Below are 130,642 nucleotides of genomic sequence, written 5' to 3' on the forward strand. Positions count from 1 at the left end.
CATCCTGGAGCCTTTTAAAATCAGTTGTGGAAGTGTAAAATTGCGATGCTTCCTCCCTGCAGTGCCCAACGATCCGCTGGTCCCCACTGCTGTGTTAGGTGAGACACCCCCACCCCCCATAGGTTGAATGTGTCACATTTTTCACCCCAGCAAACAGCTCGTAGCGGTCACCGTCATCTCCAGTCAGTCTTTCCTTGTCTTGTACGTCCCCTTGCATCATTCAGCCCCGATTTGCTGTTACAAGCAATTCCCATTTATAATGCCTGATCTCATCAGCATCTATTAAATCTTGGAGTCTCTTCTTGGCGTGTGTATGGATAGTTGAGCTCGAATACCAAGGCTCATCAAGGCAAGTCGCAATGTGGCGTATTTGAGCCTTGTGGAGTAAGATATCAAAACAAGACATCGTTCAGTCGCTCTCGTGTGAAAACTTAACTCCTTGCAGCCAAGCAGACTGTGTTTACAGTTACGTCAATGTTTTTCTCGTTCCCGCTGAGCATTTTGGATAGTCTGCGCAATTACAACCCCTACTCCCCAGTGACCTAATTATTTCCACACTTTTGACTGGTTTTGAGAGGCATTTAATTCCCAGCACTGCAAAGCAACAGATTCTGATGCTTGAGAAGGAACGTGTTGTCAATACTGGCATCTGTGGTATTTACTCTGGACTCATGAAAGCTTTAATTTGTGCCAAACACTCACCCCAGTTGTTGGCTGGGGTTTTTTTTTTTTTTTTTCATGCCTTGGATTTAGTCTGGCATTGACACCTGACAGTGCAGTGCAACACAATCCTTTGGAACACACCCATAAGGCCTCCAAAATCTCCCAAGAGCCACCAAACTGTGTTGATCATGTGTTTTCGTAACCTTTAATTCAGACTGAAAGCTGCTGTTCCACCCTGTCCCGGGCCATCACGTCACGGGATCGGAGGGAGTAGCAGAGAAGTAGAATTAAAAGACACTGTCAGGTCAGGTTTAGCATTAATTGGCCTGACGAGGGCAATAACGAAGCTTAGCAGTTGTTAATGAGCTAACAAGTCCTCGGAGCAAAAGGAAAGCATAAGGTGGATGCAATAAACAACATCACTTTATAAGTAATTGCAAAGACCAGACAGTTGTGTAGCTTCGACATGATACGCCGTGTCAATAAGTAACCTCACAATGGCACAACAATGTCGGCTAAGTGTGCTTTTCTTCACTATAGTTCAGATTTAATTTCTTTGCCTCATCTATCACTAGTACCCATTTACCCATTCCCAACCAGTCTGCGGTGACATCATTCATTACATGTGACCCTATGTGAAATTACACTTATTCCATAGTCTAATATTTTGTTTTATTTTTTCCTTGCTGCTTGGATATGTAGTTCCAATCACAGGTAGGCATCAAAATGTAAAAATAATAAGCAAGCTGCTAATAACGTCATTGGAAATACATTTTAATGGATTCACCCAGTTGCCAGCTTTAACCTAAAATAATGTCCTCCCCACACACACACAGACGAGAATCATAGCGCATCAGCGGGAGAGAACAGCAGACTTCTGGATGTGCCCCGCTATCACTGCGAAGGCACCGAATCTCCTTACCAGACGGGACAGCTCCACCCCGCCATCAGAGTGGCCGACCTCTTGCAGCACATCAACTTGATGAAGACGTCTGACAGCTATGGCTTTAAGGAGGAGTATGAAGTAAGTCCGCAAGAACTCTTTGCGATTGGCAAGAAAATAAAATTTGTTGTATTTGTATTTGTAAATCACATTTCATGTTTTCTATTTTGTGTGTTGTTGGTGATGCAGAGTTTTTTTGAAGGCCAGTCAGCAACCTGGGACGTGGCCAAGAAGGAGCAAAACCGCACCAAGAACCGATATGGCAACATTATTGCCTGTGAGCAAAAAAGTTTTTTTTTTTTTTTTTTTTTTTTAAATCAATATTGCATAACTTTTAAAATTCTAGGAGAATGAATTGGAGAAAAGAAGAAATGGATCAACACAATAGAAAAAGATACACAACATGTATAGATGGTTGTTTATTTTCATCCATCTCACATCACACTTTTTGTCTGTTTCCATATCTCCTCCTTTCCATTCTGTCCTTCTGTCTCTTTCTCCAGATGATCATTCACGGGTTATTCTCCAGCCCATCGAAGATGACCCCTCCTCCGACTACATCAACGCCAACTACATCGATGTAAGTGGAAACGCGCCGAATGCTACTATTGGCTCTCAACGAAACCAACGAAACCACACTCCCTCGCTCGTATGTCAGGCCTCTCTACCTTTAATTGCATCTCCAAGACATCCCATTGCTCCCATTTTCACGCATCTCATAATGTATTCTTTGAATAATGTATTTGGATGTATAACATTGATTTATTTATTTAACAGATAAAGTATCTATTATTTTGATTACATTCACCACGCTGGACAAGTAACTGAAATCAAACCTTGAAACTTTTTCTCATTTTTGTTTTTTCCATCCATCATCTTCAACCATTTTCACTTCACCTGCAGTCACCTTTGCAACAACTATCATTTGATTTGTTCTGGTTATGTTGTTTTGTAATCTTGTCATTTGATTGCATGCTTGCCACTCAAGGTGCACTAGAAGTAGAATTTATAGACTGGGCACTTACTGATGCTTCAAATTTATAATTAAGACAGCAATCTCATGAAAGAGCTCATAAAAAAATGTCCTTTCTATTAAATCTAATTCTAGTTTTGAGGGTTTTTTGTGTGTTTTGTCTTTCATGTCCATCCACGTCATGTCAATGCAACTTTTCTGTTTCTGGTTGACGCTCACTGACATTATTGTGCTCTCTTTCTTTCCTTCCTTCCTTCCTTCCTTGCTTCCTTCCTTTCTTCCACTCGTTTTTTCTGCCTGTGGTTTGGCCTGTAGATTTGGCTGTACAGGGATGTAAGTATCACTGTGGACTCTTCCATTCATTTACATCCATCCATGCACCAAGTCGCTCAGTTGTCAAATACTCAAGGCCAGGCTCTGTCTCCACTTTACACCTTTTGGAGAGATTTCACCTCATCTCGTGCTACTTTTTTTTTCTTCTCCCCTCTCTTTGCACCACTATGTCTACTCCCTTTTTGTGTCTCATGTGGTCACTTGTTGCCAAGTGCGCACTTAACAGTTGTAAAGGTGACACCTTTTGCCACACGTGTTCATCTGTTAAATAGATCAGCAATTATTGAATCTTAAATGCACATCCTTTTTCTTTTAATCACATAATACATACCTAGATGTAAATCTTGGAGATGATGCTCATGATGTTGGCCATAATGTTGGGAGAAACCTAACCTGTTATTTTTTTTGACAATCCCATAGAAATGAAATGTGACTCAAATTTACCAACACTGTTTTTTATTTTTCAGGGTTATCAGAGACCAAGCCACTACATTGCTACTCAGGGTGAGCAAATGATATTAATAACAATACAAAGTCATGTTAGAAGACGTTATAATGTCTTAAAGGTGATTTGCATTTGCAGGCCCCGTGCACGAGACCGTGTATGACTTCTGGAGGATGGTGTGGCAAGAACAGTCAGCCTGTATTGTCATGGTGACCAATCTGGTCGAGGTCGGAAGGGTAAGTTACTCTTTCTCTTCTCGGCTATCAAAAATATCTGGTAACAACCTTTCAGACAGTTGATGCTAATTCTGAGTTTTGTGTGCTTGTTTTTTTTGTTTGTTTGTTTTTTGACAGGTGAAATGCTACAAGTACTGGCCAGATGATGCCGAGGTGTACGGTGACTTCAAGGTGACCTTTGTTGAGGTGGAGCCGCTTGCTGAATATGTGGTCCGCACGTTCACATTGGAGAGGGTGAGTTGTCAAATTGAAGGCACTAGATAGGGAATGATTCGAAACAATCGTTATCACATTTTCATCATTATTTTTTTCTCCTTAGCGTGGATTCAACGAAGTGCGAGAAGTCAAGCAGTTCCACTTCACAGGATGGCCCGATCACGGTGTTCCGTATCACGCCACGGGATTGCTTTCCTTCATCCGCAGGGTTAAAATCTCCAATCCACCCTCTGCCGGGCCTATTGTGGTCCACTGCAGGTAAAAGAAAAAACAACCCCAAAAAAACCTCAATATCCGTTCGAATGTGAGAATAGAAATAAAAATAGCTCATTTTTTGTTGTCCATGTACAGTGCCGGGGCAGGACGCACAGGCTGCTTCATAGTCATTGACATCATGTTGGACATGGCAGAGAGGGAAGGCGTGGTGGACATCTACAACTGCGTCAAGGCACTTCGGTCCAGGAGGATCAACATGGTACAGACTGAGGTGACTGCATTACCCATCATCCATCCGCATCAACATGCTAGGGGCAGACACGGTAAACTGTTGGACTCGGGACACGCACGGTACAGGCTGAAGGGACGTTGACATCCATAACATCTTTCATCTGTTTGTTTGTGATGTTGACTCACTGATGATCACACCAGTGTCTTGAAGGCCAGTCATATATGTAAGAAAGATGACAAAAAAGCCAAAGAGGTCAAATTATTTTCCAATTTTAGAGATAAAAATTCCCAACTTGATTTGGATTAATTTAGAGTATATTTGAATAATTGTCATTTGCTGCCATCTAGTGGTAGCTAAAAAACAGCAGTTTTGCAATTGTTTACGACCTCTGAATACTGCATTCTTGAAATATAATTGATAAAGATAAATTAATCCTATTGCCAGACAAAACATTTTTATGATTTTTTTTTTTTTTTTTACGTTACAGGTATTTTTTAGACCCAATTTCGTCATGTTGAAATTTAAACTAAATTAAATTAACCCTATATTGGCATTGCCAGACAAAACGGTTTTTTTACTTTTTTTCTTGACATTTTACAGCTATTTTTTAGACCCAATTTTATAATGCTGAAATCTAAACAATTTATATATTTTTTAAACCCTTGGTGGAACACTTCCATTAGTTAATACTTTAGGTGTACCTTTCGAAATTAAATTGTAGAAGTGACTTGGAAAATGTTAACTTGAGTCTTCATTGATCATCTCCATGATTCCACCCGCCATCCACTCCACCTCACTCACTGTATGTTTTCTCATCCCAACAAGTTGTCGCTGTGACAGCGATCAATGTTTTCTTCAAAATATGTGTGTGTGTGTGTGTGTGTGTGTGTGTGTGTGTGTGTGTGTGTGTGTGTGTGTGTGTGTGTGTGTGTGTGTGTGTGTGTGTTTGTGTGTGTGCACTCGTGTGTGATGATAAAACACACTTGTCTCATGCATTCTCCAGGAGCAGTACATATTCATCCACGATGCCATCTTGGAGGCGTGTCTCTGTGGGGAAACGGCCATTCCCGTCTGTGAATTCAAAGCTGCTTTCTATGAGCTCATCCGTATCGACTCCCAGACCAACTCGTCCCACCTGAAAGATGAATTTCAGGTAATGTTTCTGCCTTCAGCCTTCAAAATTACTCATCTTGCAGCAGAGCTTCATCAACTCACTCACCCATGCACATATTTTGCCTTTTTTTGGAACACAATAAACTCACATTAATGATTTTGTCCTCCAGACTTTAAACTCAGTGACGCCTCAGCCTCAGCCTGAAGACTGCAGCATCGCATTGTTGCCTAGGAACCAAGATAAGAACCGCTTTATGGACGGACTTCCGCCTGACAGATGTCTGCCCTTCCTCATCACAATCGATGGGGAAAGTAGCAACTACATCAACGCGGCGCTCATGGATGTAAGTTCCCACGACTACGAACAATACATTCCATTGGACATTGTACGATATAGTGCCTTCTGTTTAACACTGTTTGATAACACAAGTAAAAGGTAGAATACTTCAAATGATATGGAAATTAAGACGCCACTGGTCAAACATTTTAGAAGCCTATTGTCTTGTGCTCAGCAGAAATCAACATACCTAAAAATGCTTAACTAAGAAATGGAGGTTGTTCTAAAACCTTTGACCAGTAGAAAACGTGCAAAATATTGATGCATGTGTTTATTATTCACACATACAGTCTCCCCTCCCGGTTTGTGTGACGCTGTGTTTGTGGTTTACGCACACAAGAAAGCTAGAGACAAATCCAGGTTTCAATAAAAAAAAAAAAAAAAATATATATATATATATATATATATATATATATATATATATATATATATTATTGTGCAGTTTCTTGGAAGAAACATAGTGCAGCCTGTTTGCATGAGAAGTTAGAAGGATGTCGATGGAAAGCAATCCACTGCCATTAGGAAAGAACTCTTTTTAGCATTATGGAGTCTAAAACTCGCTTAGATACAAAGACAATCATTTTTTATGTAAAATATCCAGTAGTTCTTTTCCTCTGCCATCCTATTAAATTCTCATGAATATTTTTGATAGTGTGACTTGTGAGGTGAGGACTTGGTAATGGCTGCATGGTTCTATTTTCATGGTGAGTAATGAAAACCTAACTTTCAGGCCCAACGTAGTAGGATTGTGATTAAATCTGATGGACTTGAGTTTGTAGTATTGCGTCTTAGTTAACCTTGCCTTTGGCCTCTCTCTAACCAAGCTGTCAGAGGAGTTCCAGGTAATGGGATTTCACTTCAAATATTCCAATACTGGATTTGTTTCATGGCTTTGCTGTCTTTCCGCCACGTTCAATGTCTTGCCATAAACACCCGAGTTCACGCGCCCCTTCCCCCTACCATTGGTACCATGTGGCTGTATGACACGTTTTATGTCGACAGAATATCAAGTAGACGCTCGTCGATGTTTATGTGGCGCATGCTACTCACCACCAACCCTGCATGATCACGTGATCAAACATCTAGAATCTGTATGGTTAAGCTACCCTGTTTGTGTGTCACTTATTATGATCGGGCATTTCTTTTCTTTGTTGTTTACATTCAGAGCTACAGACAGCCGGCTGCCTTCATCGTCACCCAGCACCCACTGCCCAATACAGTCAAAGACTTTTGGCGCCTGGTGTACGACTACGGCTGCACCAGTCTGGTGATGCTCAATGAGATTGACCTAGCGCAGGTACGTTGGGACTTTGACGTGGTCACCGCAGAGTAAGTGTGTGTTTTTCAAATCTAATGATGAGTTATATCCACAGGGCTGTCCCCAGTACTGGCCAGAAGAAGGCATGTTGCGTTACGGGCCCGTCCAGGTCGAATGTATGTCCTGCTCGATGGACTGTGATGTGATCAGCAGGCTGTTCAGAGTCTGCAACCTCACAAGAGTGAGTATTCACACACTGTAGTCGCATGTCACACCCACCTAACCGTCGCTATCCATTGATGTGTTAGCCTCAGGAAGGCTACTTGATGGTTCGTCAGTTCCAGTACTTGGGCTGGGCGGGTCACAGGGAGGTCCCGGCCTCCAAGAGGTCCTTCCTGAAGCTCATCTTGCAGGTGGACCAGTGGCAGCATGAGGGAGAGGAGGGGGAGGGAAGAACCATCGTCCATTGCCTGTGAGTAAACGGTTGATATTGGATAGCGAAGATTCAACCTTGGCGAATGGCACTTAATTTCATAGCCTACCACTATGGGAGCACACATAACACACTAACCCTTCCTTATTCATGTTTTTGTGTATTCAGGGAAACATGATGCAATAGCAATGTTTTTTTTTTTTAACTGCTCAAACTTGAATGAACTATAGAATTGAATTGATTGATTATTTTGGAGTCAAGGTGTAGTTCTGAAATTGAAAACATAACATTGAACACAAACAAAAAAGATTTTCCTTGGTGTGTTTGTGAAGAAACGGCGGTGGGCGCAGTGGCGTGTTCTGTGCCAGCAGCATTGTGTGCGAGATGGCCAAGAGGCAGAGCGTGGTTGACGTCTTCCACGCCGTCAAAACATTAAGGAACAGCAAACCCAACATGGTGGACGCTCCGGTAAGGCTAAAACATTTTTCAAAAATTGGGGGATGAGAATATGTTGGTGTCGGGGATATCCACAAATATGACGTTTGTGGTGTGTCTACAGGAGCAGTACAGGTTTTGCTACGACCTTGCACTGGAGTTCATCGAGTCCTCTTAAACAAGTGGGAACATGGCGAAGGAGAGCAGGAAAACCCTCGCTATTCCTTCCAGACCAAGTCAGTCTCATGGATGTGTGCCGAGGAGACTCTAAAAGTTCCTTTGTGCTGAAATTGTACAGCTTCTTGAGTGCCAGTGAGCCCCTGGATGTGAGGGGCCACAAGTCAAACGATGTTTAGTCTCTCGACACACCTAGCGCTCCATAACTGCCACCAGCTTGAGATGATAATCATCATCACAATGTTCTCTTTAAGGTCTTTTTGAGCAAACAGAATCAGATCCTTAACCGCGTTAACTAACCAAAAGATCACTTAGAGAGACTAACTCAAAAGATAGTTTACATGTTGAGTATTATTAGGCTTTTTTTTTTTTCATCGCGTCATGAAGAAACTTGTAGTCAAACAAAATGTTTTATTTTTATTTGTGTTGTTTATTTTTATAAATTGATTTTCTTATTTGGGTTGATTTTTATTTTTTTATTTTCTTTGAGCACATTTTGAGTTTTTTTGCGTTGTACTCCAGGGCTGGGCCCAACACGCTTTCAATTCATCACAAGTAATTAGTAATTAGCGCCGCAGTCTGATTGGTTCACTTCGAGCATTAGTGGTATCCCTTGGCTTCATTTACTTTGTGCACTGGCGGCCTAGCAACATTTTCTCTCTCGTTATGTCGCCGCGGATGTTTTATTCATAAGCCAAAGACTTGTTGTAAATATGTGCATACGGTTGAAGCACATTGTTCGTATTTATTGTTTACTTGCGTTGCTTCTGAGAACAATCATTCTTCGCTTCGCCACCACCGTAAAGCGCGACGATGTAACGGGCCTACCAGTGAGCGGAGAGTGTAAGAACAAGCTGTATATCGGAGCTTTAGAGGTACGCTAGTTTTTGGTTAAAAGTATTTACTCTGTAGTATTGTCTTGTTTTTATTCAAAATGAGCCTGTGATGTTACTGTGCTTTATTTGGTGGAAAAAAAAAAAATACAGCCCTCGTCATGCTCAGTGCAGTATTTGAGCTCAAGGTCCGAATGGGATGTGCTGTTTTCTGTCCCGCCAGCAGCGAAAGCGACGCTTGTGCCTAATGCAGAGGACACATTTTACCACACCCAGATGTGTATGTAAACATTTTTTTTGGGGAGTTATTGTTTCAAGTGGCATCCTGGATGGAAAGCAGACTTTGTTGAATGCATCCTAGCTGAACCGATACAATGTTGACTTGTGGTGACTGATGTATTTCTGTTTTGCACAAGTTCCATTGAGGCAAAAAAAAAGTTTGTAAATAGAATATAAGATTTTTGGCTCTAGTGAGTTTGCATCCTATACATACTAGTATGCTAAAAGGCTCTGTTGACATTTATCGGACAGACAAAATGTTACACTTTGTACAAACAAATGTTTAATGTTAATTCTCTCGATGGAATTTGAATTGTTTTTATGTTCCTGTTTTGTTTGTTTTTTCATTTAAAAAAAAATAAAAAGGATGTCAAGCAATAGTGACAGGGCGCGATTCGTGACACAAGGCAATCCACCGTTCCAGTGAAAGTGACTATGGTCAACAGTGAATGACGTTTGCTGCCAAGCCAATCTGAATATAAAGTCAATATTCATAGTTATTGTCTGTAATGTTTGGCTTCTTTGCTGTAATAAAAAAAAAAAAGATCACTGCTTTCAAAAAGACTCCATAGTTTGATGAACACACTGACAATCACTTCATTTAATCACCCTTGATGTTATTTGTAACTGACCTTTCCGGGACTCTTCTTTCATCCCTCCATTTTCATCCACTGATCCACGTCGCGGGAGCCACATTTCCTTATTCGGAGAGATCCCAGGCCAGCTGGGAGATCATCAAGGAAATAAATTTCTTCAGCTCTTCTACTTGACCATAGGTGAGTTGCATCTCTTCCCCATAGGGTGTATCAATTCCTGACTCATCATTGGCAGCCCTTCTCCACATTGTGTTGCATTGCCTGACTCACTACTACAATCCTATCCTGTCCTACCTTGTCTGTCCTGTCCTACTGGCTACATGAGGGAGTGTGTCAAACTCCCACAGCAAATCATTTCCAGCAAAGAAAGGCACACAAGTTCACTGTACAGTTAAAATAACTTTTAAAAAGAGCCGACTGTTACTATGACAACAGGGAAGGTTGGAATGCAAGTTTATAATTACAAGCAAATGCTGCAAAACCCCAATGTTTTCTTCAAAAAGTTTAATTTGCATCTTTATTTACACACGGTGGACGGCAGTAGTTTTAAAGACTCAAATTATACTTTTAAACACAAAGCAAGAAGGGAAAAAAATTAATTGTTGGATCCAAGATGTAACTTGGAAAAAAATGGTCGTTAAATGTAAAGGGGTAAAGAAACCTCTTAAAGGAAATATTCATTTTGAAAAGAATCTTATCTTACTAACCAACCAATCTGTAGAATGTTGTAATAGTGAGCAGCAATCAAACACAAAATAATACATTCATTTTCACTACCCTGCATGCTATCTGAAGAGCCTATAAAATCATGTGGACAAAAAGAATTCCATGAAACAACAAAAACATGGTCAAGCGCGTAAAATAGTTCCATTCAAATTAGGCATATATTATATATATATTTATATATGTATATTTTTTTGTACAAATACAGAATATTTGGCATTTATATCCATCCTCATTTTTCTCAACATTTCAAAATAGAATTACAATAACTATCTTTATGCCATCACATTTCTTAGATTCCAAAACCCTTTATAAGGCCTTTTTTTAAATTAAACTTTTTTTTTTTTTTCTACCAACGTCCACAACACAACACACTTCTCCATCAAAGGCAAACAACAGTGTGACTGCTCTCTCTCCTCATAATGAAATTATTATATCAAAAAAATATACTAACAATGCTTATGAGTGGGTTCAAGTAAGCTTCTGGAAGCGGTGACATAATCATATCAATATTGTTCTGAAAAGCAGAGTGTGGGATGATTGAAAAATGAAAAAGAAATTCAAGAACCACCCAGCTATTAAGCATGTAAACTAAGATTATTGCTTGAGGAGCAGATAAAGCTGAGTGTCAACGATGGGGTGATGTCATTAATGATTTTATAAGAAGAGAGAGCACAACAAGTAAAGGACATCTTTGCAGTGCACAAAACTAGTAAAGAATGCTTCTCAATTAAAGATCAATCAGGAGATTCAGTTGGGGTTCGAGTTTGTGTGTGTGTGTGTGTGTGTGTGTGTGTGTGTGTGTGTGTGTGTGTGTGTGTGTGTGTGTGTGTGTGTGTGTGTGTGTGTGTGTGTGTGTGTGGAAAGATTGTCTGAATGAACCTAAAAAACATACATTGAGCACCAGTTTCAACTTTTTTGATGTTCACTGATTCAGTTGGCGCGTCTAAGTAGGTCGATTCAAAAGTTACATCGTAAGCCTACCTTCCTCCCGAAAACACGTACATACTAATGGTGCATATTATGCAGTCGTGGCCTCCAAGCCCACTTGCTGAGTTTGCCACGAGCCCTCTATGACCATGCAGTGAGGTAACAAGGCGAGCCTATTAGCTTTTCACGTTCACATTTAATTTCAAATTTAAATTCAAGTTACATTTTTAAATTTTCCTAGTCTAGGGCTGTCACGTTTGAATATTTTTAGAATAGATTATTTTATCGATTATTACATTAATTGATCAAATAATTGGATAACATTTTATTTGCATTAGTGTATTAAAAATATTTATCCCCGATTACTGTTAACCAGTTGTTTTTATTTATTGAGAATTTAGTGATTAAAAACCACCCAAACAACAGTTAAGCAATATCACAGAAGAAAGACTGATGGTCATTCAAAGTAAGAGCAGATGTTTGCAAAGGTCTTATTCCCTCTCTCCCTTGCACTCTAAAACTATATATTAAGATATATTTGAAATATTTTAAAATATTTTTTAAAAACCCTGCCCCACCACTATGGGAAAACCCTGATGCATTTCCTCTCGTGACTCGCGCTCTTATAACACATGATGAATTGTCAATTTGAATGTTGCATTGCCTCCTACTTAAATCTGACTTTAACCAGTTTACAGCCCTTTGTAACGCTAAGAAGAAGTCGCAGCAGCAGCAGTAACCATCAACATGCACAACACCATAAGGCACCTGAAGAATTGTCATGTACATAGTTACCCAAGCCCCATTATAGCAAATATTTTTGGCTCTCATCTTATGCACATATATGAATGATATCATGATTATTTAATGTGTACTAATAGCCCCGCATGATACCAGTTACTGTAAATGTGTGCAAATCACATGGTGCACATATTTTTAACCCCACTATCTATAACCCTGTAAATTCCTCACTACACAGCACTACAAACACACACACACAGACACACACACACACACACGCACACACATCTGCTTGAATAGGTAGTTGTCCTACAATTGCTGTGTGTGTGATTCAGGAAAGAACCCATGTGGTCTCTGATGTTTAGACCGCACACTCCCACTGACAACCTTCCCTCCATCGATTGAAAAACTAGTCAAAATTCAAAAGCAATGTCTGATTTTCATTGGGAAATTTACATGCATTATTGTGAGTGATTTACAAAACCCAAAACCATTCAACCAGATAAATTAAAGTCATCATTTTATGTTGTTAGTATGGAATTCAGTGGAATTGGCAAAGGCTATATGGTCTATATGTTCTATAATTTTGTTTGAAAATGCAGTTCTTTACTAAAGTCATTAATGTTGTATTAAGAAATGATACTGGGCTGGACCTTTTTGTCAATAAATTGCTTGAGTCCTTAGTGACCCATCCGTCTTTTTTTTTCCAAGCACACCAATAAGACATTTTGGACACTTTTGTGGGAAGTCATAAGAAAAGTCCTTGTCTTGCACGCTCTTATGAGTTTGGTGTGGAAGAACTTGACTGAGAACCCTGACCTATAAACCACAAGACACCTTTGGGAAGAACTACAGCTAAGATTTGAGAACATTTGTGGCATTGAAACAATCCCCATTCTTTTTTTATTTCCTTGTCCTGGCTGATCCCCCAACTACAAACTACTGAAGTAAGTGAGGGCTCTGTGGTTGCCATGGGAACGAGCGGCACAACTCACCTTATTACAAGCCAGTGAACAATCTTAAGGATTGTGAAGCTGTCAGTTTATAGGTACATTTAGTTTACTGGCTGTTAAGCTAGGCTAGTGCTAACATAGCATGAGAGCTTTTCTGCATGGCCAGCCATTACTATAGAAAACTGAAGGACATAATTTTTTCCACAAGCAAGGGCGAACGCATTGCAAAGATGATCCTTCCTAACGTCACATTGGAGCATACACACACACCAGCGCAGAGACAAACGGGCACCATGTTGATAAATCTCTGTTTTAAAAAGTCCTTGAGTGTGTCTGTGTGCGCATTGGCCCAGGTTAAGGACAACACTTGGAGAGTAAAAAGCAGCACCATTGACTATAGTAACTGACGAGTGTTAAAGTGTCATTTGCACCTTTTGTTTACTAAATGATGTTTTTTGTGTGTGTGCGTGTGCATGTAATCTGAGCTAAAGGTTGCAGCGTGGGAGCATGCCCTAATCAACCCATACAAATGCTCTGTTAAATCAACCAATATTCCCGTCAATACCAAATGCAAATTGCAATGTAAATGTACTTGTCACAATATCCGAAGAAAATGGCATGAAAAAAAACATCAACCGTCCTTTGCAATTCAACTGCAACATTATCACGTGAGCTCCATAAACTACATTTCCCTTGGAAATACAAACATGAATATCGTAAGGCGCAAAAAATGCTGTTCTGTACTCTCCTCTTGCGCAACCTCTCTAGTTCGTAGATGAATGTGTTCTGCAACGTGAACGCGTCCAGCAGCAAAATGAGTTCCATGAGTCAAATGGATGAAGGTTGAAATAACTGTATGAAGTTGAAAGTGATTTTTTTTTTTTTTTTTAGAGAGGAACAATTACAACTTGACTAACAAACTCTCAGTGTACCAAATATTATTTAAAGTACAGAAAATATTTAAATCAGGTGTTGATTTGGGGCAATAGCAGCTCTGAAAGGCTAAAGTTGGAACGTTTGTTTGAGTTTGCTGCAAGCACCGCACTCCTCAGAATTAGGAGTTAAATTGATTTGGAGGCTGTATTTAGAAACAAAACCTAGAAGCGTAAGAATCTAAAGAATGGCAACACATCTTAAAGTGGGCGACGGAAGCAAGATGTGATGCCAGGAGCTGGTGTTGAATGAAGAAACCAAAAACAAAAAATGAGCAAAGAGGAGTTCAAGGATGAATCCGTGGACCTCAAAGCCTCGTCTGAGCTTCCGGGATGTAGATCTCGATGCTGTCGGCTCGCTCGGTAGCTGAGTTCTGTCTGAACGAAGCTGCTCGCTTGGCGGCCATGAGCCGTCTGCGGGCTTCCTGGCGCTGGCGGTCCTGGAGATCCAGGGATCGCTCTCGCATGACGCCGCCACGGCCCCTGCTGGGCCTCTTGGTCAGAGGGGGAATCCACTTTCGATCCTTGGGAAAGTCAAGAAGAACATGTCTCCATGGAAAGTTATGGAGCCGGCAAAAGTTACAATTTTGATACCTTCTTCTCAGGACTCCCCAACAGTTGCCACTTGTTGCTCTTGATCTGCTGCAGCTCTTCAAATTTGGCAGTGACGTCTTCAATGGAAAGCTGCAACAGGTCCCAGAATCCGGCCAGGTCCTGAGATGTGGGTCTGGGCATGGCGCTTGGGTCCTTGTTTCAAGAAAAGAAGAGAAAACAAAAAGCAAATAGGGAAAGAAGGGAGTAACACACACTTTATTGGCTATATTTACAATGTTTTTCGTCAATCAACCCAGTTCATAGTCAAACCACAGTCAAACCAACAAACAAGCGCGTTTGTTTCACCTTGACTGCCACTAAGAGGCAGTAAAGCACCAATCGTGCCACTTCACGTCATGCATCACGTCGAGAAGAAAATGTGCAGGTAAACTTCCAAAAACGCCTGGCTATTTTATTCTTTTTTTTGTGCTTATTTTTGAATGTTTTTGTTTTTATTTTGTTACGAATATATGTATTTTTTAGTCCTTGTTGCCTCAAACAGGTCTCAAAGGGCTTCAACCAGCAAGAGACATAAATTGATGAATTATCTGAGGAGAAACTCCAATCATCATCACACACACACACACACACACACACACACACACACACACACACACACACACACACACACGCACGCACACACACACACACACACACACACACACACACACACACACACACACACAGGGTAAAGTTTAAATTGTGTTTTATCAATGCTGCATTGCCACAAACAACGTTACGTTTCATTATTAGGCATGCAAACTGCATCAAATCGCATGGCAAAAGGAAACGACACGAAGGGTCACAGTCCTTAAATATTAATGCGCTGCCAAATCGTGCATATCAAAATATGCAACACTTTTTGATATGCAACACTAGATTTTAATCTAATTAAACCTCGTAAAGACATAAAATGATGGACTTTGTCTTGGTGAGTATTTTTATTCATTAAACTGTTCATATTTCTGTCATTTGTTTATTTTGATGGTCAATTTGCAGTAGTTTGAAATGATGTGCTGTGGCTACTTCGTGGACACCTGTTGATGAATTGTGCTCATTACAACATATTGGGCAAATTAGATTTTATTGTCTCTATAAATGTAGATAATTATTATTTCATTTATTTTACCCTGCAGCGCTTCTGATCATAATGGATTGTGTCAGGTGGTCATAATGTTGCGGTCAGTGTGTGCTCTGTAGCCACTGCAGACTTGAGGACAGAGAATGCAGTGGCAGTCCATTATTTAGACTCTGAGGCTCAATTTCAAACTGCTGCCTTTGTGCATTAATGGAAGGGCTCAAGTTCTTCCGATTGGAATTCCCCTTTCGTTTTCAGATGGCTCGACAGCGGCAAAGGGACTGTTCCTCTATTGATTGCTGCGGTCTATTGCTGGAGGGCGAACCAGATTCTCAAAGCTCAGGCAGGGAGAGAAGGATATTTCTTCCCATAATGCAACTCTCTAAGAAGCAAATTAAAAGTATGTTTTGCGGTACTGGGGGGCTTGTCAATAGTACATCAAGGTTTTGTTGTCCATCACTCACCATATTTTGCTGACATAGCCAGTAAAACTGCTGAAACTTTTGGGACATGAGCAGCTGAGCGCTTCCCACCGCACTCCGGATTTTTCCTAGAACTACAAACATAGAGATATTCAAGACACAATCAACCATCAAATCCAGTCAGATTTAAGAGAAAAACAAAAAGATGCTCACTCTCCTCCGACAGATCGTGCTCCTCCGCCTCCCCCTCCATCTCTTTACACCATCCCTCCATCCTTTTGGATTCATTGTGAAGAAGCTGCATGAACCAGCCACCATCCCTGCGAAGAGGAGACACTCGACCTGTCTCGCTGGCCTCCAGGCTGGGTTCGGCAAGCCAGGGTTCAGGCTGCGGGCTGGGGGGCCCGCTGGAGGCCCGGTAGTCCTCCCGGTAGCTAAACAGGCCTTGTGTGCGCACTGTACGGATGGCCCCATACTGCGTGGGGGTGCTTGGCTCAGAGTGGCGCCCAAAAGCGCCACCGAACTGCAGACCCTTGTCTTCCATGGAGGGGAAGCCCTCTAGCTCCATGTCTGCTTGCACCGCGGTGGTAACGCTGTTGGACCGCTTCACCCGACCTCGTCTAAACGTGCGGAGGTCATGTGATTAGAATTGACGTGCAACTCCTGGACGTGATTAAATGTCAAAGCTGTGACTTTTTGACAAAGAAAAAGGAACCACATACCTTTTGTGATCCTCCACCTGGATACCTATAGAGTGAAATTGAGGAAGGCCTTTGCTTTCAGTCTCGGATTCTGTCGCAGTTTCCACCTGTTGAAGACACGCCGCAACTTGACAGTCAAATCTGACATTCTAGACGCTTGTACCATAGTTTAGTGGTTATGCTGTACATGCCTGTATCCCAATGGAGGATCTTGGGGTTTTGAGGTACTCTTCCGCCTTGGAGACCAACACGGCTTTGTCGCAAGTCTGGATGGAGCTGTGGCTGCCCAAGGATGCGTGCCTCTTGGGCGCCGCAGACTCCATGGCCATCGTGACCGCTTTGGAGCTGTCCAGGCTGTCCATGGAGCTGTAGATGGGACGTCCGAGGCTGTCGGTGGCCCACAGACCGCCTTGGGGTTGCCTCCCCTCCTGGTAGGCATCTTGGGTGGATTCAGTGCTGCTCTGGGCTGTCACAGAGATAAGAGGCTTGGTGGTGGCGCGCGGGGGCACGGGAGGTGGGGTCTTCTTGTAACTAGGAGGATATGACACCGCTGGATAGCACAAGCAGGATGACAGGACGAGGAAAAGGCAAAAGAAGGATGAAAAATGAATACAAGCCAAACTTAATGGGAGGACAAAAAAAATCACCAAAGGCAAACAACTAAAAAGCACAATGGGAGCTCGGAAATTTTTAAAATTCATTGAGGAGGGTGTTGTTCCGTAAGTTGAGGTAACTCAAGTATGAGGTAATCTGTTGCCTGCTAAAACACACATCAGTGTTAACAATTGTAGTCACAGCACGCAACACACATATATATACACACACACACACACACACACACACACACACACACACACACACACACACACACACTCAAGCAGACTACTTGGCTGAGAGCTAATTAAGTGCAACAAAACCAGCGGAATTCTGTTAAGACAAATCCCATCACAGACTTGACTTCCTTCCAACTTGAAGAGGCTGCAGTGCTGCAGGAGACTGTGGGTGGCTTCCAAATGGAAGCTTTGTGACTCAGGCAATATGAAACACCACATTGTCTATTTATACATTTTGGAGCCATCTGACTTCATTTTCAACACTGAGCATGTTACATTGAGACTTGCCCACCAACTGAAAGGCTGCAAACGAAAGAGCACAGTGACTGGCTTGTTGGACTCCAGATTTTTTATAATTAATTATAATGATTTCAGACTAACTGACTCAAAGCAAGAAAAAAAAACCCAAATAAAAATAACCTTCCTACACTGGATAAAATCTAAATGATGGCGACTGACTGGTACCTTGCGGTGGCTGAGCACGGTCCACACTGCATGAAGTAGGGAGACGAAACTGAATGCCTGCAATAGCCAAGCAGAGCCAGTTATTGGAGACTCGGCCAAGTGTGACACAGATAAAAACGCTCGCGGACTACATTTACATAGCAAAGCAGACTGAATTCGAAAGCAATTATTGACGTGTTTTCCTTGCAAATGCATTTGTTACATTGGTCAGGAAAGGAACACAGTTATTCTGGATTGGCTGAGCTTGATTGGTGACCAAAGACATTTTAATACTGCTAATATGACATAGCTCTGGTTGTCCATTTTTACCTGTGTTTCTTTGACAATTTCCAACATCATCATACAGTGGGCAAATATTTCAGACAAAACTATTTTGTTTTTTATTTTAGCTGTCAGCTTTCAAATACTGCCTTAAAAAATCTAAATGCTCAACAAAATGCGTCTATCTGAATTGAAATCAATATGTTGCCCATGTATCATGATATCATACTACGCATGCATAATCTCAAAAACAGACATGTTATCTTCATGTACAATACATACACATATTCACGAGACAAGAATCAAAGTCAAATTTTGGAATTTCGCATTGCATCTGATCAGCTCATTAGGATTTCAACTAAGAAAAATCTGAGACCTCTGGAGAGCCTTCATTTTGTTTGTTTTTACATAACTACTCGCTGTATTACAGCATGTAGAGTACAATTTGACACAATAACAGACAAGGACTTGTGTCTCGATATTAAGTATGACTATAACAGACCATATACGAAATACTGTCCATTTTTTTGGTGATCTGGACAAAATGATGGTCGCAACAATTCAAACAGTCACTCCCCGCCGTGCAACCCGGTCCACTTGCGCCAGACGCCGCCTTTGCCACAGTTGCGATGTAGGGCTGGCAGAGAGGCTGGTGAGAGGCCGCTCTGACGCAGATCAGGGCGGCTTGGTGCTTAATGACGTGCAATGACTGACGAGCTGTGCATGAGCATGGGGGCTGGAGATGGAACAGAGTGATTGTGTGGTGTGCGAGTGATGCTAATCTTGCCTCATTTCATCTTTGCGGGGACAATTATATGTTCATTGAGATTAGAATAAATAGTAGTCTTCTAAAGCCTCAAAACCACAAAAACGAATCCTTTGACGGGAAACATTTCATCTTTGCGCGTTGTCAAACACCTTGCTTAGCGGTGACTTTATGTCCTTGTGAGGGAAAAGAACCTGACTAAAACAAAACAAAATAGTATCAATTTTGACCACAAATGCCTCATGATTGAAATGCAATATTGTACCGTAGCCTTCACAAATAAATGTTCATTCAACCTCTTTTTAATATTGTGCCTAGTCGAGAGCTGAAAATTGTTTCCTGGGGTCATCTTAGCCACATTGGGCAGTACTTATTGGATATGTTGAAACCCGGTACAATGTGAACACTGGAAAGAATGCAACTAAATAAACTGTACTGCTTGGTCAAAACCTGAAGAGGGTGATTACAGTTGTGTTCTATGTATTTTTTAATAAGAGCAATAAGGTCTACTGTTTGCTCCAAAGTCAGCCGGGATCGTCTCCACCTCACCTGCAACTCAAGTGATAAGCAAGAAACAAAATGGCTGGCTGGGTTTTCTCCAGTAACATTGAAGTTAGTGATTGTTGTGTTCCTAAAAAAATACACCCTCCAATTGTGTTCCTTATATCTATTTTGTGCATCTGCATGTATTATCGTCATGTGCTCTCGAGCGTGAGGGCCTGTTCATGAAGATGGGTGAGAGGATGAAGAGATGTATGAGTGATCTGACAGGACATCTCGGACACCTGAGGGTGTGTATGATTTTGCCGTTGGGTTTTCTACTTTTTCTACAAGCTAGGCTGTTAATATGTATTTATTGACTGTATATGTAATGTAAATAGAGTTTTGCACAATAAAACAAGCATGTTGTTTGGTTGCCACATACATAGATACATACAGTGGTGATGCCCCCATGGATGCAACCTTACATGTATGATAGTCTCACAACAAACCAATACAAATCAGTGTCAACGAGATTTTTATATATGTATATTATATATATATATATATATATATATATATATATATATATATATATATATATATATATATATATATATATATATATATATATATATATATATATATATTATATATATTTTTTTTTAATTAGGTTTATGTGATTTCATGTTGTTTGGACTTTTGTGTGTCATGTTGTTTACGTTGCTCATACTAACCTTGCTGCACGTTAAAATGATCAGCGTGTGTTGATTGCAAGAAATTTTAACAGAGTCCACCGTCAAGCTGTACTCAAAAAATTAATCTGTGTTACTTCAGGGGTAACCAGGGAGCAAAATTATGACTATATGGGCCATAGAATTAAAGAAATGTATTTAACACACCCAATGTGATTTGTCAAACCTGAGATCTTCAACAGTGAAATTATTATTATTCAGGGCTATATTAAGAGCATTGATTTGTGCTGGTTTGTAAAACAAAGCTGTTTATTTGATCGTAACCTGCCTCACTGCATGCCAGTATATTTAAAAGACAAAGATACAGTAGCCATAATCAATTCTGTTCAATGGTTAAAGCAAGAGAATGTGTTAGTGTTAAAATTGATGAGATTTAACAGACTGTAAATTTTAAAGAAATGAAAATAAACAGCAACCGATAAAAACAAAATACATGGAAAAATCATTCTTTTAAGTTATCCTTTGAAAAGTTGTCAACATAAATGAATACAATGTGCTACCACTAACAAAATGGCAACTACAGTACTTCTTTTTATTCCTTTATCAAGTACTGCTAAACAAACGTTCCACTGACTTGAAGGTGAGAAAAATGAAGACAATTAAAATACACTAGCATGAAACATGACATTATTTTCATTCCTACCAAGTGAAGAATGTCAATGGGTCGGACAAAATGTATGAAACATATAAAAGAAAGAATAAAGCTGTTCCCTACCAGACCTACCGTACTCTCTACGCCCCCCAGCTAAGCTACGGACGCCTAAAATGGGGAATAAAAGAAAAAGGAAATAATAACCAACCAAAAAAATGACAGCTTTCCTAAAAAAAAAAAAAAAAAAGACTAAGAGCAGCTCTTTTAATGTGTTTTAGGGTAAACAACAGGTTGTTTGCTGTTTTGTTGAATGTAAAGCTTGTAAAGCTATGACCCCCATTAAATTAGCATCAGCATAAACATTGTAAGCATTTTTAATTCCATCTTTTATATCAATTTATGAAAAATACATAAGGCCAGGAACATTTGGAATAAAAATTCACAAAAACACCACAGTAAGCAAACAGAAATTGGAAGCAAGAGTATTACATACATGATTCATTCATTTACAAAATATAAGTACGTAATAACGAATGCAAGCTAAAGCGATTGTATTCAAAGGGTGGGATGTTGTTTTGGAACATGGACGAATCTGATTCATGAAACATTCCAGTGTGAAATCCCTGAAAGTCAGCAGAGAAGCACGTTTCTATGAAGAGAACCAAAAAAAAAAATGGAACTCAGATACTTTCAGAAGCTTAATAAGTCCTAATAAGTGTATGTAATACGTTTTGCACAGTTATTTTGTTAGATCTCTGGGTGACAACATATCCTCAACAGAATATTCAAACAAATGTATTGGGATAAATAGGCAAACAGGCAATTCTATATTTAATAAAAAAAAAAAAAAAAGATTATTTTTCCCGATTTCCTCCGTATTTTTATTCTAATTCTCATTTATAGACCAATGTTGTTGCTACACTTCCTTTATAAATTGAGAGTACAATCTTTGGAAAAATGCTGAAATTAAGATGAAATTTATCATGAAATCATAATCGGTTGGCTGATTTTTTTTTTCCTTTCTTTTTCTTTCTTTCTTTCTTTCTTTTTTATACAAAAATATGACTTTGCACTGTATTTCAAATCAACAACAATTTAAAACTCCTTGTGAGTACATGATGCTACAACAAAATAAGTTCACCAGCAAAAGATGTGATTGTGATAAGAACTGCAAATAATACATTTATCTTACTACAATATAATTTGAAAAGAAAATGCCACCAAAAGAAAAGACCATTCTATCACAAGCAACTCAATGACTTAACCTTCCAAAAATACACCAAAGAACCAAGAATTTGCATAGAATGAATGAATACAGATTGGAGACATCATGATTGGCCAGCACCTTAAAATCACCTTGCATTCCCCCAGCAAAGGAGAAAATATTGTTGAGAAATGCCATTGCAATTTCCTCAAATAATGTCTTATTTTTTTCAAAATACTCTATATGTATTCACATAAGTCTTTATAAGCTATATATTTCACAGTCATGTGCCTTCAATGACATAGTCATCATCATAGCTTGTTACGCCAAACAGCCAACCATTCTAGGGTGTTCTGATGTACATTCTCGGAGGATATGCTCGATGGTCAGGGCGCCCTCTCCACCATGTTAATCGCAATTGGTTGGACTGTTTTGGCGTGAAATGTTAGGACATAGTGATAAACCTGCTTTTTATTTGACATTTATATAACAGAAAATTGTCAGTATTGCACATGTGGGCTATAGCAACAATGAATTTGAGCTTTTAGCCATTTATCACCCGTTACTTCATAGTTCTACTGTAAAATATACGTTACAGTACCCAAAAGAAAATTATTCTGTGTAACAATTTATGAGCACTGCTGGGGATGAGCACGATAATTGATTTGTCTTTGATCAGATCATTTTGAGTTATTCTGTTGACCATTTGAAACTGATGGGGGGGGGGGGGGGGGTGAATGCAACCAGGGGTCAGTTTTGACTAGTTGAATCCTTGCAAAGTCAGTTATAGATAGGAGTTACATCCATATAGAGCTCCCTTATGATGCAATTCATCGTGGCATGATGCTAACACAGAAGCAAGAGTTGAGAACATTCAGAGTGAGATTCTCCCATCCCTTGGTCGGAGTTTGATGGAATAGCCAGTCTGCTGTATTTTTTATGTATTTGATGGAATTACTTTTTCAAAGCGGCAACTAGTATTTTTTTTTTATGTGATGCGTATGTTTAATGTGAACAGGCTCACCGTCATTTATTAGTGCTTTTTTTATGTTACAAAATTGCTTTAAAAAAATGTCATTAAAATTTGGATGAAATTGCTGCAACGATTGCCTTTTGGTTGCACAAAGTGGGAAGAAGCTCCATTCTCACTCAGCACAGTACTCCCCATTGGTAGGTTCACATTTAAGTCAGGGCTGTGATACATGACAATTCTCCAGTGTTCTGCGATAATCCTACTGTATTGATGCTTTCTGCCCGGTTGCTCAGGACAAGATCGGGAATGCTAGCGGCTAACGGGCTACTACCATTTCATAAGCAAAGTCATGACCGACAAACTCAACCAGCGGCTCCCACCCATTATGATCAGTCAGGAGCCCAGCTTGGCCATCACTAGTGAGGCGGTTTCAGTACATTCACCAGTACCATACTGCACCTCTGGGGACTTGTTGGCGAGGTAGAGCCCCTCAGCGGCTCTGATTGTCTACATTTGGGGACATTTTTCGACAGCAAGGGTTGACATTTTGCCCAAACATTTACCAACTCAAACTGGGATTTTTTAGACTGTTTAGGCAATAAACTTTCAGTGACCATTGCTACCACCCAAGCGATGGACATGAAGAAATAAATGACCTCAAAGACTTGGAAAAAGGTGCTGTGTTTGGTTTTGAACCAAAGTTACGATTCTTTACTAACCTATCTCACTGCTCATCCAACACAGTATGTTTTAACTGCAACCAGTACAACCAGTACAGTAAATATTTGAATATATTTGATATTTATATATCTATACAAAATTGTACACATTATATACAAACATGACAGGATCTTAAATGGAACTTTTGAAACCATTACCATTTGTTCTACGTGATCATTTTATTGTTTTTCCTCATTTGCATGTTGTGAGACCTTTTCATTTTAAGGTTCATAACCGCAAGCTACACTGGATTTTATGGATAGGTGGTAAACCAAACTGTCCTTTTTCACTTTATTGAAAGATAACAGTTTCTAATTTTGGTGGTCAACCCACATCAACTTTATTGTGTTGAAATATTCAAAATTGGCTTAAAAAGTAAGCAAACCAAAGGTTGATGTGTGATGCACTCTTTGATAAAAATAAATAACTTAAATTAAATATAGGCATACATTATGCATTCTTTACAAAATAATTTTTAGGGTTTATAAAGTTATTCACAGTATACGCAGGTGGTGGAGTTAAGTCTCTACATGGAGAAACTGGAATGAACACGAGTTAAGATCCGTGTTGTACAGGGACAAACCAACTTCATCCGCTGACCGTCAGATATTACGTAGCTCATGTTTGCTGAAGTAATTTTTGTTTGTTTGTTTGTTTGTTGTTGTTTTTTTTAAAGACAATTGAGGAAAGACAATGCTGCTCTTGTTGGCACTTGTTGATCTATAGATCAGCTACCATCTCGCTCACATTCACGTGTCACCTATATCTGAAGGTGAAAACACAAGTGGTCTCTTAGAGGCTGTTAAAAGAACTTTTTGAACCTGTTTGACAGCTGACAGAGAGTAAAGGGACTAACAACAGCCTATGTATCTTAAATTGTTTTCGCATGGCTTCCTCACCTGGTTCTTTAGAGTGACAGATGAACGTGATTAGAATGACATAGACATATATGACATGGGCCCGCTGGTGTACTTCCTACACCACAGTTCAAGACTGGCACTTCTGTGACCGCCTGTGTGGCCACACATTTCTTGCGGTTTCGGGACCCTTTGCTTTTTGTTGATCTCCCATGGGAAGTCCTCCATGGGAAGCGGGCTCGCGGGACTGCCCGAGCCCTCGGGTGTGCTCTCGGGGGTTCCCTCTATGATCTCAATGCGGGGCGGGTTCATTAAATCCATGATGCTAAACGGCGCCGGTTCAGGTTGACACATGACTGATTTGTCCTGCGTGTGCTGCCGAATGGACCAGCTGGATCCCGCTTGGATTCCAATGGAGACTCTATCTTGTGTTTGCGTGGAGCCGTCGCTGCACGGCTCACGACACAATGTCCACATATTGTAGCACTGAGTGAAGTTGAAGAAATTGCTGTTGAAAGTCTTCAGCTCCCCGCAGACATCTCGCCGGAGCTCCGCTAGCTCGTAGCGCATGGCCGAGATCTCATCCTTCCACTGCATGTTGAAGGCGGCCACCATATTTGCGGATTCCTTGAAGGCCTGAATGGCTTGAGGGACCGGTGGCTCAGTTGTGGCCATGGGTGAGGCACTGGGGACCCTGTATGACGGCGGTGTTGCCGGGGGCACTGAGATGGCCGTTACGGTGGAGCTAGTACTGTGCTGGCTGCGAGCGGCCACCGTCTCTCTCTCCAGCCTCTCCAGCTCTGCATAGGCAGAGGAGCTGGCACCATCATCGTCCTCTATCATGTCGTCATTTAGAAAAGAGGTCGCATCCACAACATCATATCCCTCTGGAAAAAAATTTGAATATGCAAGGTGAAAGGAACAGCTGGAGTGTGATTTTATTGAGGTTCTCAACTGGAGTTTACTACAGATATATCTATGACAAGCATACGGTATGTGAGTCAGCAGCAGGCAATTCCGGACACATGCACAAGGCAACTCAATTGTGATGGTCATGCCATGTGTTTTTTCAGTATTATTATTATTATTTTGCTGTTTAACCATCTTAAATTGACAGTTGTGTCACGGAACTCACATACTGTAGGCTTTTCACGTTTTACACTGCCTTCTCAGTCATGTCAAAGAATAACAAGCGTCTTGCCATCTTTTTTACTGCACAGCACAGAAAAGGAGTCAAACACATCAATCATCATCAAATCAGCATTTGCTTACTTGAGAATGGATTCATCAAAAAAAATGTTTTAGTTTTGTGCCATTTAGTGCAAACGAAAAGATGTTAAGAGAGTGATCGATCCACAAGCCACTGGACCAAGAAACAGTTATGAACCCTATTGAACATATTTGGTCCAAGGTGTCTAATTTGACCTTCTACTTCCAACTTCATGGCTGCAATCCCACAGTCAAAGACAGCTGACACTCAATGCCAAAAGGGTAGACTTTGCCACTCGCCGCTTTTTAACAAGAAGCCACACTTTGATGGGGAAAAAAAAAAAAGACGTTCACATATGTATGATACATCTGAGACAGTGGCGATTTTATGCAAAATGAAAGCAGTTGAAGTTTTGGGAAGTATACACCTCTGAAATATTTCCATTTACAGATATCTAACGCACACTTAATAGCGACATTGCAAACAACTCACAAAAGTCAGCGTTGCTTCTGTCGTCGATCCAGCGCACAAATTGAGTGTGTTGTTTACCCGAGAAGAAAAATTAATGGCTATTTTAATCACTGAGAAGGCAGTGCAAACACATATACATAGATATATGTATGCTTCAGGATTAATAAAATACCTGCAACAATCATCACTGATGCTTCCAGTTGTTCTTTTCCCAAGAGATGGTTGGTCAAATGGAGAGGGGGTTGGCAGCTCGTCTGCCCTTACAGAGCACCACACGGGATCCCTCCCACTATCCTCGCAGGGGATAAAATTCGGACATAAACTAAGTCTGCTCGTTTGCTAGCGTAAAAAAAATTCATTGAAGGAATCCATTTTTGTCCCGAGTAACAATTTCTCAGCCGCTATTTCCTCGGAACAGTGTAAATATTGCATCCTAGGAGAGACTAGCTTGGATAGGAGATGGCTTAATCACCACCCAGGGAGCCCTTCCAAAATGTTAGCTGTAAATTTGCGAATGGATCCTCAAAGGTCGGCTTGTTTGGCCTGTTTCAAGTTCAGCAAATAAGACGGTGGGATTGGAGAGTACTCATCTATCGTATCCTCAGTGGTTCTGAAATTGTAGATGGAAACCAAACTGAAGTTGGTAGGTTAAAATAAAATACATAATTCCAAATTGAACAGGAAACAAAAAAAAAAACACATCGGTTTCCATTTTAAATTGACAGAAAAGGAAAATACAAAAAAGCTGCCTATAGTGAGCACATAGGTATTTAAAGAAAAAAATGTTTCAATAGGGTTCATAGCTTTACTCTTTACGGTAAACAGCAAATGCAACTGGCCAGGGAATATATTTGTTTGTTGACTTACCTTAATGTGATCATATGGTTTTAGTTTTTAGCCAATCAGGGCAGTTGAGGGCTTGTTTATCTTGACCCAAATGTTTTCTAAAAGCCTACCATTCCCTGACCTCTTGCCCTTGCCCTTCTGACAACACAGTCTATTGTAAACATAGAACACCAAAGTTTCACATACGCAGGGCCCTTTTTGTATTTTTGTTTTTTTTGTAGACATGCCATGTAATGTGGCTGTGCTGTTGTGTGGTGATGAGTGCATTCGACCCCTCCCACCCCAAAAGCTAAGCAATCTAGATATGCATGGAGACATCTAATCAAAACCATCTAAACATTCAGGGTGATGCAAAAAACTTCACAAAAAAAACTCAATAAATTCTAGAGAAATTCAAGGGTTCCCCACTGTACATATGTAGGTATGTCAAGTTTGTTCTTGTGATGCATGAAGATATGTAATCTAGGCCCTCTCTCAGTTAGCGGGTTATTGTTTTACCTGTTGTGGATCTGAGAGTTGAAGTGACAGTGGAGGATGTCATTGAAGGCAAGCAGTCGTCATCTTGGGAATAACCAGCCTGTATTGCACGGAGGTAACTGTGGCTTCGAGTGCGGAACGAACCCGGCAGGTCCAAGGCCTCCATAGCCTGGGATTCTACTTCGCTAAAAACGGACTCGCAAACTGACTCAAACTGGCCATTGATCTCAGTCTCACTCACCTGAGAGACAAAAACAGGAATAGCAGTCCTTAATTTTTCCTCTTCCTTTCTCTTTCTCACTTTGATTCTTCCCCTTTGCACAGCAAATATGAAGGAGTGTTAGCATAAGGACATGGCCACTGACAATTCCCGACCAACTTCAAACTGCATGAAAAGCAACATCAAATAAAAACACAATCACACATAATATATTAGCTTGGTAGTGCACAGCATTTTTTTTCATCTTCCGTAACCCCGCCCCCCCAAAGTAGGTACAGTACTATTTATTAGTCATTTCTAAAATAAATAAATAAATAAATACAGAAATTCAGCTTCCAAGTGGCGTATTTGCTCATAATAATAATTTATGTAAACAGTCGACTGACTGACAAGGTATATTGTCAGTCTGTATCACATTGATATTTTCGATAAATGTTTGACTTTTTAATAAAGTCAAAATTAAGATAATCAGATGCTTCTGTGAGATTTTGGACAAAAACACATTTTCCTCCTCTTACTTGTTCTCCATTAACGGACTTCAACAAATCATTTTACTGTGGCAACCACCAGGGTCCAAAGCAGCTCCAGAACAGACTCGCACAACTGATAGCGGTGTATGAAAAGGGAAATACCTGGAAATGTTAATGTGTGGTTAATTATGATGCTTTGTCTCACAGCCCCTGTGCCTAGCCGCTAATCTTGTGACGTAAGTAGCAGTCTGCTATTTGGTATGTCAGGAAGCTATGTCATTGGTAGACCAAGATGACAAGTGAGTTAGATATCAATGACTTTTTCATGACATGCAGAATTGCTTTCTAATGATTTTTTTTTCCCCACAATTGGTGTAGGTTAACTCAAAAATGAACATTGAATGTTTGTTTGTGTGTGTACATAATTCAGACAAAATTGAATTTCAAGTGTCGTTCAATAATGTAAAAATTGTGATTTTTTTCGGACCATAGGGTGCAATGCATAAGGTGCATTACTGTACATTGAAGGAAACAAATTAGTAGAAGAAATAAGCCAAACTTTATCGATTTAAATTCAACATTCATACATAAGGTGTGGCTAGTTAGAAGGCGCGCTGTCGATTTTTGAGAAAATTAAAAGATATGAAAGTGCGCCTTACAGTTAAAAAAATACGGTAATTGATGCTTATTTATCTCAGTCTATACAGTAGAACACAATTAGCTGTCACCCTCCAATAAGACTAGCTCAATGTCACACTCGTCTAAAGATGCAGTAAAAAATAAGTTAAACATTTGCATTACGATGTTGTTTTCGGAAAACACGTTTGCCACTCACCTGACTGACGCAGCTAGCCTGACTGAGGGTGCTGACAGCGCGCATGTAGCTCTGGTTGCGAGAGCGGAAGGGTGGTGGATGAAAGGTGGTGGCCGGGTCCAGCGTAACGCTCGGGTGGGCCCGCATTTCTCTCATGGTGTGCAACCGGTAGCCCGAGCTGAGAGATAAGACGTTACACATAGACTTGATTGCTCTGTACTACATCTTCAGTTGTTGATAGTATAGATTCAAATATATGTATGTCGATTTCCCTTCAACCATATGGCAAAGCGAGATTGCCCTCTAACACAACAAAAGAAGTATGTTTGAATTAAAGTAGGAGTAATCAGAACCCCGCTGTGACCGGAGCAATGAAAATAGAAGCAAAGTGGCTGAAGGGTGGCTGAAGGGTGGCAGATGCGCGACGCCTCCCTGCCTTCTCACATTTTGGCTTTGTTTCACACTGCCTGCAAATACTCATGGAGAGCAATAAAAACATACGCAGCAACAGGGACAGGTGGGATGAGATTCTATAGAACTTTCTAGTTTGTGAGTGAACTTTCAATGATTCAAATTATTGCTCTGTTTATCTGATAGAACAAATAATAAAAAAATGTACATTGGACCAGACCTACCTATGGGTGTCGAAATGGGGTCTCTGCATGGCTGACTTGAGGACCAGAGCATCCGGTCGAATGCTTTTCTGCGGGGAGGTCTTGGGACTTTCAGAATCGCCGCTATCATCGTCCACCTCTCCCATAGCTTTCACATAGCTACTGCTCCTCATCCGCCGACACGGGATCTCGTCATCCTTCTCGCCGGGGTATCCTCCCCACTCGTCTTGAGGTACCTTGTGGGCAAGAAAAAGTCTTCTATGAATCTCAAATTTCAGATGTTTACAAGGACAACGGGGCCCAATTAACCATATGAGTGTTGCCTAAGCTCTCGCTTCTACCGACGTAAAGGCGGCATTTAAGTGATAAACAGCAGCATCTCTATGCACACCCCATGGGAATTAGATCCAGTCTACTTCAGCTTCTAACTCCAAATGTAATAATGCACTTTCCAGGTCATTAAATAGCTTAGCAAGCATGAAACAGAAGGGAAATGTCTGTTGTTTCCTCACAAGAAATGAAGCTCTCATTAATACGTTAGTTGACTGCTTTTCGGTGAACATTTCATACTCTTTAAGTGGTAAGGATGCAGTATTTCATTTTGAGACGAAGACGTTCAATCACATTAATTATTATTATTATTATTATTATTATCATTATTATTATTATTATGAGGGTTACGGGGAAATTAAACTTGACTAAGTTGACCGCAAAAATGTACAGAAAATTTCTGCAAGTTGCCAATACTGCTTGTGAAAACTAATTACTGTCCATTACTTTTTGTGTGACATCCTAAGGAATTCTCATGAGAACATGCTCAATGTGGCCAGGTGGCAGCTGCAGGGATTCTGCCAGCTGACTCATAAGCTTGTTAAACGCCAGTCAGAGAGCTGCTGACACTCTTTCAACAGCTGCTGCTTGGGAGTCCTTAGTTGGTTGTGCGTCCAGATATTCAGACCACTTTAGATTCTTTAGTCTTACCAACCTGTAGATAGTGGCAGGTCCGCGAAGGCTTATGGTCAGTGTGCATCATGGTTTTCTCTAGGTTGAGTGATGACTTTCTATAGGCCTCCTTAGCCTGGCTAACTGTCAGCGTAGACCAGGAGCTCCGCTTCATGAATTTGCCTTCGGGCGCCATTGCCATACTGTCACAGGCCATGCACTTGACGTCGTTGTTACTCTTCGAGGTCTTGAGTGACAGGTCTCCAAAGTGGTGTCCGTGTATGGAATCTGGGTAACAATGGGCGATGTGTTCCCCGTGGTGTCGGGACATGACGCTGGGAGTACGGTAGGTGCTGTCACTATCCAGATTGTCGTCAGAGCTCCACCAGCCGCCGGGTCGGTGCTTGCGTTCTTTGCTCTTGCTCCTCTTGCTGCCGTGTTTGTTAGGCTGATGGCCGTGGTGATGGTAACTCCCTGATCCGCTTCCTATAATGTCGCCTTTTGTGCCGTTCATCTTGGACGATCCCTCCAAGGAGTGGGACTTTGTGAAGAGCTTCTGGACTGAATGAACAAGGTGTCTGATGCGGCCGGGACTCTCGCTGCGTTGTTCGGCGGCGGTGGATGTACGCTGGTACTGTAAGGTGTGGAAGCCATCGCGGTGTAGTGGCATTTGCTTCTCAAACTGATCCAAGAGATTGGCGGGAAGGCGATTGCTCTTGGTGCCGGCGTGGTGCGAGGAGGCGGCGGCTGCGGCTGCAGCAGCGGCGACAGCTGGTGAGGTGGCAGAGGCTGTTATGGCGACACAGTCGTCCCGTGTGGCTGAATCATAATACGGAGAGCTGTAGTGCATTCGGGGGAAGGTACTGCTGGAGATGTGGTCGGACACGGCAACGGGAGGCATCACGACCGGGGACATCATCATACAGTCGGAGTGAATGGAGCTCCGTGGTGAGTAGCGATGTTGGAAGTCCATAGGACAGCTCTCTGTCGGGCTGAGCAGGTAGGAGGTGTGGCGGGTGTCCGAGCCATGGTGCGTGTGGAAGTCATGCACGTGGGGGTCGTAGTCAAGCCCATGGGATAAAGGGATCTGATGTTGGGAGCGGCTGCCCGATAAGCCCTTCATGTTCCTGGCCGGAGGGAGGCGTCTGGCTTCATTGAATTTCCGAGACCGGGACCAAGGTGTAATCGTCTGCTCTGTTGTGAAGAAAAAGGAAGAAAAATATTTTAGGCAATTATGTGTAAATTTGAAAAATAATTTTAAAATGCACCTTCTGCAACCATGCTATGCATTTCTTGGTATAATCTCACATTATTAATCAGGAGGAGGAAATTCAGACACTGTAGAGTGGTTACAATGTGGGTAGCAGGGACGTGCAGTCAGAGGAGGCAAGGGAGACTATGCCTCCCCTGCTATCATGAAAAGGGGAAAAACAAATTCGATTGTTTTTAATATAAAGTCATTTTCTTTTTAATCTCAATCGTTTTGTATCATTTTGAACCAAAATCGCTGAATTTTTATAGTTCTTTTAAAACCGAAGACGATTTGCTCGGAGGAGCCAACGTCCTATCAAGCCTCCTCTGAGGATTGCGTAATCACAAGGCTGCTGATGTTGACAGGCTATGTAGTTAGACTGAACTGCTCTCTGTCTTTATGTCGCTCTTTAAGTGTTCAAACACTGTGGCTATATTAATTAATTTCCATAGTTAAGGTGGTGTATATAATATCTTGTGTTTTTTGTCATCTGTCTGTAACGTCATGTTTCTTTAGATGAACAAAACGGCTTTGAAAAGAGACCTTACGGAGGCTACGAAAAAATGTTCTTATGGCTTATGCCTTATGGCAGGGGATTCTAGTGATCCCGGGATGCTTAATTCTACCTGTGGAATAAGAGATCTCCAGTTCAAATTTACAGTGAACAACTGAGAAGCAGGCGTCCATTTGTTTCGTTTTACATTCTTTTTTTTTTTTCATTGTTTTTTTTTCCGTTTTTACATTTCATTTTACAATGGAGGATTACATATCCAAACGATTTTCAATTATGGATTTTTGGTTGAAGCAGGAGGTCATCAGTAAAGGAAGACCAACTCCGGAGTTAAAGAGGTTTGAATCGGACAACGGGACTTCGGAGCAAACGGAGCGGTACGCACGATCGAAAACAAGCTTTTGATTTCATGTGGTTTATTGAGTGTTTGTGTGAAGACTGCTGAGATTTTAATTAATTATTAATTAATTATTAATTAATGAAGGCGTCTCGGTGGCGCACTGGGTAGCACGTCCGCCTCACAGTTAGGAGGGTGCGAGTTCGATTCCATCTTCGGCCCTCCCTGTGTGGAGTTTGCATGTTCTCCCCGTGTCCGCGTGGGTTTTCTCCGGGCACTCCGGTTTCCTCCCACATCCCAAAAACATGCTTGGTAGGCCAATTGAAGACTCTGAATTGTCCCTAGGTATGAGTGTGAGTGCGCATGGTTGTTCGTCTCTGTATGCCCTGCGATTGGCTGGCAACCGGTTCAGGGTGTCCCCCGCCTACTGCCCAATGACGGCTGGGATAGGCTCCATCACGCCGCGACCCCCGTGGGGACAAAGCGGTTCAGAAAATGGATGGATGGATATTAATTAATGAGATTTTAATTAAAATAGTTCAAATTAAACAATGAATAAGCCACACTAGAGCAGGGTTCCCCAACCTTTTTTGTGACATGGTTAGGTGCCGGACAATTTTTACCTGGGTCGACGTCAGTGCCTCCCCAGTCATGAACCTCACCGCACGTCACTGGTGGGTGGTAAAGGCAAATGAGCTATTTTCAACTTTCCACCGTTTTACCTGCACCCTGAGCTCATTAATTACGACTCTCCTCTGCACCAGGAAACCCCAGTGTAGAACCGTGCACTCCGTCTTACATAATACACGGGATCTCTGATCTCACACACCATTTGAAAAGAGCCAAAAATAAATTGCACAGTTGTCATGGCAACCGCTGCTGAAAAACCTAGGTTCTGTAACAGGATTTTCAAGGTTGTTTTGGGTTGATCCGAGCCACGGAGAAAAGGCTGAGAATGCATAGTGTGTGTATTGTGACAAAACTACTAGAGCATAGCATGGTACAATGAGCAGTTCAAATGTGGAGACAGTTTTTTTAGGAGACATCATTTGGGTTTACTTTTAGGAAAACTCAGTGAGCACCATTCTCTTTTTGCTTCGACTGCACTCATCATCTCTGTCCGGAAGTCCATCAGTGTCACACTCCTTCAAGTGTGCTTGACATCAGCTCGTTGCTAGGGCTACAAATTAAGTCAAATTAAAGCAGACAAGCAATTCATGCTCAGACATCTTATGAGAATGTGTAGATTCATTTTGAGACAATGTTGTTTACACTGTAATGTAGTTTTGGTAACAGACTGTGATGAGTTCATCAACCAGGGCATTCATCAATCAACTTGGCAGGATTGAGCAAAGTAAAACTCTATCTAGAAACAACAACAGATTTCTGCATTTACCACTAAACTCATGGGAATAAACACTCACATATACTAGAGAACGCAAAAAGCCCTAAGCGGGTTCTGCAGCGTAGCAAAAGGCTGAGGACAAAAAGATTGTGTTCAATTATAGGGAACTTGTTAACAAAAACAAAAAGTAAAAATTAATCCCAAGTAAGAGCATAAACAAGCCCCTGAAGGTTCAGGTCATCCAATATGTGCAACAGACTGCTCTGCGCTATTGGCCAAAGCAGAGTGGTCAGTGTCCAGTTTTGTACATGTGTGGGAGGTGACATCAAGGCAGAGGATCCTGGCAGGCTCAACAAACTGGGAGAAAACAAACTTGTTGCGTCATCGCACTGAATTCTCTGCAGGCAGTAGTAGAGGGGGAGGATGAGTTTCTGAACTCAGCTCGGACAATACCGCCCACTCTCTTTGCAATACCGAATATATAGAAGGAGAGTTAGCCTCTATCATCAACCCCGGATTGACCTGTGGAAGTTTGGTCAAGTGTCTGAGCAAACGTCTATCTGGCTGCCCAATTTAAAACTCTAAAGACTTAAACCGGGACACCTACACATTAGATGCTTCTCTTTTATATTTGCTTGGACTGTTATGTTCTGAACAGACTTCCACTTTGACCTTATTAAGAGATTTAAAACATCCCAAGGATGAGATCATAAGTCCCTATTTTATGAAGACAAAATTCAATAGCTGACATCATCTCCACCTTTGAGATGAACGAGACTGGATGCAAAAAGTCTCCTTCCCTCTCCATTGATGTAGCTCGAAATTATTTAATAATTAGTCCCAATGATTTTCCATTTCAGTTTATACACTAAACTGAATGCTACAGCAAAACCATATTTTGTCCCATTTATACTTTCTGCAGGTGTCCCAATGTTTTAGCCACTATAATATACTTTTACCGTATTTTTCGGACTATAAGTCGCGTTTTTTTTCATAGTTTGAGGGGGGGGGGGGGGGGGCGACTTATACTCAGGAGCGACTTATATGTGAATTTTTTCACAAATTTTCAAAATTCAAAAATCCGCGATTTAGTGAAACCGCAATAAATGAACCGCGATGTAGCAAGGGATTACTGTAATTTGAACTGCAAGTGACGTCAGTGGCGCGGCGGTTGTTTACATAAAGGACAAAGGATTCGTTAACGGGATGACAAAGATGACAAAGGTCCCCACGTTTGAAGGATTTATTGATTTGAAGTTTGAAAAACTTGTTATTTATGTTATAGTTATTTGATATATTTTATTTTGTGTAGCAACTTGTATATGTTTTTTATCGTTACAGTTCAGTTGTTGTTGGCTCGTTGAACTCTTGTTTTGCTAAATAAAGAATCGTTTACCAAACCCACGTCTTTCCTGGTACTTTGTTAACGCTACAATATACCTTTTTGGCCCGAATATAAAATGATCTTTTTTGCATTGAAATAAGACTGAAAAAGTGGGGGTCTTCTTTATATTAGAGGTCTAGACATTATACCCATTTTCACTTGTGCGCAGCGGTAAGTTAAAGGTTGCTGTGATCGTGAGCGTCTTTGACACAATGTGAATATATACATTTCATAGTTACTACTGTCCACTGTTGTGCCGTTTGACCGATCGCAGTTTGCTTTGTGTGCGCGCCGTTTGATTGACAGCTCCGGCGCGCTCCTTTAAGTTTGCCTCACATCTTAGCCGTTACGCAGCGGCACGGCGACTAACAGTCGCCAACAAATGTATTTTGTTGTCTCGATCGATTACTTATGTTTGATGTGCTGCCGAGAGAATTTCATTTATTTATTTATTTTTTTATTTATTCATTTATTTATTTATTTATTTATTCATTTATTTATTTATTTATTATTATTATTATTTTTTTATTTTTTATTTTATTGCGAAAGCAATCAAAACTGAACCACGTCTTCCCTCCTGTGTTCTGACCGACACCCGGGGGCGAAAAGAGCATAACCATCCGAGCCAACCCCCTATAGTATAGGGCCTATACAGTCCTCAGGCACCCCAACAATAGCGGGAGCTGTTTGCATTATTTTATTGCAATGTTTTTCCTTATTCAGATTTGTTTCAAGACTACAGTTGGACTTCACTTGGATGGTTAATGCAGTTATTGCAATTTGTTGTTTTATCAGAGTAGAATGGTTTATTTACATTTCAAAAACCAGAAGCCATTCATTTACAAATGTGATTGCACTTTAGTTTACATATTTAAATGTTCAAATATTAAGGTGTGATAGACAGTTTTTGCATGATTTGAATGATGCAAAATATTATACTTTTTCTCTCGAATATATTGTAATAATCATTTGTTTTAGATGTCATTATTTTCTGTATAAAAATTTAATTTGGTGTCCAAAAAGTCTTTTTTCAAACCTGAGTCTTGAAAAAGAGGGGGTCGTCTTATAATCGGGGTCGTCTTATATTCGGGCCAATACGGTAGTTATATACTAGATCTGTGCAGTGCACGCGTGGCGTTGTTGACATAATGGACGAGGAATTTGATTGATGGATTTAATGATATTGTTGTTATATGATAGTTATTTGATATATACTTTATATGTCGTTATATGGGTCTGTGGAATAATTAGAAATGCAACTCACGACGAGTCCTACGTCAGCGGCGTGGTGCATACGCGGCATTGTTTACATAAAAGACGATCGATGGATTTAATGAATTGGAGTGACACAGATGGTTTGATGAACGTGTTATTTATGTAATAGTTATTTGAATAACTCTGAATGTGATGTCAGGCCCGTTCTGACATCCTCAATTGTGTATATGTCACCTTACCATACCGTATCGTTTATCCTGTTGTTGCTGGTTTATGTCTGTTCTTGGTGTTGAATTTTGACAAATAAATTTGCCCCAAAAGTGTGACTTATACTCCGGTGCGACTTATATATATGTTTTTTTTTTCACTTTATTGTGCATTTTATGGCTGGTGCGACTTTTAGTCCGAAAAATACGGTACACGCCGTCATCTCCAGAACATGCAGTAAATGCATGTGAGATGCAGAGGTGAGCTTTCTTGCCTTGCAGCTTAGGCAACCATTATTGTGTTGTAAGCACCACAGGCTATTTCCTCACTACCTTCAATCTGCTTTTGTCAGCACCTGATGCAGCTTGTAACCCACTTTCATCCTGAGAAAGATGTCACACATGGGGGGAGGTGGTATGAGGGCCAGCGTAGCAAGGGGGGGAAGCCTCACTTGCATGCTTTGCTTTTCGACTTCATGCTGCCGGCTGCTAAGCTATAACTAAAACCGTGCAGCGTTGCTACAGTCATCTCATGTCCATGCATTTCCCAAGATGGTTGCATAACTTGGCATAAATGAAGCCTTCCTCCTCCACACCAATACACAGCTAGCTAAATGCCACAGGGATGTACGGAGCAACAGGCAGCTAAACTGTAGAGCATGAATCACTGCAGTGAAAAATGCTTTCTCCATGTGTTTTTTTTTTTTTTATTGCTGTGGACCGAGCATAAGCTTCAGATCAGTCTTGCTCTATATGATTTTACTCACACAGAAAATAGCAACACATTACAACACAGTTGAATCAGCCAATATAATACGAAGAGAAGCACAATATTGGGCAGGTGGGGAGGGTCCGGTCCGCCAATGTTGAAAGTGAAAACATCATCTCAATGACTAGATTTCATTGAGGCCAATTGAAGACTTTAAATTGCCCCGCAGGTGTGATTAAATGTGATTAGTCTGCTGGCTCTGTGTCAGCAAGGTGATTGACAGGTGATCAGTCAAATGAGTTTTAACCTTTATACAAAGCCAATTGACGTTTAATCATAGAGCACAATACTGACAAAAATTTATTGAGAAGGCAGATTAAAATTTGGTTAAACCCAAGCACACTTTTTTCAATTCCCCTTTCCATATCGTGTATCATCACCAAGAAGAACAATCAATACGGCTTCTCAAAAAGTAGTCACCTGTGCTCATGCATACACAAGGATTGCGGTAAATGTTATATATAAGTGGGACGAGCGCTCGATCTTGCAACATCATATTCAAATGGATAGGGAGTTTGCAGCAGAGGCCCAATTCCGTTTCCTGTCCGCCCACTTCAGCCTACCGCTGTTCTTGTTGCAAAAGGCAGACACTGACTGATGCTACAGTGATGCTTCACACTTTGGACACGGCCTCTGTCCTTTTCTTGACATCATAACACAGAAGAAATGGCCAAATAAGGATCTCATAATTTATCACTACTCACCCGTAAAGCCTCCCTATGCTATCGCTTTTACACACAAAGCCTTCAAAGGCAGATTGGCCTGAAAACACCCTTCCAAAATCACCAGAAATGGTCACAACACATTGTCGCCATGCAGTTCACAATTCATTTAGGAGAGTCCTTAAAAGAAGCAAAAGCCTGAATTACTTTCATTTCACAACCGAAAATTACTTGCAAGCATCGGTTTGCTTTAATTAACATTATTTCATTGGTGAGAATAAGAGTAAATGAATAAAAGGCATAGGTTTGCGGAACATTATGGAGCAATTTAGGTTTATCCTGAAATTTAATGTGGAAGCTGTGTATCACATAGTACAAACAAGATTTGTATGGATTTAGAGGCAATATTCCCAAAGGGGATTTATTGTTCAATGTAAACCACAATTAGCATTATATCCTGGTAGTTTCTTTCTATAAATATTTCCGTATCTTGTACATCAATTCGGTTGCCAACTTAGTCTGTAAACATGCCAGCCAGCCTGTGCTAAACGTCTGATAACAAACAACAAAGAAGCATTACTGCCTTAGTTAGCGTCAGGGGGTAAAGGTGGGCAATTCATCGACGAAACCTTGATTACCTTTCATAGTCTAAATTCTTGTTGGGAAATTCTGATCTCTGCAATTGAAATATTGCATCATTACTTTCTCTAATTGCTGACATACAGTGAAGTTAATACTGCACCTCAGATTCTTGCCATTATTAAAATAAATCCACAATTAACACAAACGGATTTATTTGAAACAGCACATTACTATAATTCCCATAAAGACTTGTTAGTTACAATAGGTTGCACGTGCCGATCGTCATTAGGACGCAAATATACAGCTGGGAGCTTGTCAGCACAATGGCGTGCAAAGTACTACCAGGGTAATGCACCTTCAAAAAAACGGTCATCCAAGCAACAAATAGTATAAGGAACTTGGTGAATATATCAAAATGGTATATTTATAATAATATTTACATATAATATGCCAACCCTTATGTCAGTTCATTTTAAAGAAAGTAAATTACAGTCTTAAACAGATGCATCATTCATAAAGTTCATAAACACATTATGCCTTAAGTGGGGGGGGGGGGAACTCTGTTTTCATTGGTGGGCCAATAGCTGTGTTTGCTTCACGCCTGAGTGTGCCGCACATTGATTTTACCGCAGGGAAAGTGATTTATCTGAACAATTTGAGGGAGCTGGGCAACAAGTGCATAAATTATATGGTGACTCTGCTTTTGTTTATTTCAATAGCTTTATAAACATACACTCTATATACATACTTATCTCCATTTTTGCTCAGAAAGGACATTTGCAGAATTCCCCCTCTAGCTTTCTGTTACCACACCAAGACGGGCTGCTAATGAAGGTAAAAACAGGATGCTGTGATAATTACACGATCAGCTGTTGTTCTGAATCCATTATCATGTTATTAGACTGACTACTTTTACATTTTGGTCATGACAAGTAATGAGATGGTCAGTATGGTTGGTGGCCATATGTTACTCTGGGAGAGCTTGGGTGAGCTTGCTTTAATTAATTGGGCCGAGGCTGTCTCACAATGAGACTAAAGCCAGAACACAAATAAACAGAATTGGGTCACATCATTGAATATTCACATTAATTTAGAGATTCACTCCAAAGTGGCGACGAATATTATAAAACTGGGTTTGCAGATCACAGTTGCACTTTGTGTGACTCTGCTCATAACTGTGCCAAAATACGTCTCAAGTGTGCTTCTGCGGTGTCAAATTTACCTTCAGGCATGTGTGTAGCGAGCTTGAGATAAATCAAAACACGCGCAGATGACAAACACACCTTGGCTGGTCACTCACATACGCGTGAATGGAGACAGTGCCAATAAGTTAGTCGTCATTTGAGGTGACATTCAGCTCTCCCATGACACCATTTGCATATTTTGGCAGGCAAGCTGAAACAATCCATGCCCTTCTCTCATTGCTAATTCCCTTGTCTTTGCCGGCTTTTAAACAGATCGACCATGACTAAATGGCCACCACAGCGGCATAGCTATGAGCCAGAGAAACTGACAAAGCAGTTTTATTATTCATATATTTAGTGGTGTGATTCATTACCCGTTTCAGTGGGTATTTATGGTCAATATGATTTGAAATTTCTGTATTAACCTGCAGTGGTATCTGGGTGTGTCATGTTTTTAATTCAATTTTCTCTTTCAACATTACAGGCGAACTAGCACAAACAGGCTAAATTATACCTTGTTGGAAAACAAAATAACATTTTGACTTCCTGACGATGTAGCATAGGTGTCTAACTTGTGGCCCGGGGGCCAGACACGGCCCGCCACATCATTTTATGTGGCTCTCAAAGACAAATTGGGCATCAACTTCATGTGTCAATACTAATTACAAATTGTCTTCACGTTTAAAAAAATAGAGATTACTCGCAATCTTTCTTCTCATTAATATTTTTTTTTTATATTTGAGCAATTTTTACTATTCTCTAATTTCAAAACTAGTTCGTCATCAGTTTGTTGTGTAGCCTATAAGACATAATAGAAGGCATTGACAGTTATAACTACATTGACTACGTTGCGGCCCGTGACAAAAATGAGTTTGACACTCCCTGTGTAATGAAAGGGTGTAAAAAACTGTATTGTGACAGTATCATAGAACATCACAAGTGCATTCAGACATTGGTCTCAATGGTTACTTAAAGTCGGAACTTGAGGGGATTAAGCCTTCAACTGTGCCATTTCAAAAAGCTAAGATCCTACTCCATAAGGCAAAAGAAGCTGAAACAACTTGAATTGCCTCTTTCGGCAACACAAAAATGAGGCTGATAACTTGATCACGCCACTTGATTTGAAGTGCCTGACTCACTAACGGGTGCTGCTCCCAAACTAAGGGACAGCTGGCTGCAAGTGTCCGTGTCATCCGGACAGGCCCAGTCAGTTTGGCTTCCTCCCAAGGTCACAGTCTCTCAAAGAGCCCAGGAATCACAGCAGCATATGGTGATAAAAAGAAGGGCCCGTCACTACACATCCATCCCAGAACGTGACTGTTTTGGAATCATGTAACCAAAGGTTGCTGCAATATTTTATACATATTTACATCTAGTTAGTCACTCAGGTTGTTGGAAACATTTATGTAACTTAACTAAGAAACTCTACAAGGACATGATGTGACGCAAGCTTCACAAACCAACCTGTGGACAAATGTCCTTCAAAAAGCATTCAGCTGCTTTCACAAGACAATACGACCTGGCTGGAGTGTTTTCTCTGCTGTCTCACAGTATCCAGGCAACCGTGGTTATTCCATCATCCGCCAGACCGTGCCTCCCTTTTTATTAATCTCCAAACAACCTTTCTGTGATTCCAATGAATGACGGGCAGGTGTGGAAAGTGATGCTACACACTGACGAGTGGCATGTTTATTTACACTGCGTGTCCAAGTGCCTATTTGAAATGTAATGCAAAACTTAAAAAATAATACACAGCTAGGTCTTTGTATGGCTTGTGGACAATAAAATAAAACTTGCCTGAACAAGCAAACTGGGACTTAGCACAATAACATTAGCACTGTAAGTTCTCCATGTGGACACATAGCACCTGGCAGGTGCTTGTACCCAGTGTGAATCAGAGCACTTTGACTATTACCACGCAGCGAGTAGCATGACACTAAAGAGGAGTCAAAGCCGTCTGGTAATGTCAACTCTTATAACCACACACACTAAAAAAATGCAGAGTACATCTGAGTACATCTTTGTAATGAGATGAGCCCCTATCACGATAGAAACATTTACAGCCTAAAAACTCTACTCCCAAAAATACAACAAATACATTACAGTGTTACAAAACATGGAGGAAGGCAGTCCGAATAACTGCGATAGTTTTTCATTTGCAAAAGGGGACTAGAGCAGAAGAGTGGGTGTGTTTTGTTTTTGTATTTCACAAGACAGAGAGAAAATGAATTCACTATAATTGCCTTTGTATGCAGAGAATGCAGAAAGGAAAGAAATATTAAGTTTTGGAAAAACTGCTTTTTGTTAAAGTACAATATCTGTGTTGTCCTTATTGTAGCAATATGTGTTTATTTTGGTCTCTAAATGTGTGATAGGAAATTTAGCGTTTAATCTGTAATACCCATCATTTTATGCGACAGTGACTCAACAGTGTAATTAGTGGCAATACAATTTTGTATCTCACTTACTTGTGCAATGTCTGTGCTATTCTTTAAATTTGTCTAAATTACTGCAACCAAAGCGGATGGTGAAGACTTTTTTTACGTCAAGGACTTGCAAGCAAAAATCAAGTACCTATAAATCTTCAAAGACTTTAAACTATCCACGTGAAAGCTTAACAACCATTTTGGGCATCCATTAATTACATCAAGGGTCTTTTTGTCATTGGTTGTCTCCGCTTCTGACCTTCTTCACCCTCTCACTCTCCGATGGCACCCTCCACCCTCGCCTCGCACTGTTCCTCTGACTCACAATGTGTCTTGCTCACACACACACACACACACACACACACACACACACACACACACACACACACACACACACACACGCACACACATACACATATATCTAGGACACACAGTACATTAGCTTTTACGGTTTGTCAATATTGACGATTGCTTGGTAATTCAGCCTTGATAACACACCCACCCAGGGTACATGTTTAAAGAGTATGACTGACAGCATGAGAGACAACACATACTCACTGACATAGCAAACAACAAAACACGTGGAAATATGCAGTCCTTGAACACACCGTTATTATCCCCCACACAAACACACACTGGCCCAGATCCGTCTTATGAAGCGGCACTCTTTGCTGGAATGTACAGCAGAAGCGGGGGGGGGGGGGGGGGTTTGCATGGTGGGGTGCTACAGCACCATGAGCATCTCCATGGAAACAGGCTGGAGAGCAACATTTCCCGCTCAGCATACTGTCAGAGACTGAAGATGAATCTAGTCCTCATTAGGGAAGCCAAACCATAGCACCACACACCAGGAGGGTGATTGTACTAATATATGAATGCTTTTTTTTTTTCTTTTACCTACAGCACCACCTGGTGAAGGGTTTTCCTCTGGCTCTCTGAAAATACTTAGTATCAATATTTCATTAATATTTTATGTGTGTAAAAGTTGATCTCAAATAATAATATGTGAGCCACCTTTGTGACGCAACGTACAGGCTTGGGAGTTGAACCAGTTTGTCAATTTGTGTCGGTTGTGTGCTACAAGCAGAGAGGTCATGCAGGAAAAGCCTTTTTATCGGCAGATGCTTTGGTGACAATGAAATAAATGGTGCAGTGGGAAATTCAAGCTTGGGCCATAGAGCTGGAGGTGGTGCTCAGTAGTGGTGGATACTTCTTTAGATTTAGCGTATACACAAAGGAGACGTAGCGTCCGTTTATGTTAAAGTTAAAGTCCCAATGATCATCGTCACACGCACATCTGGGTGTAGTGAAATTTGTCCTCTGCATTTAACCTATCCCCATGTGATTTTGATCCATCCCCTGGGGGAGAGGGGAGTAGTGAGCAGCAGCGGTGCCACGCTAGGGAATCATTTGGTGATCTAACCCCCCCAATTCCAACCCTTAATTCTGAGTGCCAAGCAGGGACGCAATGGGTCCAATTTTCATAGTCTTTGGTATGACCTGGCCGCTGTTTGAACCCACAACCTTCCAGTCTCGGGGAGGACACACTCTACTACTAGGCCACTGAGCTGGTTGTCAACACACGACCAATCAGATCTATCATAAATTATGCTGAAGCGGACTTCTCTGAACACTCAAACTCACCCTTCCACTCACTCGTACACCCCCACACAAGCCTTGCTCACTACCTAACATGGTCATGTTCCAAAGAAGCACTTGTGAGGATTAAAATGGAAAAGTAGGATTGTGGTTATTAACAGACCATCTCGATCAGTTCGAACATACTTTTGAAGACCACCGAGACAAAAAACATTTGAACATGTACATAGTAAAATGCAGTTAATTGTAATTAAACACAATAGATTTTTTAGCACTTTTATTGCCTCCAGAACTCACATAGCAAACCAAATATCAACTGCCATAGAACTTGATAAAGCCAAAACATCGCAAATCAATAAATAATTGCAATCTCAAAATTGTAACTATCAAAGATTGACTTCTTAACATAATACAGTAAATGTCTTTTGAAGCTTTGCACCATTTACCGCAGCAGTCAGAAGTTTAAATGAGGGCAGCAGTCCCATAACAGACGTAACAGATTTTTTGCCCTCTTTCAGATGGTTCACTACAAACATAAAGTATTGTCAACACTACACTATACCATGAGATTATTATAATTACCTATATAACGTATCACCACATCCGTTGCAAACTAATAGTTTTCTATCCAGGTTTATGGTGCCTTCAGTTCATGAGCAATGCAGCTTCACTTTCCTTTTGCGGCTAGTTTCTACATAATTATAGCACAAGTGTTTTAGCTTAGACACCCACTCACCCGCAGGAATCCAAAACGCCTGAAGCTCTCTAAAACAGCAGGGGGTTGGAATTTTGATATCACTGCAGCATCAAGTTTAATAGCCAGAACTAATTTGGATGCAAGAATATAGGCTGAACCTTCATGAGGTCACGTCAGGCTTTGAGCTGCCAGAGTGAACACCAGCTAACCAGCAGAATTCCCAAAATCGGACAAATGGCGACTTGGTATACCTTTAGTCCCCTCTTACCTCTCCTTAAAGTCACCTTGTCAAATCACAATTAATTGAGATTGTAGGTTATTCAGCTCCCCTCTGGCACCAACCAAATCAATAGAAATTATTAAATAATGACACAATATTAATTTGGAGCACAAAAAAGTCGCAGTGTGAGTGATGTTAACCTCTTTGGTCAGATAGTTGAGATAAAAATCCCCTTGTTGCTCATGGAGAAGCCTGGGTGAGGGGCAATCCCTCCCCATCCTTTTTTGGATTCTGTCACACACAGACACTGCATATGGACACACACTTGCACATTGTGAATGAATGGAGGAGCCTCCTCACCCAAACCAAAAGCTACAGATGGTAAGGACATGCAGACATAGACACGTACATAACCGTCTGTGCAACTTTTCATCTACCTCTTCAATTCACATACTTGAGGCTGCAACAGTTTCATGGAAAATAAAACCATAACTGGAAATGTGGAGGAGCGGTCTTACCGTGCAGCGAGCCTATGTTGCGGAGGCATTGGAGCACATATGCTGTGTGTCATCACACGATGACTGGGAAGCTGCCGCCAGCCGAGAAGATGTTTCACATCAGAGATGGACAAGCGGGGTTTCTCCTCTGCTATTCTCCTCCTTTTTTTTTTTTTTTTTTGCAAAGCCCTCAGACGAATGGAGCACCGACGGAGGAGGAGGAGAAAGAGGAGGAGGGGGAGGGGGAGGAGGAGGAGGAGGAGGAGGAGGAGGAGGAGGAGGAGGAGGAGGAGAGGGAAGGCAAGAGGCGACAGCAGCGTGCCGGGCTGGGCTGCTGTGGATCACCTGGAGCACTGTTGGGCTCCGCATTTACTCCTCCACTGCAGCAGTGTGAGCTGCTTGTTTCACAGGCTCCCGCACATCACCGCAAAACAAGGACGCGGATTCTCCAATGTGCTGGATTCAGGATTCTGCGGCGCTGTTGCACCATGCGCTTGGAGCCCCATCAGCATGCATGCTGACATCCCTTCCTCACGGTCTGCATTTAAGCCTTTGCCTCGTTTGTGTCGAGGCGGTGGTGGTTTGTTAGCACTTGATGAGTCACAGGTGATAATCTCTGACTAGTGCGTGTTATCAAACGTCAAGCTCTATAAAGCCTTGGCCAACATCACCTAGCGTCACTGTCGCCAAGATGACGTCACAACCAGCAAAATGAAATGGGAAGTTTTTTTCATGGCCTGACAATTTGGTGAGAGAATTTAGACTACCTAAAAGCAGGTCTAAAATGTGATGCACCACCATGTTGGTGGATTAGATTGAGGCGAAGGCTGATTCTGAGCTTTGCAAATGTGTGGAAGTGGAAGCAATTGGGTTTTTTGTTAATAAAAATGACAACAGCATGTGTCAATCTCTGAAATTAATTCATTCAATGAATTATTATCATCTATTATCTATGTATCTATTTTTAAAAGCACCCCGTAATAACTACAGCATACATGGCTGAAAGGGGTGACAAAAATCTATATTTGAACCAGGTAAGTAAAAAAAAAATCCTCAATCTATGTCCTCTAAATTTGGGGTTGTTGCTTTGTGGGGGCTGATGGACATTGGGTGGATATTTATCAAGGATCCACCAATTGTGTCCTATATTCTAAAATTGTATATGAAAAATGCAAAGATGCATAATTTGGAACTGATCCAAATTGGGATTGTTGGATTTTGGCAGAGTTTGTTGCTCTACTGATTGCTATGCAAGTTTGTTTCATGGTAATGAGCTGGATTCTGTAACAACTACTCAATCTCTGTCAAAGATTTGGTGTTATGCCAAGGAACGGACTATTTCATTTTGCTACAAATCTGAATAATATATATTTTTTGCCCTTGGCATGCTGATTATGGGATGTGGCATTATTATTATTATTATTTTTATGATTATTTTTTTCTTTATATTCTCACTGAATGACAAAATTCTGACATATACAATTTTGTTCTCTTCCAAAAGGATGGCCACAACTTTTTAGAGATCTTTGCTCTACTCAGTCCCATTGTTGTTCATATGCCTAATCATTGTTATACCTTGACCAATCATTTTCCAAACTAGAACTTGAAATTCCACCCAGTCTAACATTTATTTTACTTAATCAGCCTCTTTTGTGCCCCGCAGCACAGCAGAACTTTGGGGTCAAGAGACAATGTGAAAATGGCACAAATATCTTTTTTGATTGATTTTAAGCCATGAGTGCAGCTCATTGGCATTCCCATTGAGTGCAGGTAGTGCTCAAGAGAAATGTGAGCATTATTCGGCAGATCAAAGACACAAGGACAACACAAGCCCAACAGAAATGGGAGTTAGTCCTTCATGAATGAAATCAGTATTTGGAAAAGAAATACTACAAAAAAATTGCTCACAATAGTGACTTTTGTGTTAAACAATGAGATGATAATGATGAACATAAAATCTATACTATTACTAAAATGTTTGAGACTAAAGCCTCAGAAATTAAGTATGGAATCAATAGAAACTTGGACTGTAAAGGAGCATAATTGTTCCATTATAGATGAGGATCCTTTCTTTCGCTCCACACATTTCTAGTTGTCATACTTTGCTGAAATGATGTTGGAAATTCAGCTACTTATTATTTGAAGTGTCTTGGCAGATGTGGTTAAAAATAATGCAGTCAGTGGAAGCACCTCCTATGTTATTAAAGAAAACACTGCCACTTAGTGGTACTACATTGTGCCGGTGTACTGTTAAAAAAAGTATTTGACCACTACAGTACATCTGAACTCTTAACCTTTCATCCTCGTACTTAAAATACAAAATTCAGAAGCCAATAAGTGTCAAGCGGCCAAGCAAAAGAAGTCAGAGCAGGAGCACGTCCCTGCCTTGTTTCTATCCGTGCTACCGAGGCTTTTGTGACCTCGGCTGAAAAGTCATTTGCATGTCCATGCAGGTTTCCATGGCCATGTGTGGAGTCTCTCACATTTATAAAATTGGTTGGTTACGGGTCAAAATCCCATGAAAAAATTAACCAAATGTTCAAGACTGCGTTGCTAACCTGCTGAAAGAAACACTACATCTTACCTGAATCTTTGTCCACAAAAAGGCAGCAATGAGTCTGGAGTAACCATGGCAACACCTGTGACACAAAGACATGTGTTCACTAGTTCAATACGGCTGAGTCACTCCAGTACAGTAAACATTGGCTTAATGGGGAAGAAACGCTCAATTCAAAGTGGAGATACCTGTACTTGATGGGATTGATGAACTGGGATGAACTGGTTGCCATCCATTCACACAAACGCGCGCCCACAGACAATCACACCATTGAGATTTTGCACAACTTTTTATTTTCCACCTTCTGGTGTACATTCCCACGTGATCTATAGTGGCCATTGTTATCACAAAAACACGCTTTGGCTGCAGGTTCGCGCACGTTACCTTCTTCATGGCTGACATGTTCCTTTCACGGCGAAGGTCACTTTCTGACGAGGATCTTCCACCGCCGGCGAGCGGCAATCATGTCCGCGATGGTCAGTTATTCCCACGGGGAACGTGCGCGTGATTCCACGTCGCGAAGCCTGCGAGTAGGTTGCGAGAGTCTCGAGTCATCTGCGTGCATGAATGTGTGCAGCACTCGTCCAGATGTGGTGTAACGCTCCCGATCGCGTCTGACGCCATTTTTTCCTACCCCTCTAAAGTCTGCAACCACACTTGCAAGGATGTTGTGATACAGACAACTTCTTAGCTACTTCTATAAATAGACAGACGCACTAAAACGCCTCTGTATACGAAATCGTCATTTTGATGTTCTATAGAAATAACTAAATTTCACCCAATTTGAATTTAATTGTTGGGGTTAAGTGTACTTGCACAATAATAAAATTCAACAAAAATCTGTTACGCTTATCAAAACAAGTTATTGATTTTGTATTCTCTAGATTCAAGCAGGAGCGGCACGGTTTGCACGTCCGCCTCACAGTTCAGAGGGTGCGGGTTCGATTCAACCTCCGACCCTCCCTGTGTGGAGTTTGCATGTTCTCCCCGTTCCTGTGTAGGTTTTCTCCGGGCACTCCGGTTTCCTCCCACATCACAAAAATGTCCAAAAAAATAAATAAAATAGACTGATTGGGCAGTCCAAATTGCCAGTAGGTGTGAGTTCGAGTGCGGATGGTTGTTCGTCTCTGTGTGCTTTGCAATTGGCTGGCAACCAGTTCAGGGTGTCCCCCGCCTACTGCCTGATGACTGCTGGGATAAGTCTCCAGCCCGCCCGCGACCCCCGTCGGGACAAGCGGTACAGAATATGGATGGATGGATAGATTCAAGGAGACGAGGCCCCAACAGGGTCCGGTTCTGCACACCGGTCAGCAACACTTTGGCCTCTACAGTCTGGGAGCCAGTCTACAAAAGACACCACTTGCCCAAAAATCTGACAAATTGTGGTTGAAGAATGGGATGGCCTCCCACAACAGCATGTGAGCAGGCTGCAGACTCACGCTCCTCATGCTTGAATCAGTGCTATGTTAAATTGCCAATATGTCTTGTTTCTTTCTATTTAAATTATACACACCACCAAACAAGACATAAAACACAAATATATGGTTTCATAAATGTGGCATCGTTTAAAAGGATAGTAAACCGACTTTTTCATTATAGATTCATTGCCACAAAGCGGTTAAAGCAAATAAATTATTTACTAAACACACATTTTCTTACTCATTAAACATGCCCTATTTGTATAAACATTACATGTTGCAAATAAAATGCGATCTAAAAAGTTAAAATCGTCTTTAATGTGTAAATTGCCTTGCTCATAATTACCGGTTTACATTCTTGCGCGTGTGAAGGCTTGGTCGCTAGATGGCAACATTTCACCACTGTTGCCCTTTTCGCTGTCCATGGTACTATACGACGATCACAAAACACTCGATTACTCTTACCAGCTTCTTTGCTATTACTATGTCGATGATTGGGGGTGGGTGGAACAAATATAGCTTCTTCTGTTAACACCATTTGGATTTGACTGTAAGTAAAAAATACATATATATATAATTTTTTCACAATTATGTTTTCGATTTTTTAATTGTTATTTAAATTTTAAAGCCTACGAAAAATCATTGATGTAGAAAATAGGTAAGAAATTGCGATCTATAAAGTATGTGTTAATCTATAAAATATAGATTAATTCAGTTTTTTTTACTCGTTTAACAAATGCACTTTTCTACAATATTCTAATTCATTTCAATACGCCTTGCAAAGTGTGATTGGACTTTGTATTTATTTCTTCATTTATTTATTTTTGCTTTTTACGTACCATTTTACTGGTTATCTATTTTTCAAACTTACATTTATATGTGATATTTAGGAATAACATCTCACTCTCAAGCTACCCATACAGTATAATTCCTTTTACCGAAACACTTTTCGTGAATCAATTTTCCGGAAGTGACGTTTTTCAGGCTTCTGATTTGCTTTGTTTCATTGTCAGGTGTCTGACTCCACCTGTTAATAAAAGAAACACGTCCTAAATTTTCTGGGTAAGTTGTTTACGTTGTACAGGTAATATTTCCTGAAGCTTACTGGTGAATTGTTGAAGCTATTTACTTATTTTCTGCTTTTTCAATAATACGTGTTAAAAACAGGTAATATTTCCTGCTTACTGGTATTTGTTGCTTTTTCAATAATACATGTTAAATAAAAAACTGGTAATATTTCCTGAATCTTACTGGTGAAATGTTGAAGCTATTTACTTATTTGTTGCTTTTTCAATAATACGTGTTTAAAAAATATATAGTGCGTATTTATTCAGACTTACTAATTTGACCGTTTCCCCTAATCGTTTTATCATAAAACCGAACTGCATTGCTGCGACTGTTCCTCCGTCTTTTTTGACGCATTAAAAGCCAGGGAGTAGCAGTTTGGAGTGCTGACACCGTGCAGCTTCAGAGTCAGCATTAACTTCGGAATGGCGCCTGCATATCTAAAGCTCTATGGACATTAGAGCAACGATGCACGTCATTTACGTGGATTTTGAGGAGGGGCCGAAGCTAGCTCTGCAGGCGTGGACGCTTGGCTTGGATCGGCCCAGGAAGTGAAAAACGTGCAACTTGCCAGGTACGTGTGTGTGTGTGTGTGTGTGTGTGTGTGTGTGTGTGTGTGTGTGTGTGTGTGTGTGTGTGTGTGTGTGTGTGTGTGTGTTTGTGTGTGTACGTGTGTGTGTGTGTGTACGTGTGTGTGTTTTGGGACGAGGAGTTTGTGGTCTCTGGAGCCACTCAATTTTCACACTAGATGTAAGATTCCTGCAAAAGTCCGAATCGGTTTTGAAAAGGAGCAATTCTCGCACCAGCGCGTCATTGCAGCCGATGCATGAGATCACGTTTAATATGTCGCCAACGTCACACTATGAGGTCAATCAAGGACATTGTAAATGGAAAGGATCCTTGTTGTCATTTTACTATAGCTTCAGAGTTGCCATGTTTTTAATAATGCAGAATTTTGCAATATTTGTATTGCTCAAAAGCTAACGTTTGTGTGTGTGCGCGCGCGTGCGTGTGTGTGTGCGTGTGTGTGTGTGTGTGTGTGTGTGTGCGCGCGCGCGCGCGCACGTATGCACTGTTCAAACTCATATTCTTTGTATTTTTCCTTTTAGATTGCCTCCCTCTTGTCCAGACATCTACATCTAACCCAACATCACAATGGGGAATATGAGCTACCGCTCCTCAGCAGGTGCATAACAAACTCCAGAAAAGTACCACGCAATATTTTAGTCTGATTTTCCTAACTAACTTTCCCAAATTAAAAACTAAATCAGTCTATCATTTAAAATGTTTTGTCAGATTTTTTTTTCTTTCAAGCCAGTGAGATGATGGGGAGATCTGACTCCATACAATATTTTTTTTAAAAAAAACAAATGTTTTTAATGCATTTTTATCTCTGATAAAAAAAAATACACATATCATATGAATTCAGCTCAATTTAGGGCAAATGAGAGAAGGATTTAGGGTGTGAGTGAACAAAATAACAATTGGGTTTTTTTTTTTTGAGTGAATGAGCGCGAGTGTTAGTGAGCATGTTATAACGTGGACTTTTGCTACACCCCTTTTAACTTTTAACCTTCCTTCCCCTGCACTCAGGTTCCCCTTTCGAGTTCTTCCAAGCTCTCGCAATGCCCTCTGAGACAGATCTGGCAGCCCTGGCCATGTCCTCCGCAAGCTTCGCCAACAGGTCACAGACACCCTCGCTCAAAATGGCCACCAACGCCTCCCTGGGTACCACCTTGGCAGTGACACAACAGCAGTCTCTTCCCTCCGAATGGGCCGTCTTAAGCGTAGAAAAGTCTTCGGATGAGAGAGGCGAAGTGGCGAGCCACAACGAGGCCCCGGCGATCAATCTTTGCAGCCTGACATCACAGCATTCGTCCAGGGTATGGCCTTTAGAGCAGAGCTGGCAGGACAACGACAGCGGGTTGGAGCCTCAGGCTGCGGCCGAGAGGTCCGGAGAGGGGCTGAGTCGAGCCTTGCTGGGCCTGATGGAGCGTCACCGCACCATGCTGGGCCTCAACCTCAGCGCGGATGCCACCACAGAAGCTGTAGGTAGGCCATGTCTTTTAGGCTCCCAGTCTTGTTGATTGGCTCAATTATTTTAACAGTTTTGTGTGTACTGAAAGTGATGTAAAATTTAATGTGACCTTGGACACTGGGATTGGGATTCAAATCCCGCTCAGGTGGGTTGTTAGTCTTAAAATCACAATTGCGTAGATTCCACAAGATGGCAGGAAATAAGTCTGCACTGTGCTGAAAAAAACAAACAAACAAACAAAAACCCTTGCTAGACATTCATCAGCATTTACTCTCATTCACATTTAGATTCAGTTGAAATTTCCTTTATCTTGTCAGAACTGGTCAGACATCTGATAACAGAGAGAGACAAACTGGCTGAGGACGTGAACATCCTGCAGGAGACTTTAAACGTGAGCCCCCTCTGCAAACTTGTTGAATTTTTTAAGGCCTTGGATTTTTTTTTTTTGTTCTACAGAATGAGAAGTCAGAGTGGGAGCAATTCCAGTTGGACCTGCTGGTGACTGTTTCCGCAGCCGAGCGGATGCGGACGGAATCAGAACAGGCTCTCGCCGAGCTCCAGGAAGACCGCAGATGTTTGCAGCAGCAGCTGGCCCAGGCCCACGAAAAGCTGCTAGAGACTCAGCGGGAGCTGCAACGTCTGCGCTCCAAACATACGGAAAACTCATTTCAACTGTCCTCACTGGAAAAAAAGCCGGAGAAAATGGATAGAAGGTTCACAGAAGACAAAAGCAACCCTGCGGGGCGTCATGAGATGAAAATGAACAATTTCATGGAGAAGGTTGACGTGGACAGTGTGAAAAAGCAAGAGGAACATGAAGCTTCTGATGAAAAGGATGCCCAAAAGTCAGCAAGCACGCAGCTGACAGCAAGGGGTATAGGAAAGACGTATGTAGATGCTCTGGAGAAAAAAAATGGAGGTGCGCGTGATCCAAGGAAGATCTTGATGTCATCTGAAAGGTCTTTGCAATTTCCCAATCTGTCTTGTAGTTTTCTTGCATTTCATGCTTGCACTTTGTGTGTTCATATTGACTTTTCTCCCTCAGGAATCTGCCCCGTCTCCAATTGCCTCTTGACTCTCATAACAACAATAACTCGATTAAAACAAGGTCCACATTGCCACCACTGAAGGTACAGTGCATTGAGTTCATACAGAACCCATTTAACGTAAAATATTGCCCATGTTTCTTATAGAATTATTATTTTTTTAATTGGCAGAAAGAAGAGCCAATGCGAGGGAGGAAGCTGTCTCATGTTTTAAAGCGGCAGGACAGCTGGTCAGGTTGTCAGACAGGTAATTTTCAAGCAGATGTCCTAAGACTGATCCAGATGCCTTTTTATACAGATGCAAAAGATATTAATTACCCCCCTCCCCCTTTAAATTGCAACCGTTAATTTGGGATGCAAGCGCAATATGTTAGCAGTGAACTTAACCCACTTCATATTAAGTTGCGGTATAGCCAACAAATATCTAATTTTCCCAAAAACTCCTTACAGTGTTAGTGGAGACTGTTGGAGATTCGGAGACTTCATCCAAAGCAGCGTCCAAACTGCAAATGGAAGCCGCATACACAAAAACAAAACCACTTCTGGGTAATTTGTACCCCACTGCCCCAGAGACCAAAAATTTTAATACAAACACCAACTTTGTTTTTATATGTTGCAGGAAAACAGGAAGAAGACCCACCCTCAGATGTTGTTATCAAGTGAGTACCGGTTTAAATGAATTGAACAGTAAGCAAAGTTGGAAGCACATTGACGTAATGACTTCTTTTCCAGACCTCCGGAATCGTCACGCGCTCCGCCGCGACGTCACAGCAGCACAAGACAGGTCATGTTGAATCAATGTCAAAGTTGCACCAAAGGCTATCAGGTTCGAGATTGCATGCTTTTTATGCGTTCAAATGAGCGTTTGGCAGTGTTCATGCATACTGAAATGAGCATTTTGACAATTTGCTTACAGTACATTGAGATCACAAACTTCAGCTCTTGTTGGGTGGATGGTTTGGCCTTCTGTGCCTTGTATCATTACTATCTGCCTTCTCGTATCCCTTTCAACAGTCTCAACCCGGCAGAAAAGGTAGGAGACTTGAACCAAGCAACACAAGATGGTTGACATTTTATAAAAGCTGCTTTTCTTGTCCAATCCCATTTATTCCTCCCTTCAGAAAAAGAATTTAGATCTTGCTTTTCGGACTGGAGAATCCATTGGGATCAAAGCTACTCTGGTGAGGGTTTATCCACATTAACATTGTTTTGACCCACTTTTGATTTTTAAACTGATGTTTATTTGCACTTTCATGGTTACCGTGCGGCAGTCGGTGGACGAGATGCTGAAGGATGAAGGTCCAGACTGCCATAAAGTACTACGTTATGTCGAAAGCATATTTCATCACTTTGAGATGGAGGCAGCCACTACCCAAAGTGTCAACTGTGTGACTGTAACATGAGCACTTTAAAGGTGACTATAGGGACACTGTAGCATTATTTATCTTGGCCGTTAAGCCTCATCGTGTTTGTTTGTACTGGTCACTTCATTGCCTACCAAACTTAGACATAAACTGAATTTTGTGTGACAATATTTTTTTAATCCTATTGGTCTGTTAGGGAAATGGGTCAGTGTTTTTTTTTTTTTTAAGTTGTCAAGTTGTTGCCTAAATAAAGGTCTAATTTGAACTGTCAAGTCTGCATAAAACTATTACTGTAACCTTTTAAAATGTATGAATTAGGTACTGGAAATGAAAGCAACTACCGTAATTTTTGGACTAAAAGTCACTCCGGAGTATAAGTCGCACCAGCCATAAAACGCACAATAAAGTGAAAAAAAACATACGTCGCACCGGAGTATAAGTCGCACTTTTGGGGCAAATTTATTTGTCAAAATCCAACACCAAAAACATACATGAACCAGCAACAACAGGCTAAACGATACGGTATGCTAACGTGACATATACACAAACGAGGAGCTGAGAACGGGCCTGACGTAACATTCAAAGATATTCAAGTAAGTATTACATAAATAACACGTTTATCAAACCATCTGTGTCACTCCAATTCATTAAATCCGTCGATCGTGCTTTATGTAAACAATGCCGCGTATGCGCCGCATATGCTGACGTCGGACCCGTTGTAAGTTGCATTTCTAATTATTCCAAAGACCCATATAACGATATATATAAAGTATATTTCAAATAACGATCATATTGAAACAATATTATCAAACCGTCTGTGTCACTCCAAATCATTAAATCCATCAATCAAATTCCTTGTTCTTTATGTCAACAACGCCGCGCGTGCGCTGCAGAGATCTAGTATATACATAACTATATTGGAGCGTTAACAAAGTACCAGGAAAGACGTGGGTTTGGTAAACGGCTCTTTATTTAACAAAACAAGAGTTCAACGAGCCAACAACTACTGAACCTCCGTCCACGGAGGTGAAAGAGAGCTCCATAAATAGGACCGGGCGTGCGTAAAAGCCATGTCCGAGCCCCATCCACCATCCCCGGACAGCCACCCGGCCGAGCGCCGGCCCCCGACTTCCATCCACGGAGGTGAAAGAGAGCTCTCGTCGAGAAGGACCGGGCATGCGTAAAAGCCATAATAAATTTTCAAACGTTCTGTGTCACTCCAAATCATTAAATCCTTCAAACTCTTCGTCCTCCTGGTCACTTACAAACAAAGCCGCTAATGATGCCGGTAGTATGTGGGGCCCTTCGTCATCTTCGTCATCCCGTGATCGAATCCTTTGCCCTTTATGTAAACAACCGCCGCGCGGCACGGGTGACGTGCAGTTCAAATGACAGTAATCCCTTGCTACATCGCGGTTCGTTTATCGCGGTTTCACTACATCGCAGATTTTAGAATTTTTAAAATTTGTAAAAATAAAAAATCACATATAAGTCGCTCCTGAGTAGAAGTCGCTTGCCCCCCCCAAACTATGACAAAAAACGCGACTTATAGTCCGAAAATTACGGTATTATGAATTAAATTCAATTGGGTGCACACGTGAAAGCTGCTGTCTGATAAACAAAAACAATATGACATACGTATAAAGGATGGGGGTGGATTTTAGATTCACTCATGTTTGACTGTGTGCACAGTTGTGTTAAAGACACCCTCAGAATGCATAAAAACAATGACATTTATTCGCATATGGCATGGTATACAAAATCATGTGGAAACTGAGTTCATGAAAACGTGATAAATACAACAAACCCCATAGTGTGTGTGTGTGTGTGTGTGTGTGTGTGTGTGTGTGTGTGTGTGTGTGTGTGTGTGTGTGTGTGTGTGTGTGAGAGAGAATATATGGTGATATATATACCGTAATTTTCGGACTATAAGTCGCGTTTTTTGTCATAGTTTGGGCGGGATGTTGTTATATAAACCCACGTCTTTCCTGGTACTTTGTTAACGCTACAATATAGTTATATACTAGATTTCTGCAGCGCACGCGCGGCGTTGTTGACATAAAGAACGAGGAATTTGATCGATAAATTTAATGATTTGGAGTGACACAGATGGTTTGATAATATTGTTGTTTTATAAACCCACGTCTTTCCTATTACTTTGTTAACACTACAACATAGTTATATACTAGATCTCTGCAGCGCACGCGCGGGGTTGTTGACAAAGAACGAGGAATTTGATCGATGGATTTAATGATTTGGAGTGACACAGATGGTTTGATAATATTGTTTATATAAACCCACGTCTTTCCTGGTACTTTGTTTACGCTACAATATAGTTATATAATAGATCTCTGCAGCGCACGCGCGGCGTTGTTGACATAAAGAACGAGGAATTTCATCGATGGATTTAATGATTTGGAGTGACAAAGATGGTTTGATAATATTGTTGTTATATAAACCCACGTCTTTCCTGGTATTTTGTTAACACTACAACATAGTTATACACTTAGATCTCTGCAGCGCACGCGCGGCGTTGTTGACATAAAGAACAAGGAATTTGATGGCTGGATTTAATGATTTGGAGTGACACAGATGGTTTGATAATATTGTTGTTATATAAACCCACGTCTTTCCTGGTACTTTGTTAACACTACAATATAGTTATATACTAGATCTCTGCAGCGCACGCGCGGCGTTGTTGACATAAAGAACGAGGAATTTGATAAATGGATTTAATGATTTGGAGCGACACAGATGGTGTGATAATATTGTTATATAAACCCACGTCTTTCCTGGTACTTTGTTAACGCTACAACATAGTTATATACTAGATCTCTGCAGCGCATGCGCGGCGTTGTTCACAAAGAACAAGGCATTTGATCGATGGATTTAATGATTTGGAGTGACACAGATGGTTTGATAATATTGTTGTAATATGATAGTTATTTGAAAGATACTTTATATGTCGTTATATGGGAATAAAGCACGATCGTTGGATTTAATGAATTGGAGTGACACAGATGGTTTGATAAACGTGTTATTTATGTAATACTTACTTGAATAACTCTGAATGTTACATCAGGCCCGTTCTCAGCTCCTCGTTTGTGTATATGTCACGTTAGCATACCGTATCGTTTAGCCTGTTGTTGCTGGTTCATGTCTGTTTTTGGTGTTGGATTTTGACAAATGAATTTGCCCCAAAAGTGCGACTTATACTCCGGTGCGACTTATATATGTTTTTTTTTCACTTTATTGTGCATTTTATGGCTGGTGCGATTTATACAACGGAGCGATTTATAGTCCAAAAATTACGGTATATATATATATATATATATATATATATATATATATATATATATATATATATATATATATATATATATATATATATAAACACACACACACACTTCATGAAATGACAATGGTGTCACACAAGTTCTTCATAATGTATCCTTTCAAAGAAAGTGACATTGAAACTGATCCTCTGGATTACTTATCATTCTTATGAGGCTGGAATGGCGGCACCTATGGGTGGTGTGGACAGAGGTGGGAGGAGGAGAGACTTGAGTTTGGCTGACATGGCTGCTATTTCAGGATCCTGGGTTTCATACATCTTGACCAATCTGGCAAACTTCAGGACACCTTAAATGAGATTAAGATCTGAGGTTAAAACACTGTTTGGACACTTGACTACTTTGAAATTTCTCTATAAATCCAAATTATTCAGACTTTACCCAAACCCTAACCCAAACATGACCACATTTTCACAGAATTTCCAATTTTATACCCCTTTCTTTGTCTTTCTTGACCAATCCACAACATTCCAACTTCAAGCCTCACATAATGGGCCTGTAGAACTAGTATGTCATGTGTTTTCAATTTCAGGGGGTCCTCGGTTTACAACGGACTCGGGTCGCGTTGTTTCGCGTTTTTATATATATATACCGTAATTTTCGGACTATAAGTCACTCCGGAGTATAAGTCGCACCAGCCATAAAATGCACAATAAAGTGAAAAAAAACAACATATATAAGTCGCACCGGAGTATAAGTCGCACTTTTGGGGCAAATTTATTTGTCAAAATCCAACACCAAAAACAGACATGAACCAGCAACAACAGGCTAAACGATACGGTATGCTAACGTGACATATACACAGACGAGGAGCTGAGAACGGACCTGACGTAACATTCAGAGTTATTCAAGTAAGTATTACATAAATAACACGTTTATTAAACCATCTGTATCACTCCAATTAATTAAATCCATTGATCGTGCTTTATGTAAACAATGCCGCGTATGCCCCTCATATGCTGACGTCGGACCCGTTGTAAGTTGCATTTCTAATTATTCCACAGACCCATATAACGATATATAAAGTATATTGCAAATGAATATCATATTACAACAATATTATCAAACCATCTGTGTCACTACAAATCATTAAATCCATCGATCAAACTCCTCGTTCTTTATGTCAACAACGCCGCGCGTGCGCTGCAGAGATCTAGTATATAACGATATTGTAGCGTTAACAAAGTACCAGGAAAGACGTGGGTTTGGTAAGCGTCGTCTCTATCTCGCTTTCGCGCTCTCTCTTGCATGTTTTATCATTGTGAACTTTTTGCCTTTCATTTTGGCTACCAAGCATAAGGCTTTTTTTTAATTACTGTACTGTTTCATTTTATTATTGGTCTGACTTGGACCGAAATTTGGTTTGCATTGCCGCATACATCATAACATCGTACACCGAGGACCACCTGCATTTTGATGTCACCTTCTCCTTCATTGGTGAAGCCATATGCTTTGATGACTTCCTGTTGAATTAGCGTGGCCACGGGGAGTACCAGCTGCAGCATCTTGCCCATGTCGTTGCATGCGCTCTCCCGCGCCTCTTCCATCCTCACCACGTTTTCCGGAACAGAGAAAGCCTGTATCACCTCGCTGAGTACCACTAGGACACAAACACATACCTGACCTTACAATAGAAATTTACTATGCCTCAGTAATGCAGTGGTTTCCAACCTTTTTTCATTCACGGCACACCTTTTCATTGGAAAAAATCTTGCGGCACACCGCCAAAAAAATCTGTTAAGCTTCTATTAAAATTTGTTATATTACAACGAAAGACGTAAAGTCCTATTCCTATATATGTATGGAGAGTTGAATAATTTAATAAAAATAAATACTAAATATTCTTTAAATTGTATTCCTTTTTTAAAATAAAAGTGACAGTTTTTTAAAAAGGTTTTAGAAATAAACTCTTTAAAGTGATTGTGATTAAAATCCAAAAGAATCAACGTGATTTTCTTTACTGTTTTAGACTAGGTCTATAAATATTGCAACAATAAGAACAAAGTCACTTTTAAAGACGCTCTGCTGTTCTGACAGCAGCTGAGTGGCTATCACAGTCCAGGTGTCTCGACTTGACTGTGTATTTTATGTACTGTAATTTTCGGATTATAAATTGCTCCGGAGTATAAATTGCACCAGCCATAAAATGCACAATAAAGTGAAAAAAACATATATAAGTCGCACCAGAGTATAAGTCGCACTTTTGGGGCAAATTTATTTGTCAAAATCCAACACCAAGACCAGACATGAACCAGCAACAACAGGCTAAACGATACGGTATGCTAACGTGACATATACACAAACGGGGAGCTGAGAACGGGCCTGACGTAACATTCAGAGTTATTCAAATAAGTATTACATAAATAAGATGTTTATCAAACCATCTGTGTCACTCTCAATTCATTAAATCCACCGATCGTCCTTTATGTAAACAATGCCGCATATGTGCTGCGCCGCTGACGTCGGACTCGTTGTAAGTTGCATTTCTAATTATTCCACAGACCCATATAACGATATATAAAATATATTTCAAATAACTATCATATAACAACAATATTTAACAAAACAAGAGTTCAACGAGCCAACCACTGCTGAACTGTAACGATAAAAACATATATAAGTTGCTACACGAAATAAAGTATATGAAATAACTATAACATAACATAAATAAGTTTTTCAAACCTTGTGTCACTTCAAATCATTAAATCCTTCAAACGTGGGGCCCTTCGTCATCTTCGTCTTTCCGTGATAGAATCATTTGTCCTTTATGTTAACAACCGCCGCGCGGCACCGGTGACGTCACTTGCAGTTCAAATTACAGTAATCCCTTGCTACATCGCGGTTCGTTTATCGCGGTTTCACTACATCGCAGATTTTTGAATTTTGAAAATGTGTGAAAAAAAATCACATACGAGTCGCTCCTGAGTATAAGTCGCCCCCCCCTCACCCAAACTATGAAAAAGAAATGCGACTTAGTCTGAAAATTACGGTATGTGAAAAATAACCAATCCAGGTTCTCCGGTTGAACTGAAGGCTCTGATTTTCATGGGACCACAAACGCACCACAGCCGTCATAGTGTCACTGTTAGTAAAAGCACACAACAACACACACAAACTGAATATGTGCCGATGCAATACAATCAGACCGACACAACATGAAATGTCAAGTTTCTCCGATTTGCCACGCATGCACGATTAGCAAGTGGCTCACAAGGCCTTGCGCTAACTGACCAGTGATTTGGCAATCCTATTTACAATGCGCTCCATAATTAATATTGGACAATTTCCCACGGCCCAGCTGAACATCGCTCACGGCCGCGGCACAGTGATTGGGAAACACTGCAGTAATGCATACCTCACTGAAGTGGAACAACCTCACTCACTCACTCACTCACTCACTCACTCACTCACTCACTCACTCACTCACTCACTCACTCACTCACTCACTTCACTCACTCACTCACTCACTCACTTCACTCACTCACTCACTCACTCACTCACTCACTCACTCACTCACTCACTCGGTCTGACTGTCTGTCTGTCTGTCTGTCTGAATGAATGAATGAATGAATGAATGAATGAATGAACTTATTACTTACCCCTTGTCTGCTCCACAGTCAGGGTAGGCTGCTGTGCTGGTGCAGAGGCCATGTCTGGAAAGAGACTGACAGAACACGCGATTGCAATAATTGTGTATTGTTGCACACATCATACCCGATGTAAAAGGAGAAGCAGTCATTTCGATTGAATTCGGTCGATATCTTAAGGTTAACGACGGTATCGAGTTGTCATCTGTTCCGTGCAAACGTCACATCACGTATCTATCATGCTTGATGACTGCCATACGTCAGACTAAAGCAAACTAAAGTCATTGTGTAAAATTGATCTTTATAAATCAAATAGTGAGAAACAGTTGACATGAATTAGGTGTGGTTGGAGTTGACGTATCAACGATGCCTCGTTAACCCCAAATTCTTCAAAAAACACATGATAATTTAAGCATACAACTTATATCAAATACATTTAAAACAAAAATGCAAATGTAGCATTTTAGTATCCAACTCACCACAACGATGAAAACAAACAAAGCAAGCAAAATAGCTTCGTGCGACGACGGTACAGATCAGCGACAGGCGTTTTACGACAGCAAGTTCTGCTTTCAGGCAAACGAGCAGGCTAAAGTAAACAACGTCAGAGTGGTCACACGGAAATGTCACTAAGACGTAGATACGTGGCAGTCAAAGCACATTTGAACGTTGAAGGTGTCGACGGGCTTGATGGATGAAGTTCAGCGTCTGCTGGCAAAACCGTGACAGTTTATTTTCCCAATGGAGCGGAAGCTTGCAGATTTCAGGGCTCGGCGACAGTCTAAGAGGAGTTCCGGTCGGGAGCAAGGCACCGGTATTCCCCCAACAATCGCGGAAGCGGCGTCAACTCCATTTGATGGGCAAAATTCAAACCGGAGCTCCCAAGATGAGGTGAATAATTGTCCCTTTAAATCTTGTGCATTGTGTTTTTAAAGCGTTTCAAGCAGTCCAAGTAGTTCTTCACAAATAATAGGACCTTATACTTGTGTCAAAATAAACCAAGGATAAGGAATTTTACACACTTTCCTCCCTTGTTGAACTCCGTACTCAAACATTTTGCTACTATGGCGACAGGGTACCCCAAACTTGCCTGTACTTCGCTCTCCATAGCTAAACAAGCTTTGGTTGTCATTATTTGAGACTGATAGCGCAGTAAACGATTCAGTTGCTGGTTTGATCAGTACCTTGTCAGTTAATTGGCATAAATATTGATCATTGTTTACCAAATTAAAAGCAAATGTCTTACTTCGAAACAATGCAATAATAATCAATTTGCTGTCGAAGGACTGCAAAAATCTGAATATTTACTGTTGAAAGACTGAAATATGAGGATTCTTGTGTTCCCACAGGCCTGTGGCGACTGGATGCTGGATAGCTCGTGGGGTAGATGGCTGTCCTCAAGAAGATTTGACTTCTCCAACATCACCCTACTCAAAGTCCTGATCTGGGTGATGCTGCTCGGCTTGTTTGTGGAGCTGGAGTTTGGTTGGGCATTTTTCGTCATCTCCCTTTTCTACTGGATGTACGAGGGACTTCGTGACCCGGAGGATCGGGAGCCTGAGGAGATGAGCGCATATTCCGTCTTCAATCCGAACTGTGACCCGCTGCCGGGCGCTCTCACTGCAGAGCAGATGGAAGCAGAAATGGGCTATAGACCCCTTGCAAATAGATGAAATGCATATATATAGCCCTTGAATCTTGACTTGAAATAGTAATGTCATTGAATGTCATTTTCTGTTGGCTGCTATTTAAATTACTGTTTCACATTTCCGTAATATGTGTCATTTTTGCAGAAAGGAGAGACGCTTAAAATAAATTTTTCTAGGTTTATAGAATGGGGAAGGTGGCTCGGTGGCGCACTGGGTAGCACGTCCGCCTCACAGTTAGGAGGGTGGGGGTTCGATTCCACCTCCGACCCTCCCTGTGTGGAGTTTGCATGTTCTCCCCGAGCCCATGTGGGTTTTCTCTGGTTTCCTCCCACATCACGAAAAACATGCTTGGTAGGCCGATTGAGCACTCCAAATTTCCCCTAGGTGTGAGTGTGGATGGTTGTTCGTCTCTTTGTGCCCTGCAATTGGCTGGCAACCTGTTCAGGGTGTCCCCCGCCAGCTGTCCAGCACGGCCGCGACCCCCGTGGGGACTAAGCGGTTCAGAAAATGGATGGATGGATGGAATGGGGAATTGAAGTTCATCAAATGTCCACCAGAGGCCATGTTGCATTTTTACGTACTAAACGCGTAAGACATACCCGATTTCACGAACGGTTTGGTTTTTATTTTATGCACTGACGTCCAGATCGGACAAAAGGAGCCTTCAAAACTGACATTTCTTCTCAATTATTCATTCAAATCAATTCACTCAAATCATTCTAGTTATGAAAGATTTGATCACAAAACGTGTGTGGCTTTTTCTTAAATGAACACGTTTGACATTGCTATAGTGTCAGTTTTTAATTATATTGTGCTGTCATTTTAAAGCAAATTAATAAATTCTACAATATTAATTTGCTTTGAAAATACCTGAGTAATAAAATTGATGGATGAATGATGATTACAATTATGATAAAGTCTCCTTTGTAATATATGGTCCTTGTAGCATGTAACGGTACCCAAAAAGAGGAATTTCTTTGCATTGAGGTTTATCCAAAAAGCTCACGTAATTATATCGTTGCTTTTTGGTGAAGTGAATAAGTGTTCCGTCTGTACGACTGGTCTATGAATGCAACCCGCTTCAACGGCAGAACGCGAATTAACTTAAAAGACATCAAATGAGAATAATCCTTGCTAAAAATTTAAATTGACTGACGCAAACGTGAGTTCTTCATGTTTTTATTGAAAACAACATAGAGCTGACGCTGTACGACATCGTACGGCATCGGTTTTTCGCTTTCCAAACAAGGCGTGCGCGCTCCCGCGGCAGGGGGAACGAAATCTCACGGGTAACCAAATAGAGCACAAAACCTGTCTGTGACGTCACGTGCATATCCTCCATACACACATTTACACCGTCAATGCGGGAATTGAACCCACGGTGTCGGCACACAAGATTGTGTACCTAGTGATGTGCATTCCAGTTCGTTTAGGTGAACTGAATCTTTAGAATCAGTTCACTCAAAAGTTTCGTACAAACGAATCGTTCAATGAATCCCCCCCCCCCCCCCCCCCACACACACACACACACACTGATTCGGCTTTTTTTTTTTTTTTTTACATCCAGTGGAAACAACCCATACACATCAAACAATACAACAACCCCCCCCCCCAAAAAAAAATATTATATATAATAATAATTGGCTCGCGTAATTAACACATTTCTTTCTATAATACAACACCTACACACTGATCCGTTGGCAAGTGTCTCACCCGGTCGTGAACGGGAAATTGCGTCACTGACTCGTTCGTGAACGGAAAAATACGATACCTACTCGTAAAGTCCGTCCTCCATCTACTACTCGCTGCTGATTGGTCGTTCGCGAAGATTCACAACAGTCACAGACAGCATTGCCGCTATGACATCGTCAGTCGTCACACGTTATGCCGACATTGATGTTTTAATTTTGTATTTGTTGCCTTGTAGTTGATGGTGTTATTATATCGAATGTGTTTGTGTTTGAATAAAAGGTTGAAAAAAAGTTATGCCGACATTTGTAAATTTGAGGGACACGAGTTCATATAACAAGGTAAAACACATATATCATATAAAGCAGTGAACCAAATGCCAGATTTTTCTGTTTTGATTGGCGAATATTATCACAAGGAATAAAACACCAGACAAGTTATAACATAAATGTTTATCATAATAATAATAACAATAATAATAATAATAAAAGTACATCTCAAACCAGCAATCTAATGTGAAACTGCAGTCGATATATTGGATAACAATATCTAGGCATATATATATATATATATATATATATATATATATATATATATATATACATACACACACACACATACATATACATATACATACATATACATATATATATATGATGACTGTTGGTTTAGAAGTGATGTGGGCAACCTGTTCTGCACACAGGCTGCTGTTGCTACAACCTCTGCCCAATACATGTTTGGCATCTTTGCATGAAACAGCATACTCCTTGCTGTTTCAACTAAAGTCCGATTTTTTCTTTCAGCTACACCGTTTTGCTGTGGTGTGTGGGGTACAGACATTTCATGGTGGATGCCTTGAGCTTTCAGGTATTCTTGGAATTCTTTTGACGTGCATTCCCCACCGTTGTCTGTTCTCAGTCTTGTAACTCTTTGTCCACACTCATTGGAGAATGTTCTCTCAAATTCTTTGAACTTGTTGAGCACTTCACTTTTCTGCCGCATGAAGTATACCTTGCAGCATCTTGAGTAGTCATCAATGAATGTCACAAAGTACACTGCTCAAAAAAATTAAAGGAACACTTTGAAAACACATCAGATTTCAATGGTGAAAAAAAAGTTGGATATTTATACTGATATGGACAGTTTAATGTCTCAGGAACAAAAGGATGCCACATCTTTTCATGGAAATACGTTTTCAGCCTACAGAGGGCTCAGTATATAGACACCCCAAAAATCAAATTGAAAAAATGATGTGGCAGGCTCGTCCATTTTGCCTAAATTCAATTTCTGCAATTCAAAACTCTTTTCGATATCTTGTGTAGACCCCACATGCGTGTATGCATGCTTGACAACGTCGCGGCATGCTCCTAATGAGACGACGGATGGTGTCTTGTGGGATGTCCTCCCAGATCTGTCTAAGGGTATCAGTGAGCTCCTGCAAAGTCTAACGAGCAACCTGGCGGCGTCTGATGGACCGAAACATGATCTACCAAAGGTGTTCTATCGGGTTTAGATCAGGTGATCGTGATGGCCATTCAATTGTGTCAATTCCTTCATCCTCCAGATACTGTCTGTATACTCTTGCCACATGAGGCCGGGAATATCGTGGATCAGGAGGAACCCAGGACCTACTGCACCAGCATAGGGTCTGACCATGGGTGCAAGGATTTCATCCCGATACCTAATGGCAGTCAGACTGCCGGTTCTCTAGCCTGTAGAGGTCTGTTCGTTCCTCCATGGAAATGCCTCCCCAGACCATCACTGACCCACCACCAAACCGGTCATGCTGAATGATGTTGCGGGCATCATAGCGCGCTCCTTGGCTCCTCCAGACCCTTTCATGTCAATCACAGGTGCTCAGGGTAAACCTGCTCTCATCTGAGAAAAGCATAGGGCGCCAGTGGCGGACTTGCCAATTCTGGTGTTCTATGGCAAATGCCAATCGAGCTCCACGGTGCTGAGTAGTGAGCATAGAGCACACTACAGGACGTCGTGCCCTGAGGCCACCCTCGTGAAGTCTGTTTCTGACTGTTTGGGCAAAAACATTCACACCAGTAGCCTGCTGAAGGTCATTCTGTAGGGCTCGGGGAGTGCTCAACCTGTTCCTCCTTGCACAAAGCAGCGGATATCGGTCCTGCTGATGGGATGAGGACCGTCTACGGTCCGTGCAGCTCTCCTAGAGTAACTGCCTTTCTCCTGGAATCTCCTCCATGCTCTGGAGATTGTACTGGGAGACACATCAAATCTTCTTGCAACAGCACGCATGGATGTGTCATCCTGAAGGAGTTGGACAATCTACGCAACTTCAGGAGGGTCAAGAACTCGCCTCATGCTTCCAGTCGTGATAATGACTCTCGCTAAAGCCAACACTTGTGGAAAAACAGTTAAAAAAGATCAAGAGGGAGGAGCTTGAAATGGCCTCCACCTGCAAAACCAGTCCTGTTTTGGGGACCATCTCGTTGTTGCCCCTCTAGTGTACCTGTTGTTAATTCCATCAACACCAATGCAGCTGAAAGTGATTAACAACCCCCTCTGCCACATGCCTGACCAAAACCATATCAGAAAAGTGTAATTGAATTCATGCCATACCCTGATAAAAAACAGTTCCTTTAATTTTTTTGAGCAGTGTACTTTGACCCACCTATGGATTCAGTCTGCATGGGACCACAGACGTTACTATGAATCAGCTGCAGTAGGAGCTTCACAGAAGAAGTTCTCTTTTTCAGCAGAAATGTCCATTCCACTCACCAGAGGTTTAAGCTCCTTCAGCATGGTGGAGTGACCCAGTCTTTGATGCCATAGGCTGGCTGCAACTGATGCACTTCCTGCTGTATGAGGGACACATCCAGCTGGTATAATCCATCGGCTCGTTGTGTTCCCATTCCTTGAAGATCTCCATCTTTTCCGTGAATGTAGCACCGGGTCTTCTTGAACTGCATAGTATTCCCTTTTTTCACAGCAGCTCCCACTGAGAAAAGATTCCCTGACAACTTGGGAACATACAGCACATCATACATTGTGACATGTTTGACATCACGCACTTTGAAAGTCATTTTCATTTTTACATTGCCGACTCCTTGTGCATCACTACTCTGCCATCGCCCAGTTTCACTGATTGTGGCTTTGTTAATTCCTGGTAATCCTGCAGTATTTCTTTTGAGCATGTCATGTGTTTTGACGCTCCAGAGTCGATCAGCCATTCGACCTGTTTCACTTTTTCATTCTGATTTTCTCTGGCAACAAATGCACTTTCAGTTGCACTCTTAGAATTTTCATTATCCTCACATGTCATTTGTTTAGCCTTGTGGGTTTGATTTTTATTTTTTAACTTTGGACAATTTCGTTTCAGATGTCCCTCCTTCCCACATTTAAAACATTTCCACTTCGATCTGTCAATGCCCTCAGGCTGTGGCTCCGCACGCACTTGAGTTTGCATTGCAGAGGCGGCACCATGTGGCGCAACACTGGTACTGCCATTTGCCTGCATTTACTGCACTGCTGCACGAATTGAAGAGTGAAACTGTCCATCTTTGTCTCCGGGGCAGTGACAATTGTTGCATAGTTGGGTGGAAGACTACCTAGCAATGTCACAATCTGATCCTCCTCCTCAATTACAGCACCAATAGCACTGAGTTCATCTGTTAATTCCTTCATGCGCTTCAAATGCTCGGTTATCGTTTCTCCTTCCTTCATTTCACAACTGAAGTACTTCTTCTTTAGAAACTATTTATTTGCTAGAGTGTCTCTCTCAAAACGTCCCTTTAGCGTATCCCACGCTTCTTTAGGTGACTGGCAATTTGTAATCAGGTACAGCTGAGATGTAGTTACATTAAGCACCAACATTGAAAACGCCTTTTCTTTCCTCTTAGCGAATTCGGCTCGAATTCGGGTTAGCATCTTGTGCTAATGTTTACGTCTCCATTACCATGCCCCCTAGACTCCTAGCTTTCACCAAATGCTCAATCTGGAATTTCCACGTAGCCCAGTTGTCTGGTCCACTTAGCTTGTCGATAAACAGTCTGTCCTCCATTGTGAATCCCACAACACCGAGTACTCCACACAGAATCCGTGTAAAACCACTGTTTTAAACTATTTACTAGAACTAACTGGGACCGACTGGGCCCCTAACCCATTGAAGTTTCACGAGCATTTATTGAACTGAAACACGGAGCATCCATAGCACCACAAGGTGGCAGTATTTCACATCCTGACCGGCAATAACCTGCATTGTTAAATTACTGTATTACAACAATATATGCATACGTGTTATTTTAGACTTACTATAAGTAAATCGTAAATTACTACATTCTGGCTTACATATTTCATGCCAGGAGACGCAACATATTCATTGACTGATCCGTTGATACACAGGAAGGCAGTTCACTCACTGACTCGTTCGCGAACGGGAAAGCCAGGATTCGTTCCCTCATTGATCCGTTCTCGCGCTGAACTGGAAATGCGAATCACTCAGTGAGTGAATCACTCAGTGAGTGAATCACTCAGTGAGTGAATCACTCAGTGAGTGAATCACTCAGTGAGTGAATCGTTCACTCACAGATTCGTTCGTTGGTGAACGGGAAATACAATTCACGACTTGTTGTAAACGGGAAGTTACGTCATTTTCTTCTTCGTGGCACCAGCTTCAATGGGCATTACTGACACCTACTGGTTGAAGTTATATGAACGGAAAAAATAAGTGATTCGATCAGTCTCGTTCACTGAAAAGAATCGTTTCCTTTGAACGAATTGTTCACTCACGAGCCAACATTATGTGCAACCCCGGCGACTTCCGGGTGTAGTTTATCGACGATTGCGCAACAAACACTATTGTTAGTGTTGATATGCAGCCGTGATAAAAATCATGCTGTCATAATTGATTTTCACAACAAGAAATCGTGGTGGTTTATTTGATTGAAAGTACTTCATTGCACGAGAGACGCCCATCTGTTGCGGAGTGCATTTGCCCGGCTCGGACGAATGATTGCCGGCTCCATTTCAAATTCATTTACGATAATTGAGCAAAACTGAAAGCTTTTCCTTGTGAATTTGCCTACACCAGTAAGTATTCCTTCTGCTTTGCTACTTAATTCTCGTGTATTTCTGCAGCAATCGTTAGTATTTCTGCAGCTGCTGCATGCTAGCTTATCTTTAAAGTGAACAACTGTCAGTCGTTTGTTGTCTATTATAAATGTAATGCAATGACCGCACTATGACTGTCTATAATTTCTTGTCTATTATAGACAGACTTCTAGCGTGTCTTTTTTGCTGAGTTGTACGATAGCCTATACGTATTCTTCCTTCAGCAATGTCAGGGAGTCCAGCTGTTATACTTCGTTTGGTGGCGTCGGCTTACACCGTGGCCGAGAAAGCTGGAGAAATAGTGAGAAACGTACTTCACCGTGGAGAACTCGGCATAATGGAAAAGGTGAGGGATGTCCATAAATGTGTCCAAATTTAGACTAATTTGTTTCCCCTTTGCCTGAAGGAGGGGGCCCATGATCTGCAGACACTTGCTGACAAACTTGCACAGCGGAGCATATGTGCGTCACTGTCCAGACGCTTCCCTAAAATTACTATCATTGCGGAGGAGGTGAGTGCATTTGTTTTGTGTCTTCGTGGTTTGCAAGACTTGTCTCACGGTGTCTAATTACGCTCATTCCCATAATCTGAATGTTACATTAATCATAGGCTATAATACACTCAGAGTATGTGTGACTGCAGCTCATTCAAGTGAGGAGGACAAACGCTATGGATAATGGATGCATTTATAAACTTATTCAATTGGCTCCATGCAGGAACTTCCAGCTGAGGAGGTTATGGAGGACCTGATTGAAAACGGCCAGGCAGAAGAAATCCTTAACCATGTTTGTCCGGCTGAATATAGTGGAGTGAAAGAGGAGGAGGTAACAACGAGTATGTTTTGAAACCATTTGCAACCATGTTATAATTTAAATGTATAAGTGAGCCCAGAGGGATATTCCAGAAAGCGGGTTATGTGAAATTTCTTGCGTAAATTAACCCTGAAATGAGGGGGAAACTGAGTTATCTGTTCCAGAAATAGAGGTAACTTAAACTCTGGGTCAGTTACTGCGGTAACTTACTCTGTGAACATAACCTGCTTGCTGGCGGGTTTACTATAAGAGACCCAGAATTTCAACCTGTGTCCTCCCACACAAAGAAAGCAGTCAATCATGGATTGGCCGTTAATTCAAAATCCGATCGACATGGAAGCCGTTATAATTTGAAACGCTTTACGTCGTGAGAAAATCTTCCAACCCAGATGAGATGTTTTATCATTTCTTGAAGATTATCTTTTTGAATGCTACTGCTTTCTTTGAACAGTGTAGTTTATCTCAATAACCTTCCCTGGCCGAGGGATGCCTGATGGTGTAGTGGTACACTTGTCTCTCTTGTGTGCCGGCACTGTGAGTTTGACTCCCACACACCCCAAACGAGCTCTAATATCAGAGCAAACTTTATGCATAGCACTATGTTGTTTTGCAAATGGCATGTTCTTTATAATATCGGTGATGCTTGACTTTTTTTCTGTTGGCTGAGCAGAACTGAACGTTTATTTTAAAATCGCATTAGTAGAGTGTTGTGTAGGCTTCACCGTCACATTTTAAATGACTACAATAGGTATAAAACATAAATGCATTTGTGTCAAATATTAATCCTTGAAGTGTAGAATTAACTCAGAGGACATTTGTTTGGGGTTTAAACTACCGTAATTTTCGGACTACAAATCGCGTTTTTTGTCATAGTTTGGGGGGGCGACTTATACTCAGGAGTGACTTATATGTGATTTTTTTTCACAAATTTTCAAAATTCAAAAATCTGCGATGTAGTAAAACCGCGATAAACGAACCGCAATGTAGCAAGGGATTACTGTCATTTGAACTGCAAGTGACATCACCCGTGCCGCGCGGCAGTTGTTTACATAAAGGGCAAAGGATTCGATCACGGGATGACGAAGATGACGAAGGGCCCCAGGTACTACCGGCATCATTAGCGGCTTTGTTTGTCAGTGACACGGAGGACGAAGAGTTTGAAGGATTTAATGATTTGGAGTGACACAGAAGGTTTAAAAAACTATTATGGCTTTTACGCACGCCCGGTCCTTCTCGACTGGAGTTCTCTTTCACCTCCGTGGATGGAAGTCAGGGGCCGGCGCTCGGGGACGGTGGATGGAGCTCGGACATGGCTTTTACGCACGCCCGGTCCTTTTTATGGAGCTCTGGCTGGAAGTTCAGTAGTTGTTGGCTCGTTGAACTCTTGTTTTGTTAAATAAAGACCCGTTTACCAAACCCACGTCTTTCCTGGTACTTTGTTAACGCTACAATATAGTTACATACTAGATCTCTGCAGCGCACGCACGGCGTTGTTGACATAAAGAACAAGGAATTTGATCGATGGATTTAATGATTTGGAGTGATGGTTTGATAATATTTTTGTAATATGATAGTTATTTGTAATATACTTTATATATCATTATATGGGTCTTTGGAATAATTATAAATGCAACTTACAACGGGTCCGACGTCAGCATATGCCGCGCATACGCGGCATTGTTTACATAAAGCATGATCGATGGATTTAATGAATTGGAGTGACACAGATGGTGTGATAAACGTGTTATTTATGTAATACTTACTTGAATAACTCTGAACGTTACGTCAGGCCCGTTCTCAGCTCCTCGTTTGTGTGTATGTCACGTTAGCATACCGTATCGTTTATGTCTGTTTTTGGTGTTGGATTTTGACAAATAAATTTTCCCCAAAAGTGCGACTTATACTCCGGTGCGACTTATATATGTTGTTTTTTTTCACTTTATTGTGCATTTTATGGCTGGTGCGACTTATAGTCTGAAAATTACGGTAACTTAGATTCGTTTTTCTGGAACTGAATACTCTGAGTCTCCCATCTCAGAGTAAGTCAACTCAGAGTTCAGGGATGGACTCAGAGTATGTTGAACCTGCTTACTGAAATACCCTCCAGAAATATTCAGACGTTAACAGAGGTTTTGTGATGTAGTAGAACGAACCACACTATAACTCTAGTGAAATATGGTGGAGATTCTTTGCCATGCCTTCACTTGTTACTTGTAATTGTGTTGCCTTCACTTGTGTCCTCACGTGAAAAACATGTTTAGTTTGGTTGCTTGGGTAACTGATTTAATCACTGTAAAATATTTTTTGAAAATCTGATTTGCTTATCTTCTCAAAGCATTGCCCTATACAACTGACTTCACTCGTCCTATTCTGTAATTTTGACATCTGCGTTTCCCTCTTGATTATGATTTGATTGGTGATACGTCAGCTTTCTTCAGAATATTATTTATTTACGTCACAAAAGTTCTGTGGATTATATTTTGAAGTCAGCCATTGTCCAAATACCCGCAGCTCTTGCTGTATATCGAACTTAATTCAATCTTAGGGTTTTTTTTTCTCTGTTTGTGTCTTTTCAAAATATTAGCTAGTTGTGTGGGTCGATCCAGTAGATGGGACAAAGGAGTACACCGAAGGTGAGTTCACTTTCTACAAATACTCTATTACCTTTTGTTATTGATAACAAAGGGTGAATATTTGTACTGGTGGGAGATACAGTATCTTGAAACTTAATGCGATTTTTATGACCACTTAGAAAGTCTTAACTTTGGAAGAACATTACACACATTGTTTAATTATCATAATTAATTGTGTTGTATTTTTTTTAAAGACCACACATTTATTAGATTCACACTTTAGTTTGTTCTTGACTAACTTGATTTCAATTTTTGATTTGCATGCCTATTTTTTTTTAGAATAGTTACTGTTTCTACGTGAGTTGTTAAATCATGTAGTTAGTATGTGTTAATGATACATATCAGTTTGCTCTAAATATCTAGCAGTCATAATATATTGCATGTTCTTCAGGTCTTCTGGATAATGTGACTGTGTTGATCGGAATTGCCTATGCAGGCCGAGCCATCGCAGGTGTCATCAACCAGCCTTTCTACAATTACCAGGTTCAGACCAAAATAAAGCATCGCGCTTGCCAATGGTTCTCGCTTTTGGTGACACTTGACTCAAGATGCTTCTCTCTTGTCAGCTTGGGGCAGGGACGCATTTGGGAAGAACCATGTGGGCAATGCTGGGCCTGGGTGCCTTTGGATTTCAGTTGCAAGAAGTTCCGGATAACAAACGCATTGTCACCACCACCCGTTCTCATAGCAGCAAGCTTATAACAGACTGTGTCAATGCCATGGAACCTCATGTGGTTTTACGAGTCGGTGGTGCAGGAAACAAGGTAAGATCTCCTTGACTTTCAACTTTAAAAAAACATTTATCCAACTTCTGTTTTGAATAATAAACAAGTCAACAAAATGTGTTTATTTGTTATGACTGAGTTACGTATTTATTTCCAGATCATCCAGCTTATTGAGGGAAAAGCGTCCGCTTACGTCTTTGCAAGTCCAGGAACCAAGAAATGGGACACGTGTGCTCCCGAGGTTCTACTGCACTGCGTTGGAGGCATGAAAGATCACTTTGGACTCAGTATTTCATTCATTCAGCTCCACTCATTAAATTTAATGTGTTCTCTTTTTTTTTTTGTCTACCAGGTAAACTGACAGATGTGCATAATAATCCGTACCGCTATGACGCTGATGTGAAGCGCATAAACTCTGGCGGTGTTCTTGCCACGCTCAGAAACCACGAGCAGTACGTCAGCAGAGTGCCTCAGTCGGTGCTGCAAGCCCTCAAGTCCGACTGACGTTCGTCTGTAGCATCATATGCATCACACATGCTAATATCATAAATTATATGTTGTACTTTCACCACAGAGTCAGTTTAATCAAGATTTAAAAGGAAAAATGAGGCTGATGCCCAGTACACCCAAAAGAAAGTTTTTACTCTTTAATATGTATTTTGTATTTAATGTAGAGTAGTGAGTTAACTCAATTTGGATGAATAAATTGTTATTCTCAATCTGTACTTCTCCGTATTTTCCTGTGTTTGTTCAGATACACTACTCAACAAACATCAGGGGAATTCGGTTACCCAAATACATTTCAATGGTTCAGTACTTTTGATACAACTTGTTGTTCTCTAGGCCAGTGTTTCCCAACGAATGTGCCGCAGCACACTGGTGTGCATGAGAGATGTTTAGCTGTGCCGCAGAAAGCTGTTTAATATTAATTACGGAGCGCGTTGTAAACAAGATCGCCAAACCACTAGTCAATTAGCGCAAAACCTGGTCAGCCACTTGCTCATCATACAAATCTTGAGATTTGATGTTGTGTCGGTCTGATTGTGCTGCATCACCAAACATTCAGTTTATGTGTGCGCTGCTGTCTGCTTTTGATAACAGTGACGCGCTGACGGCTATGTTTATGGACTGACAGAAATCCATCTGTTTATAGTGGGACTATATATACCGTAAATTTTGGGTTATAAGCCACACCAGACTATAAAACGCATCAGCTAAAATTCGTGATTTTTTTGGGGGTTTTATACTTATATAAGCCGCACTGGACTATAAACCGCACATGCGCACAAGTTATTTACAAAGAAAGACAGTACACGGAAAGCCTTTAAAGTTTTAATCACATTGACATTTCGTTGTAAACACGTAAGTAAAAGCACTAGCTGGGCTAAAGTTTTAATAGCGGAATTAACAGCACTAACTAGGCGGGTTAAAAAAAAAAAACCCCAAAAAAAACATATCAGTCAACAAAGTCACTGAGAGCCGTCTTTCTCTTCCTCCTGTCCACTGAAACCAGCAAAATATTCCTCCTCAGTGTCCAATTGGAATATGCATGTAAATTCGTCGCATGATCGCGTAAGGTTTTTAATATTTCATTCACATTTGTAAGAGAATATATACACAAAGATGATTGTCAGGAAAGAGATGATTATTTAGGGACGCATAACGTTTATCAACATAACAGCACAATAGCCTTTTTATGAATGTATAAGTCGCGGAAAAAAAACATATATAAGCCACACCGGACTGTAAACCGCAGGGTTCAAAATTTGAGAAAAAAGTAGCGGCTTATAGTCCAAAATTTACGGTAGTTCGACCAAAGAACCTATATTCTGCGTTTTTCACCAGCACTAAGTATACAGTCAAGTCGTAGTTCCGTAGATTCCTGTTCTAGGCAAACCAATGTGATCCGTGTAACACGTGATGGAAAAATGTTTTTTTTTTCACCCATAGAACAAACATTGAAATTACAAAAAAATGCAGTAAGTTACATAGAGTTTTTATTAACACTGTACATTAAGCATACAAAATATAAAACACTTAAATATCAAGTCAATGATAAACTAAGGAAAAATGCATTCAAAAGATTTCAACAATTCATATTATAGATTATGCATTTATTCATTTTAGTTCATGAGCTCTCGCAGCAGAGTAGTTTAGAGTCAGTGCTTTAAAATATAGCAGCAGAGAGTTAGACTGGGGGCGTGATAATTTGTAGCGAGTGCATGTCCTGCTTATCACAATTCGAATAGTGTTCAATTGCATTACAATGCTGCCATTTTCAATTCTACCGGGAACTCTGTCTTGCGTCTATTAGCTAGTATGAAGGAGCACGCAAACCAGGCAGAAGTGATACCCACCAGTAAGCTGACAACTCCCACTACAACTGGAAGCCACACTGGCTGGGGGGTTGCACACAGGGGCACAAACGCGGTTGCCGTACTGCTTGGTGAGGTTGTGGGATGGGAGGTGGCGGTCGTCGTTGTCCAAGTTGGACGAGACGCGCTGTTGACTTTGGTGAAGATGAAGGGACTAGCCTGTTGGGGAAATAATGTAAACCTTAAATTTGGCGATTGGGAAACTGTGGCATTAAAAAAGTGCACTAGACTGGAATTTTTTTTTTAATGCAGAACATTAATGGCAGAATTATATTGGGTGATGCCTTGCGATACAAGTGGCACAAGTTTTTAATGATTTGGAAGCATCAACTTGAATTATAACCACTTAAAAGCAAACTCACCTCAATTTGCTTAATTAATCAGAAAGCAGCAGTTGGGCAAATATTGAACGATTCATCAGGACAAGGCTTCTAACTTTTTAATGCCACTCCCAGTTTAATTTTACTGTCAAACTAATTACACATTTTATCAATCAAGTACAACTTAAAAAAAAAAAAATCCAACACCAAATAAATTTAAATGCAGCTCCAACTTTTTCCCCTTACTGAAAGTCTTGATCTTAACTTTCTATTATGTAATCTATTGCCACTATAATAGTATTTTGCACACGGCACCATTTTGAATGTATTACATGGCTTTTACAGTGAAACGTTATTGCTTTATACACCTTTTATTCTTAGGTCATACCGTTTCCTGTTATGTGATATGCGATGTAATCAATGTTTTCAGCCTTTATCTATTGCTATCAGAATTGATCTGATCTATGCAATCTGATTTTGCTTGGACACTCTTTGCGCTCATACAGTACCTCAGTGGGACAGTGAATCTTGGAGCGGTCATATGTGAAGTTGTTGTAAGCTTGTTTCCTACCTACAGGCTCCAACTGTAAAAAAACAAAAAAAACATACATTTAGAACAAAATTCCATCCATCCATCCATTTTCTGTCCCGCTTTGTCCCCACGGGGGTCGTGGGTGTGATAGAGCCTATCATAGTCGTCATCAAGCTGGTTGCCAGCCAATCGCAGAGACAAACAACCATCCACACTCACACCTAGGGGGAATATGGAGTGCTCAATCGGCCAACCAAGCATGTCATTGGGATGTGGGAGGAAACCAGAGTCCCCAGAGAAAACCCATGCGGGCATGGGGAGAACATGCAAACTTCACACAGGGAGGGCCGTAGGTGGAATTGAATCCGCACCCTCTTAACTGGACGTGCTAACCAATGCGCCACCAAGCGGCCTTAGAACAAAAGAAAGTGGATGACTGGATTACTCACCATGTTATTCCACAGCGCGATAGCCATCTCTGCATGAGTTCGCTCACTGATTTGAAAACAGTCCACAGAAAAGAAAGTGGTGTCTGCCTCCCCTTCCTTAGAAAACAACGCCAGTCACATGTACAATTTGAATTGATTCTCATTAGTTGTTGTTTTTTTTCATTTACTTACGCCTATATAAGGGATGAAGAAATTGTGTAAAAATGGCTGAAGAACAACAGCAAAATCTTCTTTCCCATCATAACGAGATCCAGAAATAAGATTATGGATCTCGGCCTATGGGGGGGGGCGGGGTGTGAAACAATAGCAATGAGTGTTTTTAAGGAGTCGAGCGGGGCTGCAGTTTTCATGTAGTACCTGGTATTCAAGATTGATTTGTTTCATTTCGTTTATCTCTGGGGAGTTTTCAGTTGGGTTGATAACACAAGGACAGGTTGTTCTGCAAAAAAAAAAAAGTGAAAATAGAAAAACACTATTTGCTGTTCAATGAAAAATAATCTGACTGTAAATGTTCAAAACAAACCTCTGCAGCAAGGAGCATCCCAGAGTGTTTTTCTTGACTTGCTTTAATGTGTCCATTTGCATTATCTCCACTAGATTGACCAACAGCCTGGGTACCTGCACAGGCACAAAAGTAAGCGTGTTTGGAAACACCAGGACAGCAGATGAGTGGAATTGTTGAATTCATGCTGCTCACCTCTTGGTAAAGTTTGTCCAATGCGAGCATTAGATTGTGACTGTAATTACTTGGCGACAGATTGTTCTGCAGAAAACACCCACGTTTGTTACTACAAGTCACATTTATTAGCAACATTACGTGATCTAAGAGACTGTCAGTGTGCCTCGGTAGGTGCTGTTGTTTTGGTTAGCAACTGTTTCATAGTTTATTTTAATCTGTGGACAATAGTTTTGTATATTTTTAGAAGGCAAATAGTGTTAATTAGCAGTTTCCTTCAACACTTACTTGGTCAGTGCAGTAATGGCAAAGGTCGTTCCCCCCTACAAATATTGTGAGAAGTTTCCAGTCCTTGTCAAAGTTCACCTCCTGTATGCCCACAAACGATTGGAGCACCATAACAACTTATGAATGTAAGACAGCTTGTGATGAGTTCTCACCTTGTGTTCTCGCATGGCCTTTATTAGAACTTGGATTTGCATTTGGATGTCCCTGTGACAGGCCAGATGTACAAATGAGCTAAGGCGACTACAACCTTAAAGGTACGACGGCACACTTTAGTCTGATTCTTCACAGGTTCCTGAATGCACCTTTAAGAACTCGGTTAAAGAGAAGTAAATATCGTCACATACGAGGTTTTGGCTCCTGTTGCGGCCATGTTGAAGCCCTTCTGTCTTGAACCTTGACCTTTAGAGAAGCCTTTAAGGGCTGGGTTGAACTTTCTTAGGATGTCTGTGAGGATGTTAAGAATAATTTGTGAAATGAAAGGACAGAGTGGTTAGAAGACTTGTATCGATGTAGTGTCTTCTTCAAGAAGACGTTCTAGTCCGTTCTTATGGATCAACATACTTGGTAGTGTTGTTACGGTGTCCAGTGTACTGTCTCCTCCAATGCTGCGGGTGAACAACAACACGCAGTCGTCAGTTCTAAGCTGTCTTTCAGCATTGATGATTTGGTTTACTCTACCTCCATGACACGCCTTTATATTCCTGACTGAGCTCCAACAGATTCTTGGCTTTAGCGCCCGTGCCAGCCTGTGCAGAAATGTTTGACAATAAAAGGGACTGATAAAGTGTGAGCTGATAACAAATTTATGAGAGTCTTTGCTAGCTCAATAACAAGTAATTGCTGAGGTTATTACGTTTATTGATACTGTTGGCAGTAATTTATTCACTTCTACTCTTGGATACCGTGTTCTTTTAACTGAAATTTTCAAGTATAATCAGGATACCAACTGTTGTAGAGTCTCCCACTGCTGCCACCACCTTGATGTCCACTGGTCTGAGCTTGTGAACTATAAACACAATAGAATGTTGAATGTCCTCTTTAATTTAATGAGTATTTCCTGGTAGCGGTTACCCTATTATCACATATTGACTGATATCATTTCACGCCGTATAGCTCACCTGATGTTGGCACAGAGGGAGATGGAGCAAGGTCCACACAGGAGAAATCACTTCCCCAGTTCTAAAGACCAAAGCAATAGTCGTTATTAACCTTCAAATGTTTAGAACTTCTGCATTGAAGCTGTTTATTAAAATTTCCATTAATTATTGCTTACTGTATTAGGCGCTGGTGTTGGTGGAGGAGCAGCATATGTGTAGTTGCTGTTGCGATAGGTGCGGATGAATGGGGAAGTCTGAGAACAAACAATTTGATCACACACTAGCGCTGTGTTATTTGGAGAAGCTAACGGACAGAGAATGAATCCACTTTATTTGTTTCTGTCAATTGGTTTTAGTAATTTAGTCAGTAATCTTAGTTTCCTAACCTTAATTGAAACAAGGCACGTGAGAAAATAAATCTCATAGCCTGGCTTAATCTGGCCTACCTTTGAGGGACATTTCAGTTCTATATCTTTGCGAAAATCCTGAAAGGATGTTTTATTTCCTAGTGGTTCCAGCTGGAAAAACAAATCAAAAGCGAGAGGAACAGTATTTACATATTTCAGTATTGGTATATTAAAGCCATTCTGGATACAATAAAATATACACAGACATTGCTAAATGCATTCAAATGTGCACATTATAGAAGATATGGTCAGTTTGATTGCTACCATGTTGTTCCACAAGGAGCGAGCCATCTGAGTGTGGGCCTTCTGACTCAAGTGGAAACAGTCGGCACTGAAGTACGAGCGATCGGGGCGGCCGTCCTGTGAGAGGTAAACATGAGCGTTTAACTGAGGCCTAATTTTAATCATGCAATCTTCACAATATTTGCAGTAGTACTGACTGGTAGTATGGGAACCATAATTTCTCTGAAAAAAGGCTGAATGACCACAGTGAAGTCCGGCCGGGTGTCGTAACGCTTGGACTCCACCAGTTCGTTCAGCATCAGCTGTTAGTCGGAGAAACACATTGTAGTTAATGTTGCAGTTTGGCTCTCTGCTCCATGTTACCTGATATTGACGGTTTAGTTGCTCCAGTTTTTCCATTGAGGTTGAGGTGGACTTTGGTAAGATAACACAAGGGCACAGAAAACTGCAAAGGGACAGATACAGGAATAATAATACAAACTAGAATTGGCAAATTCTGGAGAAATTGCGTGTGAAGGCGAAGGCACTTCACACTATTGTGGGACTCAAAATGATGATTAAATGACATACAAATGGTAAATTGATGATTAAATAAAATAAAAATGGCACGGCATTGATGATGATGAAAATAATTATTAAAATGTGTTAAAATTGAATGAATGAAAAATTAATGAATAAAAAAATTATCGCCAACCGGGATCGAACTCGCTCGCGGAAGTGACTCGTGTTCAAAGCGCCATTGTCTTCTTACTGAGCTAAACAGCGACTTAGTGCTGCACTGGTGGAATGATGCTATTAAACGAGAAATAAAAATGGTACATGCCGTTAAAACGGTAAAATGATGTTTTTAACTTAAAATTAAATGAATAACTAAATGAATGATGAAAATAATTATTAAAATGTGTTAAAATTGAATGAATGAAAAATTAATGAATAAAAAAATTATGGCCAAGCGGGACTCGAACTCGCTCGCGTGGCTCGTATTCAAAGGACCATTGACTTCTTACTGAGCTAAACAGCGGCTTAGTGTTGCTGCGGTGGAATGATGATATTAAACAAGAAATAAAAACGGTAAATGCCGTTAAAACGGTAAAATGATGTTTTTAACTTAAAATTAAATGAATAACTAAATGAATAATGCCTTCACACTAATAAAGTAGAATAACAATAGTGTGAAGGCCTTCGCCTTCACACTAATAACAATAGTGTGAAGGCCTTCGCCTTCACACTAATAACAATAGTGTGAAGGCCTTCGCCTTCACACTAATAAGATGATTGGTGGTCGTCATGGTGACGGTGAAGCTAGTGTGGCTCTGAACTATACTGGTGCTGTGATACTCACTTGACTAGCCAGGTAGGGCATTTCAATGAGGCGTCCATGTGCATTTTTCTCAAGGGGATAATGTCCAGGGGTTCGATTAAGTTGACAAGAGCTCGTGGCACCTGCAGGAGATGCTTGCCGTCAAAACGTGCACTGAAACTGCAGCGGCGCTGTGTCTAGTTTACCTCTTTGTGTAGATAATCCAGGCTTTCTCTGACATTTTTGACATAATTTTCCACAGAGAAGAAGAGCTGTAAATGACAAATAGTGAAGCTTTTGCATGTTTGTATGTGCTTTTTTTGGTCTTCTTTGAGAGAAGGTACTCACAGAATTGTAGCAGTAGTCACAGATGTCATTTCCACCTACAAACACAGTTATCACTTTCCAGTCGGATTTGAAGTTGAGGCTCTGCATGGGAAGCATATATAAAAAGCGTAATAAATGTTAGCCGTTTTTAATTGTACTACAATTTATACAGCAGTAAGACCGACTCGTCGTGTACTTACGGAGTCATTCTTCATCCGCGCCACAAGGATGCGCACTTGAGATGGCACGTCCCTATTTAATACAATTTTTTTTTTAAAGACAAGAACGGTTAGAAAAAAAGCACATTCAACAATGTAATTGATAAGTATAAAGTGCCAAATAATGAAGCTAAAGCTACCGAACAAGTCAGGGAGGACTTACTTGCTTTTTGCTCCAGCGACAGCCTGGTTGAGAAAAGCCTGAGGTGTGTATTGTTTCCCCCGGCCAACAGAGAACCCCGTCACATTGGCATTAAAATGCTTTAATATATCTATTACAGCAAAATAGAAAAGTTTTAATACAGCTTGATGTCCAATGCAAGTTAAGAACCATCAATGCACTCACTGGGCAGAGTTGTTACGGTTGTGAGGTTTTTGTCTCCACCAACACTGGACAAAAGATTGAAACATGTTAATTGGCAGACTAAAAAGATGAATTTGAAAAATGTTGATTCAAGCAGTCAAGAGTAAGGCACCTCCAAGATAAACCTCGATATTGTGTCAGGACATCCAGAACATTTGTTGGGCTGGATGCTATTCCATTCCCTGCCTAGCACAAAAAAAAAAGATTACATTTAACTAAATCGTTCCTTCCATTCTTATCAGCACTCATTGACAACCATAAATAAACAGCGTCGTCGATAGTTTATCAAAATATCAAAAATGTCAAATATTTTCCATCGTCATCATTTTTGTCACTGAGGCTTACTCACTGTCAGGGAGTCTCCAACCGCAGCCACCACCCGTATATCGCCTGGCCTTAGCTCATGCACTGATAAAACACAAAGAGCCACGGTTACTACAATTCGAGACAATTAAGCAGCCGAGATAAAATTAACATTTCACCCGCTTACCAGAGTTGGGTGTAGAGACGGAAGGGCCGATGTCTTCACAATGCATGGCTGTGCCCATATCCTGGGCGCACACACGCATCACATCCAGAGTGAGAACCAAACAAAAGGCACACAACGCTGCCTCATCAACTCCCATTTGGCTTCAAATAACACAAAAGGCGACTTACAGGAGACATGAGAGGAGAAGCATTGCCGCTGTCATTTGTAGGAGAGTTCCCCTCTGTCCTCAGGAAGGGACGGTCCTTTAAGGGAGGGAGAAAATGAGGACAGTCATTTGCAATACATTTTACCTGACTAATCAAAAGTCTAAGTGTGGATGCCGACTATATAAAACCCCAAGCCAACATGTACTCACGATTGTTGGACATTGCAACGTAATGATGTTTCCATTGTCATCGGTGTTCTGTTTGTTGCTTGCAGGCTGCAACTGAAAGACACGTTTGACAGTGGCTGAGTGTGGCCGGATCGAAGGCGCATCGCTGACATTTGCGTTAGGCCTCACCAGGTTTGTCCACAACTGCACCATCAGTTTATCAGTTCCATGGGATGCTTGTGACTCAGAGAGAGGCTTCCCGCTCTGCACCGAGGACAGCAATGAACATTGTGGTACTATAAGTGCTTGTCACAAAATGTCACGTTCAAATCCGATGACATGACTACAAAGTCGATCATTGAACCGCGGCCTAGGGTGTCCTGGTGCCAAGTGGACACCCTTATGCTTGAACATGGTGTTCATTATTGACAATTCGTGTCAAGCACAGAATTCCAATAATAGAACACTGCTCGGGTTCAGATCGGGGGGGGGGGGCGTTCCTCCCAATGACGCCCTTCCAGGTCTCACTGTCATTGCCCACCTGAGCATTGAAGTCACCCAGGAGTGGAGTCCATGGAGTCCCCAGAAGGAGCGCTCTCCAGCACTTCTTCCAGGGACTCCAAAAAGGGTGGGTACTCTGAGCTGCTGTTTGGTGCATAGACACAAACAACAGTCAGAACCCCAAAGGCGGAGGGAGACTACCATCTCGTTCACTGGGGTGAACCCCAATGTGCAGGCGCCCAGCTGGGGGGCAATAAGGTATACACACCTACTCGACGTCTCTCACCGTGGGCAACTCCATGGTGTTTGAGAGTCCAGCCCCTCTCGAGAGGGCTTGTACCGGAACCCAAACTGTGTGTGGAGGCAAGTCCGACTATATCTAGTCGGACCTTTTCTGCCTCGCACACCAGCTCGAGCTCCTTTCCAGCCAGAGAGGTGACATTCCATGTCCCAAGAGCCAGCTTCTGCAGCCGGGTATCGGACCGCCAAGGTCCCTGCCTTTGGCCGCCGCCCAGCTCACAATGCCCCCGACCCCTTTGGCCCCTCCCACAGGTGGTGAGCCCATGGAAAGGGGGACCCATGTTTCATTTTCGGCCCGGCCACCAGACGCTCGCCTTCGAGCCCCACCTCCAGGCCTGGCTCCAGAGGGGGGCCCCGGTGACCCGCGTCCGGGCGAGGGAAATCTGTGTCCATATATCTTTTTCATCATAAACGGCTTTTTGAGCCGTGCTTTGTCTGGCCCCTCACCTAGGACCCTTTTGCCATGGGTGACCCTATCAGGGGCATGAAGCCCCAGACAACATGGCTCCTAGGATCATTGGGACACGCAAAGAATACTTGGTGAAAGGAATTTCATACAAAATAACATTAGTGTAATTTTCCACAAGAAAAAACAAATGGGAATACCTCCATGCAATCAATAGAAATCAATCAATCAATGGTTGCTTAGTAACCCAGAAATGAAAGTCCTCACGTTAGCAGAAGTGAGGTGTCTGACAAGAGGTTTATCCTGCACGATGACACTGAAGTCTTCTCTGTCCCAGTTTTTCTTCGCCATGAGCTCATACAGAGATGCCTGAAACAAATCATGCAAGTGACTTGCTGCAGCAAAGTTGCGTTGTTGTCTTGAAAAATGTTACAAATAAAACTACATTTATACAGTCATCTGTTTTGTAGTACTTGAGTAAAGAGCTAAACAGAGAGGATGGTAGAGACACAAACCTGCAAGGCATGAGTCAGCATGGCTTTTAAAAGTCTGACCTCTCCACCTTGATTTTGTTCCAAACCTGGGCAGAACCTTCGAAGGCGAAATGAATTTATCCATAAGAATAAATACATCAGATCATACATGCCTTATAGGAAATACATAATTAGCATGAAAGGAAATCTGATTTGATCAACAACAGAAATGAAGGTGAGCACATACCTGTCACTAATGTGACAACAGGGGGGGAGGGATGAGCTATGAGTTACCTTTGGTTTAGAATCTTAGTGAAAACATTTTTTTTAAGCATGTCCTGTTTGGGTGAAGCATGATCCACACAGGAACCTAACTCTTTATGAGAATCACCCCCACTTCAGAAGGGTTTATGAAAACCAACTGGAAAATGTGTCAAATGCAAATTTACTGCCGCCTGATTTTTCTTCCCCACAGGTCAACAACCGCTCCAAGCCAGGAGACTGGAATGACATACAGGTCGTCAAAAAGGACAAACTAGGCCAACCATGGTGGGAGGGACCATTCCAAGCCCTACTCGCCACACCCACTGCTGTTAAAATCACAGAAAGACCCAGCTGGATACATCTCAGCCACTGTAAGGTGCAGAGAGTGCTTGGCTCCTAGGCCCTGGTCAGGGTGAAGTCTGGCTATAAAGGTGGTGTCAATTATAGTTTGGCATCAGTCTCAAACCAGTGAAACACTCAGAACTCTGGCCATTTAGACCCCTAGGGGTTCAGGTGTCTTTGTGGAACTGAACAGAAAATGGCACTCAAAGGAGTGCTTGTCTGTGCTGTGGCTGTAGCATGCTTGCAAATGACATGGAGTGTCCAGGATCCCAAAGGGGAAAGTGGAACTCGCGCTCGAATCAAGAGAATGACGACCGAACTGTTGAAAAAGTATACAAAACTAAACCCAGATATACCACATGCAGACAATATGTGGTACCAGTATGTGTCAATGTCGACCAAGGACAAAGATGGTCACATGATGAGAACTTTGAGGACTGGTCATGGGTCCCCAGAAACCCATACAAAACCAACACTCGGTACCGGTGTGTAAAGTTCACTGTGAGATCCTACACAGGAAGCGTCATGTGTGTGTGTTTCAGACTCCCCCTTCCTCCACACAAGTTCACCTGGAGGCCAAAGTGATGGACATTAGTGAAGCAAAATGTATGGCCTCTATGGGAGGAGTTGAGTCATTTTGGCAAAACAGTTTTCGTTATTGACGTGGTCAATAACAATACCCCTGCATCTTTGTAAGTAAAAATCATTTATTTGGTGTTGTCTTGTGAAAAGATATAATAAATGCTAATAAATACGCGAGGCGTGTACTCGCTTTTAATCATTTGCTAAGCACATACTTGCTTTGGAAAGTGTAGCTCTCTCCATCCCATAACGCAACACTGACCAGAGTCCGCTTCAGCTGGAGCACAATTGGACAATCAGACAAAATGAAGAAATCAGGATGGTGATAACATGAAGATGAGATAGAAGATATCATGTAAAGCAAACCTGAGCATGCAGCAGCTGTATAGCAGCGTCCACCTCACCGCGCACTGATCTGATAACAGCCTCGACCTGTAAGAACAAGCACAACGTGCGCAGAGACGCCGTGATCCTTTTCCTTTATCTCTCAGCACTCATCAACATGAGCTGTTTTTATGGTACGGCTTGCTTCATGTCTCCAAAGGTGCTGACTCGACTGTTGAAGACTATCAAAGTAAGAACTAGTGACTGGAAAATACACTGCATGGATAAAAAAGTCCTTGAATCTTGTGAAACCTGAGGTTGCTGGTTACACACTAAACTTAATTCAAGTAGGTGTAATTCAATGTCATTTATATTCAGACTCTTTGAATGCAGTGTCAGTGTAAGGTTTTGATTGTTAAGTCACATTCTTAACCAATCTCGGAATTGGATTTCCAATTTGATTCACATTATTGCATAGCTGTGGTCGTCACCTCCTGTTGGTCACGTGCACAGAACTGGTCCACATGCACAAAAAGAAGCACCAGCTTCCAAGAATCCTGAAATTGAAATAATCAGAATGGACATTTTCAAATGCACATTAGATGAAGTATGAATTGCATTGGATTGGATCCCAAATATACCTGATTGTTCTGGAGACAGAGCGATGCCTCTTCTGCTTGCTCCACTAGTGTGCTACAAGCACAACATTTCAACTTAAAATTGAAAGCAATTGTCATATGATTTTAGAGAAACAGGTTTACCTGGCTCTCCCAAATTGAGATACAGTCATATCTGCTTCCTCCAAATAAGTATCAATCAGTGCAGGATTGTACATGCTCATCAATTCTGATAGTAGGGGAAAAAAAACAAATGCTCATAAAAAAATAAAAATCTGTTTTTTTTGGGAGTTAGGTGTAATTCGGTACAATGGTCAATCACTGTTCAGTATCAGTACAAATCTTCTAAGCAAAATGTATAAAGGTTGAAAATTCACCTTGAAGTTTTGATACGACAGTGTATAACCCGGTGCTGAAGGCAAACAAAATGTTAGTGTTTTATACGCGTCAATCAAATAATAATAATAATGATGAAAAGAAAATCATAAATAAAGGTCACCTGTGCATGTGCAGTCCAATCGAGGCTAAAACCGCTATGTCTGCAGGCTTTACACTGTTTACTGTTTAAGAGACAAAATTAGTTTTGATTATGCATGAACTACATACACACACACCATAATGTGCTCTTGATACCGTTCAGTGGAGGTTGCTGAGATTGGAGCATCTGATCACAAGGCAGACCATTTACTAAAGAAAAAAAAAAAAAAAAAAAGAATATATATTTTTATGACTATATATGTTTTTGTCTTTTTCTTTTTAACAGACCTGTTGCCCATGAGGAGAACTTGAGGAAGGTGGCTACAACAAACAGTGGAATCATCTTCATCAAAAATCCCCCTTTTTTTTCCAAAAATTATTTTTATAGTTCGTCTCTCCTGAAGTCCTTCTTCTGAGTTGACTCTATCAGGCAGTAAGGCGCTAAATGTCTATTATCAGTTGTACAAGACTATAGTCGATGATAGGTATCATAAATACAGCCAAGGGGGTGGGCCTGACTCGCTTGTTCAAAGGACATCATTGAAGTCAAAGAACTCTTTTAAGACTCTTAATAAAACATTGTATCCGTCAATGATAAAAGTGCAACAAAATCTTATCTTAAAAGAACAGTCAGTCATCACTTTTGGTCGGAGCAAACGAGGCAGTTATTGAGAGTTTTGAGGGGGTTTCAAATTTCAGCGTAATCACTTGACTGATGACTCAAAATAAACAAAAACATCACAGGCAGGGGTACACTCGCCTGTCTTGTGTGTAGGCAGTATGAGTTCAATTCCCGCTTTGACGGTGTGTGCGTGTGTGTGTGTGTGTGTGTGTGTGTGTGTGTTGTGTGTGCATCTGTGCATGTGTGTGTGTGTGCACACGTGCGTGCGTGTGTGGGTGCACGTGTGTGCACATGTGTAACAAAAAAAACATCCCTAATGAATTCTTGGAAACAAAAATGCTTGAAGACTTCCCATTTTCTCACCCAATCAACGTCATAGCTGTATCAAAAATAATTATTAATAAATTGAAATTCTCAGCATTTGTGTGTTGCAGATGGCTATGCACGGACCCTGATGGACCATGGAGAGACCTGACTGAAGCAGACAAGAAATCACTTGTGTTAAATGAAATCAATTCATTCTTGATCACCAATAAAGCATAGCACTTGAACATGTCACGTGCGTCTTCAATTTCAAACCAAGTTGACAAACTCTCTGGGAGGGGGGGTTTGTTGAAATGCAGTGTAAGATTTCCACAAACCACTGCCAATTTTATTTCATTTTTCTTCATGTGGTGTATGCTGACAATTTCCTGCATTTTGTCAGTTGTTTTGTCCATTTTTCCCATTTGCGTTAGTCTAGACACAACACAAGTATAAATTTAAAAAATCCCCAGCCAAAATAGCCAAATTGTATAAGGAGGTTCGACCCTGATGCTATTTTCCTTTAAGAATTAAAATGAGCATCGCATGAGACTCGAACTTGGTTCTCATGAATACAAGACAAAGACTTTATCCACTTGACTATTACGTCTTGATAGATGGTTGTTTCCATGTATCCACTAGTTTAGACATGTCCCTTCAATTTTTTATTTTTTTTTTCTTCCCAGTCAAAATAGCCTAGTGGTATAAGACTTGGCTTGGAGATCAGGAAACTCGAGTTTGATCCACTGAGCATAGCAAAATATAACAGTCAAGATGGCCCAGTGGTATAATTAATTCAAGCAGCCTTTGAAGAGTTTGCCACTGTAATGACCACCATGCATGAAAAGCTTCAAATGGGTTTAGGGCAGACTTGCACATAAAACACATAAAAGACTTGCAATCCAGTTGAGTAATTTATTGAACATAAAAGAAAACATTTGAGCAGTCAATGTTTTATTCAAGCTGCACACAAACAGTGATGGCAGCACTCATACCTAGGGACAATTAAGAGTCTTTAATCGGCCTACCAAGCATGTGTTTTTGGGATGTGGGAGGAAACCGGAGCACCCGGAGAAAACCCACGCGGGCTCGGGGAGAACATGCAAACTCCACACAGGGAGGGCCGGAGGTGGAATCGAACCCGCACTCTTCTAACTTTGAGGCGGACGTGCTACCCAGTTTACTTATATAACACAAAAATTAAGACAGTTATGTATGTATGTCTACACATAAAATTTAGAGTACATTTTATTTTTCCATATGTTTTGATAACGAGCAGTTTAAAAGTTTTTTTTAATTTAAACTAGCTTTAATCTTTAGCTTGTGCAAACGTACATTAGTTTTATTTGTGTACTTATATATTTAAATTGCGTGCACGAACGTATTTACTACAGTTGGAGCTCTTGTCCACAAGACGGCGTCAACATGAAACTCCGTTTCATGAATCTGCAGAAATTGTCCATCACATCGTCTGCCAGAAACGAAGAAGAAAAAAGGAGGACGTCAACAAACGCCCTCGTGACTCCCTCCCTCCCTTTTTGACGTCGGTTTTGTTGACCATAAAACGAAATCGATATCAACGTTTCAAAAAGCTCACTCAATCGTATCTCTTCCTTAAATATCTTGCATTGACGCAAGGAAGGTAGGAAATGTTGCACGTCCATCCCGTTTGTCGTTGCCTGCCTGTAAACATACAGGTAATATTATTTATCTATTTTTTCGGACATCAACATGACGCCCTCGCATGTGGTCAAGGATGACACACTCGCTGATACGGTTCAGTCACCTTAGTTATACCCGAGCTGCTATCGGCTACAATTCAGACCTAGACTAACTAGACTCAACGTTCAACCTTAAATGTCCTCTTGGATCTTTCATCTTTACTGGTGTTGTAGCCGTTAAATGCATTATTTCGCAAAAATGATTCAAGCTGCAAAAGTCAGGAAAGTGTTCATATGATTCACAGCCACTGTCCATTTAGAAATTTGTCACTCAAAAAATGCATTAACCAGGAATGGCTCGTGTGTGTCTGTGTCTGTGTGTGTGTTGCATCTTCTTACCTGCCTTTTGTTTCATTAAGTGCACGATGGGACGCATCTTCTTGGACCACATTGGAGGCATTTGCCTGTTCTCCTGTGCCAACTGTGACACTATTCTGACCAACCGAGCAGAGCTGATCTCCACTCGCTTCACTGGAGCTACTGGTCGGGCCTTTTTGTTCAACAAGGTGTTCCCTTGTGGAGGCAGAGCTGCCATCTGATAGTTTTGGGCATTCAGCTCTGAAATTGTAGAATGTTTTCTGCTCTCTGCCCAGGTTGTAAATCTACAGCACAGTGAGGTTCAAGACAGGGTCATGCTGACGGGGAGACACATGGTGCGTGATGTCAGCTGCAAAAACTGCAACAGCAAGCTGGGCTGGATGTATGAATTTGCCACAGAGGAAAGTCAGCGATACAAGGAGGGCCGAGTCATCCTAGAGAGGGCCTTGGTGAGGGAGAGCGAGGGCTTTGAGCACGGGCCCACGGTCAGCTCGTGAGAGTGTGCTGCTTACCTGTACCAGCAAAGTCAGCTTTGCCTCCAACAGCAGCATGGTGGGGGAGTCCTAACAACACAACCTAAAAATCACAGTTTGAAGGAGATGTTCAAACATGAGGAGGTGGTTGTGAAATGCTTAACAACACCATGGCTTCCATTTCTCTTTATAATGGTTCGAATTTCATCATATTCAACAGACTGCGACATTAATCGAGAATGTGCAGCTGAAAGAAACGACCATGTTAAACAGTGATGTTTGCTGATGTTTCCGTGTAGAATATATTTTGGGTTACTTAGGACTGCTCAGTCTGAGTAAAGTGAGGAATTATTTTATTTCACCTTGATGGTACTGACCACCTCATGATACTGTAACTTGGTTATCTGAAGACTCAGTTTTGATATTTTTTCATGACAGTTCACTTAAGTTGCCCCCTGATATCATATATCATAGATTCCGGTTGACAAGTTGATGGACTGCATATTTGGCTTAATAAAGTCATACATCTGAATACTGCATGTTGTTCCAACCTCATTTTGATGACATAAAAAGCACAACAGGGTGCATCTAAAATTCCTCCCATACTTATTGCTGGAACCGTACGCAACACTGTGGCATTTTCACTGTGGAAAGAGAAAATCTGAACCCCGCGGAGAAAAACGGTTTTTGAGTTAAGCGCACTTAGCAAGCGGCAACGCAAGATGGCAGTCAACACACTTCCGGTGACTAGAGCATCGTCATGGTGGGCCGTCCCTAGTGCCGTTTTGAAGTGCAGCTCAAAATATACCTGTGACTATGTTGGAAACGCTTTAAGGCGTGTGTTTTCGCACCGACTTGCTTTTTTTTACGCCAAAAAAGATGATTTAACCTTGCAACGCGGACGGACACTTCACAACAACAATGGGCGGCGGTGAGTTTCACTCACGCACACATTCAGCTAACCGGTGAAAGCTAACTGTCGCGATCCGATCAATATAACTACAAGAATGGAATTTACAGTAAGGCTTACTGACATGTTACTTTTAGCCAGTGACCGTAATAACGAGCTGATAACACTTCTGTCCGCCTCTCAGATAATGTGAGCCTGGTTTTCAAGCTGTACTGCCTCACTGTGATGACTCTAGTGGCGGCCACATACACGGTCACTCTACGCTACACGAGGACTCTCTTGTCCGAGGATTTGTACTTTTCCACCACCGCCGTGTGTCTCGCCGAAGTTATCAAACTAGTACTGAGCATTGGGATGCTGGCAAGGTAAACCAAGTGATCTCTAACTACCAATCTGCATCCCGGAAGAGAGCGATTGAGATTTTCCTCTGCTCTCCGCCAACCACTGCACCCATTAAATTAACTTCTCAGAGAAACCAGAAGCCCAAGAAAGCTGCTGGGTGCCATAAAGGAGTACGTACTGTGCAATCCTAGAGGGTTGCTGAAGCTTAGTGTACCATCTGTGGTGTACGCGGTCCAGAACAACATGGCATTCCTGGCATTGAGCAACCTTGATGCTGCAATTTATCAGGTAAGCTCAACCTGTAAGAAGAACTTGTTTGCTTGAAGAAAAGATCACATCGCCCAGCCCTAGCCTGTGTGTGTGTGTGTGTGTGTGTGTGTGTGTGTGTGTGTGTGTGTGTGTGTGTGTGTGTGTGCGCGCGCGCGCCCGCGTCCGCGAATTGCAACAACTCCTAAGAGGCGCCTCAGTCAGTCATACTCTCGATCAGATCATACAAAAAGTCCTGTATATGTGAATCTGCCTGATCACTTGCCATGTTTGTGTGCAGGTGACTTATCAGCTGAAGATCCCGTGCACGGCACTGTGCATGTTCTTGATGCTGAACCGGACCCTCAATAAGAGGCAGTGTGTCGCCATTTTTTTGCTGTTAGTGGGGGTTATCCTTGTGCAATGGAAACCTGGAGATGCCACCAAAGTCCAAGTATGTGTCCAACTCCATCCGTTCAATCATTCACTCAGTTTGCAATTTATTATTTTTGAAATATTATCTAGTTGTTAAATTTTATGGTATAAACGTTCACCAGCAAACTTTTTTAACTTACCACAGTGTCTGTGTTAAACTGCGATGTCTTTTCAAATTATTTTTTTTTCCATTAAGTCGATCCTAGCGAGTGAGTCCAAACACAGCCTTTGTCATTTCATGTCTTCTTGTGTCCAGATTGAGCAAAACCGTCTTCTTGGCTTCATTGCCATCATTATCGCTGTATTGTGCTCCGGCTTCGCAGGTAGCCACCGACACAGCCACATGATTTTCTCCGGCACTTTTCCATTGGTTGTAACTGCATGTAACTGTGCTTCAGGCGTGTACTTTGAGAAGGTGCTGAAGAGCTCCGACACGTCGCTGTGGGTGCGGAACATCCAGATGTACGTGTCGGGTATCGCCATTACCTTCATGGGCGTGGTGGTGACGGACGGCGAGAAGGTCCTAGAAAAAGGCTTCTTTTATGGATACACGCCCTGGGTGTGCTTTGTCGTATGTGAGTATAATAATGGCAGAGATTTTGTGGGCCACCTTTCTTGGCTGCGCTTGACTTCGTCTCTCTGGCAGTCCTGGCGAGTGTGGGAGGCCTGTACACGTCCGTCGTGGTCAAGTACACTGACAACATCATGAAGGGCTTTTCGGCGGCCGCCGCCATCATCCTTTCCAGCATGGCGTCTGTCTTCTTATTTGGATTGCACATATGTAAGATAATCCTTCTTCCTATTGTGGGAATTCTGTGCGGTCAAATGGGCTCTTCAGTATGTTTTGTTGTTAAGCCATGCAGGTGTCTAACATCTACAAGTCACGCACTGGGTCAGAGATGAACTTTTAAGCTTGCACCCTGATGACGAAATATTGCTTCATGCAGGGTCAGGGTTACAAAAGTTTATTTATTTCAGCTGTTGAATTCAGAAAGCAAATACAATACACATTCAACATAGGAACATTATAACCACTCACCAAAATTATACACTAGTATACAACAAAAATAAAAGCCCTAAGTCTGACCATTAGGAAATAAATAAAGAAACTAGCTTTTGTGAAATCAAAAGGAGCGTAATTTGTTTAGACGTCTACAGAACTGTATTGTATTTGTCAAAATGTGAACTGGATTAATATGAGGAGGACTAAATACCAATTAATTGTTCAATTTAAGGAATCAAGCGCCTCTTTTAGCTCCTGTAAAGAGAAGATTCTTACTACATTGAATTTTTTGATAATCATCAATATGTACAGACAGTGCGTTTAGGCCACAATGTCAAACTCAAGGCCTGGGGGCCCCCAGATACGGCTCGCCACATAATTTTATGTGGCCCGCAAAGACAAATTGCGCATCGAATTCATGTGTCAATACGAAAATTGCAAATCGTCTTCACTTTTAAAAATATCTTTTTAAAATATTTGAATAGTCTATACTCATCTCTGATTTGAAAACTAGTCATTCATTAGTTTGTTTTGAAGCTTATACTGAATATGATATAAGGCTCTACATACATTTATTTGGATTGACAGTCATAATGGCCCACCGAAGAAAACTATGACTACGATGCGGCCCGTGACAAAAATGAGTTTGACATCCTTGGTTTAGGCTGTTTAACTTCCTGATGTTCTGGCTTCTCCGACAGCAACCACATTCATGTCCGGCGCCACCCTGGTGTGCCTGTCCATCTATCTGTACGGTCTTCCAAAGCAGGACACGTCCACACACAGACAGGAACAGGCCAACGGAGGGTCCAAACAGGATCTAGTTACTGTGTGAGTTGGCCAACTCACTATCGGGTCACTCTTCCACATGGACTGAGGAGGAGAAATCCTGCCACCACCCTAGCCAATAAACTTTTTTTTTTTTTTAATCATTATATATTATGTGGATTCTGTCTGTGCAAAGTGTAAATGAAGCAATGCAAAGTGATCTTTTTTTTAGGAGAAAAAAACTGAAAACTTGTGCACATATTGAACTCAAGGTGAGATACTTATGATTTGTTAATGTCAGAGGTCGCACTGTTAGAAAAACATAAGGACCAACAACTGCACCTGTCATTGATTTTGATGGGGTTTCCCCCCCCCAACCCGTGTACCACTTGATTATGAATGTACAGAATTGTTTTCATACTTGAAATGACACAAGCACATCACTCAGTGGAGATGTTATCGGCTGTGTTTTTCTATTTTGTGTCAGTTGAATGCCAAATTGGAGTGTACTCATTTACAACGAGACCAAAGCTGCTGTTTGGAATTGTATTGAATTATGACAGTTCTGCAAACGGTGCACCTGTCTCTGCAAAACAAGTTGAACCAGTCGAAAGAGAGGGCGGTTCCTATTTGACAAGCACTAAAAAAAAAAATCAGTCGAAAGAACTCCATTCAAAATGACTAATAATGGAAGTTGCGATTAAGTTAAATGTTTACATTTTATCAACTGGGATGATGCCAAGGATTCTCATCCCGTTGGCTAGTACTGAGCAGGTCCCGCTGAATAGTCTCTTCCTTGCCTGTGAGCATTCCAAAAACCCACAGATTACTTTATTCTTCACCCTTCGTAAATATTACTAAGTTGAGAATTATTATTTTTATTTATTTAGAATCTAAATTGTTTTAATAAGGTAGGAAACAAATATCAAAATGCAAGCACTGCTACTTCTTAAAGTCATATAGAAATAGTGTTTCTAAAGTGTTTATAAAAAAAAAAAAACCAGATGGATAGATTTTCTGATTTTGCACAACCAGGTAGATAGAATTTACTTTTTTTTTTTTTACCTGAGCGATTTGCTGTGGGCTCCCTTTGACTGGGAGGTCTCTGTGTGCCAAGGCGGTCAGGTGGCTGCAAGAGAGCGAATACTCCTCATTTGAGAATCCACCAGTCTCCATACATCTCACACCATAACATCCTAGTTGGGCCTTACCACAGCTTCAACAGGAAGTTGAGTAAGTGTTTGGGTTGCAGATCCTGTGCCGACTGATACAACACCTCATCATAGCTGTTGGAAGACACAAGGGCTGTGTAAGGGCTGAATAAGAATGGCAAGTTGTTGAACTTACCGGAGGAGATGCTGAAGAACGGAGATGCCCGACTGCTCCCTTAGAAGCGACGCATCGAATGTGGCGGCATCGATGTCATCATTCATCCGTATTAAACTGCATCAAGAGGTACATGAGAAATATTTATATATAGTAGTACCTCAGTCCACATTTCTCAACAGCTTGAAACGATTCGAAAGATTCACGAAGCTCTGGAGATCTATTTCCACATTCCACACTTTAATCCACTTGAGAGACTTTACATGCCGCAATGGGAGCTGCTGTTTTGATTAGCGACAAGCATGAGTTGTACTCATCTCAATGTCTGTTAATGCACCTGCAGAGGCGTGCATGCGTGTACTGGAGGAAAACGCCCGTATCTCCTTGAGCCTGCAGAATCTTGTCCCAGTCAAACTTGTAGTCCCCCTGCAGTGGACCTTTGAAATCCTAAAACACATTTATGGGGTTGTTTTTATCTTACGTAATTTTGAAAATAAGTAGACCCACCACAGTAAAAGCTCGCCACGTTGTTGTTCACCTGGACTATTAATGCACTAATTCCCACTTTCTGCGCGGTGTCTTCTGGATCGTCCATTTCCTTTGTCACTGCAAGACATGAATGAGGATGTCATAAGGAAATCTTGACGCAATATTTGACAGAAAAACAAGATGCAACCAAAAGAGGCTACTTAGCTGATATGAATCAGTTGTACTTTTTGAATGGCTCATGTTGTTCAACATTCTTGCACGAGCCTCGTCCAGAATGTCCTCTAAGAAGATCACCTCTCCGGTCCGGGTCTTCATGCCCTTCACCAGGCCGAAGGGCACGTGATGACACCTGTGCAAACGCTTCACATTAGACTTGAGGCGTTGAAGAAGTTCTAAGTGCTAAGATTAGAACTGTGTATGCAATAATGTCAGAATAACATAAACAAAACAAATAATATAGACGCATATTATAATTAATACGCTGATTGATCGGTTATCAGAATTTTTTTCAGACATGTCAGAATCACTATCAGTCTTTTAAAATCCCTATCAGAAGGACAATTTTGGGACACAGTTGTATTTCATGGATGTTTCAGCTCTGCCCGGTACTGAAAAGAACTATGACAATTTACAGGTCACATGTAGCTTCTTTTGTATGAGTGTGCATCCATCTACCTGTCAGCCCAGGAATGTCCCATTGTTTGCAAGATCTGGAACAACTGCTGAAAGTGATGTGTTTGACTTTTATCTGTCTTGAAAAATGACAAACAATAACTGCTGTAAGAAAAAATGTCATGGTTAGCATGCTGACTGGCATTTGCACTTGACACCCTTTAACAAAACATGTACTGGCTGCTGTTGCACAAGAGCCATGTTTGCACGACTAATCCATGCAGCTAGATTTCTGTTTGACAGGCATCAGTGAGCTAACAGAAAATACCTCTGCTAAGGCCAGTAGACAAACTACATTTTATTTATGAATTTCTACAGAAGAGAATGACCTCAAGTCAAATGAGATCAAATTGCAGGAAGAACTGCCGTTACCGCATTTTTCGGACTATAAGTCACGTTTCTTTTTCATAGTTTGGGTGGGGGGCGACTTATACTCAGGAGCGACTTATATGTGAATTTTTTAATAAATTTTCAAAATTAAAAAATCTGCGATGTAGTGAAACCGCGATAAACGAACCGCGATAAACGAACCGCGATGTAGCAAGGGATTACCGTAATTTTAACTGCAATTGTCATCAGTGGCGCAGCGGTTGTTTACATAAAGTACAAAGGATTCGATCACGGGATGACGAAGATGACGAAGGGCCCCACGTTTGGAGGATTTAATGATTTGGAGTGACACAAGGTTTAAAAAACTTATTTATGTTATAGTTATTTGATATATTTTATTTCGTGTAGCAACTTGTATATGTTTTTATCGTTACAGTTGAGTAGTTGTTGGCTCGTTGAACTCGTACTTAGCATACCGTATCGTTTAGCCTGTTGTTGCTGGTTCATGCCTGTTCTTGGTGTTGGATTTTGACAAATTTGCCCCAAAAGTGTGACTTATACTCCGGTGCGACTTATATATGTTGTTTTTTTTCACTTTATTGTGCATTTTATGGCTGGTGTGACTTATATTCCGGAGCAATTTATAGTCTGAAAAATACGGTACTTGTTTTAACTTTACAACAAAGAAATTGACAAAAAAATGTGCTTTTTTTTTTTTTACTTTGTTTTACATTGTAATATGTGTAGGAAAAAAATCTGCAATTTCTTTTTGCTGATATATAATATTATAAAATAATCCTGCCTGAGTTAACATGGTCATTAGCCAAAAAATAATAATAAATGTCCTTACCACATAAATCATCTCATCAAAATGGTATTTTTCTTCCCGGTCAATGGCTGCTGCAATGTCCCTGAAACAAAAACAAATCAGTGGTTTACCCCAATGGCCATTTAACAACCAAAAGCGAGAGGTATTGAAATTCACAACATTCCACTGATGAAATCACAATTTCATCCATGAGCTGTCTACTGCTTTTGAGGACCACTTCTAACAACAAGTATCACATTTATGCTATGTGGCAAATTGTAGGTTTTACTGGGAGCTGAGGTTTAACTTTCTCCATCTGAATTTGTTACAAACTGCAGCAACCTGGTGATGTACAGGCTTGTGCCATCGCTGCGAAGGACAGTACACACGTTGCTCAGGTCTCCGACTGAGAGATCCACTATGCCGGTCCCCTTTCTGGAAAACACAAGTTTTTGGTGAAACTTTTACTCATCAATTGGCTGACTATCGCCATGAAACAAATGCATAGTAGTGATTCCTGATCCAATGCTAGCACATACTCTGTGGTCTTTAACAGGCCTCTGTTCTGCAACTGCCGTACCACCTCCTGGACTCTCTCCTGGTGAAAGGACTCCCCCGAGTAGACATCAAAGTGGACCCCTAACCGCTGACAGTCCAAAAACATCATCAATATGACGCTGACGTTGGGCTACACAACAGAGGCGGAGCACCGGGTTGTACCTTGTAAACATGCTGATACTCGCTGACAGTGATGTCCCTGAACTGTTGCCAGAGTGACAAGGCCCGACTCTCATTCTGCTCAAGCTGTCGATAGAAGTCCCTGGCCGCCAGCATCGTTTCCTCATTGTTCTCTGCTTCTTTGTTGACCTTTACATATACCTGCAAAATATACAATATATGTGATTCTTGAAAATAAATATTGTATTTTTCGGACTATACGTAGCTCTGGAATATAAGTCGCACCAGCCATAACATGCACAATAAAGTGAAAAAAAACATATAAGTCACACCGGAGTATAAGTCGCACTTTTGGGGTAGATTTATCAAAATCCAACACCAAGAACAGACACAAACCAGCAACAACAGGCTAAACGATATGGTATGCTAACGTGACATATACACAAACAAGGAGCTCAGAACGGGCCTGACGTAACATTCAGAGTTATTCAAATAACTATTACATAAATAACACGTTTATCAAACCATCTGTGTGACTCCAATTCATTAAATCCATCGATCGTCCTTTATGTAAACAATGCCGCGTATGCACCGCGCTGCTGACGTCGGACTTGTTGTGAGTTGCATTTCTAATTATTCCAGACCCATATAACAATATATAAAGTATATATCAAATAACTATCATATAACAACAATATTATCAAACCATCCGTGTCACTCCAAATCATTAAATCCATTGATCAAATTCCTCGTCCTTTATGTCAACAACACCGCGCTGCGCGTGCGCCGCACAGATCTAGTATATACCTATATTGTAGCGTTAACAAAGTACCAGGAAAGACATGGATTTGGTAAACGGCGCTTTAATTAACAAAACAAGAGTTCAACGAGCCAACAACTACTGAACTGTAACGGGAAAAACATGTACAAGTTGCTACACGAAATAAAATATATCAAATAACTATAACATAAATACGTTTTTCAAACCTTGTGTCATTCCAAATCATTAAACCCTTCAAACGTGGGGCCCTTCGTCATCTTTGTCATCCCGTGATCGAATCCTTTGTCCTTATGTAAACAACCGCCGCGCTGCTGACGTCATTTGCAGTTCGAATGACAGTAATGCATTGCTACATCGCGGTTCGTTTATCTACATTGTTTCACTACATCGCAGATTTTTGAATTTTGAAAATTTGTGAAAAAATGTATATATAAGTCGCTCCTGAGTATAAGTCGCCACCCCCACCCAAACTATGAAAAAAACCACGACTTGTAGTCCGAAAATTACGGTATTTGTGCTGTTAGGGTGTTTGGAAAGTAAAATTGCTAAAATTAGCTTAAACCTGACATGTAAAGCTGTTAGGGAAATATACTGTAGTTGTTTGGCACCAAGATGCCACAAGATCGTGCCAAAGTTTCATCTAGTAAGACAACCAGTAATTACAATAATAACATCATATTTGTCATGTGTTAGCATCTTGTAACACTTTTGTGCGAATTTTGTGTGTATTTTTTTTAAAACAATCTTTCAACAATCAAGCATTGTTTTAAGGGTTGGTTCTTATTTATTAATTCAATGTCTTGAGATTTTTAAGGTTTCAAGGGAACGCTGATTATACTCTAAAAACAAAAAAAATTACTGTTGTAGACAAGTCACTGAATATGAATTTTCACCTTGAATAAATGCTGTAAAGGATTTTCTTTTAATTGCTCCTTGCTTCCAAACTGGCTGAATCCAGCTCCCAGCAAACCTGAAGAGAAAAAAAAAACAAAAAACAAAAAGGTTGAGGGGAAACAAGTATGGTATTCAGGCAAATTTCCACAACCGTGAAGGATTTGATAATCTAGCAAATACATGTGTTCAGCACTTCATTTCGTTTCCATCATAATCACTCACCAAACTGCATTCCCCAGTCTCCAAGGTAGTTCATTCGAATAACTTTGTTCCCAAGAGACTCTTTCAAGTTCGCAATGAAGTTACCTGCACAAAGAGTCAGAGCTACCCTCATCTGATTTTCATTTTTTTATTATTGTGTTTATATTACAAGCAATAATTTACCTATAATTGTAGATCGCAAGTGTCCTGCGTGGAACTTTTTGGCAATGTTTGGAGAGCTACAACACATATGTATCACTGTTTGCTGAGAAACTATGAGACATTGCATGTGTTATATTGGAAAACACACCTGTACTCTACTAATGTCGTTCCCTTCTTAAGAGAATTAAAAAGTTCACTGTGAAGCTCAATTTTGCCGCGGTGCCCAGTTCCTAACGGTTCCAGTATTTTCTAGAACAACAAAGGACAGAGGTGACAGGTTAGGAAGTCAACAATACTGGTAAACAATAATACAATATTACAAACCTGAGCAAGAAGTTTGCGGTTGATTGTGAAGTTGATTACAGCACTTCCTATTGCTACATCCTCCACCAAGCTGTCCCGTTTTAACTGAAAATTATACTGGAGAATTAAGGACTTAGTAGAAAAAAGGCACATCGCATGTTTTTGACTTGGATATAGAAAAGGCACACATTTTACTACTAGGGTCTGAGTACCCAAGGTAACAGCAACCACATACCACTTGCGAAGGCTGGCACAACCTCAAACATCAAATCTCACAATTGTATATAGTTATATTGTGGCAGAAGTGGGGGTTCGCTGATGATGTAGTGGTGCACTCGCCTGTCTTGTGTGCAGGCACCACAAGTTCGATTCCCACATATGACGGTCTGCATTTGTGTGTATGACCAAAAAAAAAACCTGCATTGTGGCAGAAGTGAGGAACACGTCTTTATTCCATGACTGTCTGCCAATAACTGTTGCTAGATACAAGTCATCAAAAACAAAACTAACATCACAAAGGACAAACATATCATCCCACCACTAACTGCAGGCCTGCTGGGTCAGAAGCCTGGTCCTGAGGTCCGCCACAACATATTCAATTGCTCTATTGTTATTGGAGCAAAATATACTAGATCTTATTTGTTCTGTGGCTGATCAATCCTACCTGATTAGCCAAGTGTTCTGTTTGCATCTGGATGTCCCCACTAGCTGGTAAAACCCCATTCGTTCTTAAAATGCTAATTGACAGCCTCAAATCAGCAGTCTGCCTAAAAAGAAAAGTTACACAAAGCTTTAGAAAATGTGTTTAAAAGTTAAACTGTACGTGCAAAGAAAGAGTGTGGAGGGCAAATACAAAACTCAACTGTTTCTTAAAGACTGGGACAGCCGAAAGAGCTGGTATGAAGAGGTCATCAGATTGGTGAAGTGTCCTACCCAGCTGCACAAACAATAAAAACAAGTGCATACAATATATATATATATATATATATATATATATATATATATATATATATATATATATAAATAAAATCCAACCAGATCTAACTTCCCCCTAGATAAATGAATGTTTCCAAGCAGTGTCACCTCTTATTCATTACCTTCGCTGCTATTGCTCGTCCGAAAAATGAAGCCATATTCCTAGGTTGTGAACTCTACAGTTCCAAAATTGAAAAGCATTCATGAAAACAATTACACGAAAATGCACATAGTGTCTTCACATGATTAGAAAACACGACTACACGAACAGGCTCATGGTGCCTTCACATGATTAGAAAACAAACGCAACTAAACGTTTTCCGCTATCTCGTCAAATCAGAGGCCGTGTTTCAGTGACGTCACCATGCGCATGCGCGTAGTTTTGTAGACTATATGTAGACCCTTTATTCTGTATTGTTGTAATGTAAAATGTTGGATGAAAAACAATGTTACGGATTTGCATTTCAAAACCCAATTTTTGTGTTTCGGAAATAATTGGATATACATTAATTTTAAATGTCAGGTGCTTAAAACAAGAAAGCACATTCTGAAGAATATTGTGCAGATTGTTAAATGAATTGTTGACTTTCTATATATTTGTGAAATATACATTATTAGCCTAATATCCCAAGTGCTCAAGTCAATTTCTAAAGAGAAAAATACCAAGGTGCTTGTATAATTCTCATTTTATGTCTGTCATCTGGCCATGGTAATCTAATAAAAATAATAATAATTTGCAGTGTGTGCTGGAAAATAATGTGGTCAAACAAATTTGTCTTTGAAACCTCCATTGAAACCAGGTCATCACAAAGATGTGCCTGTAGAAAAAGTTTATTAGTTTTTGAGATTTTAAGACCCCCCTCCTTTATTACAACAAGCAAATGTTATGGTGTTTTGAGTATAAGTCAGTGTAATGCCAATGCAATAAATGCCTATTGTCTGGTGGAAAACAATCATTCTCTAATCCATCGAGTCTTGTCTGAAAGCTCCCTTTGACGGGATCTAATTCCTTTTTCAAAAAGTACAAACAAAATTTTCATTTGTAAAACAGAAACAATTGAGAACAGAATTGAATTAAGGTCAGAGAATGTTACGGTGGCAGTTGACCTTGAATATGTGAAGGCCTCCAAAGAAGAAAGCCAAAGAAATGTTGTGAGGCCACTTTGGGAAGTCACGGAGGGTCAGACACAACAACAGCAGAGGAGTCCTAAACGACAGCAGCAACAGCAGTAAAAGCCACAGACTAGTCCATCAAGTCCACTGGGAGGCGATATGGCACAGCTGGGACAAACTCCAAATGGACCACTCGAGCATCCAGCAGATTGAATTATTCTCCATGTCCACTCAAGAAACATCTAGTGATGGGAGACGCACCAGAGGATGTTTTATTTAGTTAAATGAATGCTACAAATTATACATATGGAGTATTTATCAGGGATGAGAATGGCAAATGCAAAAAAACACGAAAGGTAGTAGGAGGGAGATATATATATCAACCTGTGGTGATATATAGATATATATCATTGAAGATTTATTCTTTAACAATATCATGACAATAGCCGAATATTAGCTTACATGTAACATCATGTTACTTTCTAAAACCCACATGCTTGTGAAAGTAAAAACGTATCTTTGTGTTTTTTTGTTTCGATGTGCTCCTTAATGTTCCTAGCGCCGCGACCTCCATAGCTTATCACATCTTGACAAAGAATGCACAAAACCTTCCCCGGGACATCTAATTTATAGATATGTTTCGTCAGGCAGGTGGTTACGGACTGTGTTCTGAGTTGTAAGATGACGGTGCTCTCGAGCCATGCCCATCTGAAGCAGTTCTTGATCCCGTTCGACTTGTCTATTTCCCTGGCACGATCCTTGTCTTTTTTCTCTAAAACTTTTGCCATGTTGGCGAAACCTTTAGCTGATTAGGCAAATGAGTAGGTAAATGATGTGACTAAAGTATCGTCAAATTGCTGCCGAAAATAAGGCGGATGTTGTTGCAATACTGCTGCCAGCTGCTCCCCCCATATAAAAACAAATTTCTCAACAGATCTACATGATTCACGAAAATGATACTTCTGACGGAAAAAAACACGGAAATCCGTAGAAAATTCTCATCCCTGATATCTGTCCTGATATGTTACGTAAAATGCAATTTCATAGAAAAACGTGAAAGAAAAAATAAAACTCACAGCTGGCAGGTTGTTCTCCAAACCTTCGCATGAGCTGATCATGCGTGAACTTGACAAAGGTATCATACTGCTCTGTTGGTTTAAAAAAAAAAAGAAGAAAATAAATAAATAATAATAATAAAAAAAAAAGAGTTAACATGACTCTCATTGTGAGGAAATACTGTGTTCATCATACCTGCTAATTTTGTGGTGAGAATCTCATCATACTCCTCTCGAATGTTATCCTCGCGCTCCTTTAGTAGTCTTTCACAGATCATTCCAACTTGCCGAAGGGAAAATAAAGGCTGCTCCTTCTTGGTGGGGGAGGACGCACCTGACCAAGAACCTGTCCGGAGATGAAATCTCACAGTTAATACAAAATCAAAAGATCCAGACAAGAGAGAACAGTCAGATTATGAAAATAAAAATGTTTTTTGTATAATTTGGAACATAAACTCCATTTTAATTTTGGGGAAATGAATAGTTACCATTGGGAGGTTTGTTTGAAAGCATTGAAATTATTCTCGTAACTTTTGATGACTTGAAAATTATGCCAATTGCATTTGTAGAAATCAGAGTAAATTATTTGCACAATTCAGAATGCTGTATAATGGGGAATACTAGTGTGATTATTTTGCAGCCTCTCTGTAAGGATTTTTTTTTTATTGATTATTCTATTGCTGCCCTATATATAATCGAAGTAATTCTGCAGTGTCATATGACAATCTAGAATTGGGCCACTTGGACTTTATAGTGTAAATCCAGCCTGGGAAAAAGTGGTCTGGTTAAACTGTTACCTGATGGGGAAGATGCACTGGGAACATTGAGAAGATCCAGAGTAGAGAAGCCGTCTACTTGTTGGAAATACGTGTCCAAGTTTCGCCGTTTGAGCCGCTTATACTCCTGTTTGATGTTGTGCAGAATTTGCTCTGTGACGGAAACAAAACCACGATTCATATTAGAGTCAACGCGTAAGACAAAATCGGTCCAAACATGATAATGATCGATAAAAAAAAAAAAAAAAAAAAGCGTTCTCAATGAGATTGGAGATTTGAGTCAATTTCAGCATACCACGGCAAGACGGTAAAGCTATCTCACGCCTCATCATCATTTGCAACAGTTAGGAGTCCAACTCTGTCAAATAAAACACATTTGAAGGTATAACAATACAAATGTGTTTAGCAGCAACCTGTGGTGAGTCTGGACGACACTTGTCCAAACGGCGAAGGCTCCAGACGGAGATACTTCTGCGGCGAGGACACGGGAGACCGTATCGGGACGCACCTCCTCCTCTTGGGGGAAGCCTGGATCATTAACGGCTCAAAATCCAGAGTCCTCTTCAGCGTAGCCCCACACGCCATTGCGCTAACTCCAAAGCCCCAACAAGACACAATAAGCTAGAGTCTTCCCGTTTTGTGACGATCCGGATGTGAGACGACGCTGCTGCTAGCTCTCCTTCTCTACTGGGTGTGATGACAAATTGCAACTTTCTCGTCTCTCGCTTCTTTTTGTTGATCGATGGTACTTGATTTAGGTGAACAAACGTGTTTTGAAACAAAGCAGACAGAACGAAACGTCTTAGCTACAGCGTATCGTCAGATGAAAGCAGATATTTCTACGCTATACAAGGTAAAACACGACGGACGGTTAAAACCTTCGGCCGGCTTCGCGTCGTGTGTATTTTTCATTGCTGTACTACGCATGCGCGAGAAACCGCCCAAATGCCGGTAAGTGTAGTGTTTTGGACTCGTGATCGTTTGTGCTTTGCGCATTTGAATACTACATTTCCCGACAACTCAGTCGACGCCTTCTTTTAAAAATACTGTACTGTAGTTGTTTGGCAACAAACCCCGCGGGGAGAAGTTGGTGAACGATTTTCTTAATAAACAATTAATTGTGCTTGAAATGGACTTCCTCTACGTTTTAAAGAAAGTTGTTCGAAATTATTTGAAAACAATTAAAAACAAACTAATTTGCCAATATATAAAATAAATTGAATTGGTAATAATTTAACTATTCTTACATGTACTAGGAGTACTGTGTACAGTACTCTATACTGTACAGTTTAAACACATATAAAGCACATATATGTATATATCTATAACAATCGTTATCTATCTATGGCTGAGCAAAAATACATAAAAAGAACCACCAGAAGGCGCTAAAATTGTACATTCTGTGATTTGGATTGAGAAAAATATGGGGAGAAGATTCTCCATCCCTCCTTTTACATTGTCATTATAATGGCTGTGTGTAAGATAGAGCAGGGTAGACTCTGAAGGTAATTAGAAATCATATTTACAGTCAAACAACTATTCATACTTAAGACTTATGCTTTTCACTTCTTTGATGCAACCCTGATGTTTATCATTTTGAAATGATCAAATAGCTTCAGACAAACATGACAATTAGCTGCGACTTTATTGAAACAGCAATATTAAAAACACTTGCGCGATTGTGACTTTTTTTTTGTAGTTTTGAGGATTCTTCACGTTCCCATCACTGTACAGAAAGTCACTTGACAGTTGACGTTTTTTTAGTCATCACTATTCAAGAATACAAGAAGTAGCAGAAGCATTTACTGATACAGAGCTGTTATGGATAGCGTCACATCAATAGAAAAACCTACAGAAAAACAATTATGCTGTCAATTTCCGAGAATAAAAAGCACTACATTGCTTATTTGGGGAAATTCTGTGACTCTTTTGTAAGTGCGAACACCCCTCATCCATTTTATTTCTACACATAAGATGAAGAAGAACACAGACGATAATTCCATTACAGTAAGATTACTTCACTAAAGGCCAGAACATGGGTGGCTTTTACGTAACAAAACAACAAACATACATGGATACAACTCACTGTAGTGATTCTTTAAAGGCTTTGGGTTGGAACTATATCACTAAGTCACAAAATATTACGCACATACAATCTAGTAAAAGCAGACATGAGATGAAAGGAGCTTGCACAGTTGTGACCAGCACACTGCGCCCTAGCTCATTTTTAATGTTCAAAATATTTGCCCACACGAATAGCTGAGCATTAGGATTTGAATTAGGGATGGGCATTAGATAATCAATTGATTGATTGTCGATCAATGTGCGCCAACAGAGGCACGGTTGATAGTTGTAGTTTGTGGTAGAAGAATAGGTAACCTACGGGAATGTGTCCTATGTCCCCTTTTTTTCAGCTCTATATGAGTCTGGTATAGCATAGGAGTTCCGAAAATTAAAAGATTCTCAGATTCCATCCAAATATACTGTATATTTAAAAAACATTCTCGTAAAAATGCCCATCCCTAATTGCAACACTATTATTCTTGCATTATAACACTGTGCACTTGATGATTGTAACACTCTACAATCTCCAACGGCGAGCAAATAAACAAATAGATACAATTATACAATGGTGCTCACCACCATTCATTAAAAAAAATAGTTTTTACCACATATTGGAAAAAAAGCTGCATTTATTATTTTTGTCGAGTTAGAAGCGCTTTTTTTCCCACATTGCACAACTCACCATTCATTACGTTTCACACGCTCCCTTACACACTTGCCACTCACTGAGTGTTGTCAGAAGAAGTATAAAAAGTGACCTGTTGTAATCATGAGAATGTATGTACATAAACGCCAGTGAGAAACTCAAGGCCAGAGAGAGACAGAGAGAAAGAGAGAGAGAGAGAGCGAGAGAGAGAGAGAGAGAGAGAGAGAGAGAGAGAGAGAGAGAGAGAGAGAGAGAGTGAGAGAGAGGAATGAGAGCGACTATTTCTTGTATTCATGGTGCAAATGGCCGTGTGGAATTCAAAATGTCAGTAGCCCCTTGTTCCCAACGTGACAATACATTGTTTTCAAAACCTGAAGTCACAGTACAAAAATATAAAATGCATTCACTAATTGGACTATCATGAAAGTCAACTGAAGAATTCTTTCCAGTCTATATCTGACCTTGTAACACCATTTGTCACTTGGGCACACATTGTGCTCACACACTAACACTACTAGATGTGGTTAATTTTTTTCAAGCCAGAATCATTCAGTTAATGATAAAGAAATGAATGAAGCATGAAATTTGGTATGAATATACTCTGTAAGTCACAATTTAAGAAAAAAGTGCTAAGGTAAAATATTTGTCAGGTTATGAAACTGGTTGGCTTTACCGCTGTCTATCCATCCATTCTGGACACCGTTTACCCTGCTCAGGGCCATTCGACTTCACTAGCTGGCAGCCCATTACAAGGGATACAAAGACAACCATTCAAACTCCCATTCGCACAGAGTGGAAACTGAAAAGTTTTCCCCTGTAATAATTCAAGATATCCATACCATCGAACATAATAAAGTTAAAAGTCCCAATGATCATCGTCACACACACATTTGGGCGTGGTGAAATTTGTCCTCTGCATTTAACCCATCCCCATGTGATTTTGATCCATCCCCTGGGGGAGAGGGGAGCAGTGAGCAGCAGCGGTGCCGCGCTCGGGAATCATTTGAAATAATACATTTTGTATGTCAAGCGGTTATTTGAAAAAGGCCAGAATGACTCTTCTAATTCAAGAAAACAGGTGGCTAATGCCTTTTTGTTAAAGTTAGCCTCACAATGAATATTTCTGCCAAATTTCACACGCGAGTCAACAAACAAAGGATTGTTTGCCTCATCTGCTCTTCCACAACGTAAAATTATAATTTTTTTCAAATCTGGTTTATGACAAGAAACATGACCTGTACCCACTTTCCTCTAATCTCGGCAGCCGGTTACACGGCTTCCGCAGACGTCTCTGTGGACACTGACATTGTTACTTTGGCTATTTTCACAGTGGTCTTCACGCAGCTCTCAGCGGCCCTGTTGGCCGAGATGTTGACATTGCGGTTCTGGCAGTCCGATTCAAGGCTGTTGTCCAGCTGCTGGCCGCTGCCCCGGCAGGCGTGACACGAGCTGAGGAAGGCGTGCCTCAGGTCCTTGCTTCTCAGGGCGTAGATGATGGGGTTGACGGTCGAGTTGAGCAGGCAGAGCATGCTGCAGAAAGCAAATACCGTCTTGATGTCGTCGTCCATTCTCCAGAAGAGGTCGTAGACCATGATGGCCAGCACGGGACCCCAGCAGACAATCAGCACCGCCAGAATGAGCACCAGAGTCTTGGCCAGGCGTATGTCCATGCGGGCCTGCTCGGGGCGCGTGGTCTGAACCTTGGTGCCGTCCGCCGAGTACACCACCAGGCTCTTCTGGGAGGTGCGGCTCAGCATGCGCACAGCGTGGTGGTGGGCTTTCCACAGGATGTAGATGTAGGCGTAGATGATGAAAAGAACCAGCACGCTGGTCACCCCGATCCAGAAGAGCAGATAGTTCTCGTCGATGAGGGGGAATATGTCGGAGCACACAGATTTGAGGCGCTTACAGTTCCAGCCCAACAGAGGTAGCACGGCGATGACAATGGAGATGGTCCACATCATGCAAAAGGCGATGACCGCCTTGGTCCGGGTCACGATACGCCTGTAGGCCAAAGGTCGGTGGATGGAGATGTAGCGGTCGATGGCGGTGAGGAAGAGGCTTCCAACAGACGCGGTGAACGATGCCGTCACTCCGCCCAGCTTGAAGAGAAACACGTTGGGGCTGTCTTTGCGGTGGAACACGTGGAAGTCCAAGAAGCTGTAGACGAAGATGACGCTGCCCAGCAGGTCGGCCACGGCCAGGCTGCCGATGAAGTGGTAGGAGGGCCTGCAGCGGAGGGTGCGCGACTGCAGGATCACGCAGAGCACCACCAGGTTCTCCAGGACTGTGAAGGTCCCAAGGGTGAGCGACATGACAGCCACGGCCAGCTGCTGACTGGGCGTCAGAATCATGAAGCACTCCATATCCATGAAATTCTCCCCGCATTGGATGTTATTGCCCTCCTCCCGGAACGTGGTCCGGTTGGACAGAAGCTCTGTGGCGTTGGTGGGGTAGAATCCCCTGAGGATCAGCTCCTCGTCAGGGGGGATCTTGTCAGGGAAGGCGTTGCTGCGAAAGGAGGACAAGGGCTTCTGCAGGGAGAACATGCCCTTGAAGTCCACTTCACTGACGGCCTCATCGTAGTTGGCGTCATTGGAACCCAGATATTGTAAACCAGAGGTGATTGTCCGGAAGGTGGTATCAGCCACAGCATCCAGCACGGACTGCATGTTGCTGGGAGAGACGCGAGGACAGCAAGCCAACTTACACCAACCTGGAAACGGACGGACATGTGTCTCAGACATGGTCGGAGTCATGGAATCACATTAGGAACACCTGCATGATTGATAATTTTTTTTAAATTGCATTTGTCATCATTAGTGTCACAGGTCACCTGGAGCCTATCCCACCAGCCTCTGACTAACATAACATAACTGTATATGTGAGGTTCACCGGCGGGCAACCTGCCGGTTGCAAGGTTCGACTTTAGTTTTAAGTTGTAATATCACCAATCACCACTAGATGGCAGACATTTATGTGCACGTGTACCTAATGCTTTGACCTGTAGATGTTTTTTTCAAACGGCGATGCAGCAGAAGAACAAAAAACTATACATTTTAACACCTGCAGTTAATTTCATTTTAATATTTAAAGATAAGGGGTGTTGAAAATGAATGAATAATATACCTGATGTTATATACTTGTTATTGTGGATCTCATTTAACTACATCACTGAGAGTCAAAAGATTAGACACACCTCTTGCATACAAATGGGATTTTTGTGCAAGTGTACCTAATGTGCCCTGCGATTGGCTGGCAACCGGTTCAGGGTGTCCCCCGCCTACTGCCCGATGACGGCTGGGATAGGCTCCAGCACGCCCGCGACCCTCGTGGGGACAAAGCGGTTCAGAAAATGGATGGATGGATGGATGTACCTAATGTTTTGGTCAGTAGATGTATTTTTAATAGGGGGCTGCAGCAGTACATCTGAGACCCAATAAACAAGATTTACAAAAATGCATTACTACAAATCAAATGTAATGAAATTTCTCCAAAATCACTAGTTTAAAAAAATCAATTTGAGTCAATATTATCTTCATTCTTTTCATTTTTCCTCCCATGAGGATGGTGCTCTCCATGCACATAACACATCCTTGTGTATGTCTGATGCTGGGGGGCTTAAAACGTGCATCTAAACAGTTTTTTTTTTGCAGGTACAGTATATCTAATGTTATTGGTAGTATATAGTATTTGCAGCATTGCTTTTGAGTAACAAACATTTTAACAGATTTCACACTTTTGTTCTAATTGTATTTGATATATGATCAGCATTTTTTTCATGATGATATTAGATTTATATACATTTCTGTCAGGCTTAAAAGTGACTAAAATCTCATGCATTATCCATGCCTGTGTGATATAAAAGAACAAACTTAGTGATGCCATTTGGTAATTAGTTTTGAAATTGTGGAAACATAATGTACTTTGATGTAAAAATCCCTGCTAATACATTAGAATGATCAAAACAACTATAAATGACATGAGAAAAAAGCACCAAAAGATAAAAATTGATTATGTTTTACCTTACATAATTCCCTCTGGTGCACAGATCCGCCCTTTTATCTTTGCACGTTAATCCAAGCCAGAAGCGCAACATCCAGCCTCTTCTAAGATTTTGTAAAAAGAAGCAAAAACAAAGTGTGGTTTAATACAAAGGAAGCTTGGTTGCCATTTTTCATGCAAATTCTACAGACAAATACCAGTTTTTGTGTGCGCGATGAAGTGGTTCTCCTGTTGGAGGATGCGAGCGCGGCTCCTCCAGACGCTCTGTGCTCTCCACACTCCTCTCACTTTTTATAAGGCGTCGCTCCCTCTAAATTACATCACGTGCCTTCATCTACTTTCCCAGCTGGCTGGCCAGTCAGTGCACATGTACAGAAATCCTACTTGAATTCCCAGGCTGCTTTCTTCAATGCAGATCGAGGAGTTCAGACAGAGAAGCATCAAATACAAAAAATTACATTAAAATCAGAATAAAAAGGCTGACCGGGGGGCATAGAAACAAAAGGTTACACAGTGCTTTGCTCTCAAGCTTTTAATAGAATTGAATAGAATTGAAACCAGAATACATCAAAACAGCCAATAATGGGACACTATGAAATGATTGTTTTAGCTCCAGTCCTGCTACTAGTCACCACATGGCGATGGAAAAAGACATTGAAACAAAAAAGCAGACTGCAACGGACAATCAGGACTGCTGAAAAGATAATTGGAATCAACTTCCCATCTATCTAAGACTTGTACCAGTCCAGTGCGTTAAGTGACCAATTAACCTTTGTCAGTGGCTTTGCAAATCTCTAAGCATCTAATTTCCATGTGTTTATTTGGCAAACATCACAAAGTCATGTCAGCCTTTTTTGTTTTTGACACAACGGCTGAATTAGCGTTTTGAAAATCAAGCAAACATGGCCTTTGTTGTACTTAGACAATTGTCATTCAGGTGAGCACAAATTCTGATGAGCAAAAAAAGGTTTTCTTGGCCATGACTCAGTAGTGATCCTTATACATGGCAAAAAGGACCATCACATCTATTGATGTTGAAATCGTGTCTCTTTCTGACTCACAGCCCCCCCATGTGTAAATTCAGCATGCCATCTTTTTGATAGACAACCACAATCCCAGTGAGGACAACTTTTCCAGCACCTTCATTACCTTGGGTGGTTTGTTGCCATTCACATGCACCAGATCACATCCCAATTAATTTGATTGTCATTTGTTTAATAATTAATGTTAATTTTTGTTATTAAAGAGTTTTATTTTAATATAATTAACAGCAGTAAAGTTCTTTTCCATTTATGTTATTTAAAAATGCAAATCCCTGTTTCCCGGAATGAGCTGCATCTGCTTAGCTATGCAAGCAAACAACCTGCTACAGCACACTGTCCACCTAAAAAGTTACATTTAATAGACTATTATTTGCATCCATTTGGCCACGATGCAGCCCGCCAAATGTGACAGTTTCCACTCATTCGTTTGGCATCCTAACCTGTTAGTGAGCAATGAGCGGTGGCTCCGGCAAAAGCTTCTGGCCATCTGGCTTTCAGCTGTGCTACATAACATTTTGTCCTCCACTGACTCACTCTGGATCCATCTATCAGTGAGGAGAGAGAGAGAGGAAAAGCAAAAACAATACAGTTAAGTCTGCCGTAGGAAAACACAAAACTTGCCGGGTGCTAGGTAATGTGTTTGGTCTGAGCATTGGAGGAAGTTTAGGCCACTAATTAATGGAATGGAATCCAGAGGTGCAATAGGTTAATATGTGACATGTTAAGTGCTTCCTTCCCTGCCTCTGGCCTCACATTAACGTGACACTGAATTTGGTCGTCGACTGTGACTTTTTTACATCTTCCCTTCGGGTTTTTTAAGCCTCGTTGGAGTCAAGAGCACAGACTGTGACTCTGAGGGAGAAACAGAACATGGCATTAATCTTTACTCTTATTGGTTTTTTGCTGATCTGAATATTAGCATATGCTTTTTCTAAATAGGCTAAATTGGTGATTAAGGTTTTCAGGCTAAATTTGTGATTAAGGTTTTCACGTGTCAAATGTGCCTGGAAATACTTCACATGCATTTCATGAAAAAGCTCATTTCCCGCAGTACTTTCTCCTAATTTTGTGTTTATTGTTGTCGAGAAAGATGCTGGTACATGTGTGTTTCAGAGAGGCACGCGACTAAAATACGTAAAGCGTCCATATTGGAACAGCTGCACCGTTGATTGGTTCACACTGCGATTGATGAACTTCTATTAGCATTTGTGATGGAGGGATTTAATTAAATCCAACCAGCCAATAAAGGCTGTCTGTGCATGGGCAGTATCAATGTTTGTTGCAAGGTGACAGACGCTTCAACTTGTGTATGTTTGCACAAAGCATGAGCATCATTTGTAAATTGAGATAAGGTCATCATCATTTCAGCATTCATAGTTTTGTGAAATTTGAAACAGATGTGCTAATAGTTATTTCACAGTGTGTCTATTACCAAAAGGAAAAAAAGAAGGTCTTTGGTTCAATTCAGATTTCCATTTCAGTTGCTAACCAAAACGGGAGTACCTACCGAGTTGCATAAGCAGGCTCAAATGAATGAACAAGGGAGTGGAAACTTACAGTAATTGTGTCATATTAATGAGCTTACCTTGTGTGGAGGCAGCAGGGCTCTATTTCTGTGCAAATCTAGCGCGAGGTGAGGTTGGACCGAAAAACCGGTGTTTTGCGTTGTAAGCGCTTGATTTGCCGCCAATCAAAGGCATATAGTACTCAACATGGCGGTAGAAGAAACTGATGAGACAAAGCGCATTTGTAAGGAACTGCAAGCAGTTGGACGTTAACCCCCCCCCAGCAGAAGCGCCCCCCCCTATCTGCAGTTGAGTAAATAAGCAGGCTTGGCCACCATTTGTGCAAATATGGCAAATGCAAGATGGCAAAGCAAAATAAACAAAGTTGCCCGCTTGTCTGAATGACAAGCGCAGCTATACCACAAATTGGCATGTTACCTGAAAAAACCTGCATTATCATATTTATTTTTCATGAAAACCATCACTTTAAACATCTTTGTCACTAACAACCACAATAATCAGTCATTTCAAAAGTGAATAATTTCATTTGCATGTGCTCTGTGATCTGTCATCCAGGTCTTTGTTGAATGACAACAAATAGCACAAGCTACAAAACACTACTGCATCTCCTTACATTTACATCAGTCACTAAATACCCTAAGTGGCAGCAGTTACCAATCAATTCCATTGATTTCTTGGCAGCCAATCAGATAAAACTAGACTTGGATTGACTTTCCTGAGATAACTGCATGACTCACTCCATGTCTTCTTTTGGTGACTAGCTCATAAACTGAGAATCACACGCCAGTCATCCTTGCTAATAAAGCACAATACAACTCTAATAATGAAGTTATTAAAAACAAGCTTGTTTTGATTATTACAGTTTTGTGGGCGATCCATTAGTTTTCAAATTCTACTTTTGTGATAGGTGAAACTGGTAAAGTATGACTCACAACCATTTATACCATATACAGTCCTGGCATCTTTTGTCATTTGTGTGATTTTTTGGGGGTCAGTCAAGTCCTACTTTCCCCCTTGTCACTGACTCCTGTCTGTCATTTCATCCTGGACCGGAAAGTGGCCTGCTCACGTAACACAAATAATCTTAGCACAAGACTAAATTTGTCTGGGGTGTTAGTCCAGTTGCCTAGTGAGAAGAAACTATCTTGCCTGATAGAACCTATTTTGAAGAACAATGCAGCTGGTGCTTTAGTTCTCAGTAAATGTATTCTGGCAACCAATTTAAATGTTGTCCATCAAAGGATCTTCTGGGTCGACGCGAGTATAAGCTACTTGAACCCAGAGAAAAACAAGTCATTCAGCCTTCTGAAAGAAACGTCGTCCGCCATCTTTGATCGCAAGTGATCTCTCTTCTTCCTCATCCGTGCTTGTTTCCTCTTTCTACTTTCCCCAAGTGGACGACAATGTCCATTTCCATTTTCTATTGGCGCCATTTTCCTCGTCTCCTCGGTCCACCGCAACATTGTCACGGAGCTGAATAGCTTCAGTAACTTCAAAGTTTCTTTCTGTATTGAATCAAGCCTGGCCCATTAATGTACCAGTTAAATTAATGGCAGCTTTTCAGTCAGCTTTTTAAGTCAATAGTATACGTTGCAGGAGTGATAAACCTCATCTCTTACTGCAGTGACATTTCTTTTCATTTTTGAGAGACATTTTGGGAATACAACTGGCTTTGACAGCTCAGTGGGCCTAGTGGTAGAGTGTCCGCCCTGAGACTGGAAAGTTGTGGGTTCAAACCCCGGCCGGGTCATAACAAAGACCAAAGATGGGACCCATTGCCTCCCTGCTTAGCACTCAGCATTAAGGGTTGGAATTGGGGGGTTAGATCACCAAATGATTCCCGAGCGCGGCACCGCAGCTCCTCACTGCTCCCCTCTCCCCCAGGGGATGGATCAAAATCACATGGGGATGGGTTAAATGCAGAGGACACATTTCACCACACCCACATGTGTGTGTGTGTGTGACGATGATCATTGGGGACTTTAACAAAACAGAATATTTATCACGACTCAAGGAGATGCCCTAAAACTACTTCGGCAACTTTGTCCAGCAACTTCTTGGAAGTGAGGTGTGCAGTATGAATTCCAATGGAGCATTTATATTTGATCGTTTTAAAAGGTTGAGTGACTTTGAGCTTTCTTAAAAGCAATTTTGGTGATGGGGGGGGCTGAGGACCAGTGTTTGAGATCACCTTGGTTTGGGCTTTTGGGGGGAGGCAGAATGCCCCCCCCGCTGAGAGAGAGTACAGATGGCATGGATGTCCCGGTGTAACACATCCTGCATGAGGTGTGAGACCAGGATGGCCGACCTTGCAGTGCAAAAGGACGGGTGGTTCCATCTGTCCAGGAATTCATTAAGTCATATCTCCCTTGTTGCTAGAGAGATATGACTTAATGACAACGTTATTGTCGACCGTTATAAGATGCTATAAAAATTGTATAGTCAGCTTCATTTTTATTTGAAAAACAATCCCTTTGGGTAATGGACATACTCGGAAAAGTACAGTAATTTATGCAACCGTGTATCTGAAGTGCTTTTTATGTGCACGTTCTTGTACTTTATCTTCAGAGGATGTAAATTGCACTTGCATAGTATGCGCCGCCCATGCAGGTTTTTCCGGGAATTTGGGGCCCCTTGCAAAAAGAAAAAAGGTGCAATGACATTTTATATCACACAATATATTGCCAATTGTCTGTTACAGTTACTGTATTTGGAAATGTATTTTTTAAATATGCATGGATGTCCTATCTTCTAATACATGCAGTAGTTTCACCTAATTAACTGGCCTAATTTCTTTCATCCGGTATTTGTAATGTGCTCCAGGACTAAATGGCACAAATTGGTGTCTATCCATAAATTAAATGGAGCGTCGGCACTGTTTGTCAGTCATTTCGCTCTCTATGTCGATACATAATTTGAGCGGGGTTGTAACATCTCTTTGCAATCTGTCGTTACAAAATGCTGCCAAAAGACAACGCGTGGACCGACCGTCTGCGCGTACCTGCCCGTCTGTGAAGTGCAACCATTCCTAACCCTCCGTTGAATCGGCACGACGGCCTTAGATATGCCGTTGGCATGACAACTACAGAGGGATCTAAATGACACAGCCAAGGCTGAGCACAAACAAAAGCAGCATCATCACTTCATCCACAGAGAAGGATTTGACAACAGAGACGCGCACCAAAGGAAGAAGGCGGCCGATAATAACAAAATGTTCTGAGCCAATTATCCCAGGGAGATGCGAATAGGTACGAGGAAGCTGATTCCACATCAGTAAACGCCGATGACTGGGAGGTGCAGGTATGATGAAGACCGAGGCGAGGACACAGCGTTCAAAAGGAAAAAAGGTGTGGAAAACAGTTAACATCTGCTCCGCTTAACACTTCTGAAGCTCTGGCGTCATGGCAACAACATCCACTTCCAATGAGTGGTGCTACGGCTTCCTGCCTAATAGCAGGCCTCGTTGTCGCACATGATCACGGGGATCTGATCCCCGCCCAAAGCTTCACGGTCAGGATACCCTCATAAACAAACCCACCATTTATTAAAGCCGCATTGCCAGTCTAGTCAGTGTAAGCCTGCAGGAGTCACTTAAAATTATATTGAGAAGGGACAATGGAGATATACACACACACACACACACACACACACACACACACACACACACACACACACACACATGTATATAGACATATATATATATATATATATATATATATATATATATATATATATATATATATATATATATATATATATATATATATATATATATATATATATATATATATATATATATATATATGTGTGTGTACTGGCATGTGTCGTTGGGCCCGACTTAAATAGTGAGCAGGATTTCCTGCTGCGATGTAAAAATAATGGGTAGACGTGGATTTGTGCATTTTGTGCAATGTGTCACATACTAGAACATTTACTAGTACTTGTACATTCACACATTTGGATGGCTTTAAATAAAGACAGACAGGCCAATCAATGACAGTCTGTGCCGTTTTATGTGCTCTCTCGATTTCTTACATTGCTTCATTGTTCAATTGGTTTTCTTTCTGTATAACCTCCACGACTAAAATATTCACATACAAATTCTTCTGAAATGCTTCATTAGTTTAAGCCCAAAATGCATTTTCTCTAGTCTCATTAAATTCTACTTTTTTAAATCATGTGACTGGGACTGTTTTTGCTGTGGTGTCCCAAATCCCCGTGAACAGTAATTAAAGTTTCTCACTCCTCTGCATCTCATCAAAGACAAAAAAAAAAAACTTGCAGAAGGTAAGTGTTCCTTTTTTCAATTACATCAGGGTGTCCAGATGCAAAGTACATACTCATGTCTGCTTGGAGAGTTTTACCTCTGTTCTGTGTGCAGACCAGACTCCAGGTGAACACAGCCTCTCAACTTTAAAGCTTTGATGCAACTAATTGTGATTCATGTCAGTTACCTCAACTGTTTAACATTCTTTCTCAAGTTGACAACTATGAGTTTCCTTAAACTTCACTCTTATAATATATGTGGCTTCCTTTAATATTTTAGCTGGGGTTCACTTTCACAACAAAATTGTTTTTCTAATTAAAATGGCCTAAAGAAACACGATTGCAATCGTGAAGTTGTGATCATGTTTAATCAAAGCTATTATTCAGACCAGTGGTGGTTAACAAAGTTGACATTTCCCTTTTAATTCATAATAGTTTGTAATTGCGGCAGCTCCCACAGCAGGTATCTAATCAAATGAACAAAGGGGAAACTCGGCACTCAATGAAATCAGTTAGTCCATGACTAGGAATTGGGAGAAGCTTTCCTATGAAAACGGTGGAAGAGTGGTTAAGAAAAGTGCTTCATAGCAAGAAAATTGTCGTGCGTGTTTTTTCAATGTATTTGTGGGTCTTGCTCCAGTTTCCTCCCATAGCTAAAAATATACAGTGCATGATTAATTTCCAGTTGGTGTCTATGCCTAAAGCACTTACACAAAATCGAAATTGGTCCAGGGTGACTTGGCACTGTTCCTCAAGGATCAGATGCATGGAGAGAACACATTTCACTGTCTAATGTACATGAGACAGAATATAGTACCTTTAGGAAGAGATATGGGACGTAAGGTGGGTCAGATGGCATGCAAGTAGTAAGGGAAGCTGGAAGGAAAGTAGGTCAGTTGATCGGGCAGGTAGGAAATAAGATTGGCGGGATGGAAGATTAGTGGGTGGGTAAATATGTAGATGGTTGTGGACTGTATGGAAGAAGATTAGGAAGGAGGAAGGTACGTAAATAGGTATGGACAAATGTAGGGCAGTTTATTAGTGGGTATTAAAGAAGAGTATTTTGAAGAAAAGTAGCTATTTTGATTGATACAAGTAGTTGATATTTGGAGTGACACAGATGGTTTGATAATATTGTTGTAATATGATAGTTATTTGAAATATACTTTATATATCATTATATGGGTCTGTGGAATAATTAGAAATGCAACTTACAACAGGTTCGACGTCAGCATATGCGGCGCATACACTAAAAGTTCATAAAGCAAGATCGATGGATTTAATGAATTGGAGTGACACAGATGGTTTGATAAACGTGTTATTTATGTAATACTTACTTGAATAACTCTGAATGTTACATCAGGCCCGTTCTTAGCTCCTCGTTTGTGTATGTCACGTTAGCATATCGTATCGTTTAGCCTGTTGTTGCTGGTTCATGTCTGTTTTTTGTGTTGGATTTTGACAAATAAATTTGCCCCAAAAGTGCGACTTATACTCTGGTGTGACTTATATATGTTTTTTTTCTCACTTTATTGTGCATTTTATGGCTGGTGCGACTTATACTCCGGAGCGACTTATAGTCCGAAAATTACGGTAGGTGGTAGACAAGCTGAAAAAAGGGTGGAAAGGGCTGTCATCTTCCGTGCCTTGCCTTAATGTATGCATGGAAACTTTGGCAAACTTTTGATGGCTGAGGAGGAGGAGGAGGTGTGACGGAATTGACAAGGCGGCATGTTGAAGGGTGCTTATTTGTGCACAGTAAATGGAAAACAAAGGAGGAGGGGGGAGGGAATTACCGCATCAGGAAAGATAAGGTCTGGGGAGAATCATTACATCAAAAAGAAAAATGCTCTTTGCTACACTGGGCATTTTCAAGAGCGAGAGAGAGATTCAGATTAGCCTTAAGAGTTTGGATGGACATGAATGGACAAATAGCATTTATACAATATCAACAAAGAATTTGTACAGCATTTACAGTCGACTAGTTCAATGATGAACTATGCATTTAATTTCTGTTTTTTGTTTTGTTTTGTCTTGTTCAATGGACAGGAGGAAAGTGGAAAATAAACACAAATACATAGCACTCAATGAATACTCAATGAATCCTTAATTCAATCACATTGGACTATACTGCAAATGGTGGCAATGTGCGCAAATGTTTAAATATGTATTAGGAAAAGTTCAAATTCACAATTATAGGATGAGCAGGCTTTGGATAAAAAATAGTATAGATTTTAGCCATGCATGAACTCGTGACATATGCCTGACCTTTAGTACAAAGAGCCATGCATTATTCATTGGGAAATTAAGCAAAATGTTAAAATATTCCATCCTGGTGCTGTATGCAGCGTTTTGTCCATAATCATTACAAAGAACAAGCCGGGGTGCATATTTTAAAAAGTGTTTGGCATTCAAGCCGATTAGAGATCATGTCTTGGAGCCAAAATTCTCCGACATTATAAACTGAGGCCAGACATTTTAGAGTGATTCACAATAGATGACAGAGTACAGATGAGGTGATTTAGGTTCATTTTGCTTGTCATGTTTGACCATCTGTCTCAAAAAATGACCTACTGGAGGACATTCTCACTCCACTTAATGTTGTTCCCTCTTAGGTTCTTCCCACCACAAAGCTTACGTATGTAATGCGCTCAACTCATGTCTGGCCACGTCTCATGGAGGGCATTTCTGTCCAGAACCTCAATATTGGTGTCCCTCAGGGCTAAGGTTATTACAGGTAATAAAAACTAAATACAAAATAACAAAAACTAACATTGGATAAACTGTTTCGGTAATGAAATAAAATAAAAACAAAAAGGCATTAAGAAAAACAAAAAACTAAATGAAAGAACATATTGTCCTAAAATAAAAAAATATATAATAAAAAAAATATATAATAAAAAAAATCAAAAATGTATAACCCTGCTCAGGGCACCATACTGAACCCGGTGGTGTTTTTTCTCTCTTTTGCTCTCAGTCATTTGAACCACCTTAAATTATTTGTACACGTTATTCTAAAATAATATGGGGGATAAGCTTTGTATGATAGCCTACCGGTGGACTGAATTGTCCCTACACAGCAACTACATATTACATGTTTTGGGGAATGGGAGGGATAATCTTTACTTGGTTTTCTGTTTTTGTCTTTTTCAAAACTGCCACAATCAATAAAAAAGACCTAGAAAAAAAGTAAAAGGCAAAACGCTTAGGGCTAAATGAAGCCCGGCATTTCTCAGCTCACCGTCGTGTATCAAAGAGCCCGCCAATGACTCCAGGCCGTGTCATTAGTGTGTCTGGAAGCCGCGGAGAGGTCTGCCTGACAGAAATCAAAAGCATTCCCGTAGAGGGGAACAGCATAACCTGTTAAAAAAAAAAATTCTGCTATGACATTAACGGTGCTTTTAGCCAAGTGGACCGGCAAGTGGCATTGGAAAATAAGTCAAATACGCTCACTCGGTTTGCCATTTAGAATGTAGCATTTCCTTTTAATGACAAAATAAATGCAGATATGATTTGAATGTAAAGAAAGTATTAATAAATCTTCCCTTTGCTTCCTCTGGTGCATTTTTTCACTGGTCAAATATTGAGCTAAGAATATTGAGGAGCACCTTAGCACGACTTTGGGGATCTCACACTATTATGGCATGGATTTAACTTTTGTCACATATTCAATATTCATTCTGCAGCCTGCAGCTTGGTTATTTCACAACAGGTTTTTATGATTTTCTAATGATGTTTAAAACCTTTTCGGACAGCTGGGGATCAGTTTTGGTTAGAAAGTAAGGGGAAAAACCCTCAGCCAATCTGAATTCTGGTTTGATATGAGAATCATTAAAATACAGACGTGGATACCGTTAGAGTGGTGCTCACTCTAATTTATTCGCAAGAACCACACGGGAGAAAGTATGCCCTTTGAGCACTTGCAAGTGGAGAATTCATTCGTCACTGTGCATACAGCGATGTTCGAACGAAGTCTGACTTTGGATTCTTGCAAGAGTATTTATTGAGAGAAAGCAGGGTGGGGGTGAGAGTGGACAGGATGGGGTGAACCCCTGGCCTCTGGTCAAATCATAGCAGGGGGTGCTTTACGATGTTGTGTAAACAAAACAACTTTGATTGCATCCTCTGCCGCTGGTCAATCAGTTCAAGGGATCTTAGCACTTTGTTTTACTACTTTGTTAAGACAGGACACGTTTGGTTGATTATTACAGGTTACATTCCAACATAAGCATAGGATCAAAGATAATCTATCAACCCTAACAGATACAAAACAGAATGTTGGCGCTAGTGTTCTCTCAGCTATGATGTGCCCGTTTTTATGATGTTCTATTATCTCTAATGGCTCTAATGACAAAGAAGGCAAATTACTGCCATGAATGAGAAACACTTTCATTGAAAGGGGTGGGGGGTGTTTTTTTTTACATTCGGACCAAATCATCAAACCTGACCTTGAGTGTGGATGCTACATACATATAATGGCAGACATCTTATGAAACAGCTCTCAATTTGATGAACAGCACTTTGACATCCATGCATACAGGATGAGAGAAGAAAAACGTGAACCTTATGTCCAATTGTCAAAGAGAGCTTAGACCATTCGAATCCTAATTTAAAAACTGCAAATGCTGATGTGTCCATTTGCAATTAGTTTAGCAATTTCACGACACATTTTATTGCCAGAGCATTTGTTCCGACTGTGACCATGACTGCTGAGCTGAATGTGAAGATTTCAACCATCCCTGATAAAAAGGCGCTTCTTTAGAATACATTTCCAGGGATATAGAAAAACAACAACTTAATGACAGAAATAGATTAGTTTTTTGTGTTGTTGTCAGTTTGCTGGTAAAGAGGACAGATTTTACTACAAAAGAGCTGTTTTCAACACTCGAATGTTTTTTTTTTTTGTGTAATAGTCTGCAGGTTTTGATAACCAAATTTAGGTGATTCCAGTCTTCAAGGTTCATTACCTGCAGGGACAATTATTGTTGGCAAGAGGACATGAAAAAAAACCTGATTTAACTTACTTTACTGTGTATTACAACCATAATGATGTGTGTGATGTAAAGCCTACATTTTTCACAAACTATATTGTGAACAACAAAATGTTCTACATTTAAAAAAAAAAAGATTACTTTTCAATTTCCTGGTTTAGTGTGAAATGTTCCTACCCTAATCTAAAATCAGATATGAAACAAAATGGCTTAACAGGCATGACTGGCATCTATAAAGCTTCTTATTTTCCCTGATTCACATTGCCAAGAGGATGAACAAAATGTATTTTTCATGGTGTGTCCTCAAATGCTTGACCTGCATGTTTGAAGATTTCATCACTACAAATCTCACAGGGTTATTTTCTGCAAGCAGTCAAAGTCAACTGAGTAAAAAAAAACAAAATTTTTGCGCTTCATGTTTTCATCTGTAACCTGCAAATGGAAAAATTACTAGCGGCAGTGGGCTAATAATTGCGACTGACTTTGTTGAGATGTAAAACCACAGTTACTAATTTGCAACAGATTTCTTTTCCAGTATATCATCACACACCCAAAAAGAAGTACAAATTGTTGCTGATTGCTTAAAAAACAATTTGTAAACTGCATTTGCCCAAAAATCCAGACTGACTTCAACCAGAGTGTGATAGGTAAATGCTATAATGTTCTGTACCGTATTTTTTCGCACTATAAGGCGCACTGGATTACAAGGCGCACCCTCATTGATTTTTTTATTTTAGAAATTATTTCATATATAAGGCGCAAGGATTAAAAGGCGCATAAAATAGAAGCTATACTGCAACAAACTGAGGTTGACTAGGGTTGCAGTATGCATCCACTAGCCAATAACCAATGAGTCCTCTGTAAACAATCGCGTTTCTCAAACTAGTATCTTTGATAAAATGATCGGAACTGACTAAAGTTCAATCTAACACATTGGTACGGCTTACTTATGTTTCCCTTCCATATCGATCCGTAAATTTACTTGAAACATTAATGGAGCAGCTTATTTTGAAATGAAATAGCCTCGTACCTATAGCAGCTATCATTATAGCATTAGCCACCCGCAAACTCCCATCAGCCTCAGCTCGCAGACTCCCATGAGCCTCAGCAAAGTGTCGTGGCAGCCGCCTGTAAACTAACAAACTATCTCCTATAAAATGATCGGAACTGACTTAAGTTTGATCTAACACATTGGTGCTGCTTACTTATGTTTCTCTTCCATATTGAGCCGTAAATTTACTCAAAACATTAACGGAGCAGCCATATATAAGGCGCTCTGCATTATAAGACGCACTGTGGTTATTGAGTAAATTTTAAGTTTTTAAGTGCGCCTAAGTGTGGAAAATACGGTAATTCATCCTTTGTGTACATCGAGGAATTGTAGTGGGGGGGAAACACGTACTATATCTGCTTTGAAACATTGCCTGTACAGTTCTATAATGGTGATTGTTTCTGTTATTTACTTGGGGGAAAATTGTATTTGAAAATGAGAGGTCAGCAGTATTGTAGAACGGATTGCTTTTGACCTTTGAGGTGTCAGTGTATTTAATTTTAACACTGTACACCAGTAGTGTCAAACCCTTTTTCCATTGTGGGACATGCACCGCAGGGAGTCGGACATTGATGAAACTCAGTACAGTAAATGTCATATAAAATGGGACATAAACAGCTTGAATATATTCTTTTAGCAAAGAGAAGTTGGTCTTTTTTTAGGAAATGAAAATGACGGACAGTAAGAGCTTCGAACAGTCTGAATTATAAAATTGATATTGGCATTTGGTATGGCTTCCCAAAGATGGCGCTTTTGTATTACGCACTCTCAAGAAAATCATGGTGATCCTTTCCAAGGAAAGTCCACTTCATTTTCTTGAAGCTTTACCCCATAAAAAAAAAAAAAGTCTCCTTTCATCACCAAAATCCAATGAAGTGAAATCAGTCTCCTCTTTACTTGAGTGACTGCAGATCGGCATCTTAAAAGCAATAATTACATTTTACGTTGCCTTAAAGAACCCCCACATGTAATTTAATTTACTTTTAAGCTCCTGCAGTAACTACAAATTAACAGCTGTAAATATGGATAGTCATAGCCAGAAGTAGTCAATAAATTCACTTACTGAACAAAACAAAAAGCTAGCCAGGACACAATGCTAGCATAATTTTGAGATGTGTCCTGGCTTGTCCACCAGAATTAAAAATTGTAGTCACCATAGTTATTTAAATAATCAAAGGATTCATATCACAAAACAAATGAAGGTCAGCATATTTGCTATTTAATTTTAATGTTTTATGTTAGTCTGAAGGAAATAACTCCTAGTTTCACACAGGCACCTTATGTCATCACCCTTAAATCAAAGTTTGTCGCACGTCCACCTTCAAGTTTGGTGAGAAGCAATTTGTTAGCAACCTGCAAGCCTTCAGCAAAATGCTATTCAAGCTTTTTCTTTAGTCTATTAACTTGAGTGCGCGTAAGAACCATAGTTCCATACAGTAAATGTTATATAAAACCCCCCCCCCCGACATATTGTCGGGGGGGGGGGGGGTGTTTGCAATAAATTACTTTCCACTTTTGTTCTCCAAAAATATGGCGTTTACTTTGTGTCAAGTCAAGTCAAGTCAAGTTTATTTGTATAGCCCTAAATCACAAGCAGTCTCAAAGGGTTTCATATAGACAAACAATTGACAATTATTCTTAAAGCATCCCCTGATCTTGAGCTACCAAAAGGGCAAGGAAAAACTCAAAAAAACCCTACCAGGGGAAAAAATGAGAAACCTTGAGAAGGGACCACAGATGGAAGGATCACCAGGTTGCAATGGATGCAAAGAGGGCACATAAAATACATAATATGGAAATCAAAAAGTGGATGTCCAGGCCAAAGCGAATAGCTGTCGGAGGAGCCCTCGATCGTACTGGCAGTGTCTTCGAGGAGGGTAATCCGCTGCAGTTCCCTCATCCTGAATTTAGTCCATGAGAATCTAGATACCCGCTGTCAGCTTCCGTGTCACCTAACCACCTCCCCAGCCGAGGAGGGGTGGGGGAAGTTGGGTCGGGGAGAGGGAGCAAAAACAAATTCCAGCCGAATCGGCCACTACAGGTTAATTAAAGGCCATATCATCGAAATATGTCTTTAAACATGTCTTAAATGTTTCTACTGAGGTAGCAATTCTAATATCCATTGGTAGGGCATTCTAGAGCTCTGGAGCCCAAATAGAAAGTGCTCTAGCCCCTGCAGACATTTTCTTGGCCCTCGGTGTCACTAAAAGACTAGCGTTTTGCGAACGAAGGTTACGAGACGGAACATAACGAACAACTAGGTCGATGAAATATGAAGGCGCTAAGCCATGCAATGTTTAATTAAATGGACCGGGAGCCAGTGTAAATTGGCTAATATTAGGGTAATGTGATCAAATTTTCTTGTCTGTGAGAGCAGCCTTGCAGCAGCATTTTGTACTAACTGTAGACTTTTGATGCTGGACTTGGGAAGACCAGAGAATAATGCATTACAGTAGTCCAGGCGCGACGTGATAAACGCATGTATAATAATTTCCGCATCACCGGTCGAGAGAATTGGGCGAATTTTAGCAATATTACGAAGGTGAAAAAACGCAATTCTGGTCATATTCTTAATGTGCTTTTGAAAGGAGAGCGTTTGGTCAAATATTACCCCGAGATTAGTTACAGTATCACTCTGAGTGATAGTACCGTTATCTATTGTTATGGTGGTTTCCTTAAATAAATATTGATAACGAGCTGGACCAATTATCAACATCTCAGTTTTATCTGGGTTAAGACGAAGGAAGTTGAGAGACATCCATTGCTTGATCTCCGCGAGGCACGCCTCAAGATTACAACAGTCCCGCGGATCTGTCATTGATAATGGCATATGAGTGTCATCCGCGTAACATTGAAAACTAATATTGTATTTAGGTATTATGTCCCCAAGCGGAATCATATAAATATTAAATAGAATTGGTCCTAGTACCGATCCCTGTGGGACACCACACGTAACCTTATAGAGCTCAGAGGACATATTGCCATGGACCACTCGGTGTGTCCTGTCTGATATGAGTGAAACCAGCATAGTGCTGACCCTGAAATACCAACACAACCTTTAAGACGCTCTAATAAAATATCAAAGTCTACAGTGTCGAAGGCAGCACTAAGATCGAGTAGTAACAATACCGCTGAAGTGTTTGAATCCATAACTATGAGGAGATCATCTTTAGCAAGTGCTGTCTCAGTGGAATGATTAGCTCTAAAACCAGACTGAAAAAATTCAAATCGATTATTAGCGACCATGTAATCAATAAGATGCTGCACTACTACTTTTTCAAGAAGTTTTGCTATGAATGGGAGATTTGAAACTGGCCTATAATTACTGAGACAGTCCGGGTCAAGATTTGGTCGCTTAAGTAGCGGTTTAATGATAACAGTTTTAAAGGCTGTTGGCACTATCCCAAAGGAGACAGACATATTAATTATATTTAAGACGGACGGTCCTAAGATTTGAAATAATTCTTTAAATCGTTTGGCTGGAAGCGGGTCGAGTAAACATGTTGTTTGTTTAGCCGCACTAAATAATTGTGTAAGCCTTTCGAGGGACACGTTTTTAAAATTTGAAAGGGTTATTGCATGATCGTCAGCGCCGGTAATCGGCGGTCTTGACTGAGCGATCGGAATGGTCATCTTGATCTCATCCCTAATGGACTCAATCTTTCGAGCGAAGAATTTCATGAACTCGTCAGCTGAGTGAAAGGAGCTATCGGGGGTCGGCTGGCGTAGTGTTAGCTTTGCCACTGTATCAAATAGGTATTTAGGATTGTTTTTATTGAGATTAATGACTTGCGAAAAATAACGTGTTTTTTGCTAAGATAAGCGCATCTTTATATTTCAGGAGGCTGTCGCGCCATGCCTGATGGAAAACCTTAAGTTTGGTTAAACGCCATTTGCGTTCATGCTTTCTACATAATTGCTTAAGCGTACGCGTTTCATCCGTGAACCACGGAGTAGGCAATCTATGGCGAGTTTTCAGACGTAGCGGCGCCACAGAAAATTTATTAAGTAATGATCACACAAAACAGTAGTGTATGGCAGTACTGTTATATTTGAGGTTGCCAGTCCTCGGGATAATACCAGATCTATGGTATTTCCATTTTTATGCGTTGCTGCCTGTACGGCTTGCGTAAAACCAAACGTATCAGTTAGAGTCTGAAATGCTGAAGTAAGTGGCTCTGACGGTAAATTCATGTGGATATTAAAATCGCCCATGATTATTATATTATCCGCATTTGTCACTAGATCAGCCATGAATTCTGAAAATTCGAGGATGCGCCACATGTGAGCTCACAAAATTTGGAGGCGAGGCCTCATTAAGCGGTAGCAGTTCATTAGGTTTTAACCAGGTCTTGCAAAGACCAAATACATTTAGATTATGTTCCGTGATGAGGTCATTAACGAGAACTGCTTTCGTATGAAGCGATCTAATATTCATAAAACTGAGTTCAAGTGTAATCCGTCGATCAGGGTTCGTATCTATCAAAGGATTTTTAAACGAAATGAAAGTAAGATTGTGTTCTCTAGGCCTGACATCACCTCTCAATTGTTTATTTGCGCGGTGGGATGATACGACCGTAGGAATTTGATAATAAATATTTGGTACACATGTAATATTATCTGAAAGAGGCACCCTATCATCAGCTATACCGGTCAGGGTGGAGCGATTGGATTTGTCTACTACCGATTGGATTTGTCTACTACCTCAGTAGAAAGTGTGTTCACATGTACTGTAGCACTATTCAAACCGTGACGCTCTAGTCTACACAAGGAGCTATGTGCATGCTGGAAGTCTAGCCTAGCGGTAGTTAACTTTGTCAGTTGTTTACAATACATTTAGTCCAGTGATTGCTTTTGTGGCCTTCGTGGGCCGTTTCTTTAATTACTTTGACATGCATGAAGTCATAATTAATAGAAGCAAAGCCCCACAGCTACAAGGAGGAGGTCTATCAAAAATGAAAATTGCAATTTTTAGTGCTGTGCAGCTACTCTGAAATT

General features: G+C 40.9%; 12 protein-coding genes across 31 annotated transcripts in view; 6 read left to right on the forward strand and 6 right to left on the reverse strand.

The window, feature by feature from the left end:
• The window catches only part of ptprk (protein tyrosine phosphatase receptor type K), a 63,860-nt gene extending 54,163 nt beyond the window's left edge, over window positions 1-9,697 (forward strand). For 3 of the 9 annotated variants that reach the window (XM_085937839.1, XM_085937844.1, XM_085937843.1), the window contains 16 exons: window positions 63-98; window positions 1,500-1,687; window positions 1,784-1,883; window positions 2,110-2,186; window positions 3,380-3,416; window positions 3,496-3,593; window positions 3,711-3,827; window positions 3,913-4,067; window positions 4,161-4,296; window positions 5,261-5,410; window positions 5,541-5,714; window positions 6,873-7,004; window positions 7,081-7,206; window positions 7,274-7,437; window positions 7,731-7,866; window positions 7,958-9,697. In XM_085937839.1, the coding sequence (XP_085793965.1) occupies window positions 63-98; window positions 1,500-1,687; window positions 1,784-1,883; window positions 2,110-2,186; window positions 3,380-3,416; window positions 3,496-3,593; window positions 3,711-3,827; window positions 3,913-4,067; window positions 4,161-4,296; window positions 5,261-5,410; window positions 5,541-5,714; window positions 6,873-7,004; window positions 7,081-7,206; window positions 7,274-7,437; window positions 7,731-7,866; window positions 7,958-8,011 (1,880 nt within the window). In that variant the 3' untranslated portion in view covers window positions 8,012-9,697. The remainder of the gene's footprint in view (window positions 1-62; window positions 99-1,499; window positions 1,688-1,783; window positions 1,884-2,109; window positions 2,187-3,379; window positions 3,417-3,495; window positions 3,594-3,710; window positions 3,828-3,912; window positions 4,068-4,160; window positions 4,297-5,260; window positions 5,411-5,540; window positions 5,715-6,872; window positions 7,005-7,080; window positions 7,207-7,273; window positions 7,438-7,730; window positions 7,867-7,957) is intronic. The other 6 variants (XM_085937842.1, XM_085937846.1, XM_085937847.1 and 3 more) reach the window with 4 other exon arrangements.
• Window positions 9,698-12,662: 2,965 nt separating this feature from the next.
• Window positions 12,663-48,626, reverse strand: dlgap2b (discs, large (Drosophila) homolog-associated protein 2b). Of its 3 annotated transcripts, XM_085938044.1 has the most exons (13): window positions 48,590-48,626; window positions 48,233-48,287; window positions 30,806-31,956; window positions 29,842-30,056; window positions 29,228-29,384; window positions 27,724-27,943; window positions 18,091-18,147; window positions 16,984-17,342; window positions 16,814-16,899; window positions 16,305-16,711; window positions 16,134-16,225; window positions 14,592-14,744; window positions 12,663-14,521 (listed from the first exon to the last, which is right to left on the reverse strand). In XM_085938044.1, exons 1-13 carry the CDS (start codon window positions 48,605-48,607, stop codon window positions 14,306-14,308), a joined length of 3,186 nt encoding a protein of 1,061 aa, XP_085794170.1. In that variant the 5' UTR covers window positions 48,608-48,626; the 3' UTR covers window positions 12,663-14,305. The 3 variants fall into 3 exon arrangements, with proteins under 3 accessions (XP_085794170.1, XP_085794168.1, XP_085794169.1); XM_085938042.1 differs by lacking the exons at window positions 12,663-14,521; window positions 14,592-14,744; window positions 16,134-16,225; ... (2 more) ...; window positions 16,984-17,342; window positions 18,091-18,147 and adding an exon at window positions 24,341-25,585; XM_085938043.1 differs by lacking the exons at window positions 12,663-14,521; window positions 14,592-14,744; window positions 16,134-16,225; ... (4 more) ...; window positions 48,233-48,287; window positions 48,590-48,626 and adding exons at window positions 24,341-25,585; window positions 45,670-45,808.
• A 1,947-nt stretch (window positions 48,627-50,573) lies between these two features.
• LOC147042696 (uncharacterized) lies at window positions 50,574-55,400 on the forward strand. 6 transcript variants are annotated; one of them, XM_085938237.1, is made up of 14 exons: window positions 50,574-50,685; window positions 51,056-51,262; window positions 51,798-51,874; window positions 52,282-52,740; window positions 53,044-53,117; window positions 53,183-53,685; window positions 53,772-53,856; window positions 53,944-54,019; window positions 54,223-54,318; window positions 54,392-54,431; window positions 54,505-54,598; window positions 54,689-54,805; window positions 54,894-54,953; window positions 55,044-55,400. In XM_085938237.1, exons 3-14 carry the CDS (start codon window positions 51,844-51,846, stop codon window positions 55,173-55,175), a joined length of 1,767 nt encoding a protein of 588 aa, XP_085794363.1. In that variant the 5' UTR covers window positions 50,574-50,685; window positions 51,056-51,262; window positions 51,798-51,843; the 3' UTR covers window positions 55,176-55,400. The 6 variants fall into 6 exon arrangements, with proteins under 6 accessions (XP_085794363.1, XP_085794362.1, XP_085794367.1 ...); XM_085938236.1 differs by having other exon boundaries at window positions 50,593-50,685; window positions 51,052-51,262; XM_085938239.1 differs by lacking the exon at window positions 50,574-50,685 and adding an exon at window positions 50,718-50,790.
• A 630-nt stretch (window positions 55,401-56,030) lies between these two features.
• Window positions 56,031-62,867, reverse strand: grcc10 (gene rich cluster, C10 gene). The gene is made up of 4 exons (XM_085937992.1): window positions 62,556-62,867; window positions 62,089-62,153; window positions 59,913-60,089; window positions 56,031-58,778 (listed from the first exon to the last, which is right to left on the reverse strand). Exons 2-4 carry the CDS (start codon window positions 62,138-62,140, stop codon window positions 58,639-58,641), a joined length of 369 nt encoding a protein of 122 aa, XP_085794118.1. The 5' UTR covers window positions 62,141-62,153; window positions 62,556-62,867; the 3' UTR covers window positions 56,031-58,638.
• saysd1 (SAYSVFN motif domain containing 1) lies at window positions 62,594-63,842 on the forward strand. Its single transcript, XM_085937991.1, has 2 exons — window positions 62,594-62,967; window positions 63,426-63,842. Exons 1-2 carry the CDS (start codon window positions 62,818-62,820, stop codon window positions 63,747-63,749), a joined length of 474 nt encoding a protein of 157 aa, XP_085794117.1. The 5' UTR covers window positions 62,594-62,817; the 3' UTR covers window positions 63,750-63,842.
• A 6,309-nt stretch (window positions 63,843-70,151) lies between these two features.
• bpnt1 (bisphosphate nucleotidase 1) lies at window positions 70,152-75,388 on the forward strand. The gene is made up of 9 exons (XM_085938326.1): window positions 70,152-70,472; window positions 70,718-70,839; window positions 70,900-71,004; window positions 71,210-71,317; window positions 73,890-73,938; window positions 74,330-74,421; window positions 74,505-74,702; window positions 74,821-74,926; window positions 75,016-75,388. The coding sequence occupies exons 2-9, from the start codon at window positions 70,720-70,722 to the stop codon at window positions 75,165-75,167; spliced, it is 930 nt and encodes a 309-aa protein (XP_085794452.1). The 5' UTR covers window positions 70,152-70,472; window positions 70,718-70,719; the 3' UTR covers window positions 75,168-75,388.
• Window positions 75,389-76,082: 694 nt separating this feature from the next.
• On the reverse strand, window positions 76,083-89,175 carry LOC147042700 (phospholipase B1, membrane-associated-like). Of its 2 annotated transcripts, XM_085938427.1 has the most exons (42): window positions 88,637-89,175; window positions 88,505-88,558; window positions 88,371-88,431; window positions 88,249-88,283; window positions 88,016-88,100; window positions 87,896-87,947; window positions 87,746-87,811; window positions 87,297-87,362; window positions 87,146-87,207; window positions 85,785-85,860; window positions 85,537-85,638; window positions 84,252-84,326; window positions 84,105-84,176; window positions 83,917-83,991; window positions 83,750-83,810; window positions 83,609-83,667; window positions 83,372-83,445; window positions 83,242-83,285; window positions 83,059-83,167; window positions 82,878-82,929; window positions 82,699-82,779; window positions 82,557-82,622; window positions 82,393-82,493; window positions 81,414-81,495; window positions 81,248-81,352; window positions 81,072-81,167; window positions 80,847-80,918; window positions 80,577-80,654; window positions 80,422-80,482; window positions 80,251-80,309; window positions 79,982-80,049; window positions 79,865-79,908; window positions 79,648-79,747; window positions 79,456-79,507; window positions 79,304-79,384; window positions 79,037-79,102; window positions 78,863-78,957; window positions 78,697-78,778; window positions 78,511-78,615; window positions 78,340-78,435; window positions 77,868-77,942; window positions 76,083-77,197 (listed from the first exon to the last, which is right to left on the reverse strand). In XM_085938427.1, exons 1-42 carry the CDS (start codon window positions 88,695-88,697, stop codon window positions 76,925-76,927), a joined length of 3,279 nt encoding a protein of 1,092 aa, XP_085794553.1. In that variant the 5' UTR covers window positions 88,698-89,175; the 3' UTR covers window positions 76,083-76,924. The 2 variants fall into 2 exon arrangements, with proteins under 2 accessions (XP_085794553.1, XP_085794554.1); XM_085938428.1 differs by lacking the exon at window positions 88,249-88,283.
• Window positions 89,176-90,745: 1,570 nt separating this feature from the next.
• On the forward strand, window positions 90,746-92,322 carry LOC147042701 (protein yippee-like 5). Of its 3 annotated transcripts, none has more exons than XM_085938436.1 (3): window positions 90,746-90,970; window positions 91,354-91,500; window positions 91,588-92,322. In XM_085938436.1, exons 1-3 carry the CDS (start codon window positions 90,923-90,925, stop codon window positions 91,807-91,809), a joined length of 417 nt encoding a protein of 138 aa, XP_085794562.1. In that variant the 5' UTR covers window positions 90,746-90,922; the 3' UTR covers window positions 91,810-92,322. The 3 variants fall into 3 exon arrangements, with proteins under 3 accessions (XP_085794562.1, XP_085794561.1, XP_085794563.1); XM_085938437.1 differs by having other exon boundaries at window positions 90,750-90,915; XM_085938435.1 differs by having other exon boundaries at window positions 90,746-91,500.
• A 196-nt stretch (window positions 92,323-92,518) lies between these two features.
• On the forward strand, window positions 92,519-95,948 carry slc35a1 (solute carrier family 35 member A1). Its single transcript, XM_085938433.1, has 8 exons — window positions 92,519-92,716; window positions 92,880-93,060; window positions 93,166-93,325; window positions 93,585-93,737; window positions 93,975-94,041; window positions 94,117-94,293; window positions 94,365-94,499; window positions 95,423-95,948. The coding sequence occupies exons 1-8, from the start codon at window positions 92,707-92,709 to the stop codon at window positions 95,554-95,556; spliced, it is 1,017 nt and encodes a 338-aa protein (XP_085794559.1). The 5' UTR covers window positions 92,519-92,706; the 3' UTR covers window positions 95,557-95,948.
• Window positions 95,546-103,796, reverse strand: rars2 (arginyl-tRNA synthetase 2, mitochondrial). Of its 2 annotated transcripts, none has more exons than XM_085938431.1 (20): window positions 103,231-103,796; window positions 102,997-103,070; window positions 102,798-102,900; window positions 102,155-102,238; window positions 101,979-102,079; window positions 101,852-101,907; window positions 101,690-101,773; window positions 101,467-101,543; window positions 99,835-99,993; window positions 99,654-99,760; window positions 99,457-99,549; window positions 99,157-99,217; window positions 97,980-98,056; window positions 97,529-97,653; window positions 97,354-97,421; window positions 97,153-97,262; window positions 96,837-96,932; window positions 96,701-96,775; window positions 96,555-96,618; window positions 95,546-96,289 (listed from the first exon to the last, which is right to left on the reverse strand). In XM_085938431.1, the coding sequence occupies exons 1-20, from the start codon at window positions 103,264-103,266 to the stop codon at window positions 96,203-96,205; spliced, it is 1,737 nt and encodes a 578-aa protein (XP_085794557.1). In that variant the 5' UTR covers window positions 103,267-103,796; the 3' UTR covers window positions 95,546-96,202. The 2 variants fall into 2 exon arrangements, with proteins under 2 accessions (XP_085794557.1, XP_085794555.1); XM_085938429.1 differs by having other exon boundaries at window positions 102,155-102,250.
• Window positions 103,797-103,898: 102 nt separating this feature from the next.
• Window positions 103,899-106,992, reverse strand: akirin2 (akirin 2). Its single transcript, XM_085938434.1, has 5 exons — window positions 106,466-106,992; window positions 106,074-106,205; window positions 105,473-105,622; window positions 105,298-105,369; window positions 103,899-104,463 (listed from the first exon to the last, which is right to left on the reverse strand). Exons 1-5 carry the CDS (start codon window positions 106,635-106,637, stop codon window positions 104,453-104,455), a joined length of 537 nt encoding a protein of 178 aa, XP_085794560.1. The 5' UTR covers window positions 106,638-106,992; the 3' UTR covers window positions 103,899-104,452.
• A 2,598-nt stretch (window positions 106,993-109,590) lies between these two features.
• Window positions 109,591-111,448, reverse strand: LOC147042705 (cannabinoid receptor type 1A). The gene has a single exon (XM_085938432.1). It carries the CDS (start codon window positions 111,432-111,434, stop codon window positions 110,031-110,033), a length of 1,404 nt encoding a protein of 467 aa, XP_085794558.1. The 5' UTR covers window positions 111,435-111,448; the 3' UTR covers window positions 109,591-110,030.
• Window positions 111,449-130,642: the final 19,194 nt, after the last annotated feature.

This window comes from Syngnathus leptorhynchus, chromosome 18 (assembly GCF_054491065.1).
Source record: "Syngnathus leptorhynchus isolate UIUO chromosome 18, UIUO_Slep, whole genome shotgun sequence".
Taxonomy (NCBI): Eukaryota; Metazoa; Chordata; class Actinopteri; order Syngnathiformes; family Syngnathidae; genus Syngnathus; species Syngnathus leptorhynchus.

Coding starts and splice junctions, on each gene's coding strand:
- akirin2 (XM_085938434.1), bottom strand. CDS start 106,637: ATGGCGTGTGGGGCTACGCTGAAGAGGACTCTGGATTTTGAGCCGTTA. Junction 106,206..106,465: donor GTCGTCCAGACTCACCACAG/GTTGCTGCTAAA, acceptor TTTCCGTCACAG/AGCAAATTCTGCACAACATC. Junction 105,623..106,073: donor CAGTGCATCTTCCCCATCAG/GTAACAGTTTAA, acceptor ATCTCCGGACAG/GTTCTTGGTCAGGTGCGTCC.
- LOC147042696 (XM_085938237.1), top strand. CDS start 51,844: ATGGGGAATATGAGCTACCGCTCCTCAGCAG. Junction 51,875..52,281: donor GAGCTACCGCTCCTCAGCAG/GTGCATAACAAA, acceptor CCCTGCACTCAG/GTTCCCCTTTCGAGTTCTTC. Junction 54,020..54,222: donor CTGGTCAGGTTGTCAGACAG/GTAATTTTCAAG, acceptor AACTCCTTACAG/TGTTAGTGGAGACTGTTGGA.
- slc35a1 (XM_085938433.1), top strand. Junction 93,061..93,165: donor AGCATTGGGATGCTGGCAAG/GTAAACCAAGTG, acceptor TTAACTTCTCAG/AGAAACCAGAAGCCCAAGAA. Junction 94,500..95,422: donor CTTATTTGGATTGCACATAT/GTAAGATAATCC, acceptor CTTCTCCGACAG/CAACCACATTCATGTCCGGC.
- bpnt1 (XM_085938326.1), top strand. CDS start 70,720: ATGTCAGGGAGTCCAGCTGTTATACTTCGTTTGGTGGCGTCGGCTTAC. Junction 74,422..74,504: donor AGCCTTTCTACAATTACCAG/GTTCAGACCAAA, acceptor CTCTCTTGTCAG/CTTGGGGCAGGGACGCATTT. Junction 74,703..74,820: donor TCGGTGGTGCAGGAAACAAG/GTAAGATCTCCT, acceptor ATTTATTTCCAG/ATCATCCAGCTTATTGAGGG.
- dlgap2b (XM_085938044.1), bottom strand. Junction 17,343..18,090: donor CCGTGCTCAGCCACCGCAAG/GTACCAGTCAGT, acceptor TGTGCTATCCAG/CGGTGTCATATCCTCCTAGT. Junction 16,900..16,983: donor GATCCTCCATTGGGATACAG/GCATGTACAGCA, acceptor TGTCTTCAACAG/GTGGAAACTGCGACAGAATC.
- rars2 (XM_085938429.1), bottom strand. CDS start 103,266: ATGGCTTCATTTTTCGGACGAGCAATAGCAGCGAAG. Junction 102,901..102,996: donor GTCCCAGTCTTTAAGAAACA/GTTGAGTTTTGT, acceptor TTTTCTTTTTAG/GCAGACTGCTGATTTGAGGC. Junction 99,550..99,653: donor GGCCTGTTAAAGACCACAGA/GTATGTGCTAGC, acceptor TGTGTTTTCCAG/AAAGGGGACCGGCATAGTGG.
- LOC147042700 (XM_085938427.1), bottom strand. CDS start 88,697: ATGAAGATGATTCCACTGTTTGTTGTAGCCACCTTCCTCAAGTTCTCC. Junction 85,861..87,145: donor AGCTACACTTTCCAAAGCAA/GTATGTGCTTAG, acceptor TCGCCTTCGAAG/GTTCTGCCCAGGTTTGGAAC. Junction 83,446..83,608: donor CGGTTGGAGACTCCCTGACA/GTGAGTAAGCCT, acceptor TTTTTGTGCTAG/GCAGGGAATGGAATAGCATC.
- grcc10 (XM_085937992.1), bottom strand. CDS start 62,140: ATGGCCTCTGCACCAGCACAGCAGCCTACCCTGACTGTGGAGCAGACA. Junction 60,090..62,088: donor GACTGTGGAGCAGACAAGGG/GTAAGTAATAAG, acceptor TTTGTGTCCTAG/TGGTACTCAGCGAGGTGATA. Junction 58,779..59,912: donor CTTCACCAATGAAGGAGAAG/GTGACATCAAAA, acceptor ATCTCATTTAAG/GTGTCCTGAAGTTTGCCAGA.
- LOC147042701 (XM_085938435.1), top strand. CDS start 91,288: ATGGCTCGTGTGTGTCTGTGTCTGTGTGTGTGTTGCATCTTCTTACCT. Junction 91,501..91,587: donor GGGCCTTTTTGTTCAACAAG/GTGTTCCCTTGT, acceptor CTCTCTGCCCAG/GTTGTAAATCTACAGCACAG.
- LOC147042705 (XM_085938432.1), bottom strand. CDS start 111,434: ATGCAGTCCGTGCTGGATGCTGTGGCTGATACCACCTTCCGGACAATC.
- saysd1 (XM_085937991.1), top strand. CDS start 62,818: ATGGAGCGGAAGCTTGCAGATTTCAGGGCTCGGCGACAGTCTAAGAGG. Junction 62,968..63,425: donor ACCGGAGCTCCCAAGATGAG/GTGAATAATTGT, acceptor GTGTTCCCACAG/GCCTGTGGCGACTGGATGCT.